The 121,896-nt window shown below is 34.5% G+C and overlaps 2 protein-coding genes across 28 annotated transcripts; both read right to left on the minus strand.

The window, feature by feature from the left end:
• Positions 1-55,837: 55,837 nt before the first annotated feature.
• micall2b (mical-like 2b) lies at positions 55,838-80,345 on the minus strand. Of its 3 annotated transcripts, NR_132439.1 has the most exon segments (19): positions 55,838-56,822; positions 60,022-60,068; positions 60,750-60,864; positions 61,704-61,777; positions 61,881-61,983; positions 63,002-63,119; positions 63,407-63,465; positions 65,499-65,665; positions 65,751-65,960; positions 66,163-66,214; positions 67,870-68,036; positions 69,986-70,312; positions 71,282-71,707; positions 71,999-72,129; positions 73,390-73,538; positions 74,860-75,001; positions 77,982-78,030; positions 79,984-80,181; positions 80,263-80,296. NR_132439.1 is itself a non-coding variant. In XM_068219512.2 (18 exons), the coding sequence occupies exons 2-18, from the start codon at positions 80,124-80,126 to the stop codon at positions 56,740-56,742; spliced, it is 2,352 nt and encodes a 783-aa protein (XP_068075613.1). In that variant the 5' UTR covers positions 80,127-80,181; positions 80,263-80,337; the 3' UTR covers positions 55,847-56,739.
• Positions 80,346-84,949: 4,604 nt separating this feature from the next.
• gaa2 (alpha glucosidase 2) lies at positions 84,950-121,532 on the minus strand. 25 transcript variants are annotated; one of them, XR_012405455.1, is made up of 21 exons: positions 121,479-121,532; positions 117,131-117,751; positions 114,888-115,033; positions 114,582-114,747; positions 114,105-114,201; positions 111,275-111,394; positions 111,076-111,194; positions 108,186-108,317; positions 106,826-106,936; positions 105,354-105,467; positions 105,183-105,267; positions 104,981-105,098; positions 103,694-103,827; positions 103,183-103,334; positions 101,779-101,927; positions 101,384-101,525; positions 101,188-101,286; positions 98,512-98,676; positions 96,814-96,960; positions 94,335-94,529; positions 92,908-93,457 (listed from the first exon to the last, which is right to left on the minus strand). XR_012405455.1 is itself a non-coding variant. In XM_068220999.2 (20 exons), the coding sequence occupies exons 2-20, from the start codon at positions 117,740-117,742 to the stop codon at positions 85,707-85,709; spliced, it is 2,901 nt and encodes a 966-aa protein (XP_068077100.2). In that variant the 5' UTR covers positions 117,743-117,751; positions 121,479-121,532; the 3' UTR covers positions 84,950-85,706. The 25 variants fall into 25 exon arrangements, 7 of the variants coding, with proteins under 7 accessions (XP_068077100.2, XP_068077099.2, XP_068077101.2 ...); XR_012405454.1 differs by having other exon boundaries at positions 92,908-93,616; XR_012405451.1 differs by having other exon boundaries at positions 92,908-93,608; positions 94,026-94,529.
• Between the last annotated feature and the right edge of the window lie 364 nt (positions 121,533-121,896).

Below are 121,896 nucleotides of genomic sequence, written 5' to 3' on the forward strand. Positions count from 1 at the left end.
AATTAGTTGACTTATGAAAAATGGCATAAAGGAATAAAAACCAAGCCCTGCTTCACAATAAATTAAGCACACCCATTACATCTCATAACAGACAGCTGGGAAGAAAAAAAGCAAGGATTAAACTTCAACGTACTAAAATAAAATAAATGAGGCATATGTATTTATGTCTCCGCATTCATTTCAAACCAGTGACTTTATGACTAACGTAAAAAGCAACATAACATTTATAAATAGCTTAGAACAGCTTTCAGAAGCAATCATATGCATTAATTATAAAATAATAATGTTTGCTGTTGCTTTTATTGGCTGTGCATGTTCCTCAGTTCTATCATTTAACAAAAGAATCAAGAAGACGCATAAAAGAGCGCAGAGACCAATCAAGGCTTTTTCCTTGGAGAAATTACAATGGTAAAAACATTTACACGTACTTTTAGATGCTGTGTTGAGTGGAGTTTGCTAGATTTGTTTCTGTTTGTATCCAGGCACCAAATACACATGTGAAAACAAGCTCATTAGTCTAAAGGGTTTACGGAGTCTCAGAGCGCCGTTTTGGACTAAAAATCCTCTCTGTGGATCAGAGCTGTATTTAAAATTACATGTAATTGCTTAATACCTGGGAAAAGTAAATTATTCGTATTACCGATGTTTTCTTTGCGCAACACTTGCATTCCTTAGAGCATTTGTAAACCACTCAACTGGACTTGTATGACTGTTTTTATTAGTTTTTACTGTTGCAGTTTTATTTGACATATTGATAGAAATGCATCTTAATTCCTGGTTTAAACCGAGCTAAAATATCAGTTGCAACATGATTACTTTTAACTTGTCGCAAATTAGGAATATAAACTTCAGGATCCATGTTAAAATAAAAAATAAATAAAATACAAGAATTCACTTGTTTAATTATTATTATTATTATTATTATTTGTGAATGCCTTAATTCTGAGTTTTTTAATCTTTATATTCAGTATATGCCATATATTATCTTACTGGTGTGGGAGATCTTGTCCTAAAAATGTTAAAGCATCTACAATGTTTTGCATAAAAAGCCCTATTTTTACCTTGAAAAATTTATAAAATATTTGTATAATTATTTTTATATTATAAATTTTAAATGTCAAAAATATTCTTAGACTTTTCTTTATTTTCTCTAAAGTTTCTTCTTTACTTATGAAATTACTGTACTTATTTTTTTATTTATGGAGTTATTTTATTTAATTCATATTTGTGTCATTTAATCTAAACTTTTAGACAATTTATTTAAATCTTATTTAATCAGACAAATTTGTTAATTAATATAATTATTACTGTTGAATTGAATCCAGTTTTAATTTATTTGTTTCATTTATACTCATGTGTGCTTTATTTGTCTTAAAAAGCATCTAATTTACCCTTTTTCAAGATGTAAGATAAGTCTTTTGTGTCTCCAGAATGTGTCTGTAAAGTTTCAGTTAAAAGTATCCATCAGGTTATTTATTATACTTTTCAGAAAATTTTAATTTTCAGCTCTGACCACATTATAGCTGTTTTTGTTGCCAGTACCTTTAATGCAAATGAGCTATTCCTCCCGGCCCACCATACCCACTACCTGTCAGAATGTGCCTCAATCTCTGCCTCAGATAAACAGCACATTGACAGACACGAAAGAAGCAGATCTCACATGTTTGTGAGAAATACTAAAGTAAGAACTTTTCCAATGATTATTTGATGTATTTGTTGTGGAGTTAATTCAAGCCTTTCTGCAACGATAAGTCACACACAATGTTGTAATGAAGTTCACGCACACCCACAAAGCAGATACACATACAGCACACGTTTTTAACTTTGCACTGTTTTTGCCTGGCAAATGTGACAGGATACACATTACTATTCACTGCTGTATGGATATCTGTTATGTTAATGTACAAAATAAACCTGATTTAACGTCCACAAACCAGGATTGAAGCGTTTTCTTTTACAATTGTACTGACATAATGACGGCTGTGGTGATGACTTACAATGATTTTACTGTCTTCATTACAAACATGCACTTTTTAAAAATGTTTTTAACTTGCAAAACACATTCTTCATCACATTGGATGATGATCGATGATCACAGCGAGCTGAACAGATCATTTAATCCCAGTTGCTTGGCGCACGTCCTGACTTGTTGATATGATTATACATGTTAATACAAAGACATGCTAATACGCGTTTGTCAATCAATTCGGTGGGTGGGGAAACTGCACTCCTACGTCATGGTGCAGTAGGCCTCAAAATGGGAGGCATTTGGTCTATTTTAACATAAGCAAATTAAAAAAACTTGTGTTTATATCACCCCAATATGACTGTGGACACTCTATACATACACACACTTCTGTCAAAACAGCTTAAAAAAGATGATTTTCTATTATCATAGGTGCCCTTTAAACTTGAAGTTTTAAAAATGTTTTTTTTTATTAAACACAATTATTTTTTGTAATTTTTCATGCATTTTTCCACTTTATTCCACATTTTATTATTTTAAATGCATTTTTATTTTCTGATGGTCTTTTAATATAAGCTATTTTCCGAACAAACAGTTCCCAATTTTTTAGGTTACAGACTCAACAATGAGCTGAAATTCCTACTGAAAGAAACAGAAGCTTAAACCAGCCTAGGTTGGATGGCTGGTTTTAGAGGAGTTTTCTTAGCTGGTCAGGCTGGTTTTAGCTGATTATTTTCCAGCCTGACCAGCTAAGACCAGGCTGGAAATGGCTGGAAACCAGCCTGGAAGTGGCCAAAACTCCTCAAAAACCAGCCTGGTCAACCAGCTGGAAATCAGCTGGAAATTGCTGGAAACCAAAACCCCTCTAAAACCAGGCTTGTCAACTAGATAAAACCATCTAACCAGTTTAGGTTGGTTTAAGCTCTTTTTCAGTAGGGGTAAAATAAAATATATGTAAAACCTAAACTTAATTTATGACAGCTATATTAAACAGTCCTTGTTTCCTTTTACTGTAGTTTAACTTGATGTACTACAACTGGAGTTAAATGTGAAACACTGTGACCAGATATTGCATGCTTGGCTTCTGACATGTGGGGTTAAAGAATCATCTTCTCATTATTGATGCTTAAAACGACATGACCATGACCGGCCTCTAATGAAACGCACAAAATATGGAACGCAAATCAGATCAATGAGCATCAAAGTGGGAATTTCCAAAGCCGTCACGACATTTGCCAGAAGAAAGCAGAGAGACAGACAGAGATGTTGATTCAGTGTATGTCTGATTTAATTGCTGCCATATGCAGCTTTAACAGGAGCTTCTTTCCACTAATGAGACCCAAGAGGGAGAGGGGTTAATTACTACAGCTGCAGCGCGAGAGAGAGAACCAGAGAGTGAAAGAGAGAAAGAGAGAGAGAGATGTTCCCCAGAGTCTTCATGTCTCTCTGAAGGAGATGTTTAATGAAGTGCTAAACAGGCAGAACAGTCCGAACATACACATACTATATCACACACACATAGAGCAGCGTTTACACCTCCTTTGTTCATTATTTGTTCTTCTTTGGTCTGGTATCTGGCATGGCACTGCTGAAACCACAGATCAAGGGTGTGTTTTTCTGCTGCAGTGTGTTTGCAAGCTGCCGCTGTACTGTAAAGATTGTCGTTTATATACTAACTAGACATACATTCAAATGTGGACATTGGATTTCAGGGTCAAATGAGCTTTTAAAAAGTGTACAGCGATGATAATTGGCATGTGCTCTGATTTTTATGAAACAGATTTATTCACTTTTATGAACCACATGTTAGAATTGTTTTTCTTTACATTAGAATGTTCATTGTAACTATAGTTTACATTGGTTGTATTGATTTTAGAACAGTAATATTTATAGTGTTTTTTAAAAGACGTTTCTTCTGCTCACAAAGCCTGCATTTGTCTGATTAAAAATACGTCAAAAACAGCAAAAATTCAGAAATACTTTTACAATTTAAAACAACTGGGTTCTATTTGAATACATTTTAAAATATAATTTATCCTGTGATTTCAAAGCTCAATTTTTAGGACTGCATTTTAAAATCCTAAAAAAAAGTACCAAAGTGTAGGGCTCTTCAATGTATCTTTATAATTTATCTCATTATATCGTAATATATACCATTTAGGCTTGGGAAATAATATGCTAATATGGTATACCACGGGATCTAAAAATAGCAACAGTGTCAATTACAATGCAGTTATACAGTCATAAAAAAACAATGCACCTAAATAGGAGACAAGTATTAAATAATAAATAGTATTTATTTAATGCCTACAAATGCGTATGTGTGATTGTCATCACGGGACAGTGTGGAGGAGAGAGAGAGGTGAGGTAAGATAGCGAGTCGCGCACCAAGTGATCTGCAGTTTGGCAGTATTTCCGGTTTCGACCGAATCGGAAGGGAGGCGTGGTAAATATGAACAAGAGGTCTGCATTATGCTGCTGTACCACAGGAGTCGTGGGACCTGACCAAATTTCTTGCGGTGCGGAAATAAATTTCTGAATAAAGCACGGGAGCGGTCGGTAACTCTGGTGTAATTTGACAGGGAGCGGGCGCGCAGTCTAACAATATCGCTCTTGAGCGAGCGAGTACGAGCACATCCGCATGAATGCTGTTTATGTATGTGTGTGTGTGAATGAGAGAGAGTGAATCTGTGTGTCACTTGGAGCTCTCTCTATGTGTGTGTGTGTGTGTTAGTAAATGAGAGAGAGAGAGAGAGAGCGTGGTGCAGTGCGTCGCTTGGTGCTGTCTCGCTCTCTCTGTGTGCGTGAGTGTGTGTGTATGAGAGAGAGCATCCCGCACAGATCTCTAATACTAACAAGACAATCAGGTGAACGCGAACCTAAGGTCGCATATACGGTATTCAGTTTCTGAATGGTTTAGGCACTAGCCAACAGTTTGGTGACCAAGGTAAAATAGGAAGGAGGTTTGACTGTATCAAAATTTGGATACCGCCCAAGCTTAATACCATTCAAAATACCGATATCACAATGTAATCATTCGCAATAGTCACATCACATGTATATGCAATGTGGAGTCTGGATTATAATTTACCATATTGAAATTTTCTGGAATGCAAAAGATTTTTGGATGTTTGAGGTTCTTCATGGAACCACTCACATTTATGACTCTCTTAAAAACTAATTGCTTAAAAACTTTTAAAAGACATGGCTCTTTTTAAGAACTGCTGAAGTGGTTCAGCAGAGAAAACTCCCTTTGGAACCTTTATCTCAAGAGTGTATGCTAATAAAAATGTTTAAAAAAGCACTTAGTTTGTTGGCAGTAACAGTTATGCAAGACTATGTGCCTTACTGATTTTTTAAAAAGGACCAAAAATAAAAAAGGATTTTGCATACATAGGAAATTTTTCAAAAAGTAAAGAAGAGTAAAGAAAACTTACTGTGTGAAGTCTAAACACAGGGAGACACAGAAAGGGTGGTATTTTGTTAATTTGCACGTTTTACTCTGTGTTCACCACACCCAATTTACATCATTTACACATCTGGGCCCAAATATGTTTGATAAGACATTTGGAAAGTTGATTAGCAGCTTTTTATTGCATGTTTAGAAACAATTTGGCACCTATTAGTCAAAGCTTTGTTTTTCATGATTTAGACAGATGTTTGAGAAATGCATGGTGTTGAAAATCCCATCTTGTACGAAAAGCAAGCAGCTAAAGCCGATAAGAGTGAGAGCTGAGAATGAGATGAGGTGAATGTGAGAACACGTTCACAAAGCGCACAAGACGCTAATCAGATCCTTTATCAAGATGATGTCAGAAACCTGCATGCTAATTTCAAGTTATATGATAGGTGACACGGAGTCAAATTATTTCATCACAGAAAGCAATTACCAGATGATATTTACCAAAATATGCACAAATAAATGAGATAATTACACAATGTTCATGAATTATAGTAACAGAACAACAAAGAAAAAGTAGATGTCCAATGATTCTCTGGAGAACAATGAAATTAAATGCAGACTAACAGACATGTTTTAGAGCCCAAAGCAAGTGCAGAAACAGAAATGATTCAGTGCAGACAAGAATGATTTAAGGGTGCTTTCACACCTGTAGATCGACTGTTTTGTTCAGAAACAGGGATTAACATTGTTACAATGTTTATTTTTGTTGCTGGTGTGGTTTGCAAAGTTTCTAAACGGACCAAAATAGTTAAAACAAGTTGCATGCGAGTAAACTCTTCTCACCTTGGTCAGAGTTTAAGAGTCCCACGGATTCTGCTGAGCTGTCATTATTTTAATTTATGATGATAAGCAATAAGACATTATAAGTGACAATGAGCACTTTAATTTTGACACCCACAGACATCATCAGCAAACATAGATCAGAGATGTAAGACTTGCTCATACATACTCTAATTTCAGTTGTCTGAAAAATCTATTAAGTCAATCAATCTACGCAAATTGTTGGCTAAAATTCTGCATTATAGACTTAAATTATAGAGAGAAATAACAGATGAACCGAGACTGCAGTCAGATCATGAAGCAGATCAATCTTTCTTTTGTGGTGTCAGAAAGAACAAAGCAATAGACCTAATACAAAATATTATAAGATTAAAATATGGAAGTTATCAGATGTAATTTTGGTAAATTTTTCTGATGGATAAACAGCTCTCGGTAATATTTCAGCATGCTTTCACTTTTGTATTAGACATGAAACACATATTTACCTGTAGGAATGACATCCCGCTCTACTCATCAGTCTCTCTTCATATATGCATATATGCAGCGGATACCCTTCCAGCGGCAACCCATTACTGGAAAACATCCATACACACTCATTCATACACACACACTGAGGAGAATTAAGCGTACACAATTCATATAATGGAAACTGGAGCCCCCAGACGAAACCCACTTGAACACAGGTATAGCCTAGTTCGTTCGTTTCTTGGATCGTTTTGATTTCTCACTACAATCGGTCTGCTCCAGAGTTCGTTTCAATCGGGCCAAGAACACCTCATTCAGGGGGTCTTGGACTGATTGTTTTGGTGCAGATCAGAGCGCAATTGTGAGCAAATGAGAATAAGACAAATGAGAAATGAGAGTTCTGAAACAAATGTCTAGGTGTGAAAGCACCCTAAATCTACATTCCATCTACATTTACGTACTGTTGAGTCAAAACATTTTCTTGATTCAAGTCCTGGTTCTTCAGTTGCTAGCTATACACTGTCAAAATACATGTTAATTAACAGTTTCTGTATTTTGTGACTAACAAGTGTTTTCCATTTATTTCCTGTTGTGAATTGCATTGTGGGATCTTGATCTTGACTTTTATTGACACTTTTAATAGTTTAAAACAATATAATGCACTCAAAAAATATTTGTGCTGCTTGTTAACGCTTTGAGTATAAGAAAAGTGCATTACAAATAAAATGTATTATTATTATTGTTGTTCAAACTATTTATTCAATATGAATTGAACCAACACAATTCTTAAGTTTTTTGGAGGACTTAAATGTTTTATGTTCAATCAACTTAAATTTGTAAAAACGATTTACAAAAGTTAACCAATTTGTGTTGGGAAAACATGAAGGAATTTTGTGGAACCCAGCATTTTTTTTTTACAGTGAAGAAATAATACATAGAGAAATAAGTCTGTAAAATAACAAAACATGTATTATAATAATATAATAAATGTTATAATAATAATAATGGTAATTACAAGGATTTTGTACAGTAATATACAACCAGAAAGGTTATCTGTCTGTCTGTCTGTCTGTCTGTCTGTCTGTCTGTCTGTCTGTCTGTCTGTCTGTCTGTCTGTCTGTGTATCTATCTATCTATCTATCTATCTATCTATCTATCTATCTATCTATCTATCTATCTATCTATCTATCTATCTCGGTCTGTCTATCAGTCTATCTGCCCATTTATCCATAGATATTATATTATATTTTATTATTATATTATAATATTTATAATAATAATAATTAATTACAAAAATTTATATATTATTTTATTTATTCATATATTTATTTTATTTTTTTTACAAGAATAACCCATTTTTAGTTTCATCATCAAATTACCTTTTAAAAAGGTACATTTTATATACATAAAAATGTTAAGTAAAATTACACTTTCAACAGACATACATGCACACAGACACAGATGCTATTCACAAGCACACCCACATGCTCACGAATTGTATCCTGACACATATACAACTCAGGAATGTTGAGTTTAGTTTCTGATATTAAGCTTAAAACTAAATCTTAAAACTAAATCTTCTAAAGCATTTTCCTGCTTTTTTTTTTTTTTGGTAACCATTTATTCCTCTACAGGAAATTTTAGCAACAAAAAAAAAATCATACTCCCAAAAATTCAACATCTCATAACACTGAGTCTCCTGAGCTACAGTATATGAAAAGCCCACCTCTGACTTGCTGTAAATAAATTCTCTATAAACAGTAGTATAAAAAAAAAGATTTTGGCAATGAAACATATACGGGGCAGAACGGTAACACAGTCACACTGAACGGGGACATGAGTGGCTATATTGATGTGCTATGATATCCGCATGGTGACATTGCTCCTGCTAACACTGTGGCGGATACCCACAGTGGAGGAGCACAACACACAGCCGGAGAGAGAGACACACACACACTTCCTACAGATGCTTCTCTGTGAGTGACACCTGTTCCTCTAGTGTATGAGCTTCCTGCCAGAACAGGAAGTTAATCCAGTTAAACACGGCTCTCAGTGTGTGTAGTGAAGCAAATGTCCACATATAACAAACCGTCATGTAACCAGGCAAATAAATAAATCCATAAATAAATTGCAATTATCTAATAATAATAAAAAAAGCATGAATTAATTTCACTATTAGTGTCTGAACTTTATATCAAATGACAGAAAATTAGACTCATCAATGACATTTTTCATTCCCTCCTCCTCGCTCTCCATATTTTGTCACCTGATCTGTCATATTAACCTCTTCTGCCAAGCGTCAGACACAAATTTAGATGCGCGCACACACACACACGCACGCACACACAAACACAGTACACAGACGCACACACCAGATGCCAATTTCAAAAGAGACATCTTAATAGTGCTGTCAATGAATTAATTAGACGTGTTAATGAGCTAATGGCAGCTCACTCTAAATTAAATTAATGCTGTAATGGGTTCAGACAGAGAGAATTAGCTTCAACTTCTCAAAATGATTCTTGAGTGTGTGTGTGTGTCATCTGCTGTAAATGGATCTATAATGTACACAAAGCCCAGGCTGTCTCCATCCCCCAAAGCTAATCAAGAGACACTTTGCAATTAAAAGCTTAATTACAGAGAGAGAGAGAGAGAGAGAGAGAGAGAGAAAGAGAGAGAGAGAGAGAGAGAGAGAGAGAGAGAAAGAGAGAGAGAGAGAGAGAGAGAGAGAGAGAGAGAGAGAGAGAGGAGAGATGGTTTAAATGAATCTGACAAATCTCAATCGCAACATCCCTTCTACTATCTGAAGTACTTTTTGTTGGTGATTGTAAAAGTACATATTTTGTGAATATGATAAGACAGAACATAAATTTTAGGACAAGATCTGGCTGTTTTGTATGATCACTTACTAAGCTTAAAGGGTTTATAGACCCTTTTCACAATTCATCAGCATCTTAAATTCTTAAAGGCCACCTATTTTACCTCTTTTACAAGATGTAAGATAAGACTTTGGCTTCTCCAGAATGTGTTGGTAAAGTTTCAGCTCAAAATATCCATCAGATTATTTATTATATAGAATCTGCCCATTTTAGTGTCTGAAGACTATGTAGCTGTTTTTGTAGTCTGTGGCTTTAAATCCAACTGAGCTGCTTCTCCCCGAGCACTGTTGCCAAGTGCATGTTTGCTTCTTATGCGCTACGTCAGATAAATAGCTGTCAGTGATAGTGACAGACTCGAATGGAGCTGAAATACAATCACTAGTCAAAAATACCAAGTAAGTTTATTTGATGTATTTGAGGTGGAGTTTATTCAAGCCTTTATGAAATGATAAGTCACACACACATCACATACACAAATGCCATTTGCAGTACACACACACATACGCACGCTATTCATTCATACGATATTCATGTTCACTGACAACATGCAGCCGTGATAATTATACCGGTTAAGAATTACAGCAATTTTAAAAGTCTTTACTACCAACATGCTCCGTTATAAAAACGTTTTAAATTTATTAAATTAATTATTGAGGTACAGCTGATCACAGAGTTGTAAAATATGTTTTAATCCTATTTTTTCCGCAAAATGTGTATACATGTTAGTATAGAAACATAGCACATGTCAATCAATTCAGTGAGCAGAGAAAAAAAAGCACTTCTTCACATTGCGGTGGGCCTCGAAATCACTGGGATTTGGGTCATATTTTAACACTATTGTAAAATTTAACTAAATAAAATAGAAAGGCATACAGCATAAGAAATATCTCTTAGCTGAGATTTGTTTGGTATAAAGCCAAATATCACATACTGAATGTTTTATGTTTTCCATTATTCCAAAGTGTTCTCTCCAGCTGAATCAACTTCATTGTTTTTTTTTAATCTCAAAATCTGTCAGCTACTTTTGTTGCACATCTCTTTTACCTTCTTAACCCATGGAGGGACAAAGTCACACATTAATTGTGTGTGTGTGTTCCCAGTGTCTCTCTCTGCTGGGAGCTAGCATTGGTTGCAAACACCATCTGCTAACTACAGGGTCACCTGCTAGCAAACATTTAACCAACAAATATACACACAAACAGGTACCTGCCTGCCATTGAGGACCAAAGTTGTTGCTAGAAGAAAGTGTGTCAAATGAAGCAACAAACACTTAAAAATAAAGTCTACTTATGTTCAAAAATTATATTACATTACCTAATTAAAAACATTGATAAGTGTACACTTCTTTTTTAAAGTTTAATTTTTGAAAGACTTTGAAATAAATAAATACACATTCTGTATGGAATAAAGTGCAAGTGTTCAACCATACAGGTCCTCACTAGAAAAGCACCGAATAATCCGCCACCAAAAAAAATTTTTTGGGCCATTTTTGGTTTTCAGCAGAAAGATTTTTATCACCGAAACAACATGGCTGAAACAGTATGTTGTGATGACGCAAACAGAAGCCGCGACCTGCACATGTCTGACTTAAGCAGCATGTCTCAGATGTGTCTGTTCAGATCCTCTGCATTTCATTGCGAGTATCTAACGGTGCCTTCACACCTAGACTTCTGTTTCAGAACCTAGTGCGTTTCCCCATTTAGCTCGTTTCGTTTGGCAAATGTGAATCCAACAATCACGCTCAGATCCGCGCCAAAACAATCGGTTGGTGACCGCCTGAATTACTGAAATGAACTCTGGGGCGGATCAATTGCAGTGAGACAGCAATACGATCCAAAGAACTAATGAACCAGGCTATATCACAGTGTATTATGGATATGTAATAGGCATACTGTATATGGCTATATGACGAGAGAATTACGAGTAGTGTGGGATGTCATTCCTACTGGTAAATGTGCGTTCCATGTCAAATACAAAAGTGAAAGCATGCTAAGTGAAGTTTATTTATAAACAAATTTCGAGAGGATCACGTGCTTATGATTGTTCACAGCTGTTCCAACTTTAGCTAATGACTATGATTATTCTATCAGACGATCCTTAACTCACTATAAATAACCAGACTTTTCTCATCTCAATATCTTCGTCTTGAAGAAACCCCCCCCCCACCCCCCCACCCAACCCTACTTTCCTCCCTTTCAAACGGGCGTCACGGTGGACAGCGATTAGCGCTGTTGCCTCACAGCAAGAATGTGCCTGGTTTAATTCCTTTCCAAACCAGACGGCATTTCTGTGCGGAGTTTGCACGTTCTCCCCGTGATCACGTGGGTTTTCCCCGGTTCCTCCGGTTTCCTCCCACAGTTCAAAAACAAGCACTCTAAACAATTAATCCAAATACCTTAGCTAACTCTGAGTACACCTTTCAGCATCCATATCCGACACTTAGCTACAACAAGTAAGAGGGGGAGTCATCGAGATCTACCTGAGCTCAAACTCCCCTCTCGCCTTGCAACGGGAGCCCAGGGCTCAAGGATCTTATAAGCTCAGGGCTCTCTCCCGGCACAGCACGCCAAACTAGCTTTATTGTCAATCATCAGCTAAGTGTGAACTCTTGAAACTATTAACGAGAGCTGTTTATCAGTTACCGAACTGCAGTATTGGTTTGACTGTTATTTCTCTATATAAAGTAAATTCTATAATCCATAATTCAAACCAACGGCTAAGAGAAAGTCTTTTCTCTGATTTATATTTGCTGACGATGTCTGTGGGTGTCACCATTCAAAATTAAAGCGCAGGTTTTCGCGTATAATGTCTTATTGCTCATCGTCATAAATAAGGATGTATGGCAGCTGAGCAGGACTCTGACCAATGGGAGAAGAATTTACTCGCATGTGACTTGTTTTAGCTGTTTTGGTCCGTTTAGAAACTTTGCCGTGTTAAAGCGAACCACACCAAGAACAAAGTTCAACATTGTAACAATTTTAATCCCAGTTTCTGAATAAAACAATCGATCTACAGGTGTGAAAGCACCTTAAAACCCTTTTATTTGGACGAGAATGCTTATATTATGTGTGTCATTTGCTCATTTAATGGAGCTGTTTGGTCTTTAAATTTGTTAAGGGGAAATGGTTAAAGACTTTGTAGCAACAGTTAAGGAAACACTTAAATCATTAAGGGGAAATATTGTTGACCCTTAAAATTATTATTGTTATAAATGTTTAAAAACATGTTATTATTGTTATTTATGTACTAGCCCAATTTATAAACAAACTCAAATCTTTCTCATATGTCAGGCAGATGACAAGCTCAACCACTAAACAGCTTGTTTTCTAGTGATCCCCATCCCCATTGTTGCAATATGCTTTGTAATTGATTTAATCTTTCAAACTTTGATATTAATTTATGCAATTGCAAGGTTAGTAGTAAGGTTAGTACACAGTCATAGCCATACATGGAATCGTGCTAATAATAGGCATAATTTCTTTCAATGTTTCAGTTTTCAGCCTTGCTTTCCTCTTTTTTGGTTTTCAGTTTCAACCAAGATTTTTTGTTTTAGTGCATTCCTAATCCTCACATTAATAGACTGATTTCTGCTTAGAAAAAACACTTAAAACACATGTTTTATGTTTTTCTCCTCCAAAGGCCGTAACAGCTAAAAGTCAAAGCAGATGGTCAAAACTTTGCATACTGTGGTGCTGTAGATTATTATTCTAAATGTTTAAAGTGCACAATACATTGGAAGTTAGTTGGCGTCTTGTGAAAATCCACAATTTATATAATTACTACGCTTCAAAAAGGTGACTATATTTATATTGAATTTAGGAGTCAATATGTTTATGAGCAGTGAATGTAAAACATCTTTCTTTTTAGAACAGTGCATTATATCACAATTTCATCAACTGGTTATAAAGTTTATTGTAGCTATTTCTGTCATTTGGCCAAAATATAATTTTATACAAGATGAGTAGGCTACTTTCATTGACTATGTCTAGACTGCTCCTAAAATACATAAACATTATTTTCATATACAGTCATTTAAACGCTGAATATTTAAGCAATAGGTTGTTTTTACCCTGGTATATTTAAAACAAGCAGAAACCTTTCAGACTGTGAGTATCAATAATACTGGGTGGAGTTATGAGATTTGACAGAGTTGAAAAACCAATGATACTGCAAGGCTTCGTCACATTATCCAAATGCAAAACTCACAATCGAACATAAAAAAAAAGGAAAAACAGAACAAATTTGAGATATTTCTGAGCATGTGCGTCTATCTGTGATTCATACACATGCATGTCAGTCTGTTACGTGCGTAGAGAGCTTTACTAAGAGTCAGTTCCTTTTAAATTGTAATTTTGGTCACCTTTAAAATGCGGAGTCAAATAAAAAAAAAGAAAATATGTTACAAATCTTCAAAGACATGCATTTATTAGATGGAATGAGAAAGATTATGAAGCGTCTAAAAGACTGAGCACAGTTCAGTTAATATGAATGACAACCTGATAATGCTCTTAAATGAAATCTATCTATCTATCTATCTATCTATCTATCTATCTATCTATCTATCTATCTATCTATCTATCTATCTATCTATCTATCTATCTATCTATCTATCTATCTATCTATCTATCTATCTATCTGCTCCTGTATTCAACAAGCTTCTCTAATAGTGCCATTTTACTCTTAACTCTTGAGATTTTTAAAACAAAATACATCTATTTTTAAAACCAAATTTTAAAATAAGTGTAAAATCAAGTTATCCATTTTTATAGCTTCTATTCCCAGTTATTTAAGATGGGTTGAGAGGTCTCTTAAGTGGTAAGCAGATGGCAGTAGGGGTTTGTTTTGGCGCAATGGACCAGAGATCTAATATTCTTACCAAAAAAATTCATTCTCACACACGGCGGCAATATTTAAGTTTACCAGCTTGCTATGAAAACTAAGCTTGTTCTTATGAGTTAACTAATAAACAATATGATGTCTTCTTGACTGCACAAAACACTCTGTGTGAAAACATTCCTCTATGAGGAAAAGTGGCAGCCATTCTCCTTTTGAGTTCATCTCCGTGTTTTATCCCAACATTTTTGGTACAGTACTGTTCTATTGTGCTGGTGCCCTGCAGTGAGTGAGTGAACTCTTGGTCTTGCTTTTTTTTTAACTGCTTAATTTTTTTACTAAACATTTTGTTTGTATTTACTCTGCAACAGATGTTCTAAATAGTTATTTTTTCAATGGGGCACAAGAAAATTATGTTTTCTGTTGTTTCAAAGCAAATGCAAACATATCGAGGTATATATTGAATATCGAAAAAATGTTGACAATATCGAGGTATAAATTTTTTTTCTATATAATCTAGCCCTAATTCATACCCATGTAAATGCATCAAGTTTCGCATGTAGCTGAATTCAAAAGTTCAAGCTTGGTGAACTCGACCTACTAAATCACATTGCATTATTGTGTGAGACCAATAGAAGACCAAAAGGTGACCTCGAAATTTTTAAAACATGGAGCAATCGCTCACTTTATCCATTGCTGCATCCTAATTCACATACTTATACTTTGCTCTAAAATCGTGGTTCTCAAAGTGAGGGTCGGGAGACATTGAAGGGGTGGGGCTGGAAATTTCCTATAAAAAAAAAAAGTTGTTTATAGTTACTATATACTATATAGTTATTATAGTAGCTTATAGTTACTAGTTCTATTGGACTGCGACCCCTGGGGTAATTACATTATATTAAAGACACAGCAGCGTCAGATACAGCAGATTGATTTTATAACATCAGGTTAAACTTTCTGGCACATTTACTGTACAGCACTGACATACATAAAAAAAAATTAAACAAAAAATAGACTTGGGGTCTATTGGTGTGTGTACGCCATTGCGTACAAGGTTTTTGTATTTATAACCATCTCAGAGGATATTGGGGGTTGTGAGTCACTGGCATTGTAATTTTGAGGGTCGCGGGTTGAAAAGTTTGGGAACCCCTGCTCTAAAAGTATGTACTTTTTTGAAAAGTATACACTTCTAAGTGTGTAAAAGAAGAGTATGCAAACTTTAGGGCATACTGCTACCTTGTTAACAGATCATTATATTTTTTAGTTACATCACCTGTCAATCTTCTTGACACATCATCCACATTTCTTTCATATTTAACTACCTTATTTGAGAAGCAGCAGCAGCAGGTTAATCTGCTATTTGGGAGTCTTTTATGCAGAGAAATCCCCTCAGCTCTTTGGGTCATTATGCATTTAGAAGTTAATATATCTTGATATAAGTTCAAATTGTTGTCACAGATGAAATATAACACGGAAAACACGATTTAAATACGTTCCAGTTGGCTAGATATTAATTAAGCCATTCAAACAACTTTACCAAAGCCTCTCTATTTGGCAGTTGGGCTTGCATGTCAGCCATGTTTGTAGTTTGTTTACACTTTTTACCCAAGTTTGTAGTTCTAATCAAATTCACATCCAACGTGCAATGTATTGTGGGCAATGCTACACTGTTAAAAATTGTCCCGTTAAAAAACAGTAAGTTACTGGCAGCACAGTTGCCAGCAAGTTACTGTTAAATTAACAGCATCTAGCTGTAGTTGAAATTTACAGGTTGTTCCTGTTTTTAGAAAATACAGCATAAAGCTGTTATTTACTACATTAACAGTAATTTAATGTCAAAATTAACGGTTAATTAATGTTTATTTGAATTTTTAACTGTAAACTACAAATATGTTATCCCGAGAAATGAACTGCTAAGAAAATGGGTATATATACATTTTTTATTTGTTATAAAAACACAGTTTAATACAATGCACACATATAGCCTTATTGGAAACATTAAAAATGCAGTGTAACTTTAACTTTTATTACATCTTATTACACTTATATATTTCAAATTAGTGGCTATGGAAAACCAAGTAGAATTACTCCAACAATTACTACTCTGAAAACTTCTGAGTGAATTACAGAATTAGTCATTAAGAAATAAAAAAGAATGCAATGAACAGTTTAGGTATTCAAGAACAAACACCTGAAAAAATTACGCGACTAACACAATAAAATGAGTGCCATAAGTGAAGAGGATGTGTAGGGTGTGTGTGTGTGGGGGGGGGGGGGGGGGACGCTTATATGACATCCAACTCAAAGTCCATTAGCTTCTTTAAGTAAACTGGCAACCTTAGTGTTGACTGAATTCATTTTGTGGGTGACCTTCCCCATTCCCTTCGATAGGATGTGTCCACTCTTGGAGCCTTAGGGTTTACCAATGAAGCTCCTAAAAAAGTGCACATATTCAGAATTAGTGTGGGTTAAAGTTTATACAATAATAATGTGAAGAGAAATAAATATATTAATTTAAGCGTCTAACCTCTGAATTAATTCCAATGTGCATGCAGCCTCAGCTTGGTTCTCCACATCGAAAATGTCGTAAGTTGAAAACACAGCAGCTATACCAGACAGAAAACTTGGCTGGATGCTCTCTCAGATTATTTGCCCCTCAAAACTGACCATCCATTTATGAATGTAGCTTCCTGGTTTTTCTCCTAAAACAATTAAAAGAAAAAAACAATGTCAGCAGTCACATGAAATTATATTTTCTACTGCCTATTTGAAAATATATGTGAGGGAAGCTGACATAATTTTACTTAGTCTCAAAGCCCTGTTCTTTTAACACAATAAATGCATTTGAAAATGTTGACTGTGGACCCACCTGGACAGCCACTGAAATCAACGTGTATATACTGTGTATTGTGAAATTGTCACTGCAATGTTTGTGATTTATTTAACTTAATATTTATGATCAACATAGCTCATGTGTTAAACAACTAAAATTGAGTAATTTAGTAAATTTAATATAATGTTTTCCAAAGGTGAATGAAAGCTTGGGTAAAATATGACAGAACATTTATTTTATGTATTTGTGTATTTTGTTTTGTTTAAAAGAATTTACCATGTTTGCTAAAATACAGAGAAAACACCCTTAGTTGCATAAGTAATAAAATACAGTTCTAAACATACCAAAAAGTATCAGTCAAGGAATTGCAGGTAGTTCAAGGGTCTTTTCTACATCAGGTACAGTAGAAGATGCCTAAGACAAGAATTACAATGATGAGGAAAGAGACAAAATTAACAACCATAATGTATGCATAACATTTTTTTATTGTATTTTTAGTTATTAGGACAATAATACCATATAGACAATAATAATAACTTTACCATGTTATCATGTTTCATTAAACTCACCTTGTAATCAGAAATCAATATCTGTATCAGAAATCCAGCTCCACTCTATGAGGCAGTTAGCATGTTCACATGTTCACAGGTTCAGCGCAGAAATGGACATAATGTATAAAACAGTTTATCGTGGTGATTAGCCAATTGTACTCGACAAAGTAGCATTACAATACAAACCAACAACAGTAACATTTTTAAACACAGCATTAGTGAAAAAAATGTTTTATCAAAGCCTACATTGAAACCATATTAGGTAGCTATTAAAAGCTAAAGCTAAAATTAACTATGAGATGACAATCTTTTCATCATGCTACCTAAATCAATACAACTTTGTTGCTACATATGTTTAAAAACTGACTTTATAGATACGCTTATAGCCTATATCATTTTTTAATTATCATAGTCTGACTTACCATGTAATCAGGAAATATCTGTGTCAGAAATCCAGTTCCACTCAATGCAGATGCAGTTTGCACATTGACACTGATTTAGAACTAAAATAGATGTAAAAAAGTTACAATATCAGCATCCAGTTAACCTATTTGCAATCACAAATGTGTATTTTGTGTAAAATGAGCAAAATAAAGGTGCACTCACCGAGTAAGTCAAAGTTAAAAGAAGCATGAAAATCCACATGTAATGGCTGACGTCTTCTGTTCAAAAAATACTGTTGATTGATGTTTTTTTACATTAGTGTGATAAAAACAGTAAAATAATGTTAAATCTTGTCTACGTCATTTCAAAAACCGTAAAAAAACAGCAACATACTGCTTTTGACAATAACAGGATTATACTGTTAAAATTTTGCCGTAAATTAACAGCAATTTTTAACAGTGTAGTGGTTAGTGTATATATGCTTCTACACTTTGGATTTTTACCGTAAATGGTAAACCATCCGGGAACTTTTGGCATACTCTTTTCAACGTACTATGGTTTGGGACATACTAATTCTATTTTTGAACACTATTTAGGATGGATAGTATGCGAATTGGGATGCAGCAAATGCCTAATCATCTTGTTTAGTCCCGCTCCTTTTCGCAGCATAGCACGACAGAATTTAGCATGCTCAAACTCTAATGTGACCGCGGCTTAACTGACATGCAGAAACGCATCATAAGTTAATAAACAAACATACAAAGTTCTCTGCCTTTGAAATGCTTTCACAAGTGTGAGTCACTTACGTAATTGGCTACAAACGATTTTAAAAGTCTTGTCTGTTAGATAGCAATTCTCTAATTGTTCATCCTTACTATAATTCAACCCAGAGCTTATTGAACAAAAACTGAAATGCTGTAAAAGGCTTGTAGTTAAATTTGACGGCATGAAAATGAGTTTAAATACAAAAGTCCTTTTGAATAGATGCTACAAAATTGGAACCTTTGTTAGAACAATGTGAAAAAGTGGACAAATTTAACACACGCTCATCTTGCAAAATTCATAAGATCTCCGTAAATACCCAACGTACAAAAGCAGGCTTATGTTTTTCCCTGGCCAGGAGTTTGTCTCTTATTGCTTGTTAATTACTTTATCCAGTTTTTTGGCCATGAAAGAAATAAATCATGATAATCTTCTGAAGAAGCGTTCCCTTGTGGAACCTATAAAAGAACCTTTCAAGGTGCAAAAGAAAGAGCGGCGAATGACGCGGCCCTCCTTTTCCGAGCCGAAGCGAGGATTTCCAAACCATTACGCTTTGTTTCGGTGCAACAAGAGTGATATTAGTCACCCTAATTCTGACGCTTTTGAAACCAGAATGCTTTCAGAGGATGTATTAAAGGGATATAATGAGGTTATCACAACACTGAGGTTATTCAACAGGATGTTTCATGTTCGACAAGAGTGCACACACACACAAACACACACACACACACACACACACACACACACACACACACACACACACACACACACACACACACACACAGCCAAGAAGCTCATCATTAGCATACAATTGCTATACTGGGAGCATTGTTTCTGAATCTCTTTAAAAGGGGACTTAAATTAAATCAGTCTGATGATGGCTTTTCTTCCCATTCTCCTCGTCTTGGAGCACTCTTTTGTCATCCTGTAATCCCCCCGGCCCAAACTCTAATCCATTTCTAAAAGATACAAACAGTGTTCCTGAAAACTCCGGAAAACTTTCAGATACATAAAACCCCTTCCAAGGCTTGAAAATCTCCAATATGGATGTAATTTGCTCCATTGAATTTTGCTCTAGCATTTGGGGGGGAAAAGGGAGGGGAAAGGCAGCTGCACATTTCTGCCACTCTGTTGTAGCTCCTTATCAAATCGGGGATGTCCGAGTCTGATCCTCTTGTAAACACACAGAAAATATGTTCCTCGGAAAGCATGAAATGCTTTGTGTGTGTCAAACTCAATACTAAGGAAAAGTCATTTTTTCTTTTTGCTTTGAGATCCATAAAAAAAAATTCTAGCATGTGTATAAATACACATACACACAGCATAGTTGTAAATAAAATAGACCAACAGGACACAGTCCCATTTTAGGATCACAAGAGAAGCAGACACACCAGATTACAGAGCACACGTGACAAACACAATCGATTCTCTCTGAGCACACGCTCAGGATGTTTCTAGCAGGTCTCCCTTATAAAAGAGGTTTAAATGGTGTGTTTCACACATTTTCTCTGTATTTAAAGGCATGGAATAGAAAGCACTTGAGATGATTGGCCCCCACTGCGGGGCCCGATTCCACTGCAGGCTGTGATTGACAGCAGAGTAAAGTATCAAACTCTTTCAGATGCTGCGTGTTCTTGAACATGCTATTATGATAAACATTAATAGTGATTTTACAAGTATTTTTTAAGTACATAAAAGTATTAGAATTTTCATTCATTTTTCTTTTCGGCATAGTCCCTTAATTAATCTGGGGTCGCCACAGCGGAATGAACCGCCAACTTATCCAGCAGCTTATGCCCTTCCAGCCGCAACCCATCTCTGGGAAAACATTAGAATTTTATTTATAATTATACTTAGAGATTATTGTAGTATCATGTATGTTTCTTTGTACAATATGATTATAATACCATTGAACAGACTTGTAGTGTAGACTACATTCAAAAGTAGTATACTGTTTTTTAAATGTTTAGAAATGGCATTTTCTTACAAAGTATTAATAACAGTAACATAATTCAAATAAAACAATTAAATATTATTATTACTGCAATTTCAAATAACTTTTTAATTTAACATAGTTTTAACTTTTTAATTTAACATATTCATTTTTTCATTTTGCTTCGACGTAGTCTATTTCTGAGGTCACCACAGTGGAATGAATCGCCAACTATTTCAGCATATGTTTTACACATCGGTACTGGGAAACACCCATATACACTCATTCACACACATAAACTACAGCCAATTTAGTTAATTCAATTCACCTATAGCGTAAATCTTTGGACTGTGAGGGAAACCGGAGCACCCGGAGGAAACCCACACTAACACAAGGAGAACATACAAAATCTACACAAAAATGCCAAATCGCCCAGCCGGGACTCAAACCAGTGACGTTCTTGCCTTGAGGTGACAGTGCTAACCACTGAGCCACCGCAACACCTTAATTTAACATATTTTAAGTTCATTCATTTATTTTCTTCTCGGCTTAGTAACTTTATTAATCTGGGGTCGCCACAGCACTATGAACTGCCTATTTTACAAGTTAAAGCAAAGCTAAATTTTTTAGTCTTTCTACTGTCACTTTAATTGATTTAAACATTACCATCATTCATTCACTCATTCATTTTCTTTTCAGCTTAGTCCCTTTATTAATCTGGGGTCGCCACAGCGGAATGAACCACCAACTTACAATGAATGCATGTCTTTGGACTGTGGGGGAAACCGGAGCACACGGAGGAAACCCACGCAAATGTGGGAAGAACATGCAAACTCCACACAGAAAGGACAACCGACCGAGCCAAGGCTCGAACCAGCGACCTTCTTGCTGTGAGGCAACAGCACGACCTACTGTGCCACCGCGTCACCTATTACCATAATATAATGGCAAATTTGTGGTACCGTGATTACCCCAGTACCTTTGCTTGTCAAAGATTTGGTCCTAAATACTTTCAAGCAGGGGTCAGCTTTTTGACAATATTAAGTCACTATTATTTTGAATAGTCTTTTTAAATATTATTTTAATAGTCTTTTTTTGTTTTCTCAGTGATAAATATTGCAATATAATTATAGTTTCACAAGCAAGAAATTGAATAATCAAGTAACAATATGGTTTTGTTTTTAACTTCAGAACAAATAGGTCAAAACTAAGAGTTTTTCTTTAAAAGAGCCAGTGGGGTAAGTAAAATAATCTCTTTTTTGCTTTAAAATGTTGATATTTGGACTAGAGACAAGAAAAAAATTCTGAGTGAGAAAACCTGTCTTGTATAAATACAGATTCTGTGTAAATACTGTAATTAAATACATTTCTGTCGCTCCCAGTCTACTGTAGTTCAGATTGAACATTGCATATATTGTGATGTGACTATTGTAAATGCGCTCATTGTGATGACCATGCTGAAATGATATATTTTGCAGCCCTAGTACCAATGTACAACAATACTATCACTGGATGGAATAACTGTACTATGTTACTGGAGTATTTCCTAAAAAGGTGCCATGACTCAAAAACAACCACGGTAATATAGTACTATGCAGTTCTAATTTTTTTTTACTCTTAATGGTAGTAAAATAGTGGTAACTTAGTAGTAACATAGTTAATAATGATGGATGTGCGTTTTTGTTAATGCATAACACATTTACTGTATGGTTTAGCTGGTCATGTGATCAACACATCTGTCCTCATGAGGAAAGCAGCACTATTTAAAAGCAACATCACTTTATCAGGCCACAAACACAAAAAACGCACACTGAAATAAACCAACTGATAAGCATGCAAACCACAGACTTGTGTGCAGCAGTGCAGACGTGTAGACGCATGTGCACATGCATACTCAAAATGCTAATTACAGCGAAGAGTGTGAAAGCTCATTCGCCGGCCAGACTAATTAAACAGCATCATCTCATCTATATTCGTAATTAAACACTTGAGCATAATCACACAACGCGCCAGGACTCCAAACGAATCAATTAAAAGCGTCTGATTAATTAATTTATTCTGACTACATTTGTCCCACTTTCTAATAAATGGATACTTTGTAGCCATTTCACTTTAGCCTCATTTATCTTTTTTTCCCAACCTCTTTGTTGTTCTTCGTAAAAGTTGACCACGGGGCAAATCCATGTCATTTTCATTTTTTGCTGTTGCACTATTTTCTCTTTTAAGTTGCGTTAAATTGAAGCTGCTTGAGGCAAGTGCTTTATAGAGAAAGAGAGAGGACGCAAATACACACCCAGTGCTTTGATACCATTTATCATGGTTAATATAGGCACAAACACTATATTAAAAAGACAGATTAGCAAAAAATAAATAAATAACAAACAAGCATGATATACTTCTTTTATGGAATATAAATGAGAAATTTTAAACTTCGAGTTTTAATGTGATGTTATTTAGATTAGAAGCTTTTAATGCCTCAAAAAATGTGCAAATAACCATAAAAAACCTATATTAATCTGTCAAATATATCTTTAAGTTGGTCAAAAAATACAAAATTTTTAAATATTATTATTTCAAAATTGGCAGACATCAATCTACTTAATAAGGTTTCCCAGTACCTGGTTGTGACTGGAAGGGCATCCGCTGCGTAAAACATGCTGGAATAGTTGGTGGTTCATTCCACTGTGGCGACCCCTGATTAATATGGATTAAGCCAAATGAAAATTAATAAATAAATCTACACAATAAGGCTGCATTTATGGTTGACAATAGGGCTGCACAATATTGGAAAAATCTGATATTGTGATATTTTATTTGTCAGTGATAAATATTGCGATATGAATACAGTTTCACAAGGTAGTTTAAATAGCACTATTTGATGATTTTTCTACGGAGTCTAAAGGAGGTCACACACCGGATGTGCTGCTCGGTGAGGTGACGCACCACACAGTGCCATGCATTTTAGAATTCTAAACAAAGGTCTCTATCAGAGTAAGCACACCGGTGCTGCAAGTCGGTGGCTGTCCGTGACGCCCATCTACGACTGATATTTTAAAAAATATTGATATTTCTGCCAAGCTACAGAGCCCCAACTGAATAGTTTCATATTAAATAACATTTAAATGTGCATGTTTGGTGTGCAATATTCCAACTGTCATGTGCGCGCCATGTCGCGGCGCTGAGCAGTGTATCCGGTGTGCAACCCCCTTAACAGCATTGAGGTACAGACATTGGATTATCGCAATGCAAAAATGCTTTTATTACTTTGCCTTGTTTCTAGTCCAAATAACAAAAAATTTTAAGAGCAAGTTATTTTTGCTTGCTCTAAGAATTGTTTAATATTTAGACTTTTTTGTTTTTGATTTGCTTTCACATTCAGAAACAATAAGTTTTAAGAGTTTTTCCTTATACCAAGCTAAATCTACCAGTGGGAATAAACTGCTAACGTGAAATAATGTTGTTTTCGCTTTGAAATGTAGACATTTGGACTAGAAACAAAACAAAAATCCTAAATTAGAAAAAACTTTTTTTTGGATTAATCATATAAATTCTGTATAAATACAGTGATTAAATACAATTCTGAAGCTCCTGCTCAACTATAATGCAGACCAGGCCCGTGCAGAGACCGTCCAAAGGGCATGTGCAGGAGGGGGGAGGGGTTGGTGGGTCGTGTCCCGCGCATACTAAAGAGCGGTTTTGTCGCACGCGTTCTGATCAGCTGTGTTGTCGCGCACCTACTGAAGGGCGGTACCGAGAGTGTGTCGCGTCGCGGGGGCACTTTTGATCATTTTGGAAGGGCACTTTCTATCCAAGACTAAAAAGGGCATGTGCACTGCACAGGTTGAGCCCTATGTGTGCACGTGCCTGATGCAGACTTAACATTGCATATATTTGCGATGTGACTATTGCGGATGCACACATTGCGATATTGATGCTGACACGATATATTGTGCAGCCCTAGTTGACAAATTCAAATATTAGTAAACACCATACTCCAATTAATAGTGGGAAACTTAAAACCACATTGTAAAATATGGACCAATCCAATCATTGGGTTAAACTTGGTTGTATATATTTAATAAAAAAAAAATACTCTACAGTTGGGTTAGTCCCTATTACACCCAAAAGTAGGTTGAAATAATCTAGTGCACCTTTAACAATCCCTTGGTCTCAATAAAATAGCAATTAGGCAACAATCAAGCTGAGATTATTTCATTTTTAGGCATTGTGTGATACAGTTTATGTTAAATTTCAGGCTACAGTCAAGGCATTTGATGGAGATAAAACACATAATATGACCACTTTAAGTTCATATTCACTACACTAAATAGAAAAAACAACAAGAATGTTTTTTTAAAATTCTCCTTATGTGTTCCACAGGACAAAAAACAGTTTTGACCGTCACAAGCTGGCTTTTTTTCTTTTTTACTGTAAACAATCTCTTAAAAACTCTAGCACAGAATTGACCAATAAACACATACTGTACATAACGAGCATTTCAAGTTAAGCATCTTTATCGTTTGCGCGTACTGTGCAGGGAAAGAATGAAAAATGTATGTTGACAGACGAGTGTGTGTGTGTGCTCCACCGACTGCTCCCAGCCCCAGCGGTCCCATTTACCTAGTACAGTGTTCAGGTCTGCGATATTAATTAAGATAAATTCGCCTCCATATTCGGCTGCTGTGCTATCACCCCATTTATCAAAATTAGGTTCATTATTTCTGTGCGCCAGCAGAATTATTACCTTTTTCATGTCTGATTTTTATTAATATTCATAATTTAATAACGCAGCATTTGAGGCTGTCCGCAGAGGGAGCATTTATGAGATAAAGAACTGTGACATTCACAGACAGGGCCGGCAGAAACACACACACACATGGCCTGTTCACAGAAGGCCTGTGTTGATAATTTATTTCAAGAATCATTTGTAATATTTACATAAAAGTGCTGTTTAGATTTTGAGTGTTAAAGTGTATTCAAAAGCATGCATTCCTTATGCTAAATTATGATTTACTATGGCAAGAACAAGCTGCAGTAAAGTCATTAACTTGTAAAAACACCATAGTTTGAGAGAATATGCTATTTTACTGACTGTTCACACTGTTCATGTGAAATTCATGACATGACGATATGAATATAAAATTTGAAATATGTTTAGGAAAAAAAATATTATCAATAAAAGCCTCATTTAAATGCTAATTAAAGTAAAATAATTAATATTTTTGAAATGCAAATAATTAAATATTCTATAATATATTCCTCAAGCTATTGCTCCAATCGGTAGTGTCACATGTCCCTTCTATCACCAGCACAAGCAAAGCACAAATGAACAAAACTATTTTGGATAAATTTTGGAGCATGTCGGGTATACTGGGCGATTAATCGAAAAATGCATTCATATGCAATAATCGATCTAAATTTTCCATTTAGATTTTTTCATTTATTTTACCTACCACATGTTAACCCCGCTCTGTTAACTGCGCACTGCGACACTGCATAGCGCAAGCTCTGTGATTGCTTGCTTTGGTAGCGGTGACAAGTGTGGGCAGTGCAGAAAGTCGCGGATGAGCCTGATGGATCGAGTGTCAAGTCCTGTGAAGGAGCTCCGTATGGAAACTTTTGTGTTTACAGAAACATAAGTTTACATAAGTTGCTGCATGTCCACTGGCTCCCGACGATGGACCCCTTCTTGAGCCTTACTTTGCTCTACATTGATGATGACTGGAAGCTTAAGATGCCTTGAGACGGCATATTTTTCATTACATTAAAATTCTTATTTACATTAAAATATTTCTTTACAGAAGACGCAAGAAATGCACTGTTTAAAATATTATTTTCAGGAAATGCAAAAGTCATTTTATTTAGAAGAGATACTGCTCATTTTCTACTTTTATATGAAAAACATTGAAAATAATTACTTCAAATTTTGATAAGAAAAAATTGACTTGTTTTTTAGGCATTGTGTGTTTTAATTTTAGTTGTTCAATAAATTATCATAGTAGATTAATCCATTATTTTAAAATCAAGTAATGCACTCTTCATTCAAAAATCTCTCACTTGTAATATGTGAGAATACAAATGAAATATGTGAGAATACAAATGAAACTTTCACCGAAAACAAACGAAGCACAAAGGAACAAGACTATTTGGGGTGAATTTGAAGCATGTGGGTTGATTGCTGAATGACCGACAAGTATTATTTTAATATCTCGAAAACCAAAACAGCACAAACGAATATTTTTGCAGGATAAATGGAGCACAAACTAACGAGACTATTTTGCTGACATTTTGTGTTGGGTGGTGGGCCAACTACACAGAGATCCTTCACCTTCATAAGCACTGGTAGAAAATATGAATAACATTTCTTATCATCATTAGAAAACCTTTTAGTTGTTGTTTCTTACCATTTTTTTTCATGTAAAACCATGATAATCATTGTGATAAGTACCATGGTCATTAGAATCATAGTATTATCATCCAAATACACCACTACTAACTATGTTTCCATCCAAAGATGTGAATTAAATTTATACGCAAAACTGGAATACTGCGCAAAAGACATGCAAATAAAGCAGTTTCCATCTAAATAAGAGAACAAAATCGTCACTTCCTGATTATCTGATGCCAAATATCAAAAACAGAAATGGAATTTGCTGCAGTAGGAGAAGCTGCGCCTCAGAAGACAGTATGCTGACAAGCAATGAATGCATGGTGGAGTTAGAAGGCGTGAGACGCGGAGCGGAGGCTCTTGACAATTCTGGAGGTAATTAGTAATATAATAATACTAATACTGAAAGGGTTAAGGCGTTTTAGAATGACCAAAACAACATTTCAGATGTTTTACAGTGTGCTCAGCCTGCTGGTTTGTCCGTTCACACACTTTATCATCACATGATCTCTTATAACAAAATCACATGACTTTTTTAATGTCATTCATTCATTCATTTTCTTGTCGGCTTAGTCCCTTTATTAATCCGGGGTCGCCACAGCGGAATGAACCGGCAACTTATCCAGCAAGTTTTTACGCAGCGGATGCCCTTCCAGCCGCAACCCATCTCTGGGACACATCCACACACACACACAATGGACAATTTAGCCTACCCAATTCTTTGGACTGTGAGGAAAAACCCATGCAAAAACGCAGGGAGAACATGCAAACTCCACACACAAACGCCAACTGCGAAACAAACACAAACGCGAACCAGCGACCTTCTTGCTGTGAGGCGAACGTGCTACCCACTGCGCCGCCCCTTTTTTTTTGTGCATACTGGAATTTGTTTGGTAGAAGTGTTTCCGTTGTAGTTTATATCTTTTATAATCAAATAAGTTTATCCTACTCAGTTATGCTCTTGTGTTTTTTTATGCGCATTTTCAAAATGATGTGCATCTTGGCATTTTAATCAACCTTTTTTAATGAGCAAATCCAAAATGCACATAAAAACAGCTACTGTACCACAATACTGTAGCAATATCTAATTTTTCATACAGTTATAATGGTTTATAATAGTTCCAGTATGATGTGTGAGTGATGATTATAAAGGTAAGTATGTGATAATGAAAACACACAAACGTCTATTTTTGGCATTTCTTCATCGTCACGTCCATATTTTAAACAACACCATAACACGCCAGAATTTCCGTTCCTCATACTCATTTCGCCTCTCCTACCGCCATCCATCTCACGTTCACCCTGCAGGTGAGCTGAGCTGAATTGACATTTTCCTCCCTCGTTTTCTCTCACCCTCCGCCTCTCTGGTGCTGTAATTTGGCATAATTAATGCTAACATTACTGCTGATAATTTAGCTACTTAATTAAACTCAGAGGACTTCATTAAGGCCGGGATGGCACCGTGACTTGTGTGTGTGTATATACATCACCAGTGTCAGCAAATGTGTGTCAGACACTGGGTGTGTGCGTGTGACATAATTTGGTTGTGAATAGCGGCTGGCTGGGTAATTGTTTTTGTCATTAGATCTATGGCGACGATAAAAATGGCCGCAGATAAGGAGTTTACAATGCAATCATATGGTTATTTTGTAGCAGACAATCTTACAAAGAGCAAAAAATCTTTTATAAATTTTAAACCCACGGCCTGAAGCCGTGGTCACATTGCACTTTTCACCCAATAGACTTCCATTCATATGCACTTATATACATGCGAATACAGCAGACTGGAAATGCAAGCTTGTCCCTCAAGTTTCACATGTCTGTGCATTTAAAAGTTCGAGTTTGGTGAACTCTAACCTCCAAAATAACATCATGTGATTGCGTGAGACCAATAGAAGGTCGAAACATGTGGAAATATGGAGGAATCGATCGCTTTATCAATGTCAAATCATTTTGTTTTATCCTGAAGGACTCTCAGACCATAAGAAACTAATTTATCTGGTCGGATGAGACTACAATTGACCTCTTTGGAGTGAATGCCAGGCGTTGCGTTTGAAGAAAACCAGGCACTGCTCATCACCAGGCTAATACCATCCCTACAGTGAAGCATGGTGTTGACAGCATCATGATGTGGGGATGTTTTTCAGCAATCAGAATAGAGGGAAAGATGAATGCAGCAATGTACAGAGACATCCTGAATGAAAACCTGCTTCAGAGTGCTCTTGACCTAAGACTGGGACAATGGTTCATCTTCCAGCAGGACAACGACATAAAGCACACCACCAATATATCAATGGAGTGGCTTCACAACAAATCGATGAATGTCCCTGAGTGGCCCAGCCAAAGCCCAGACCTAAATCCTATTGAACATCTTTGGAGAGATCTAAAAATGGCTGTACGCTGTCGCTTTCCATCCAACCTGATAAAGATTGAAAGGTATTGCAAAGATAATGGGCAGAAATTCCTAAAGACAGGTGTGCCAAGCTTGTGGCATCACATTTAAAAAGACTTAAGGCTGTAATTGCTGCCAAAGGTGCATCAACAAAGTAAGCAAAGGCTGTGAATACTGATTTAAAAGTGATTTTTCAGCTTTTTTATTTTTAATAAATTTGCGGCAATTTCAAAAAGTCATTATGGGGTTTTTGTGTGTAGAATTTTGAAGAAATAAATGAATTGAATCCGTTTTTGAATAAGACTGTAACAAACAAATGGGAAAATAGTGAAGTGCTATGAATACTTTCAGGATGCACCGTATGTATCTGCGAGGACATTTTTGACAGTTCTCAAAAATGTACACCAGGGCACATTTTTCTAATGAGCCTGTGTTGCATAATCATCAACACAGTACATAAAGATGCAATACAATAGATGCAAACTGTACACTTGCTGGCAGAGGCTATTTATATTGACTCCATGCACCAATGGCCAGTTCAAATTACAAATAACAATTATTCAAGTAATTGAAATGTGTTGCATCAGTTACTTTTTTACATGAGTTTGAGGACACATATTTCTGTACACATTCTTATTTTATATTTACATAATAGATCACAAAGTCACCTATTTTAAACAAAAATAAATAAAATATCAAGTGTAAATGAAAAGTGTAAAAAAAAAAAAAAAAAAAGGAAAAAAATAAACCTAATGTGTATTTAATGACAAAGTGTTTACGGTTCTCATTAATAAATATAAGTGCAGTTAACTTTATGAATAAGCTTGTTCACCTTACAATATTTCAACAAATCCCAACTTTTTAGCACATTAAGTTGTTAAACTAAATAAATTTAAGTAATCTTAACTTAGAATAATATGTATTTACAACATTTGAGTGGTCATATGTCAAAAGCATGTTAATGATAGAGAATGGTGATGAGGGAACTGAGGAAACAGGTGGAAGAATTAAAACTTTAAAAAATCAGACATTAGCATAATCAATCTGATAGCTTTTTCAATTCTTTAATGTTAAAAATTTATAAATATATTTATATAATATATTAAAATTAGTAAATTGATAAGTAATAACTGTGTTTAAAGATGTGTATAGTCTGGTTAGGGTGGTTTATGTAATGCCTGATTGAATGATAGCTGTTTGTTGTACTATATTTAGACAATAAAAATGTTTTAGAAGTGTAGGTATTAGTTTTTGTCTTTACTTAAAGGTTTTAGTTTAGCTTACTTGATCATTTTAAGGCAATTGGTTTCCTAATATTTTCCTAGTAATGTGAGCACTAATAAGAAGTTAACACATCTAATTATTTTAAATCAACAGTACTTAAGTTTAATTTATTAAGAAGTTGTAAATACAAAATGTTTTATGTTATGCTTGCCTAAAATTACTTTACTTGGACATAAAAAGGCAATCGGTTTTATTAATGTTTAAGATCAACTTATTACATTTTACAGTGCTTTCCCAATACGGCATGGGAACCTTTTTGATATTTCAATTTACATCCAATATATTATTTAGGGCTGTGCAGTACACTGAAATACTGCAAATGTGCATATCACAACATATGTATTGCAATAAATTATTGATTTGTGACAAACATATCTTTGTGAGCCTTCGAAAGACTAATATAAAACCTACACATCCATATAGTGTAAACAGCATTAGCTACACTCCTATTCTCTCACACATTTTGTGTGTGAATAGAAAACTGGACAGCCGCAAAATTCACTCCATCTACTCCTTTTTTAAAACTAATGTTACACTGCATGTCTTTAGTAGGTTTTGACTTTTTTAGAGCCAACAGAGAGTTAGCATCTGCCATCTGTCATCTTGGGCTAATGTTTTGGAGCATAAGCATCTTTCAAAAACATTTTGAAACGATGTCAGCATAATTTTGCTACCATCAAGACACCTTAAAATACTGCCTAGGTAGACTGCTCACTACTTTTGGACCAGAGCCTGTGCAGCAGTGAGACTGGACTAAAAGACCCATTTAGAGAAGGATGCTGTTTTAGCTAAAGCAGTTAAGTCTATCTGCTATAATAATCACTGTCCAAACGGTGGAATGAATTATGCTGTATTTATTCATTATGCATGCGAATCACTGTGTGTAACTTGGCTGGTGAGTTTGAAAGGTCCTATAATTCACTAATGTTTTCTTATTCTGCTCTGACCTCTCTCCACCATCCTGCCACGTCTTAATAAAGTCATCATGAAGACAAAACTGACCCAATTTACTCTGGCCCATGGTCCTGGGCTTATTGTGCATGAATTATCCATAGCAAAAAAGAGCCAAATGTAATGACTAAAAAAAGAGAAAGGAAAAAAAAAAACTGTCTCAGGCCAAATGTACAAATGTACAGTTAACAAATAACCAAATGGTTATTTAGGCATTTATTGGGTTGCTAGTGCAGTTTTTCTGAATAAAGTCAATGTGGCATGACATTGCACAATTGATTTTATTCATTAAAAGTTTGAAGAAGTTGACAGTTGAGGAAAAACTACATTCATTTGATCAAAAGTAACAGTGAAGCTTTCAAATTAAAATAGTTCTTTCTGGTCACTATCCATGAAAGAAACATCACAGTTTCTACAGAAATAATTAACAGCGAGTGCTTTCATTGTTGATAATGTTTCTTGAGCACCAAATCACCCTATCAGAATGTTTCAGATTAAAGTAACTGAACAATAATTGTATAGATTCTAAATATTATATCATTTAGATTATTATAGATTGTAATAATTGTATAGATTATTACAACTTCCTGCCCAGGGACTACAGATGTAAATTAGCTTTATAGCTAACTCTGGCACAACATGTCATGTTGTACATTGTCCATGTATAAATAAATAAAATAAATAAATAAATAAAATAAAAGTTGGATTACAGCCCAAATAAAATAGATTACTTTGGTGAATTTGGGTAGCATTTTTGTGTTTTGAAAGTGCTGTTTGTACGGATTTGACTCTTCAATTTGGCTGTTTGTGCCAGACGAAACATGACTGAAATTTAAATACAGCCATTCAGAAGCACAAAGTATGCCCTCACTCACGGTGAGCTTTACAAATGGTGAGCTTTATGATCTAATTAATGCATATTACATTTAATATTTTTTAGCATTAATAAATGTACATGCTGAATCATTGATGTGTGTTGGTTTTGAGTCAGATCTGAAGTAAAATTTTAAACTATTTATTTTATTTTCAAGATCTGAGATGAATCTGCTGCTACTTTCAGTATATGGCAATAAATGTCATGTATAATGACATTCAAACTCACATTGTTAGCATTTAACACTGAATAAAGTACATGAGGTGTACCTGAGATAATCATTGTCAGTTTTCTGTTGTTCAGCTGCAAGAAATAAAAGCCGTTTCTAAAATATCAATTCGAGGAGTTGGTTAGAACGAAAAGTCCTTTTAATTTGGAAAATATACCTTCTACTGTATCTTGGCCTTTGCTTTTATATAGAACACGGTTTAAATCAGTCTTTAGGCTCGATCGTGAGGCTCGCTCCTGTTGGTCCTCAATCTGGCAACCTGCGCTTTCGTGTGTTTTGATCCAGGAGTGCCAATACCTAGTTCAACTACTGGGTGTCAAACCAACATACTGCGCCTTAAAGATTAATGTAACACTGAACAAAAATTGTATGGATTCTATTACTTGGATTACAGAGCAAATATGGAATTTTATGTTGCATTTTTGCATACTGTAAATCAAAAAATACATCAGAAGTCAAACAGCAGACATTATTTAAATAAATATTACACAAGCAATAATTTGACGATTTCAAAACTGTTATTAATTTAATGGTTTTAAAGTGTAGCCACTTTTAACATCATGTAATCTTTTCATAACATAAACTATATAATTTTTTATACAATAAGCAAGTACTCTGAAATGGAATCGAAAACAATCTATTTGTAGTATTGGAAAAATCTAACATTGCGAAATATTGTTTTGCTGCGATATATATTGTGATATGAATACAACTTTACCAGATGACTTGAATAGCTCTAATTGTGAAAAATATCATTTATTTAGATTGGTTGGGTTGATTTTGTAAGGGTGTGAATAATGTATGAAAAATAATAATTGAAAGATTAATTACAATAGAACAAAGAAAAAAGTAAAATAAACAGTTCTTTATGGTTTTCCGAAGAGTCAAACAGTATTCAGATACAGAAATTGAATTATGTAACGTAAAATAAAACTGTTTAGTCTTTATTATATTCATAAATCAGTAAAAAAATTCTTCATTAAAGTAACAAATGTTGTACGTTAATATGCCCAAATGCTTTAAACTTTTAAAACGCCTTTAAAACACATGCAAATGATAAAGTTTCTCTCTCTTATGGTTATACGTTGCAATGACTCCACAAATCTCATGTATTCTCAATTGTTGATCGATTATAATCACAAATTAACATTGCATATCCAGTGATATGACTATTGTGGACACACACATTGCAATATCGAAGCTGAAATTATATATTGTGCAACCCTAATTTGTAAATCTGTAAAATTTATGAGTAAATGTATGTTAAGTAAACAACACTTACAAAATATACACAGATACTCATATGACATAAGAATGCTTTCGTTCATAGACAGCAGCCCGGTTTTCAACCTGAAGTGCATATAAGTAAATGGGATGTGAATGTAATTTCCACAAATACACCAATGTAAAAAAATATTATATTAAAATAAAAAGAGTCAGATAAGAGCTGTGTTTTAAAGTCTGCATACAGTTTGTGTAAATGTATGTTTAAGGTGTACACCTGTGTGTATTAGTGTGTTGCCTTGTAGTGACAGACTCCAACTCGGTCTGTTGACATGCTGAGTGGGTTTTGGATTATCTGTGTACTAATTAACGCCCGGGCCGAGGCGAGGAGAGAAGGTCTGTCTCAACCCCATGAAATGCACACATGCATGCACATGCAGGTACAGGCAAAATGCACACCAAATTACACACACCGGTCACTGATGGGTTCATAACCAGGCATACACACACATGCTCGCAAGGTTCACATAAAGGTAAAGATTAAAATTCACAGATTTTCACATTTTCTAAAGGTAATTTGATTATTTTGCCATGGTGCTAGGGTTTTCCAGAGTACATCTATCCAAATCTGTTGAAAAATGAGGATAACAGAAACAATCAAACAAACAAAAGATGCAGTACGTGAAGCATAACAACATAATAAGGAGAGGGTGGTATAAGGTGGTAAATAAGGCTAGGTGGTTTCTAAGAAGTTATTTAATCCTTGTAAATAATAAAATAAAATCTATACAGGAACTTGCATTGAGAAAACAACGAGGTTCATTCCCTCCACCTCATTTTCATTCATTCATTTATTTTCTTGTCGGCTTAGTCCCTTTATTAATCCGGGGTCGCCACAGCGGAATGAACCGCCAACTTATCCAGCATGTTTTTACACAGCGGATGCCCTTCCAGCCGCAACCCATCTCTGGGAAACATCCACACACTCATTTACACACACTCATACACAACGGACAATTTAGCCTACCCAATTCACCTGTACCGCATGTATTTGGACTGTGGGGGAAAGCGGAGCAGCCGGAGGAAACCCACGCGAACGCAGGAAGAACATGCAAACTCCACACAGAAACGCCAACTGACCCAGCCGAGGCTTGAACCAGCGACCTTCTAGCTGTGAGGCGACAGCACTACCTACTGCGCCACTGCGTTGCCCTACCTCATTTTATTTTCTTTATTTTTTTTTCAAAACCATAAGTTTAACTTTTTAAAGAATAAGCTGCATTCAGTGAGGTGTAATGATGTGCTTACGAAAATGAAGCAATCAAAAGCATTGACAAAACCACCAAAACGGTGTGTTTAGCACTTACCTGCTAAATTATGGATAATAAATGAATAAATAACATAAGAAAAATGTTTAAAAATGACTTGGGCCCAATCCCAATCCCAATTCTACCCCTTAGCCCTTCCCCTTACCCCTTGTTTTGCGTGTGCATGCCAAGGGGTAGGGGTGTCCCAATTCTCTTTAGCTTGAAGGCATAGGGCTAAGGGAAGGGGTGATTAGCCCTGCGAACAAAGATTTTTTAGGACCACACTTGAAACCAAGGGGTAAGAAAATTTCCCAAAATGCTCCTGCCACAACGGCAGTATTGCTGAACCCGGAAGTAAGGAGATGCAAAAATTTGTATTTTTTGTTATTATTATGAATTTTTACGACAAACATATTTTAATATATTCATAACCGCGTTATGATTACCGTCATGCTATGTGTGGGTGTTTCCCAGTGATGGGTTGCAGATGAAAAGGCATCCGCTGCATAAAACATATGCTGGATAAGTGGTGACCCCAGATTAATAAAGGGACTAAGACAAAAAGAAAATGAATGAATGAATAAATGAATGAACAAGATTTAAACTGAATAAATGAAAAATACTTGCTGAAAATAAATGTAGGGAAAAAAAATTTGTATTAAATTTAATTCAAGTGTCAGAATGTTGTGGGACAGCTGTTCAGGAGTTATTAATAGGAATTATAGATCGCGAAATTTAGCTGTTTTTTTAGCGTTTTTTTTTTCGTCTGCAAATTTCTGGGAATTACAAAAAATAAAAATCACCAAAAATTCTTGAAAAACCAGAGGGTCTGAAATTTATTTGTCATAAATTTTCATTTATGAACTGACTTTTTTAAAGAGAATTCTTAGTTTGTATCTCACAACTCTCACTCAAATTTGAGAGAATAAAAGTTTCCATTATCTTTTTAAAAATTCATTCTGGATAAAAGTGCCAGCTAAAAGAATTTGCTTGGTTTTAACTAATATTTAATAAGTTATTTGTTATGCTAAATTAGCTTTACCACATATTTCTGAAGTTCTACTCATTACCTAATAATCAAAACAACTCTCCGGCTGTTGTTAGAAACTGGGTCATTTCATTGCTAGATCTAAACTCCAACAGATAGTACTGTACATCCCAAAGATATGCAATATCTTACAATAGCATCTCTAATCATCCTTTCATAGTTCATTCATAACTCTCGCATACAAGTTAGCTCTACAATATGAGAGGATACAAGCTATCCATTGCTATCTAACTCGCTCACACAGGCCATGAGAAATAGGTCCGAAACGCACCTAGAAGGCATAAAAAAAAGATGCGAAATTACTTGCGAAGAGAAGGAGAGAGTGCGAGACGTATGGAGAGCAGGCCTATCAAACGACTCCAGGCAAGATGATACGATAAGGGCATAATCAATCAGGAGCGTGCAGAAATCCTTAAGTGGTTGGTGTAGCCTCCCTCAAATTCAATCAGCCAGCCTTAGAGGAAGCTTACATGCCATGAAGACACGCTGGAATGGGAAGCTCAGATATCAGCTAATTCTATCATAGGGCCATGATGAAGTTCTACACGCCCGTTGGAAAGGCAAAACTAAAAGGTCGGGGGCTTTTTTAATATTGAAAACTGAGGAATATTATATCATTCAATTTGTAATAGAGGGAGGGGAGATCTGATTAGGCCGTCTAATGTGCTTTGGCTGAGAGAGGTGTCTCTTCTTCAATGGCAAGCCAACAGAGAGGTTGTAATATACTGTGATTAACTATCTAATCCACTAAACGGAGTAGGATCTGTCTTTATCTGCGCAGACTACATGGGCTGAAATCAGGTTAGCTCAGAAACAAGACGACGGAACGCAAGAGGAGAAGCAGGAGAGGACTTGTAATGAGAGGAGAAAAATAAAGGGGGAAGAAACGAGAGAGGAGGTAATAGAGGACAATGGTGTAATGAAGAGGATAGATGGGGATATACGAGAAATGAATGGGTATGTGTGTATGTCTGTAAATCTTTTTTTGGCACAACTTTTATTGATAATAGTATAAAGGGTTTAGTTCAGTTAGTATCAACCACTTCATAACCATACAGACCGATCCCTGATGAAAACCATGGTTTTACTACAAAATACATAAGTAAATAAAATAATACCATCTCTGATTTTTCGATTTTATTTATACCCAAAGGAAATCAAGATTAAAAAGACTGACAGTATTCATGCATTCTTCAGGATGTTGGCTGCAAGACATGATTACAAACATAACAATGGAAAAGATAGCCTATCCACTTAACTGTGATGTCACGCGTAGCGGCTTTCGGGTCCAAGAGCTATATCAAACTCAATTTGAAGACTTAACAAATGGTAATATTAAATGTTTACAAAGCGCTGTAATACTTTCGAAAATCATGATCACGATATACGTATATATATTAGGGATGTAACGGTATTGTAAATAGCAATTTTTTTCAATATTACCGTAGTCGCATGACTCGGTAAAACTATAGGTCTTCTGAGAAAATTTGCTCAGGCGAATAAAGCGAACGGGAGTTAGCGGAAACTACAATTCCCATCAGCCCAGGCGTGGCCATCATCCTTTGCGGCCTGTTGTCGCTACAGATCCAGTAATGCGGAAATGGAGTGTGCTGCTAGTAGCGGGGATGAAAAAGAGCTGGAAGTGATCGAACCTAAAGCGGGTTTTAAATCGGACATGTGGAAGCATTTCGGTTGGGGGTGTTGTTGTTGACGCCGAGCGCGTACTGAATAGCGGTGTTGGCGCTTCGCGGGGGCACTTTTGATCATTTTGGAAGGGCACTTTCTATCCAAGACTAAAAAGGGCATGTGCACTGCACAGGTTGAGCCCGATGTGTGCACTTGCCTGCAAGTTGGGGAATACGACTAATACCAATCATGGGAACTGCAGATTACAGCACACTGTTCAGATTGATGGAGACATTGACTTGTAACACAAAGAGACCTCTATCTCACTCATGGCTTGTCCTCTCAAGTGGGGGAAAGACAATACACAACGTTACCCACTGCTGTCAACCTGGGCCAAGTCATATCTCTGTCCCAAAAACCTCAGTCCCAAATGAGAGGGTTTTTTTCTGTTGCAGGGGACATTGTAAATACCCAGAGATACCAGCTTTTACCAGATTATAGTTATATGATAATTTTCCTTAAAACCCATCTCTATCTAAGTGAGTGAGTGAGTGATTAAATGTTAAATGTGATGAGTTTTCAACAATACTAAATTGAAACTTTATTTTTTTACATGGTTTAATAATTTTTTGTTATTAAAATTGAAAAATTGAAGTTCCTGTTCCAAAACTTACAGATAGATGGCTAATTTGTATGTCATTGACACTTTTGGCACTTTTTTTGGGGTATTTTCATTAGTTTTGTTTTTTCTGTAAATGATTCAATAAATACCGTACCGCGCCATTCATACCGAGGTATTACCGTACCGTGAAATTCTGATACTGTTACATCCCTAATATATATGAGGGATATATGTGTTGTACACATATGTGTTCCCATCTATATATATATATATATATATATATATATGTTACAGTTGCACGATTCTGGCTAAAATGAGAATTGCGATTTTTTTGCTTAAAATAAAGATCACAATTTTCTCACGATTCTATAGATGTAAAATAAAGGTAAATATGAGTAGGCTATTATTAATATTATTTCTCGAACAGATGGTAAAACAGCAATATATGTGTAGTTCTAATGTTGGTTAAAATGCTAAATTTTGTATAGACTTGGAATGGTGGACTTGAACAGACTTTAAATGTCCTGGTCATTAATGTACAGTAAAGTGATGACATCAGAATATACAACTATTTATAATTCTGATGTTGAATTATTATGTTTGAGACATATGCTTACAATCTGTCACTGACAACATTATTTGACCCTTTTTTTTACTGGTAAAATCAGACATTTGTCATTATCTTATTCAACATTATATAGGCTAGAGTAGTTAAACTGACACTGTTAAAAATTAATTTTCATGCACAACATCTTTTGTTCGCTATGAAAGAAAAAAACATGTCAAATTCTTGTCGTAATCATTACTCTAAAATGTGATATGATTTTGTAAATGAAACGCACAGTTTTGGTTTCATTTTCACTAAAAGTGTGGTTCGTGCTTCCCGCACAGCTCCCAAACGATCACTCTGTGCCACAAACTGAATGTTTTTTACAACTTTATTAACTGTTATTTACAGCGTATGGAGGTTCTGTTCACTAAAGTAGACTTCATTCACTTTCTGTGGTGACAGCTGATGCTCCACTAAGTCCTCTGTGACCCCCACTTTGGGAACAACTGCTTTATAATACTGCAGTTCCTAATGAAAAACTGTATTATATCTTGCACGTTTTCAGTTGTGTAGCAAGCAAAACTTGTCATAATCTGCAATATTTCAAGCAAATGGCAGATCTGTGTGAATGGGTGCACAGATGTAAAAAGGGTCCGTGTACGTTTTGATCATTTGTTTTCCATTTTCAAACGGAATAAAGGAAATGGAGAAAACGGCCGTTTTTTTTGTTTTTCTTTTGCTCACGAGAAAACGAAAAAACGAGATTTTGGCTGGATTTTCGTTTTTTGGTTTAGGGTAGGAAAACGGATATACGACTTTAAAATTCATTTTACACATGTAGGCGGTGCTGAAACGCCCACTTTCCTCTAATTGGTCAACCAAATCTGCGCTCGTGACGTCGTCCTCAAAATAAAAGTCTTACACGCAGGCTTTTAATTATTATTATTTAATTATATAAACAAAGTTTACATATTCTATCATTTGAACCACACACAGTTAGCAGGCTTACATTCATTGTGTATGTATAAATTAAATAAACACGTAAATCAGCAGTATTCTTAGACATGTGTCATTAAAATATAAGGTCATATTTCACTGCCCAGCTTCTTGGTGCTGTGCACCTGATGCAGAGCAAAGAAAGCCATTTCCGAGCAGCGCCTGGTTTACATGATTGTTTCAGAGCAAGGGCTTTATAATAATAATAATTATTATTATTATTATCACTTACTAGGCCACTGAATATCTGTATGTCATGTATGGCCAACAGTATGAAAATTATAAATCCATCATCCGTTTCTGTTTTTTTTCCTGAGCAGTGCGTTTCACACAGCGTTGCGTTACATTTCTACTCATTTTATAAATTAACATTAACAAAAATGGCGGCGTTTGTTTTTTCCTCCAGTTCGAGATTTCAAGATAACCGCCATTGCATTTCTGTGCAATACTGCTACAGCACAGACACAGTAAATAAGAAAATAAAAACTAATACATTATGTACTTACACTTACTTTCGTACCATTGGCGTTTCAAAGTCTTTGGCTGCTCCGAGCAGTCGACCCAAACAAATCCTGCGACAAAAACCTTGTTATCCTCCTCAACAATCTCTGTGTTGTGTGTTCGTCTGAAATTTCCCGCTCATTTATACAGCGTTTAACAGTTGGAATCATTCAACTGAATCGACTCGTGGTAAACGGGCATCTAAATAGTGAATCAGTTCGTTCGGACGGTTTAGAATACAAAAGACTCACAGAATTGAATCTCCGCAGTTTAAAGAAACAGTTCACTCAAAAATGAAAACTAACCATACTCGCATTCAAGTAGCCTAGTTCCAAATCTTTATAGACACATTGCCGGTTTGTAAACATTCTGGATGCGTGCGCAGCGAGGTTACAGAAAAGATACAGAAGTGCTTTATGGCGAGGGAATGACATATATGCGGCAGCCTATGGAGTTTGTTGTTGTATTAGAGATAAGTTATATTGATTACATTTTAGGCTATATATTATTTACATAATGTTTTATTCGTATTATAGCAGCTTTTTAACCAGTGATAAGCACAGTTATTTGGCAAAAATAACTTTAAATTGAGCAGCGTTTGTCTGACAGGTCTATTTGCGATAGCACCCTCCCAATCATACCTGCAACACTACTGTTTTTCCCGAGAGTCTTCCGTATTTCAGACCCATCTCCCGCCCATCTCCCATATTGTTCTGTCTCCTGGAAAACTCCTGGAATTCCTCTTCACTTCGCACGCACCCCGGATAAAATCTCCCAGATTTTATGATCCCAATGGATATTGGATGACACGAAATGGCCAAGCATCCAACCTGAAATATACAACTATCTCATTGAAAGTCTTTGGATGCCTACAATTTTGTTCTGTGTGGTCATGTGCAAGAAACAATATTCATTGATTACCAGATGGAAGCTTTACCGCACAAATTTCAGTATGCGCATTAAAAAAGGTCATGTGATTTTGTGATAAGAGATCATGTGATGATGAAAATTTGTGTGAATAGACAAACCAGCAGGCTGAGCACACTGTAAACCATCTGAACAGTTGTTTTGGTCTTTCTAAAACACCTTACCCTTTAAGTATTAGTGTTCTATATTATTAATGATATCGGGAATTTAGAGCGTCTGTCAAGTCATTTATCAGATGAAAAAAAGATTGATGCAGCTTCTCCTACTGCAGCAAATTCAGTTTTTACTGTTGATATTTGGCGCCAGTTAATCAGGAAGTGACGATTTTGTTCGCTTTGACTTGTTGGATGGAAACGCTGCTTTATTTGCACGGCTATTATGCGATAATCCAGTTTTGCGCATGAAGTTCATTCACATTTTTGGATGGAAACATAGCTAATAAGAGTGTAAAGGGTGTTCACATTTGTAATTGGGTTCTTTTGGTTTGCTTGGTCTGGTCCAAGAAAATAATACATGAAGCTGTGGTTTGCTTGGCATTCATATGTCAAGTAAAAATGCAACAATAAAAAACTGATTTATATATTACTATACAGATACTTTATATGATTATATAGATTTTTGTGTGATTATATAGCCTAACTATGATGGATCTTACAGAGCATCCAAAACAATGAGGTGGACATCCAAAATTTTATTGTATTTGCATATAGGTCATAGTATTTTTATAAGCTGAAAACTTACAAAACAACATCACTTCCACGTTCTCCGTCACCCAGCTAGATTCACTGAAAGGAGAAGCTTCTGAAGCCTGTAATGAACGACAACATGCCTGTGCAAAGCCATGCATCATGCCCTATTTTTGATTCATAATGAACCTTTGTAATCATTGCTCCATGTTTTGTTGTTACCTTGGTTCACTGGCCTTGTGGTTGATTGATGAGATAATTTTTTGCAGGTGTGATGCGCTATACTTATACATTGTATACTCTGTCTCCGAGAAAGTAAAATTTTGGATTTGTATTTTTAATCTTTTTTTAATGCTCTGTATGTATCTTATATTGTCATATGTATATTGTTGTATTTAAATATTCCTGTGCACTGGCTTGTTGGCTGATTGTGATGATTGACTGCAGGTGCGATGTGCTGTTTCACGATTTCTTGAGTACTCCCATTTGTAATGCTTTACCTGATGAAGACCATGTCAGTTGAAACATTGTGTGAGTGATATTAAAGACTTTTGAGAGCTAAAGTGGCAGTGTGCCGATTTTCTTTTGTTCTTTTGCTACAAACGTTTATTTTTGATCGAGCACCTGCCTTCGAGATTTTCTAGATGTTTTTCACATTTCTGTTTTTTGTTGTAGTTCATGTATTTATGTAATGTATGTAATATTTATTTATATAGTGCATTTATTGTGTATGGCTATACACCCAAAGCGCTTCACAATCATGAGAGGGGTCTCTCCACACCACCACCAGTGTGCAGCATCCCCTTGGATGATGCGACGGCTGCCACAGGACAACGGCGCCAGTGCACTCACCACACACCAGCTATTGGTGGAGTGGAGAGACAGTTATAGAGCCAATTTGGTGGATGTGGATGATAGTAAGGGTCGATTGAGGGACTTTGGCCAAGACACCGGTGTTACACCCCTGCTCTTTCACGAGAAGTGCCATGGGATTTTTAATGACCACAAAGAGTCAGGACCTCGGTTTAACGTCTCATCCGAAAGACGGCGCCCACTGACAGTGTAGTGTCCCCTTCACTTTTACTGGGGCATTAGGACTCACGCAGACCACAGGTTGAGCGCCCCCTGCTTGCCTCACTAACACCCATTCCAACAGCAACCTAGTGTTCCCAAGTGGTCTCCCATCCAGGTACTGACCAGGCTCAGCCCTGCTTAGCTTCAGTGAGTAACTGTCTTGGGCTGCAGGGTGATATGACTGTGGACACAAGTCAAATCACCTTAAATGTTTATGACTTAAAATATTTAAAGGACCTTAAATGTTTAAGGACACAATTCCAACCGTTTCAGCATCTCACGCTTGAGTGCTTCAGGGTTCTGTTGGCAGCGTTCACACATATTCAAATGAACCAAACAGAGAAATCACACCAAATTTTGTTTTATTCAAGCAAAATCTGTCAAACATGAACACACCTTGGGCTTTCATTTATGGATAATATATTTCTTCAATGCAACCATTCTTTCTCAGTAGCTAACGTTCTTCCATTTATACTACACTGCTATAAATTAGTTCAAACTCCCAACAGGAGGACAATCTGCTTCATTTTGCTAAATGAACATGCATATTGGGGAAAAACCCTGACGTCTTCTCATTTCTTCTCAGACTTATGGGACAATACATCATAAAGTGGAATAATACAGGATGGAATAACTCTTGAAGAAGTTGTCACATTTTGGGCCTGGCCTTGTTGGTGTGGTGACGCCAGTGTGTGTTTTTGGGAGATGTTTAGTCATAAAGTCATAAACGTCAGCAGTGAATGATAGTCACGATGACGGACAGGTCCAAAATCAGACCCCGGCTTCTCATGTCGGGTCTCCGACGAACCACACATCAGCCACAACATTCAATCGCGCACACAAAACTAAAATATCAAGACAAATTTCACTTGCTACTGACGTCAGTTTGCGCACAAACACACACACACGTCTTTAAAGCGATAATTATTCCAGCGCCATGTTAAGCTTGGCAACTGGTCCTTCTTCACCATGATTTTGAGTTATCGCTCTGGAGAGTCTATAAATGTGTGAGCGACATCGAGAGAGACAAATGACAAATTGTTCATGCACTCTGACACTCGCGTCAATGAGGCTGATTCACAACCTTTAGAGCGAAAACGCAGACGCTTTGAATTACACAACAGAGTACACACACATACAGGTCTAATAAAAGTGGAAAGTGAGGATCACAGGGCAAGAAAGCTGAAAGAGAGAAAAGGTGAGAGTTTCACTTGTGTCAGTCTCCTTCATATCCTACAAGGATGAGCGATTAAAGAGATATAGTTCACTCCAAAGTGAAAGTTTCCTCAGCATTTGCTCAAACACAAATGGTTGCAAACTGTCATTTCTTTCTCCAGTTGAACACAAAGCAAAATATTCTGAAGAACGTTGGACAAAACTACCATTGGCATCAATAGCAGGTAGAAAAAAAATACTATGGAAGTGCTTTAAATACTGTTCAACCTAACCTTCTTTTAGAACGTCTTCAGAATTGAGGAGTAAGTAGTTCAGACATCTACAGATCAGAGAATTTTTTTTAAAACCAACCACAACGTGTCTGTGTTAATTCTGTTATGTCTGACTGCTCTGTTTTAAATATAGGAGTACCTCAGGGATGTGTATTATCCCCTATTTTATTTTCGATACATATTAATGCACTGCAGTGCAATAATAATGATAATCTGACTCTTATAAAATACGCTGATGATCTGGCATTGATTTCCTGTCAGGAAGAAATGAATAGCTGCTTATATTTTAAATATATTAATAGTATTACAGATTGGCTTGGCAAAAGTTCATTACACCTTAAAATAGGAAAAACAAAAGAGCTATGACTGCGGAGTCAAACAAGAGCAGTGGATACTAGATTTTATAAACCAGTCATCATAAATGGACGAATAGTAGAGCAGGTTTCGAATCTTAAGTATTTAGGCACAATTGTTGACAATAAGCTAAATTGTAATAGTAATGTAGAGGCGGTTTATAAGAAGGCAAGTCAGCCCCTTAGTCTCCTCCGCAAGCTGAGACGTTTTAATGTTAGTACACAGACTTTAAACATGACATATATGTCATTCATAGAGAGTGTTCTCACATATAATATTGTTTCATGGTTTGGTAACACAACACTTAAATAGAAGAAGACATTAATCAAAATTATCAATCAGGCAAAAAAGATAACTGGTCACAACATTCGCTGCAGATTCTATTTGACTCCTTTATGGAAAAAAACAAGTGCAAATTTTAAAGATAACACATCCCCTTCACTCAGCGTTTGAATTGTTACCATCAGGACGCAGGTTTAGAATTCCTAAAGCCTGAAGAAATGCTTATAAAAAGCCATTTATCCCAATTGCAGTTGTTGTTTTAAATCGAATCACTGTTTGAAGTGAATGGGGTGGTTGCCAAGAATGATCTGCAGTAGTTTGTATGGGGCTGATTTGTTTTTTAAACTTTTGACTTAAGTTGTTGTCTTGATGAGTGTTGTTATTGTGTGATTGTTTGCAATTGTTGTCTTAAATCCAGTTTTAAGGACAAATTTCATTTCTGTGCCAAGTTTAAACTAAACAAAACAAAGTCAAGAGCTGTTTTTCATTCTTCAGTGTATCTTCCTTTGTGTTCAACACAAGAAACAAAACCTCAAACATGCTTGCAACAAGTTTTATTTTTGCGTGAACTATCCCTTTAAGTAGAGATGAACGATACTGTATTTGTGCACTTGCCCAGACACACCATCACCTTAGAATTATAAGTTTCTATCTGATATTTTTGTCAAAATTGAGTTATTGACATATTCTTATTAAATGACAACATATTTACAATGTTTTTTTTTTGTTTTGTTTTTTACATTTGTTTACATTTTAAGACTTTTTATAAATAAAAAAAAAAAGTTCCACACGTACTGTTTGCTATATGGAATGCAAATACTTTGAAGCTTAATATCTCAAAATCATTCAGAACGCAGCTAGAACCTGGATGAATTTTATTTTTATGGATGAATATGTTTTTATAATGTATTTAAACAGGGGTGTTGTTGTTTTGTAATACTAGTGTTGCCGGCAGCTAGCTCTTTGCAACTCTCACATGGTCACCCACTGAAGTTAAGCAGGGCTGTGCGCTCAACCTGTGGTCTGTGTGGGTCCACACGCCCTAGTATAGTGAAGGGGACTCTATACTGCTCAGTGAGCGCCGTCTTTCAGATGAGACATTAAACCGAGGTCACGACTCTCTGTGATTGTTAAAAAGTAGGGGAATTTAACCCCAGCATCCCAGCCAAATTTGCTTACTGGCCTCTGTCCATCATGGCCATCTAATCATCATCATCATCATTTCATATCAACGCTGTCTTCTTTCCACCAATCAGCTGGTGTGTGGTGTGCGGTCTGGCGCAATATGGCTGCCGTTACATCATCCAGGTGGATGCTGCACACTGTTGGATGAGGAGATTCCCCCCAATGTGTAAAGCGATTTGAGTGTCCAGAGAAGCGCTATATAAATGTAAGGAATTATTATTTTTTAAATAATAATTATAATAACAATTAGACACAAATTTTAATAATAATAATTAGATATAAATGAGGAAAATTGTTCTTAAATCCTGCTTGAAAACTGAAGGAGACAGATTTTTCTCAGTTTATGCTCCAAAATTTTGGAACACATTACTATTAGAAAATTAGAGTTTCACCTACATGTTTTTTTTTTTTTTTTTTTAAATCTGTCAAGTCTCTTCTCTTTGTTTTATAAATAAATCTTAGATTTCTTTTTTAAGGACAGACTGCACATATGTTTTAAAATAACTTAATTGTACTATTACTGTCTTTTTCTCTAATTGTTTGTTATTTTTCCATGTCTGTGAAGCACTTTGGCCAACATTCATGTTGTTTTAAAGTGCTATACAAATAAAGCTGACCTTGACCTATACGGATCTGAATAAATCCTCTTTTCTACGCAATCAGACTTGTGATTTTTCAGAGTTTCAAAAATATCATATTGACTTATAAAATGCGAGACAAATGGGAATCTAGTAAACTCGTTACGTTTTAGGCCATAGAATAAGATGTGTAAGAAGGAATAATGTGTAAGAAGAAAGAAATGGAGGAAGAATTAAGAACATTCAATTATCCATTTTCCTATCAGAGTTTGCCACACTCTCAGAAATAAAGGAGATCGGTCACTGGGTTGGTACCTTTTCAAAAGGTACAAATTTGTACCTAAAAGGTTTATATTAATACCTCAAGGGTACATATTAGTATATCTAAAAAGTACAAAAGTGTTCCTCTTAAAATATTTAGGTACTAATATATACTTTTGAGGTACCAATATGAAACCTTAAGTACAAATGTGTACCTTTTGAAAAGGTACCACCCCAGTGACAGCTCGAGTGCACAGCGGAATGAACCGGCAAGAATTAAGAACAATTCATTGCAAAAAATACATTATTTAAAATTGTAAAAAATTAAAAAATAAAATAATAATAATAATAATAATAAATAAATAAAGAGCTAAAAACTAAATATACTAATACTGCTACTTTAAAAGATCCGTTATATTAGCAACACTTGGTCTTAAAGCCACAGTTCACCCCAAAATGAAAATGTCCTCACCCTAACATTGTTTCAAACCTTTGAGTACTTTTTATCTTAAACACAAAAGAAGCTACTTTGAAGAAAGCTCAACTGAAAAGCAACACACGGAAGTCAGTGCTTACAGAGTACTGATGCTTGCTTACTGTACATTTTTGGACCACTTGGGGTCAACCACACCTTTAATTAGTTTATTTACAGACATTAAACCACCAGAACACTACAGGGAGACATTTTCTATTCATTGTCTTGTGAATAACGATACCTAAAATCAAAGCAGATGGAGAAGTGAAAATTGCATGGAGCAGCATTTACTGTACAACAACATGAGCCTTGAAAACACCAGTAGATGCTCATAAGAACAGTGTCATGTTTCACTCTGAAACACAATACATATATTTAATTCAGGCAGCTTCAGTAAGCACCACTCGCATTTTTCATTTTTGGTCTTTTCACCACTTTGTGACTGAAAAGATAAAGCTGGAAAATTGGATATGACAATGGTTCAACAAGTCTTAGCTTGTGCTCTGATCACTATAGGCCACACTTTGCAATAGTGAATGAGCAGTACAGTTTTGGTGAACCAACAAGACTTAATTAACAAGTCACAAGAAATTTTATTTCTGTCATGAACACTCTTGGGATTTAGAATGGTAATGAATATGTATTTGAAAATGTTAATGTATTTGGTCTTGGCAGTATAGAGCTGCTACGCTGCTGCTGCTTTTATTTTTATGGCAGAGCAAGTACTGACACCTGCTACTGCCAGTATATACACAGACATGTCATCTTATAAAATGCTGGTGCTGCAAACATAACATATATGTAATTGCTCATTAGCTTCCTACAATAGTTATTTTACTTTGAGTTTACATTACGGAGATTTTGTGAAAGTGCTGCCATTTTTTCCATATATAGCAAGAGTTTAAGTAAATAATTTAAATAAAATAGTTTATATAATAAGACTTTTTTTTACTTATTATATTTCATATGTGCTCATGCATTTTGGGACAAAATCTACAACCAGATTTTACAACTAAAAATAAATAAATAAATGTAGTATATATATATATATATATATATATATATATATATATATATATATATATATATTCCCATTATATCATTCCCATCTGGTCGATCTTTTATCCATAGGCTATCATTATTATTTTAATTGCTTATTACTATTACTGACAGAGTTGTGACAGTGTATTATCCAATGCAAGCATGGGCCAAAAAAAAAATTTAAGGAGTTAACAAAATTGAAGGACTGTTCTTTTTGTCCTGTGTAAAAACAAAACAAAACTTGTAAACCTTTATATTTTTGCAAACTGAAAAATAGAAAATAGAACACTATGTTTAAAGTTTGCTCACAACCCTTCACGGCATTTGCCATTTTACTGAGCTATCAAATACATCATGTGTGTTTGTGTAATTGAAAGTTTGGAGTTCAAAGTCCAGGCTGGCTCTAATATATTTGTGTGTGTAGCTCTGCATATGCCTTCTGACACGGACTATCTCTCCAGGTCAGTGTAGATGGCTTTTCCATCTCTAATGTGTTTCCCAGAAATCTGCTTGCACACAATGAGAGGCTTATATTCTGTCTTGCATGCGTATGTGTGTGCGTGCTTTAATTCATTTAACCCAAAGCATTTACGACAATAAATTACAGTACTCAGCACAGAGAACCCACGGAAAGAAAACAATTACACACATTTATTCACCGCTTTAAAATTAGGCACCTGCAGAGAAATTCTCCATTCAGAATTTTACAAACATAACCTCCAAAAGAAATGTTTAGCCACAAAAATCACAAGCCGAAAAACATAGTTAAATAGTATCTCACTCAAAAAATTATTTTAAAATGAGGTGAAACAACACAAGTGTGGTTTATTTATAAACTCATTTCAAGAGTTCACACTTAGCTGATGATTGATAATAAAGCTTGTTTGGTATGCTGTCCCGGGAGAGAGCCCTGAGCTTATGAGATCCTCGAGCCCTGGGCTCCCTCCCGTTGCAGAGCGAGAGGGGAGTTTAAGCTCAGGCAGATCTCAATGACTCCACCTTGTTTATTTGTAGCTAAGTGTCAGATATGGATGGCTGAGTAGAGATTTGCTCACTTAGAGCTTGACTATAAATTTTTTTGGATCAATTGTTTAAGGTGCTTGTTTTTTTGAACTGTAGGAGGAAACCGGAGGACCCAGGGAAAACCCATGCGAGCACGGGGAAAACGAGCAAAACTCTGCACAAATGTTGCCTGGTTTAGAAGGGAATTAAACCAGGGGCATTCTTGCTCTGAGGCAACAATATCTTTTTCAGGACGAAGATATTGAAATAAGAAAACTTTGGTTATTTATAGTGAGTTGGAAATCAATTGACTGGATAATTGGTCATGAGCTAATGCTGGAACAGCTGTGCACAATCACAAGTACGTGATCCTTTCGAAATTTGTTTATAAATAAACTTCACTTCAAGAGGATCACGTGCTGATGATTGAACACAGCTGGTACCGCATTAGCTCCGCATATTTTCATCAATCAGATGAATACTGACACACTATAAATTACCCGAGCTTTCTACTCCAGTCATCTTCATCTTAAAAAATGACCCCCTTCCACCTTTACTCTTCCTTCTCTGATAGGGCGGCACGGTGACCCATTAGTTAGCACTGTTGCCTCATAGTAAGAATGCCGCTGATTCGGCTCTTTCCAGGCCAGCCGTCATTTCTGTGCGGAGTTTGCATGTTCTCCCCGTGTTTCACGTGCATTTTTCTCCGGTTTCCTCCCACCGTCCAAAAAAAAAACATACACCATAAGTAAATTAACTTCTTCAAATAGCATCCTAAAGCAACTTTTAGTCAGATACATCAGTTCACAAGTAGGGGGAGTTCGAGACCCACCTGAGCTCAAACTCTCCTCTCACCCTTCAAACGAGAGGGAGCCCCGAGCTCAAGGATATTCTGAGGTCAGGGCTCTCTCCCGGGATAGCATGCCAAACACACTTTATTATCAACCATCAGCTAAGCGTGAATTCTTGAATCGAGTTTTTTGGAGATTACTTAATTACGTTCAATCCACTTAAATTCGTAAAAATGAATAAGCTAACTTAATTCCTTCCTGTTGTACGAACACAAATTGATCATGTGGAACCCAGCATTTTTTCCACAGCGTTCTTTCTTAAATCATTTTCCTTTAATTCAGAAGGTTTTGTCTACCTTTGCAATGCAGACACATAAGCTTTTTTTCTGTGAATGTGCAAAACTTCTAGAGCTGCACGATTAATCGGAAAAATGTTGTGATCTCGATTCGACCCAACACGATCTTAATTCAGCTTTTCTACAATTCGGCCAATTACATTTTCACAGTCAGGAGAGAAGCATACAGGCAGTCCCACAAGTCTTCACATTGAATTATATTTGTTGCTCAGCAACAAGGACCCCTCCAAATGGCGTTAAGTGTCACAAACTGTATTTATAAGGTATAATTCTACCAAAATTTAATTTCTGTCTTCATGCAGTGCAGTCGTGGCTGCAAAATCACACGAGCTGACGGACTGTTTGTTTACTACTGAACAAACTGAACAATGTGACAGCAGCCATGACATGAGCCGCGCTCGGCAGAGAAAGTGAAACCAAAACAGTGCACATCATTTAAATGATCATATCACATTGTAAAAGTTATGATTACACTGGAGTGGGACTCTTTTTCAGCCCTGGAGTTTCAAGCCTTAGACCAGCCCACCTGTTCATGACTGACTACATTAAAATAAAGTCATTTCCAATTCAGTTTATAATGACACTACCACGTCTTTTTCAAGGAAACAGCTGCTTTAGAACTTCAACCCCCGATTTCACAAACAAGGTTTAAGGCTAGTCAAGATTAAATTGCATGTTTGAGCTGTCTCAACTCAAAAAAACTTGCGGAGAGATGTCTTAAAATAAGTCAGTGTCATTTTTTTGTCTGCAGGTGCACACCAGTAATGTTTTTTTAAGGCCATTTTTATAAATGTGTCTTAAATAGCCTAATTTAACTAAGGCCTAGTCCTGGCTTAACCTAAGCCCTGATTGTGAAACTGGGCCCAAATGTTTTTCAGAAATATGAGAACATTAAAGGGTAGCTAAATCTCCAACAGTATTCTTTAAAACGTCACAATGTCCTTTCCTGCAATATCTGAATATATATTCTGTGCAAAATTCTTTATAGATATCCACGGTGGTCATACAAAAAAAACAAACAAACAAAAAATGTACACCTATATAAGTAACCCAAACAGTATTATATGTCTTAAAAAAAATTACTCAGATGAGGATTAAACTTGGGTCAGTGGCATCATAACACAAAGTGCTGACCACTGGACCAAAATGGTTCTTCTGGTGTGTTTGGAATAAAAAATAAGTACTGCGCTATCATCTGCAACTCTTATAACCACAGTTTTACTTACTATTGATGGCTCAATCTTTTTCTCCCCTTTTTAAATTTCTGATCAAGTTATGTCAGATTTATTATAGTGAATCATCTGATTTTCATTGAGCAGGTGTAATATTCATTAATAATAATTATTCTAACTCTTATTTTCACAAAGGTGCCGCTGTTTGGGGTACAATGATTAACCTGCAGGCTACATTTTGCTCACGGGACTGCAAGAAAAAAAAATAAAAAGAGCGGAGCTGCGGCAAAATGATGAATAAAAAGAGTGAGGCTACCTTTCATAGTGAACACATTGTGCATTCAAAAAAATGTTTAACAGTGTCAGTATAACTACTCTAGCCTATATGATGTTCAATATAATCAGTGCTTAATTGTGAATTGCGAGGTCCCGGAACAGATCAGAGTAATGGATCCAGCATTTTGCCCGAGGATGTAGAGGTGTCGCGCACGAAAAGTGGAGAGCGATGGACATTATTATTTTGCAATGTGTTTTTTTTTTTTAAGTAAATAAAGGTGTAAATGTTATATATGGTGCTGTTATTTGCAGAGCTCCTTTATTTAAAAAAATCCCTGCAACGTCTGAAAAAGATCAAGCTTCAGCCTGGTCAGAAAAAGTAACGCAAAAGTAACGTAACGCATTACTTTCCATAAAAACCAAGTAGTGCAACTAGTTACTTTTTAGGAAAGTAACTTAATATTGTAATGCATTACTTTGAAAAGTAACATTCCCCAATATGTAGTATGCCTACGTATTACTTTAAAGTGTGTATACTGTATAATCAATTAAAAATTCCTTTCTTCAATAATTACAAAAATACTTAGATTTTAAAGTAGAGCTTCAGAATGCGTTCACTTTAAGAGCAGCATTAACATTCTGCTAAACATCTTTTTTTCCCTGATCAACAAAGGGAAAAAAACAAGCGTGGAACAAAATGAAAGTAAGCAAATGACGACAATCCTCGTTTTTACAAGCGAAATAATCGGCGCAAACTATCCAGCATCACTCGAGCAAACCGACATTCATGGCTCAATTGAATCAGCACCAAACAAACACTCTTAGCATAAATGCATATCAAAAGCAGAGGCGCATGTAAAGCCCAGCGGGACGTCCTTCGCTTGTGGATCAGATGGAAGGAAACACAGGTAATCCACTCGCCGTATCAGCGCCGACAGAGCGTCAACACATACATTAGCATATGTTAGCATTGCTATTCTTGTGCTCTCGCATGCTCTGTAATCTGTGTCGTAGCAGATTTCTCCAACGAGCAACAAAGCCAAACACAGACAGAAGCGGAATAAATCTGTATGCATGAGAAGCCCACAACGTACTGCTGGACGCACGAATGCTAACATGCATTATTAAGACGGCCAGGTGAGAGAGTACACAGACAAGGAGTGTGTACAGAGACTTTCACAGGGAATCCCCAAAATAAGACCAGGACTTAAGGTTATTATGGGATTCTGCACAGCTAGATGTTTTTCAAAGGTGTTGACTCAGTTGTTAAAGGGATAGTTTACCCAAAAGTTGAAATGTATTGTTTACTCACCCTCAAGTGATTTCAGAGTTTCTTTATTAGGTTAAACACTAAAGAAGATACTTTAAAGAAAGCTGAAAACCTGTAACCATTGGCTTCCATTGTAGGAAAAACTGATACTGAGGAAGTCCATGGTTACAGGTTTTCAGCTTTCTTTAAAGTATCTTCTTTTGTGTTCAACAGAAGTCAAACAGGTTTGCTACAAGTAAAGGGTGAGTGAATGATGACAATTTTCAGTTTTTGGGGAACTATGCCTTGAAGGCATTTTGAGTCAATAGTACAGCTGTATTATTTTTCTAGAAGTTTACACTATAAGTTACAAGAATCACATTATTTAAACATTATATAGAAAGTTATTCTAATGGCTATATTCATAGATCTTGGTATGAGTTCTTTTTTTTTAAAGTAAATATAAGTATAGATAATTATATTTTTTAATTGACAAATTTACACTAAACAAAATTGACAGTAAAAACTTAAATGTTTCTTGAGCAGCAAACAATCATATTAGAATGATTTGTGAAAGATCATGTGATACTGAAGGCTGGAGTTATGATGCCTTAAATATACACAATAGAAATAGAACTCAATATTAACACTTCAAATGACGTGTCGTTTAAACTATGATCCTGAACTTCTTACTGTATTACTGGTATACTTTTATATAAAGAATTGCATTTTAGATATAATATAAACTTGGATATTATACTATAGAACCATTTTCTGTAATAATATTTTTTAGGGGGTTTTACCTTTATTGTATAGGACAGTAGAGAGTACTGACATGAAAGTATGGGGAGCAGAGTGAGGGGAAGGATCGGCGTATGACCGCGAGGTGGGAATCGAACTCGGGTCGCCATGAGCACCGGAATACATGTGGATCAACACACTCACCACTAGCGCTGACCTATACAACCATTTTAACTGAAACTGGATGGATGGATGGATGGATGGATAAAATGCATTAAAAAAATAAAATAAAAATATAATGCATTATGTAATTCTTTAAAAGAATATCTAAAATAAATAAATATCTAAATTAATAGAAATATCTAAATAAATAAAGTAAATCTGAATATCTAAATAAATATCTAATTTTAAAAATCTCTAACTATGCAAATAAATATCAAATTAAATAAAAAATATCTAAAATAATACATAAATATCTAAATAAATAAATCTCTAAATAGATAAATACATATATAAATAAATCTCTCTCTATACACACACACACAATATATATACACACACACAATATATATATATATATATATATATATATATATATATATATATATATATACACACACACACACACACACACACACACACACACACACACACACGCGCACACGCACACGCACACGCACACGCACACACACACACACACACACACATATTTATATAAACATGCATACATAAACATACATGCATGCACACACACTTTTTTTTAGCATTAAGTGTAGAAAAACAAAAGGTGGCAGAAACAAGCGCCTAAATTTAAAAGTAAAAACTTATATTTACTTATATTTTTAACAGATTAATTTAAGTTGTAAATTAAGAGATTCCTTAAGGGGTGCATTTTTTTTAAACTTCTGAAGTTTGCATATGAGAGAGAACCTAATAGTGAATGGAAATCACTAAATGTGTGCCTTGCTTATGGAAAAGAAGATGCAACTAAAAAGAACAAAAAAGCTGCATTGGAGAAAAGGTGAACTCATCATATACATTAAATAACTGTGAATGGAATAAAAAAAAGAAGAAGAAGAAGAAGAAGAAAAAAAAAAGTCATTTCAATTGATTTTAAATATGTATTCACAGCAAAGTGAATGACAGTACACAGCATAAATGTTTGCAATTAAGTGCTGGGTGCTGGATAAAAAATATAGAGACCTTTAAATTATAAACAGCTTGTTACACACCAAATATAACAAAAAGAGAGCGAATAAAGGAACATTTAAATCAAAAAAAGTAAACACCACAAGCAGACAACTCAATTTTGAAAAAACAAGTCACATGAAAAAATATTTACATGATTTAAAAGCTATGGGCTGTGGTTAAATGCATACGGAGCAACATCTCACTCTTAAATCTTACATTTCTTAGATGAGAAAAAAAAGATTCTCATTACTCAAGTCTGTTGAGAATTTAAGATGGCAAACAATGAAGTTGGTCGCAGTCTGCCCCCTGCAGCTCACACAGGAGAAGTGCAGCATAAAACACAATTAAAACGATGCCTTTTAAAAGCGCTAAAATATGATTGTTTCTATTTACAAAAACATTTATAATAAAAAGTCAATTCTCTGTATTAGAATATATTTGAGATCAGACCTCAACCTGTCCATTTTCAGCATTGATCCAATGTGAATCAGTAAGACTCTCTCTCGACACTGTCCAACTCCCTAATGGAACACTGACTGAGAGACATTATTCAGAAGATTCAAGTGCAAAAGCGTTTGCTAACAAATGACAAAAATCACACCCATAAAGACAACAGACAGAGGTCTGAACAACAAAACAAGTGCAAACGTATGTGAAATGAAGAGTGTGAAAATGAGTAATGATGGCATTTCACAAAAACACCATGTTTTGAAGAGCGTGTGACTGCAGTTTATATTTTGAGATCTGACCTCAAACTGTGGCAGAAACATTGTTCTGGAAGACACACAAAAACAAAAACTACAAGACGATCAATCTTCTGAAGACCTCCGTTTTCTCATGCTAAACCATCGAGTTACTGGAGACATCTTCTTGACCTTTTCCTTCTTCATATCTGCAAATGGTAAAACATAATACAAACTTAAAGAGACAGTTCACTCAAAAATAAGCATTTACTCTCATGTAGTTCCAAACATTTACAATCTTTTTTTCCTTCTCGAGCACAAATGAAGATAATTTAAAGAATGCTGGAAACCATAATAAGAAAAAACCACTATGGAAGAGAATGGCTATGGGTCTTGAACATTCTTTAAAATATCTTCATTTAGGTTTTACATTAAAAAACTCAGCCTTCTAGCATTTTATGTAAAACCTAAATGAAGATAATTTGAAGAATGCCAGAAACTATTGTAAGAAAAAACAACACAAAGAAAATGGCTACCAGTCTCCAACATTCTTCAAAATATCTTCATTTTGCACCCTGTATTAAAACAAACTCTTAGCTTTCTAGCATTTGGTTAACAGATCTTGTGTTATATTCCTCCTCCTAGAATAAGTAAAGTACTTCATCCAGCGTAAATTTTTAAACACTGATAAACTTGTAATACATTTTTTGACCTCAGTTTCTGATTAAGCTTACACGAGACATTTGTTCTTGTCTTGTGCTGTATGACTTGGTTGTGACCCTTTCCCTAAATATTTTCCTCAGTTATGCATTTTATTTTTATTTTTTTCACATTTATTTATTTTACTATTTCCCCCCTTCCTTCTGATCAATTAATCTGGTTATTTAAATAAGTTTCACTGATTATTCTGTTCATCTCCAACTGTGTTTTTTAAAGATTTTTCAGTTTCATCTCATCCTCTCAGGGAGTTCACATATGCGGGATGGTTACCTAATGTTGGTTCAGTTCTAGTCTGAACTTGTGCATAAAAAACAAAACGTAGACAAAGTTTCTTCATCGTATTGCTCTTTTTATATTTTACTCATATATTTTACTATAATGATGAAGATTTTTTTTTATTTAACGCCATGTCAGCAACTAAAATGTCAACATTAATAAATAGCAAGAACATTAATAAACATACAATTACATACATGGTGGCTCAGTGTTTAGCACGGTCACCTCACAGCAAGAAGGTCGCTGGTTTGAGCCTCAGCAGGGTCAGTTGGCGTTTCAGTTTGAATTTGTATGTTCTCCCCGTGTTGGTGTGGGTTTCCTCTGGGTGCTCCGGTTTCCCCACAGTCCAAAGACATGCACTATGGGACATGAATTAACTAAATTTGCCGTAGTGTGCATGTGTGAATGAGTTTGTATGGACGTTTCCTAGTACTGGTTTTCAGCTGGAAGGGCATCCGCTGTGTAAAATATATGCTCTGCAAGTTGGCGGTACATTCTGCCTGATTAATAAAGGGACTAAGCTGAAGGAAAATTAATAAATGAATGTATTATCTGGTTATTTTTATTACACTTCTTTGATCATATACTTTAATATATAGTTTTACTGTTATATAGTTTCATCTCTAACAGTGATTTTTAAAGATTTCTCTTTCCTCTCAAGGGGTTCACATATGCGGGATGGTTATCTAATGCTGGTTTAGTTCTAGTTTGAACTTGTGGATAAAAAAAAGAAACAAAATGCAGACAATGTCATTGTATTGCTCTTTTTCGTATATTTTACCCATGTAATGATGATATTTTATTTTTATTTAACGCCATGTCAGCAACTAAGGCTATTTTCATGGCAAGAACATTAATAAACAGCAAAAACATTAATAAATATACAATGAAAAAAAAAACTAAAACAAATGAAAACATTAATTAAATAAGATTTTTAGAGTAATACATGACCAAAATTCTACATTTCCCAGTGACACTTTGGTAAAAATGCCCTTAAGAGAGGTCATTTCATAAAAAAGCCTTCTGTAGTCATTAAAAGCAGGACAATCCAGTTGAATGTGTTTTACTGTAAGAGGAATTGTGCAGTACAAATATATACATTCATTCTCTTTTCAGCTTAGTCCCTTTATTAATCTAGGGGTCGCCACAGCGGAATGAACCGCCAATTTTAGAGCATACGTTTTTACGCAGCGGATGCTCTTCCAGCTGCATCACTGGGAAACATCCATATACTCTCATTCACATACACTATGGACAATTTAGCTCACACAATTCACCTGTACCCCATCTTTGGACTTGAGGGAAACCGGAGCACCTGGAGGAAACCCACGCAAACACGGGGAGAACATGCAAACTCCACACAGTACAAATATATAAAAGCATATATAAAAGAAACTCAAATAAGTTTGGCACCACTGAGGTGTAAGTAAATGATGACAGACTGATCATGTTTTGGCTGAACTATCCCTTTAACAGCTTTACGACCAAGAGGTCATTTACTAATGGTGACCACAGTTTCATTTAAACATCAGCAACAGCTTCCAGAGCTTTCCGGCAGCATTTATTGTCATGAATTGCAAATGGTTATGACTTTTGCTCCCACATTCATGCATTGGTTTAATTTGGTTAGTAAATTATACATTTTATTAGAACTCATTTTAGCTAAGGCTACAATTCTGAGGTTTCCATTAGTGATCATTAAAACAAAATGGCATTGCATTACTTTTCCTGCTTGGATTATACAAACATGCAAAAAGCTCAATTATTCCCAAGATTCACAGCACTCCGAGTTGCACCTGTGTCAGTTATTCCTGAAATAACTAGTTTTAGGAGGATCTGTGATTAAACTGATGATGCAAACATTTATACCGTGCAATTTACTCCATGAGTTTATTGGAAAACTTCAGCATATCAGATAGTGTGTGTGGTCAGATTTACAATTATACACTCAATCTATCTATTTATGTTATTATGTTGAGTACAAACAGACACTAAAGCAGACCAATAATGATCCTCCGTGCCATCGCTGAACAAATGGTGACAATAAACAACTGTCTCGGTGTTGCCAGCTTATTATTTGCAAACAGGAAAGGATGTTCATTTCGAATCATCCAACAGAATGGACAATAATAAATGGAGTTGGCTGCAAATTTCAGCCTCTTTAAAATCTGAGCCAGCTGGTGCTCAGTAATCAGGTCCTAACAAGGGAAGCGTAATCTGTTATAGAATAAGAAACGGTCATATTTTTGAGATCTCTTTCAGAAGGAATGGTGGGGACAATAATTGTTAAATTCTTATAATAATATGTATTGCAAATTATTATTATTATTTTCAATTATTTAAAAGGCTTATAAAGGTGAAAAATAAAAGGATTTTTTATTCTCAGGTTCTAAATGTAACAAACATACTTACCAAAACTCTGCATCATCTTATTCAGCTGCTCATCCTCCTCTTCCTCCCTATGGATGCAAGTCACAAATGTCATGTGTTGTAATGTCATTTTAGGTATACAACAGTGGTCTGGTTGACCATAAAATAATAGTATACTGACGAAAGCGTAAATGAATACAAATAAATAAAAATCTAGACTTTATGGTTGAAAGCATCTAGTTATATTGTGAAGATCACTGCATAAATTACGAATAAATTAAACCAATCAATGAATTAGATTTTACTTATATATTGTAAAAATGTTACACATATAATAATAGTCATAACCCTTCTGCTGATACAACATTGTTGCATATATTTAAAAGCACAGTCTGGTTAAACAAACAAACAAAAAAAATAAATAAATACCAAAAATTATTATAAAAAAAAAACTCAAGTTAAATGAATATTGTAATATACATAAAACTTTTTTAAATAATAAAAAATAAAGTAAATAAAACTAAATAAAAAGTAAAAATAAATAAAATGTAATTAAAAAAATGCTTAAATAAATAAAAAATTAAATAAAATAACAATATTATATATCTTCCACTAACCCCAGCCAAGATATATACTCTTATCCAATATAATTCCAATCAGATTCAACTATATCAAACCACAATCTTATCTTAAATCACACAGTACCTTTAAACAGGAAGAAAAACAAAACTCTTTAATATTGCAATATCAAACAGAACCATGATGCTCACCTCAGTCTGTCTTCATCCAGACCCTCCACTATAGCATTACGGTCATTAACAATCTCCACCAGTTTAGCCATCAGCTCTTCCTCTCGTTTACGATCCCATAAAGTCTTTAGATGATCTACAGATTAAACATCAGTAAATGCTTGAACAGACATATTTAATAGGTCTGCTTTAGTTTATTACAAAAGATCCTTAGCATTAGTAAGCCCAAATACAGATGCTACTGGCACTTGGTTTAACCCTAAATCGGCCCACATTGATGATATATCATCAGTTTGTTAGGAAAAGTTTTCTAAAGCATCAAGTAATAGAACTTGACCCCTGCTGGATATATGCGGAAATTGCAACCTCTTTTTTTTTTAACAATAATTTTTTTTTCTCTAATATCAGATGGCAGCTTTATTTCTAAATATAAACCAATATCCAGAAAGCTTTTATATTCAACTGAGGTTCACCTTTTTAGTGATTTTTAAATATATATATTTTTAATTTTGAATACACCAAATTATGGTGTAGTTCCGTGTTAAAAAAGTACAAAATATCTACACAAATACTTCAGAAATCCAAAGTTAAGAAGTGACTGTAAAAATGTATTTATAGTTTATCAAATAAATCTAATATTTCTTTATGTAAATGGTCTGTAAATGTTTCGGGTCAGGATGTGATTTTTCGCCCTAGGCTGCTCAAGAGTTCTAGAAATCATTTGATCTTTTAATATATATATATATATATATATATATATATATATATATATATATATATATATATATATATATATATATATATATATATATATATATATAGCTCCACCCAGAAAGAAAACTGCCAATCGTTTGCCTATTTATAATTTTTTTTTAGAAGAAGCTCAGAAACAGAAAAAAAAATGCAAACCGCATTTATTTTTTTGTTGCTTAATGCAAACAAAAAAAAGATAGACTTGTTCAGTGTGATGCTAACCTGGTTTCTCCATAAGTCTCCGGAGTTCGGCATCAACACTGGGCTGCTCTTCCTCAAGATCCTGCGTCCTGGCACTATCATAGCCCAATCACAGAAAAAAAACAACACAAAGAAGAAGTCTTGAATACTGAGGAGTCAACATTAACGCAGCAATGCAGAGAGATTATGCACTCTTACATATAAACAAGCTCAGACTCCCGTCTCATGTAGACCTGCTTGTTTCTGATGAGGGTAAACCAGTCCACCATTAAGTCATTCATTAATGCGTCCTCTTCTCCATCTGAAAATACCAATAATAAAACAATGAAATGCAATATTGGCTTATACTTTCATTATCTTTTCACTTTTTTCCCACTTCAAATAAAAAGGAGTTGAGAATCTACATTTCTAATATTTGTCCCCATCTGCTGGAGATCCAAAGGACCACATCAGGTCTCTGGAGGACAGTTTTAATAAGCATGTTTGAAGGACGTGTGGGTAATTTAATGAAATAGTGCTGTAGTAAAACTGAAATAGCAATTACAATTTAAAAAACCTTTTTATTTAAAAAAAAGTTAGGTCAAAGGAGGAATTATTAAGCATTAAAACAAGACAACATTCATAAATGCCATTCCTAGTTTCTAAGTTTCTAGACCAAAAGAAAAATAAATAGTGTGTCATGCATATTTAGAACAACAGTGACATTAAAATAATCTGTGAAAAAAAAAGTGCAGCCTTTAAAATAATAATAGTCATTTTAAATCTTTATTACTTTGCCACTATCCTTCAAACCACAGGGCAAGACTATTTAAGGCAATTAAACATCTCATCACTTATTCCTGAAAGCATTTTACCAAGTACAGGTCAGAATAATTATAATTATTAAAGATAAATATATCTGTTACACTGATTAGCCTTTTGGATGCTTTTTAGGCATAGGCCTAAAGCATATAATACAGACTTAAAGTATAAAAGTCCTATCTATTGAAATTCGCATAAAACAAAGGAGCCAAAGGCATTTATATTTGTATGTGTGCGTGTTGACATTAGGACATAAATGCCATGCGTATGAGACAGGAATTACAAGGTGAAGGTGACTTATGAGGACACTGGCAAGGTCCCATTTTCAAAAATCATACACTTTGACTAAGCTTTTATTTTTATTTATTTTTTTTTAAGTAAAAATGCAGTTTCCTGTTAAGAGTTGGGTTTAGAATAGATTTAGATTAGAGTGATAGAAAATAAAGTGTGTACAGTATGGAAAAAAGGAAACGTATAGAATGTCAATACAATTCACAAAAACAAGTGTGCATACAGACCCTCATCACATTGTCGGAGTTGTTTTTCCAGCTCTACTCCTTTTTTCTCCAACTCGTTCATATTCATCTCAATCTCCTTCAGCTCTTTCTGAATGTCTTCTTTAGGAATGTAACCCGGCTAAAACAAACACACAATAAATGAACGTTTGCTTCAAATGAGATGGATCTTCAATGGTTTATTTTTTTCTTTCAATGCTGTTTTAGTAAGAGGGATTGAAAAGCCTGCTCAGTCTTTACTATTTTGATTCTAATAGTCTATTCAAAGATAACTGTGCCCCAAAGGTCCTTTTTAAAACAGTCTAAATAGGCCCCTTGACGAAGTAATCCCTCAGCGCTCACACACTTTGGTGCAGACAGAAATGCACAAGTGCAGATCACACATGTAATGATTGTTTTGACACACACCTTGTGTGATTTGTGCGTCTCTGTCCCAGAGGGACTAACTGGAAATACGCTGCTGGAGTCTGGAAGAAAGAAAAACACATGGATAAATAGAAGACAGAGAAACTATATAAAATATATACAGCTGAAGTCAGAATTATTAGCCCCTGTTTTTTTTTTCTCCAATTACTGTTTAACAGAAATTATCAACAGATTACTAAACATAATAGTTTTAATAACTCTTTTCTAATAACTGATTTATTTTATCTTTGCCATGATGACAGTAAATAATATTTGACTAGATATTTTTCAAGACACTTCTGTACAGCTTAAAGTCATATTGAAAGGCCTATCTATCTAGTTAGAGTTGTAATTATTTGGGTGCTTTTTTATCTTATGTAGTATTTTTCATTTAGTTTAAAGCTTAATTCTCAGATTATTATTATGTTCTGATTTTAGAAACGTTCATTGCACTTTTTTTAATGCTTAAAATTAATTGCTTAATTATCGTTAATCTTTTTGTTAACAAATGTTTTTCTTTATTTTTATATTTATATATTATATTCATATTCAATAGAACAACAACGAACATCATTTCATCTAGGTTTTTAATGGTTTATTTCTTATATTTATTCTTATAAAACATGGCATTTATATATATTTGTGAATTGTGTGCACTGGTAATTATTGTGAAAAGTGCTATACAAATACATTTGAACTGCATTTAATATGTTTCTATGCAACTATAGATTTTTTTCCTTGGAAATTAGTTTTGATGTTGATCTTTATTCAATTGATCTTTATTTTGGTCCCCGTGAGGAAACTGTATTATAAATCATACTAATGATACATAATAAATAGCATTTCTAACAGATATTTTTTTACCTCCGCATGTTGACTGGTAAATAAATAAAAATATTATATATATATATATATATATATATATATATATATATATATATATATATATATATATATATATATATATATATATATATATATATATATATATATATATATATATATAGGGCTTGACAATACTTTTTTGATCACCAGCCACTGTGGCTAGTAGTTTTCCAAAATTATTAGCCACTCGCCATTTTCACTAGCCACACTTTTCTTGTTGGGAAAATATATTTTGCTTAAATTGGACTTTGACATGCTAAATTGCTTGATTTAGATATTGTGTTGTGTCCACATGCCTTGTCATTAATTTAACTTCTTGTGTGTATTGTGTATTAGCTTGCTCAGTGTGCATGAGCAAATGGCTTGTTATAATGCAATCACCTTTTATTTCACGACTTTTCAGGGCTCAAAATTAAGAATTTACCAAATTTATCTCTGACCACACCAAATAAGTATTTCTTAGCCACAATTTGTTAATGTGTAAAAACAAGGAAGATATGGCTGTATAGGTGCACTTTTTAATTCAACAAAACTTTTCTTTAAAAAAAAACATTACATTTAAAGAAATAATTATTCGCAAGTATCTAAAATATGCACAGTAATCTGTCCTGGCTAAAAGTCCCAGATCACCAGTTAACTACACATAAACGGAATAATCTCCCATTAAAGCAATGTTATTGTAAAAAATGATAATTAAACCATATTAAAAAACAATAACTGTACGCAAAAGTTGCTTTGCGCAAGTAAACGGGAGCACGCGCACGCTTTTTAACAGTTGCGCGCATCGCATCAGCTGTTAGCTCGAGTGATCATGCTCTCATTCTGTATTCACCATTCTTGTGCTTGCGCGAACAGTTATTTTTGTCAGTCATCCTACTTCACAATTCTAATATCACATTTGCACGAACAAAGCGTCATGCTTATTGTCGAACCCTGCTTTTAAGAAAACTACAATTTAAAAATGATTTTCAACCAGCCAAAGTAGCTAGTGGAGATGTCTGGCTAACCTGCCAGAGCTGAAATCTACTCGCATTTGGCGAGTGTTAATGTAAAGCCTTGTATATGAATATGATTATTAGAAAAATAAAGTATTTGTCCCTATATTAATGAAAAATAAATTAATATATAAATATAATGAAATCTATAAATGAATATACACAAATGAAATTCTTAAACAACTTCACAGCCTCTCATTCTCCTACGACCTTACCATTAGGTTTTGACCCATTTTTCAGTGGGGTAGTTAAGGGTGTTTTGGAGGAGCTGATGCTAATAGAGATGGTTGTTGTAGATGAAGCAGGAACAGATGTCTTTGGAGAAGAAACTGCTTCTGTCCTCCTGGCGGGTAAGCCCTTGCTTTCTAGATTACTGACAGGTCTAATAAAGAAAAACAAATAAACAAAAATTACCCTTTACTGCAGTTTCATGAACCACGTTAAAGGTTTAGCATCGCTTCTCTCACCTCTGATGGGTTAAAGTTTGTGAAGGTGGGCAAGAAAGTTAAACAGGAATTTACAGTAGAAAGATCTTGATGGAAGCAGCACATGAGTGAATAGAGCATGATTTATTTCAGATTCGACCCACCGCTGCTCTTATAGGACGCAGCGGCTTGACACGCAAATCATGACAGCCAATCCCAGCAGAGCTTGAAGAAGTGGGAGGAACAGAGCGTCTGGAGAATCAAGCGGTTAATCAATGAAGAGCAGGATGATTTGGTTAGGGAAATATGTCTGAAGATGTTATTAAAATAATTTTGCTGAGAGGACATGACAGAATATGGTTCTTGTATAATTTCAAAAAATAAAAATAGTAAAAACAAGACAGTATTAGTAAATACCAGAAGCTGGAGATGCAGCAAAACATGCACAACTTACTTTGAAACAGGCTTGAGCATTGATCTCCAGTCAGATGGAACCGTATCGTTTTCTGAAATTAGATCAAATGATTTATATCATCATTTTTAGAAACCCTTATCAGACACATCTTCATAAGAAAAAAAGCTACAGTAAGTAAACCAACTTTATAAATAACATAATTGTTTGTCTTATAAAAACAATCTTAACAATTAAATCAGATTTTAGACCTTTTTTCAGAAATTAATACTTTTTCTTAAAAATAATCCATTTAATAAGTTAAACTGAGATTTAAGACATTTAAATGATAAAATATTCTATTACAAAACAATAAAAAAATATAATAATTTTTATATAAATTGAATACTACTACTACTACTACTACTGATAACAGTATAATTGAAAATGTTTTAAAATAATAGTATAAAATATATTATGATTAGCAGTAGTAATTGTAGTAATAGAAGTAATACCAGTAGTAAGTCGTAGTAATAGTAGTTGTAGTAATAGCAGTAGTAGTAATGGAAGTAATAGCAGTAGTCATAGTTGTAGTAGTAACAGTAGTAGTAATAGCAGTAGTAGTCGTAAAAACAGTAGTCATATTAATAGTGGTAATAGTAGTAATAGTAATAGAAGTAATAGCAGTAGCAATAGTCGTATAGAAGAAGTTAAAGTCATAGTAGTCGTAAAAACATTAGTCGTAGTAATAGCAGTAGTAAAAGTAGTAATAGCAGTGGTAAGTCGTAGTAGTAGTAGTAATATTAGTTTTCGTAATAGTTGTAATAGTAATATTAGTAATAGAAGTAAAAGCAGTAGTAATAGTCTTAGTAATAGTAGTCATGGTAATAATCGTAGTCATAGTAGTTGTAATAGTAGTTGTAGTAATAGCAGCAGTAAAAAATAGTAATAGCAGTGGTAACAGTCGTAGAAGTAGTAATTGTAGTCATAGTAATAGAAGTAATAGTAGTATTTGAAGTTAAAGTCGTAATAACATTAGTCATTGTAATAGTAATAGCAGTAGAATTAGTCGTAGTAGTAATTATAGCAGTAGTAATAGTCATTGTAGTAGTAATAGTAGTCGTAATAACAGTAGTCATAGTAATAGTGGTAATAGTAATAGTAGTAATAGAAGTAATAGCAGTAGTAATAGTCGTAGTAGTAGTAATAGTAGTTGTAGTAATAGTGGTAATAGTAGTAATAGCAATAGTCGTAGTAAAAGTCTTAATAACATCATAGTAATAGTAGTAACAGCAGTAGTAATAGTCATATAAGCAATAGTATTAGTAGTCATAACAGTAGTTGTAGTAATAGTAATAATAGAATAGCAGTAGTAATAGTCGTAGTAATAGTAGTCGTAGTAATAATAATAATAATATTAATAATAATGATAATAATAATAATGAATATAAATTATTTTTTGTTGGTCTTTGAACTGCATTCGAGTCCAAAAAATTGGTTGACACTGAGCTTTTAAGAACAACAATCATAATCATCTTTATTATTATTATTAATAATAATAATAATAATAATAAAAGCAGTCTTTAATTAAATTAAAATAAATAAAAAGTCTAATTAAAATAAGTTATATAAACATATCAAAACATTAAATGCGCAACATTAGTATATCCAATCAATCAAAACAAACCATCTCTGCCAATGAAAACAACCACTGTATATTAGACATCAGTGCATGTACAGTAAAAGCACAGGTAAGTCAGTGTTCCTCACCCTTGCTGTTAGATGACGGTGTGTTCACATTCCTGGATAAGCTCTTCTCTTTCATCCAGGATGGGACTGTAGTGGCAGGAGCAGTAGTTTCACCACTGGCTTCAAGCGCTTTGAGACGCACCCGACCAAAGGGGGCTTTAGCATTAGATTCCAGAGGGGGAACATTACTGTGAAAGGAGATTGTGTTCATGATGAATGTGTCTTGTGAGCCGACATGTCAGCAAACACCAAGTATTCAAACAAAACTCGACAGGTACATAAAGGCTATAATTCTGTTTCATTGTGACCCTTGTACACCTCCACCCTAAGAAAACAAGTGAAGACATAAATGATAATTACATAATGTGCTCAAAAACCAAAAGTATACTTCAGTTTAATGTGTACGCTACTGAATTCAACAATTTGAAAGCAGACAGTCTTTATAAAGTAGCACAAACACGCTCAATACATGCAGACTAGAAAGCATTACTTTAATCCAATTTCTGTTGGTTTTCCTCAAAATTATGAGTGATTAATGTTTATTTAAACTGAAGCTATGTTTTGCTTTTAAAGAGGGTCAAGAACTTCTGGGTAGACTACCGGATAGTATTCAAATATAGAAATTGAACAAATCAACTGTAAAATAACATGGCCATCGTTGTATAAATAATTGTATACAATAAAATAAAACAATATGACTACTGCTGATACACACATTGTTCAATATCAATGTTCGTATATAGGCATAGGATGATAACCGTTTTCAAGGTATACCACGGTTTAGAAAAGTCAAGCTTTTAATAATCGGCAAAATTTTCTGTAATACCGCCCCTAATGTATGTGAAAGATTTTTCTACAACATTTTTTTGTTATTTTTTGTAATTAATTTAAATAAATAAATTAAAATGTATTTAATACCGGCAGCTAGCTCTCTGCAACTCTCACATGGTCGCCCACTGAAGCTAAGCAGGGCTGCGCCCGGTCAGTACCTGGATGGGAGACCACTTGGGAAAGCTAGGTTGCTGCCGGAAGTGGTGTTAGTGAGGCCAGCAGGGGGCGCCCAACCTGCGGTCTGTGTGGGTCCTAATGCCCCAGTATAGTGACGGGGACTCTATACTGCTCAGTGAGCGCCGTCTTTCGGATGAGACGTTAAACCGAGGTCCCGACTCTCTGTGGTCGTTAAAAATCCCAGGATGTCCTTCGAAAAAGAGTAGGGGTTTAACCCCGGCATCCTGGCCAAATCTGCCCACTGGCCTCTGTCCATCATGGCCTCCTAACCCTCCCCATATCATGATTGGCATATCATCACTCTGTCTCCTCTCCACCAATCAGCTGGTGTGTGGTGTGCGGTCTGGCGCAAAATGGCTGCCGTCGCTTCATCCAGGTGGATGCTGCACACTGGTGGTGGATGAGGAGATCCCCCCCCATTGTGTAAAGTGCTTTGAGTGCCCAGAAAAGCGCTATATAAATGTAACAAATTATTATTATTATTATTATTAATAAATAATAAATAATTAATTAATTAATTAATTTAATTTATTGCCACATCTGCAACTTTCGGCTATTTCATGGTAAGATAAATATACATAAAAACATTTTATGATAACTTCATACTTCAGTAAAAAAAGATACACAAACAAAATTTATTTAAATGTAATATTTATACAAGTTTAAATATGATTTTCAATTCAATATTTGAGAAACAACTTAATCTAATTGTACTGAAACTTTCACATTCTAATAATATATATTTTACAGTGAGAGCAGCTTGAAAACGGAACTATAATAAATCTTATGCGTTACTACAATACATGCGAATCAAACTCAAATTTCTAGGCAAACTATATAGATCAAAAATTTATCAAAGCACATGTTTATTTTACCCAAATTATAAAATATATATATGTATATATATATATGAACAATATCACTACAGTAGCAGTGTGCTTTGGCTGTATAGCAGCACTGTTGGGAGGCGTGCATTGATATACAGCTATAGCACACGGCTACTCATGTATGTGTGTGTGTGTGTGTGTGTGTGTGTGTGTGTATGTGTATGTATATATCCTTCAGTAACAAAACAAACAAAAAAAAAATAATAAATAAATAAAAATATATATATATCGAAGCAGCTCACCTGCTGTTTGCTTTCAGCCCAGCTGGACTAGCAGATGAGCTGTTGCTATCTTTGTCCACTTTCACCATCTTCCCAATCACAGCCTTGGCTTTTTCCTTTTCCTTTTCATTCTCCTTCTCTTTTTCTGTGTCCTGTGATTTTGCCCAGTCTCCCACTCGGAGCAGAACTCTGCCTTTACCTGCTCCGGCAGGGACTCTGGGTGTTGTAGTTTCTGGTGCTGTAGTTTTAACACCTGCAGTACTCACTGATGTAGTTGAGGTGTATGATGAGGTGCTCTTACTGGCAGGCACAACACTGCTGGGGCTGCTGCTGCTGGACTCAAAGAATCTAGTAAAAAAAAAAACATTGCATTGCATGGTTTGTTTATTATACATGATGCATTGTTATTATTATTTGAATTCACAATATACTGTGCATGCTTTAAAACATCTTAGAGAGAGATATACTCCAATCTGACATATTTCAATATAAAACAATGCAGTTACAGTTTATGCAATTTAGTCATACATACATACATACATACATATACATATATACATATACATATATACATATACATATATACATATACATATATATATATATATATATATATATATATATATATATATATATATATATATATATATATATATATATATATATATATATATATATATATAGCGCAAATTTGTTTAATCTATAGCATTAGCAATATTCATTTGATTAATTAATTTTTATTAAATTTAGTAAGTTATAGTAAATTTAACCCAAGTTGTCATTTTTATTACATCTTTTAATTTACTCTAAAACAATGCTCAAGTAGATTTAGGTATAATAAAATTCTAAAATAGAGCATGAAATGCATACTTTTTATTCATAAATCAAATAAGTTTGTAATTGCCTATTATACATTTATTGGGATATACCAGTAAATTAAAATATTTGTTATATTATGCATGCCTACAAATTGTTCAACAGATCATATGTTCACCTGTGTTATATGCAGTCTTATTTTACTATTTTTACCACTATTATATAGTATTAATATTTAGGATTGAATTATTGAATTATATCGTATAAATATATTGCATTCTTTTTTTATTCTTATACTGATTTAAACATTTCAGCAGTTTTCCAATAAATGTTTTTTTACTTATTGTTTCAACAAGTTCTTATTTCAGCTAGTTTCAAATGAAACAATTTAAAAAAAAAATTTAAACTTAAGACTTAACTCCAATTATTAAATTTAATCACTTTAGTCAACAATAACAACACTGACACAACATAATGGAAACTGAACTAAGAAATATTCACCTCATTCTGGCCTCTTGGTTCTTCTGAACAGTGTTGCTCACAGGTTTAAGAGATTCAGTGGCAGATCTGGGGCCTGAGGGGGATTTCGCTGTTGTAGTGTCTGGTGTGGGTGTTGCTTTTGCCGTTGGCGTGAGCTGAACTGCTGGAGTAGGTGTGTCGGTGAACCCACGCATGGGAATGCGGTCACTTTTGTTGGCCAGCCAACCCAATTTAGATGTGTTCGTATTTAAACTAGCTTTACCAGTACTTCCACCTAACGCACTCTGGTCAGGCTTGTTTATAAAGGTGGATTGTGTTTTGGATGGTGCCGTGAAGCGTGTAGTTAGAGGCTTCTCTATGCTCGTGTGTGTCTTGCAGATGAAAGTGCCTGGTTCTTTTCCAGCCTTGTAGGTGCCAGAGAGGAGAATAGTGGAACACTCTTTGCATCTGTTAAACAGACAGGTAGAATTAGCTAAATAAGTTACAAATAAATTTATCATGCTCTTTTTACTACAGATTACAAAAAAAAAAAAAAAAAGTCTCAGTTGTTCACATTTTTAAATCTAATTTTTTAAACTGACAGGCAGATATTGCATAAATGTTTTCTACATTGCTCACATTAGATTATTATGATGACAATTGAGACATCACATGCATGATTCACTGATCATGTGATACTGATGGGTTCACATAAATGTGAACAAATGACAAAGGCTCAAAAATAGAGAAATGACTCACTTAAAGCAGTTCCTGTGATACAGTTTTCCATCTACTAGGTGGCGCTGGACGAGGTGAACATGTTGGTTGCACACACTACAGTTGCTGCTCGGAGTTGACGATTTATTGGCACGTTCAGTCAAAACCTCTCTCTGGAAAAGACAAAGATTAATTAAAGAAAAATTATGCACAATATTTAACATTAACAATATTCATAAATCATCTCAAAATACAGCAAAACAAGAGCAGTGTTAAATCTCTTATGTTTTCTACTAATTAAACACAGTTGAAGAAATAAAATAAATTAAACTGCACGAAGATCCTATGGGCTTGCTGTTAAGTTGAACAGTTTGATTTATACATAATATATAATAATCTAGCTCCTGTTTATACAACCAACCTTCTGTCTTGCTACAATCAAACCCGCTCTTTAAAATCTCAAAAATCAGGGCTTCTGGTAGTACCTAGAATAGCAAAGTCTACTAAAGGAGGTCGAGCCTTCTCATTTATGGCACCAAAACTCTGGAAAAGCATTCCTGATAATGTGAGGCTCAGACACATTCTCGCAGTTCAAAACTAGATTAAAGACCTACCCGTTTAGTAAAGCATACACTCAATGCATCACATAGCAGTATGATGCATAAATGTGCTCAACGCATCTTGTTTATACACACTATGAACAGCAGCTATGCTAATTATTGTCTTTATTCTCTATTTACACCTGGGGACACTCATCCCGAGGCCCCCAGAGATTATGCAACGCCATTGATGCAATCCAAGACCTTTGAAGAGATGATCCCAAGGTTTCCATAATCCCGGACCAGGCCATATCCTGAGCATGAGTGGAGAGCATGAGACTGATTCCTGTGAGACTCCAGGGGCAGACAAGTCTTCGCTGATGTCCAGCCTTCTCCAGCCTCCGGCACCTAGACTGCAGCTCTGCACAAGACGTTTGGCCATAGCAGAGATGGTCGAGCCCAACTGAGCCTGTTTTTATATTCTTCACTTTTGCCAATTGGTGAAGTTTTTTCCTCACCGCTGTCGCCACTGGCTTGCACGGTTCGGGATCTGTAGAGCTGCGCATCGATGGATTTGCTCTTCAGTGTTTAGACTCTCAGCAGTAAATAATAAACCAATAAAACATTCTCACACATGAATTTTTAGCATTTTGAAAAAAAAAATTGCTTTAGAAATGTGTTTCAACAACCAGATGCATTTACAACTGTTCAGTTGCACCTTGAATAAGTCACAAAAAAACTTCCTAGCTTATGTTAACAGATTACAGTCTGAATGCATTTCAGAGTGAAGGGATTCTTGTTATTTTTTTTATGATCCACTAGTTGTCTGATTACAGAAAACACATGCAGTGGCTGACTGTAAATATGCGAGATCACAGGTGTTATATATTGTACCTTATTTTCATTCGCCGGTTTGGGTGTTTTATTCTCCGTGGCTGGCTTAGGTGAGGGAAGAACTTTAGCAATGACAGGTGGGTTCTTCTTCCCAGATGGCGCTTCATTAGACTCTTCAGCTGGTCTTTTAATCCCTCCCATTCCTCCAACTACACAACAAAAAAAGGTGAAATGTTTTTAGCAACATTAAAAACGTTTATCCTTATTATTGTGCTGTTAGTGACAGCAAATGGAATAGAATTAACATGCTTATCAATTATAATACTTTTAATTATATTGTTTAATCATAGTTCAATTTTGTGAACAGACTTCATCTCAGGATTATATTTAGGTCACATATTTGCTACATTAAGCAGCCAGTTCACCTATTAGCATTAAATCCTGTTCTAAGAAATGACAACCACATTCTACAACTGAATTCATCCAAGAAAAATGCAGGCAGAGACAACCACATGTACTGAGCAGAGTGTATTAAACTGAACTTAACTAGTTTTTAATGGCGTATTTAAAGGATGGTTCACCAAAAAAAAAAAAAAAAAAAAACACAAATTCTGTTATTTACTTGCCCTTGACTCACCCAAAGAGGTTAAACACAAAAGATGACATTTTGAAGAATGTTGGAATTTGAAACCTGCAACCAAAGTCTTCTATAGTAGGAAAAACAGTACTATGTAAATCAATGATAACAGGTTTCATTCATTCATTCATTCATTCATTCATTCATTAATGAACATTGTATAAAATATCTTCTTTTGTGTTCAACAGAACATAAAAACTCAATCTGGTTTGGAACAAGTCAGTGGTGAGTAAATTACAGAATTTTCATTTTTGGGTGAACTATCACTTTAATTGCACATTACAGACATATCACGGTGCAAGATATCACAGAGAAAGAAACCTGATCATTGACTCACCCGTGATCCCAGATCTTGAAAGAAAAAAACAAGTCCATAATCTAAAAATAAAACCTAATGCTTTATACTGAAAAAAAAAATGACTTCAATATTGTGGCACTTACAGTCTCACTTTAATAATTGAATTGCTTCATGGGCCAATTCTAAACTGCAATCCTACTCATGCTTAAAATGAGCACACACAGCAAGCAAGAGCGCACTCCACACTGCAGCTTTTCAACACAAACATGCATATGTTGACATCTTTAGTCACCACAATATTACCAATATCAAACATATAGGAAACCAAACAAGGGAGAAGCCAGAAAGTTGCTATGATTCCCATCAATGGGTCAATCATACTTTCAGGAACCAGTCACATTCCCTTTTAAACATTTAAAAAGATAATATATTCACTCCTGCTGCACTTAAAAGTGGTTGTCACTTCTAAAACATTTCAGTCTATAAGCAGCCTTAGTTTTATGATCTGGAATTGTGTACGTCTTAAAATGACTCCTGTTAATTGGCTAAATAACAGCTATATGCAGTAGTAACAGCATTGAAATGTGTGCCTTACTGGGAGAGCGCCCGTGGAAATAATTGTAGTACTGGGACACATAAGTCAGAATACTAAGGCGATCTGGCACTTTTAAAGCCACCATGTCTTCAGCATCCAGGAGGGCAGGTATTCCCAACTCCTTCTCTGCCACTTCGAAAGCCTGGTTTAAAAAAAGAAAGCAAAAAAAAAAGCACTCAGCAATAACAGGGTTTACGTGTGTGTGTGTGTGTGTGTGTACACGATTTTCTGTGAGGCAGAACAATCACAGGATTTCCTATTGACAATTTTACATATTAATATACCTCCATTATGAAGTTCCAGATCCGCAAAAACACATGCTCTAAAAAGGGAAGGGGAAGCACTTGAGAAATACAAAATCCTGATAAATATTTAACCTGTAAAATAACTGTCTACTTCCTTGACCATTTCCACTTAAGGGCATTTCACGAATGTTACACATAACATATTGATTTACATTAGCTACTGAAACCAATTCTTTTCACTTTGTATTTTGTAGGCCTGCATTAGTTTAAGGATAGTTTATAACTAGGGTGTGAATTATACATTGAACATCAGGGGCGTCAAATCTTTTGGTAATGTTAGTTTGTGTAATACTTGCTCCATTGAATCAAATGGATGCATTTATTTAAATTACATCTAATTTATTCATAAAATGTATTTAAGTTTTCAGTGTTTTGTGGGATAGGCTATTTAGTGTATTCTGACCTGGGGTGCATTTCCCAAACAACAACATAACTCGTGGCTAAACTATCGTAGCACGATGCATCGTTTGGGAAAGAACAATGTAGTGATGATTGTTTCCCAAAAACGTAGTTTCACTGTCGCAAATCCATCATTTGAACCACTTTAGTTAATATAACTTTAGTTTAATAACGTAAAATGTACATAATGATGCTCTAAATGGGGTGGAGTAACTACTTCTTAACAGAAAACCCCCATAACCGTTTGTGCAAATTATATTGTTTTAGATGTACATGCATTTTAAAAAAAAATCCAATATTAGTTTTGGTAAAAACATGCACTTACTTTTCATATTATTGAAATATATGTAAACGAAACATATAGGACCTATATAGGCTTCATTTACAAATATCATTGAGAATATTCCATATAAAATCACTTAGCTAACACACATTCTAATTTCATATATAAATCGTTAATGGTTGTAGGCCTAATTCACAGTAGGCTATTTATTGGGAAATGAAAAAAATCCTACTACTACTACTAATAATAATAATTATTATTTTAAGTAGGAAATGAATAAATGAATAGAGCATATGTAACTGATAACTGGGAATAGAACACCACCAGGAACTTTGCTTTACCTCCAGCTCTAGATGTGTATTTGCAGGTGTTTGCGATGCATTTTGTGAATAATCGTTAAAGAGACAGATCTGGGGAAATACCAAATCAAAAAACTGTTTGTAACGAAAGAGGTTGCAACCTTAGTTGGCTAACGATGGTTTTTAGAAACGCACCCCTGATTAGCTATTTCAGCTTATTTGAGGACAAACTATACAAACATCTAATCTGATGTTACTTTTAAACAATAAGTAGAAACAAACATTTATTTTATGAGAGAACTTGGTTTTCTCTATGTTTTGTGAACTCTTATGGTGTGTATCGGTGCTCTAAATCTGCAGGTTTCAGATAGTTGAATGACTTTTTTTCTCAGACTGATTGGTGCGATTATGCATTCACAATGGTATGAACCATTATAGGGGTGGTCAAATGTATGTCTATTAACATTATTATTTAAAATACAGATCACAGTGAACTTTTTTCTCAGTTTCAAAGGGTTGACCCCCCTATACATTGTGTTTTGACATCCTTCAGGGTATCAATCCTTAACTAGGAGGATCAATCCTCTCCAAACCACCTGTAATTCACACCCTGTTTATAATGTTGCAATGATAAAAAGTTGGGCAAAAGTTTGTCATTTGTGGTGTGATTTTTCCATCCAGAGGCATTGAGTGGTAGAGCTACAATTCCTCTATGGCATCTTGCACACACAAAAATGTGAACATGGCCTAGATTACTTTGGAAGAAAAAAAGCAGCTTCGATCAAAAAATAAACAAGAGCAGACATGACCGAGGAGTGAAAGAACTGAGATAAAATCTAGATGGAGACGAATAAAGGGGAAGTTATTCTCAGTGAGGTTTCGTTCAAAAACTCACACAACAGGTAAATGAGATCCAAAAAGAAAAACTGGGAATCATTGAGGATCACTACTGACTTTTCCAGGGAAAATTCACAGTTAGGAAATAACTATTGCAAGCTGTTGCTTTTTGAACATTGACCTCTTAGCCAGTGCCAAGTTCTTTATAATCCAACACTGAATCTCTAGCCTGTAAATAAACCATGATATACCTTATCTTGACACTTTCACTTTCTGTCTCTCTCCCACACGTCTGCAAAGACAGCGCCATTATTATATCCTCACAAAGAAATTCATTAGCATTTCTTTTGCATTGTGCTTTTGTATTCTCTCTTTCACAACAAAGCCCTTATTGGACAGCATTCCTTTTCCGTGGAAACAGGAAAGATAACTGTGCCAATAATGATTTATAATGACCTAAAACAGCTCAACATGCGATTCAGTTGTTACAAAAACAGTAAATGCATGCTCAGTGCCTCTTCTTGTGGTTTGTGCAGTCACATTTTAGCCCTGGTCAACCACACATGGGTCAAATAGCTCTGCGAGAGGTCTAGGAAACTTACGAACTATTAAAATGACGGGGTTGTGATTTTGGAATGAATGCATTTCCCAGAAAACCTAAAGTGGGTTCAGTTGTGGATCTGCTCTGCATTCTAAAAAGAACCATTTAATCCTTTTGAGGTAAAAAAGAAGATTTTTACATTTCTTAATGAACTATTTTCTGCTTAAATCTTATAAATTAAAAGGACTCGAATATTCTAATAAAATAAGCCTATATTCAATGTTTATCAGCCCATATGATTAACTCGTTGAGACTGTAATATAGTCAAGAGACACAAAAAATATGATTTACAAATTTACTGTTTTACATCTAAATGGACAAATGACAAGTAAAACGTCAGTGTCTATAAAAACGTGATCAAACAGAGGAGAGAACTGAAAAAGTGAATGGTATCTTACCCGTTGATTGTTTTCATAAATATTTTCCTTGCTCAAAGAGTCAAAGTCTCTGTAAGAGAGCAAAAAAATGAGAGGTGCATGACTAACAGGGACTTCCCCATAATGACAAATATTAACAACATAAATCTGACACTAATACAAACACACTTGCAACATTCCATATCTACAAAGTGAAACAAGCTTTTCTGTAACACACAAACACTACAAAAGTTCATTCAAAGTTCTTAAAAAAAAAGTCCCAACATTTTCATTGTAACTTTTGATTTGAAATGTCACATTTTCTTCTTGTTCTAATGTACAGTTGTTGTCAAACTATATTCGGGTGATATTTTCGAAGCTGTGATATTCTGAACCTTTAATCATTCCATTTCAAGTTGTACAAGTTCCAGTGCACTCTTCAGTTTTAACTTTCACTTATCTAAAATAACAAGATAAGATTGTTATCTAAAATAACAAGTTTTAAAAGTTCTCATGCCATCCAAAGTTCTAATTTGTTCTAACTATGCCATTCAGTGTAACTTTTTGTTCACTTTGGAATCCTAATGTTCTTATTTTTGTCATAAACTTACTTCTAACGCAACATTTAGTTCTAAAAGTTCTATGCTCTGATTATAACATTGTGATATTTATTAACTCAAGTCATTAGCATATTAAACGATAATCACATCATCTTAAGGTCAACATGTTCCAGTGCTCTCTTCATAAATTTTTCACAACTTAAATCTAAAATGAGTTTTAAAAGTTTTCATGTAATCCAACGTCCTAAATTCTCCAACTACTCCATTGTAACTTTAGTTTGGAAATTTAAAATGTTGTTTTTTGTCACAAATTCTATAGCAACACTAGTTTTAGTCTTCATTTTGTGATATTTTTAATCCAAGTTATTTAGTAGCCTATTAACCCTTCAATAATCTCATCATCTCAAGGTCAAAAAGTACCAATGCTCTCTTCAGTTTTAATTTTCATAACTTAAGTTTAAAATAAGTTTTCATGTCATCCAATGTTCTAAAAGTTCCATCTACACCATTGTAACTTTAGTTTGGAATTCTAAAGTTTTTACTTTTTTGTTGCATATTCTGTTACAACATTAGTTTTAGTCATATATCTGATATATTTTTAACCCAAGTTATTAAGTAGCCATTAAAAATATAATAATCTTATCATCTCTAGGCCAACTAGTATTAATGCTATCTTCTGTATAAATGATTACAACTTAAGTTTAAAATATGTCTTCATGTCATCCAACATTCTAAAAGATCCATCTTCATTTTGCTCTAGCTTGGAATTCTAAATATTCTTACTCAAATTCTAATGCAACATTAATCCTAAAAGTTTTATGTTTTAGTCATAATTTGTGATTTTTTTTACCCAAGACATTGAGTAGCCTATTAAACATTCAATAATCTCATCATCTCAAGGTCAATAATTACCAAATCTCTACTCAGTTTTAATTTTCACTACTTAAGCTTAAAATAAGTTGTCACCCAAACTAAAGTTGGAACGTTGGAATTCTTAATGTTCTTCCTCTTTTGGTCACAAATTCTATATTCTAAATGCAACATTAGTTCTAAAAGGTTTATGTTTTAGTCATAATGTCATGAAAATGTTACTTAGGTAGCCAATTAAACGTTTAATTTTCTCATCATTCTCAAGGTCAAGTACCAGTGCTCTTCTCAAGTTTTAAACGTTAGTTTAAAAGGTCTAACGCTTTTTTTAAACACAGATTTTTCTTTAACCTAAATACAAAAACTTTTATGTTTTCATGTTACAAAAAGCAATAAAACTTTTACTGCATAACAAGATACAACGTCCTCGTCAAAAGTGTAGTTTGTTTTGAGCCAGTTCAGCGCTCCTGAGGAGAGGTATAAACTATAATCAAACTATTCGTTTGAATGTGAAACATTTAATTTCACGTCAAGCGTCCAGAAGCGGTGTGTTTTCTGAATACGATGCAACGCCAAACCGCGCGTTGTTTTACGGGGGAGCTGCTGCTAATACTTACATCAAGTCCGGTCTGTGTTTGTGAATTAGAGCGCAGAAAGCCAAACCGTCCCGGAAAGATGTGGTCATGTTGGTTATCGACACGTCCCGGTATCCTTCACACTGGATCTTGCACCACTGTTGAAGCGCTTTCACAGCAGCCATGGTGCAAATGCGACTCAACCACGGACGACTACTGACTGGGAAGCTGAAATATCCTCTTTCCGAAGTGGTGAAGACGGTCAGGAACGCTGAATGCTGAAGGATTTTTGCTTAATCTCTCACACACACAAACACTCACCACTAATTTCACCGTCAGCTGCAGTTAAGAAATCCCTGAAACTCCTGAGAAGAAGCGTTATGACGTCTTGTTCATGGGTGGAGTTTAAGGTGAGGGATTTTTAAACACTTCCCTCACTCAAGGCATATGATGATAGCAGATGGTGATATCATGCTACTTTCAAACCAGTCACGTGCTTTTTTTCTCATTCTCCTATTTCTGAAAAAGGGAGTTGGATGATGTCTAAATATTAGCTTCTGATCTACATTAATCATTCTTTAACATAAAAGCTCTGAAAACATCTGGTACTATTGAACAGTTTTTAAGTAAATGGAATGTTGTTGTTCCTTCAATATATTCCCTAAATATTCTGTTAGTCATGGTTTATTGATTTATACTTATGTGGGGGAAACAATCTTTTAAACTGTAAAATGATATTTATTTACTAAACATTTAAGTTACTAATTTATTATATAATGTTTTTGTTCAACGACAGTGTCATCGGTTATCTTGAAAAATATGAAGGTAATTTTATTACTCCCAAAACTCTAGACTACAAGACTAACAAAGTGTACGTTCATTCAGTTACATTAACTGTTATCAATTAAATAACCGGTTGGTAAAGTTATAAATAAACTTTGGTCCAGTAACATTTCCAAAGTAGGGCAACACAATGGCTCAGTGGTTAGCACTGTCACCTTACAGAAAGAAGGTCATTGGTTCAAGTCCTGGCTGGACTAGTTGGCATTTCTGTGTGGAGTTTGCATGTTCTCCCCGCGTTGGTGCTCTGGTTTATCACACAGTCCAAAGCCATGCGCTATAGGTATGTATCTAGTGAATGTGAGTGTGTATGGGTGAATCCCAGTACTGGGTTGGAGCCGGAAGAGCGTCCGCCGTGTAAACATATGCTGGATAAGTTGGCCATTCATTCCCTGGTGGCGACTCCTGATGAACAAAGGGACTAAGCCGAAGGAAAATGAATGAGTGAATGAACATTTCAAAAGTTATTGGTCTTAACAATGTTTTTAATCTTATCAAAACAATAGCACAAAAGTTTGCTTAATGGAACATTTCTTCTTCATTATTTTTAAAGGTTAAAAAGGGCTGTGTGTGCTTCAGAACCTCAATGTTCTCAAGAAAATAATAACTAATAAACATTTTTGTTAGCTGGGATGGGTCAAAGTTTAAAGGTTCAAGTTATTTAGTCAAATTATTTCACAAAAGTGATTTAAAATGCATAAAATTGCAATCAAATGCAAAAGATTACTTTTATGTTCATATTATGGAAATAAAATATCAAAATAAAAATGTGATATCAAATAAAGTGAAATAATGTTCTGTCATGCATCATAACAGAAAAAATAAACTTACTCAAGCAAATGTTGATAAAATTATTCAATTCATGTTTATTTCTATATCGCTTTTACAATGTAGGTTGTGTCAAAGCAGCTTAACAGAAGTTCTAGTAAAAGTGACAGTACTATTTTATAAAAAAGAGAAAAGATTACAGTTTTATTTACAGACGCTAGGACACATTTCTTAATGCTTAGGTAACTTTTGCAAAACTCTTCACACGGTGAGCACAAGTCTATGTGGACTAAACTGAGGATCAATTTTCATTTTTTGGCACAAAATGCATTCAGTGACTACATTTCTCAAATTTCATGAATTCTTTTCTAACTCAGACAAAACAACTGCCAAAAATCTTTGTTAGTACAGGACATTTTGCACTTTTTCAAAATGCTTAAGCTTACGTTCAAAACAATATCATAATGCAAAACTGAATAAGACAGCAAAATTCATCAGCAATATTTTATTGAAAGATATTTCAAATCTAAAAATGCTGTTTTAACCAGCCAGATTAACAGACTGTTGTTTTCATTTTTTTGTGTGTGTTTTGGTATTACTTAGTGCAAAAAAAAAAAAAAAGTTTTCTGAAAAAAGAATTCTGCGTCATGCTTGATTCATTCCAGTAACATATGTTGCAGTTATATACAACATATAGTGCAATTATAAACAGAGATGTGTCCTTGTTTTACACAATAAAACACTGTGTGAAGCTACATGTTGTTAGTGTTTTTTAGGTCATTGTTTTGTGGGTGACAAAGTATGTTTGTCGGCTGTCAACCTTTGCTAGTGTTCTGGAAAAAGGAGTTTAATTGAGACCTGAATAAAGTGTTTTGGTAGTTGTAGTGCATTTTGAAAGTGAAATGAACTGCTTTGCCAAGCTGAAAGTCGGTTTGGAAAATTTGTGTGAAGAGTTCTGCAAAAGTGATATGAGAAATGTTGTGTCTGTAAAAAAAACTTTATATTCTTTCTGCAGAGTTTGCATGTTCTCACTATGTTGGTGTGGGTTTCCTCCAGGTGCTCCAGTTTCCCCCAAAGACATGCGGTATTTGTGAATTGAATAAACTAAATTGTCCATAGTGTGAATGAGTGCGTATGGGTGTTTCCCAGTACTGGGTTGCAGCTGAAAGTTCATCTGCTGTGTAAAACGTATGCTGGAAAAGTTGGTGGTTCATTCTGCTGTGGCAACCCCTGATGAATAAAGGGACTAAGCCGAAAGAAAATGAATGAATGAAATCTTTCTGATGAAATCTTTCTGATGTTTGAAACCTACAATGATTTGAAGACCAGCAGGAAAGAAATAACTATTTAAAATAGCAAATAATTATTAATATATTTTGGGCAGGACTTTGATCCTTAAATAGAGTCTTGATCAAAATATGCCTGACAAGATTTTCCAGTATATTCGGTTACACTGGTTGATATTATAGAAGGTGTTTTCTGTAAATCGTGGTAAAAATGTGGGTTAATTTGTCATTTTAAGATCATTAAACATATTAAGATCCTTCCTTAAAAGGGACGCCACTTTGTTTAATATATTTCTTCTGTCTTTTTTTTTTTTTTTTTTTTTTTACAATGTGCACTGTTAGTTTGAATATAAGTTTTACACAACCTATGTAAAACTAAAATGCAAATGCATGCTTTGTATCTGTATGTCTGTAATCTGATAGAGTTTCTCTTCAGTGGTTGAGGTGTTTTATGGCGGGTCAGTGCTGACAGTGTTAGTTATGTTCAAATATGGGTGTGTCTGTTGATGTAGTTGGACTTGTCTATTCTCGCTGAGTCACACTGAAGGAAACAACAAATCAAGACCTGCACTTTATAAATGATTGACCTTATTTTTGTGTTCAACATATTTAGGCTTAAAGCCGCTTCTTTCTAGACTAAATTAGACTACTTGATCACGCATATTAAAATCAACATGTCAAGTGACTTTGCTTAGTATTTATCTTAGTTAATAAATGAATGAATGAATGAATAACTTCAACAATAAAATGTACATAATATGAGTATATGTATATGCAGAACGTGTCAAACATTTGAAGAGGATTTGAGAATATTTTAGAACTGATTGTCATTCTTTGTTTGACCAACAGATGTCAGTATGAGACCAAATTGGATTGTTGCCATAACATTAATATTTTTATATACAGAGAGATTTAAAAGATATAAAGATTTAGTTTACCATGATTTACCGAAGACATTCATTCCTTTTTTAGATTTTGCATCTCCTAGAGAAAGAAAAAACTGATGTCTGAGTTTTGAATAATAACAAATTATTTCAAGTTGTATGTATGATGTTTGTTTATAATGTCTATATGTGTATTTAGGGTCTTGGAAATATTAACTAAAGACCACTATAACTAGTTTTGATTGTCTCCGCCTCCTGAATCACACATTTAGCCTTAATTATCATGAAATAATTGTTTAGTTTTCATCTGTTGGGGTGTGTTTAGAAAATTATATAAAAATTAACATTTAGAAACATCTATTTTCTGTATTATTTGTATTTTTTTGTCTTAATTTCAACTCTGTTACATGAACTGTAAAACAATTAGTTGACTTTACTTTAAAAAAAATTAAACCAGTTGCACTATTTGTTTAATAAAATTAAATGAACTGTGCATAATTAAAGAAATGAAGTTAAATCAACTTAAAAGCTCCTAGTTTCAATGGGAGTTACTCACTTTTTAAAGTAAAGTCAACTTATCGCTTTTAGGGCAATGGGTTTACTTACTTTAAGTAATTAATCACATTTTACAGTATAAAAAAGTTGCTGTAGTACGCTTTGAGGCATGTCATTAAATTTCTCTCATTATTTATTCATTCATTTACTTTTCGGCTTAGTCCATTTATTAATCTGGAGTCACCACGGTGGAAAGAACCATCAACTTATCCAGCATATGTTTTAAAAGCGGATGCCCTTCCAGCCACAACCTTACACTGGGAAACACCTCTTCACACTCTTTCACACACATACACTATGGCCAATTGAGATTATTCAATTTACCTTTAATTGAATTAGTAAAATTAGTGACAGAATGTTCCCCATGTTCATGTTTAAACATTATTTTGCATTAATAATTGATTCATTGATTTTCTTTTCGGGTTAGTCACTTTATTAATCTGGGGGCGCCAAAGCGGAATGAACCGCCAACTTATCCAGCATATGTTTTAAGCAGCAGATGCCCTTCCAGCCGCAACCCAACAATGGGAAACACCCATACACTCTCATTCACACACACACACACACACACACACACACACACACACACACACACACACACACACACACACACACACTATATTCACTATTCAATTCGTCTACTGTATACAGTGCATTTCTTTTAACTTTGGGGGGTGAGCACTCGGAGGAAACACACGCCAACATGGGAAGAACATGCAAACTCCACACAGAAATGCTAACTGACCCAGCCGGAGCTCGAATCAGCAACCTTCTTGTTGTGAGGGGGTCGTGCTACCCACGGCGCCACCGTGATGCCCTAAAAATATTTGATTTACAAATTATACTTTGGTTTTATATCATTCCAGTTTAAGGAAAATGAATTGAAAATGTATGTTTTCTTCCTGCGTTTTTTAAATGAGCCACATACTTTCATCACAATTGGAACATAAAGAGAAAAACAGAGATTGATTGCCAAAAGAAGTGATGCAAACTTGGATTAAAAGATCTGTTCCAATTTTTTGTGATCAGCTGCACCTCAAGAATGAGTTTAACAGCTTTAAAATGTTTTTAAACCAGTGAAAGTTGTAATAATAATAATAAAAAATTGCTATGTAATTCATAACCGCTGGAATCATTATACACGGTAAAACCCAACAGTCAACTTTATTAAATTAAATGAGTGCCTCATATAGTGTCAGTACAACAATACGAGAATGTTTCAATCAGTGTATGTTGACTTGTAGTAGACATGCAAAAACAGTGCAAATTTACACATGTGTGTATTGCAAATTTTGTAATGGCATTTGTGTGTGACTCATCATTGCAGAAAGGCTTAAATAAACTCCATAACAAATACATCAATTAAAATAACCTTACTTGGTATTTTTTTAACTCATAAACTGGATCTTTGCTGCATCCGTGTGGGTCTCTGTCACTCACTGACTGCTGTCTCTGATGTGAAGCAGATCCACATGTGGGAATGGTGGGCAGGAAGGACCAGCTCATTTGCATTTAAAGGCACAGGCTACAAAAAAAAAAGCTAAAATTTTCTCAAATTACGCCAAATTAGACATTTTTAAGCAGGGTATAATAAACAATTTTATGGATATTTTGAGCTGTCACCTTACAGACACATTCAAAAGGGGTAAAATGGGTGCCTTTTAAAAGTCATTAAAAGTTGCTTTCCTGCATCAACTTTACAGTATATTTGTGTAAAAATGATTCTGCCTCCCCAAAGCCCTGCTCAGTTATCTAAACATGGTGACAGACATAAACCGACAAAAAGGCAACAATCCATGTTATACTGTCACTTCTTTGGCTGCTGGAAGTAAAGTGAGACGTGAAAGAGTGAGAATGTGAAACATCTGGAAGCTGTTTTCTCTCAAGTCTTCAATATACACTGAGAATGAGGGGGAGGAAGAGATATTGTGTTATTGTTTCTTCTAGGAGGAAATAAAAGAGAAATCAATTATGTTTTCACAGCCAAAATAAACACTATTTCATTTTGAGTTAAAAGAAATAAAGTAGAATAAAGTTGTATAATAAAGAACAATTTGAAATAAATGTATTAAACGGGAGACAAAATATCTAACTTGAAGTATTAAGCAACATTCTTCATTCTGGGTGATTTCAGAATGTACGCAGTGTTTGTTATGCATTAAGTTTATTATTATAAATCATTAGAGCAAACTTACTTCATGAATATTTTATGCTGTCACGTGACCTCAAAATCAAGCATAATTCATACATTTTGTATTATGTACTATTCAGTTTTCTTAAGGTTTTATTTTATTATGTTCACTTGATCTTTTCTCATTAAAACTTTATACTGTAAAGGGCCTTAAAGAAATAAATACTGTCATTGGTTTATGATATGATTTATTTATATTGTGTAAAAACTCCAAGTTTGTGATCTTAATATAGTTTTATTCTTTAAGCACGGATGCATTAAATTGGTCAAAAGTAACCAAGTTTTACACTTAATTTATCAATTCATAATAATTTATAATTTAAAAAAATTAAACAGCTTTGTCATCACAGTAATAAATGACATTTTAAAAAGATATTAAAATTGAAAACAGCTATGTAAAATGTAATATTTCAGTCGTTAGTGTTTTAATTCAATATAATTAGCTTACTTTTAAATGTAATTTATTCAGGTTAAAATAAATGCATGGAAGAAACAATTGTGTAATTATTTAATTATATATATAAATTGCAACTTGTATTATTACTTTTACCTTGAGAAGTATATCCTATGATATAAAAATAATGTATTTCTGTCAAAATTACATAGTTAATTGAAGATTTATTTTGATTGGTCTGTTATGAAGAAGCATAAGTTTTAGTTTGTACATGATATGAATACAGTTTCTTATAAAAGAAACAGAAAAGTGACTCAGAGCAGTTCATGTGTTCATATCTTCATATACTAAATCATGTCTAAATTTTACTTGTCTCATACACAGTAAAATATGCAGTGAAATGTTTATACAACCACCTATGACCTTATAAATATGTATATATATATATATATATATATATATATATATATATATATATATATATATATATATATATATATATATATATATATATATATATATATATATATATATAAGGAATATCACACGAGTAGCAGTGTGATGGCTGTATTTCAGCACTGGTGGAAGGTGTGCCTTAGTGTTGCATTGCTGCTCATGTGATATTGCGTTCATGCAACAGTTCGACAGCATAATCGTGTGTATAAAAAAACGAAAATCAAACATCAAAAATCCTTTTGTACGAGGAACTACTTTCTTTTGCCATTCATTCCAATCTGCTGCTGACGGCAACAGAAATGTTGGTAATTCACCAACACCACTTAAGAGCTAGTATTTGAATGATTCTCTAGCGTAATGTCTAAAGTAAGGACAAAACAGGTGATTTTGCTCACATTTTAAGGCTGAACGGCATGAAATACCATCAGTCTACAGAGAGATTTCCCAGTATTTCTCTGTTGCAACCAAGAGTCCACAGGAATTAACTCAGAAAAAGCCAAAGCAAAGCAAATATTAGCAAATTTTTATGGTATAAATACAACACAACAACATACAAAAGAGAGAGATCGACTTACAATGTCCCATACCTGCCTTATAACAATTTGATCAGCTGTAGTTTGAAATACGAAAAGAAAATGCCATCTTTTCTCCCCTAATGATTTATTATGCGGTCACTGTCTCCATCTTATGGTCTGTGTCTTTGCTCTGCTCAGTATGGCTGAATCTACGAAATTATAAATATTTAAAATAGGCACTATTCTTATAAATAAACTGCATAGTTGCAATCTAAACAACTACATTCTCTTCTAAAAAAGCATCTAAAGCACACTGTTGTTCAACAGCAGCAATACTTGTCAAACTCCTCTGTGGGTTGAGTAATACACAAGGGTGAAGAGGCTTTACAAGTACTGTTATTGCAGAATATTGCAAGGCTATCAGCCAATCAGATTCGAGAACCAGACAGAACTGATAAATAAATATATAAATAGGAATAAGTATCTAAATTAGGGAATATAATAAGTAAAAACACAAACAACAAACAGTTGAAGAAATAGAGTTATAGCTACAGAAAATAAGAACAAATATACAATATTTAAAACGTTAGATAAAAATAATATATCTATAGAAAATAGAACAGTAAAGTATAAAATAATCTTTACAAGCGATATAATTGCTACACAAACAAACATATAAAACAGAAGTGTTTCTAACAAATTGCCTGTTGCAAAAAGCCACATTTTTACATTCTGCCTTTACAGTCAATTCAACAATTCATGACTGGATTCTGTGATGACGTCCATGTTATAATAGAGACCTTTATTTAATCTCCGATGGTCGTTTAAAACCGCAAACCTTGCAGTACATCCTTAAACTGAAGAGTCTTTTTAAAAGTCCTCTAGTAATTAAGATGCTTTTTTACTGCAGAACATTACAGTGTTATCAAGTGGATAACGACAGGAGATGTTTCATATTCATTAACCTGTCAAAAGCACATTTGCACGGTAGTAATTATGACTATTATCCTGGTGTGCAGTGTTTTGGCATGCATTAAAGATGGTTGTGTGTTATGGTAAATCTGTTGGCAGAGCATGCTCATAAATATGTTTCATGTTATTTACTACATAAAGGATGTTTTAATTACTCAATTAACCTGTGATTAAACTGAATAAGCTGTCTTTTTCCCCCAACGTTGTCTTATTATTTAATTTCTTTTGGTCTTTATTTCTTTCTGCTAGCATTGGCCCGTACAGGAGCACAGCTTTCAACTTGCTGTCATGTGGAAGCAAAAGTCTGGCTTTGATCTTCAAACAGGTCTCGAGTCAGTGTGAGATGAAAGCTGAAGGATCAGACGTGCAGATACAATCCCAGAGGATGCCATGTTTGACTAGCAGCGCTAGCTTTACAACAGAGCTTCTTAAAAACAACTAGGAAAGGTGTTTAAATGTGGTTAAAGAAAAAAAAAAACAGCATTCTTTAAGAAATATTGCATATCTAAGTTTTGTAATAAGCAATAATATCCAAAAAAGGTCCAGCAGGTGGATACAATAACAGTTAAAGGGTTAAGTCCCCCTATAATTTTTTTTAGTTCCCAATTTTGATTTGGAAGTCTACTATAATGTGTTTGCAAAAGTATGATAATAATAATAATAATAATAGTGTCACAGTGACGCAGTGGGTAGCGCTATCGCCTCACAGCAACAAGGTCGCTGGTTCGAGCCCCGACTGGGTCAGTTGGCATTTCTGTGTGGAGTTTGCATGTTCTCCCCTTGTTCGTGTGGGTTTCCTCCGGATGCTCCTCCCACAAGTCCCAAGACATGCACTATAGATAAATTGGGTAAACTAAATTGTCCGTTGTGTATGTGTGTGAATGAGAGTGTATGGGTGTTTCCCAGTGACGGGTTGCAGCTGGAAAGGCATCCGCTGCATAAAACATATGTTGGATAAGTTGACGGTTCATTCTGCTGTGGTGACCTCCGATTAATGAATGGACTAAGCTGAAAAGAAAATCAACAATAATAACAATAATAATAATAATAATAATAATAATAATAATAATAATAAACACTGCTGCATCAGCTTCATCAACTAATCTGAAACAGTTTGTTCAAGGATTCAAACTGTCTAAACCCCTCCCCCTACTCTGATTGGTTAAAGTCAGTTGTAATTGATCGGCCAATCACAGTGTGTAGCCAAATACTCATAACCATTTATTTCAGCTCAAGAGCACTTCATATATTCACACACTATAAAAACATCTTGCTGCCTAATTTTTTTGTTCTTGAATTGAATAATTTTTTCTAGTCGTCTCAATATACATCGGACAAACTGACTAAAAATATTAAGTTAAACTTTGTATAGACCATTTTGAGGGATGTAAACAATAGCAATAGTTCTATTGTATTAACTGTTTTACACTTTTAATTTCCATAGCTTCTGAGAATCCAAATAGGTCCACATATAGATAAATAATGTTATGATAGCAGATTGAATTGCCTTGTTATGGTTATGAAATAGTTTGACAATAAGCCAAGCATGGAAGTGTTCATGGGCCAATGGCATGGCCACAATGAGGAAAAAAAAAGTTAATAATCATAATACCAAATATAAGATCAAGTCAAATTTATCAGAAATGAAGGTACAAAGCTGTTACTGGGGTGGTACATTTTCAATACAGTTCTACCTAAACAGTCAATGTTGTTACCTCAAAGTTAAAAGTTTATTCATTCATTCATTTTCTACCGCTTTTCCAGGGCCGGGTTGCGAGGTCAGCAGCAGTCTTAAGCCTAGTTCACACTACAGGATTTTAAACATCAGCAGATCGCTGTGCCGTTCACACTACATGACTTGACTTTGTGTCTTTTAATCTCTGTGGTGTTCACACTACGCAACACTCTGTGAATGATCCACAAGAGGGGGGTCACACACTACATGATCTGACAACAACTCATTCCCCATCAGCTCATTCAAGCTACCAAACCACAGCCAATGAAATTTTGAGGGAGGAGTCGATTCACACTCGTACACTTTGGACTGTGGGGAAACCGGAGCACCCTGAGGAAACCCACGCAAGCGCAGGGAGAACATGCAAACTCCGCACAGAAACGCCAACTGACCAAGTTGAGGCTCGAATCAGCGACCTTCTTGCTGTGAGGTGATAGCACTACCTACTGCGCCACTGCGTCACCTTGGTTGAGATCCTGCACAATAAATAAAAAGCATCTTGAAGGGGCGGGACATGTCAGATACTATAGAGCATTTGATTGGCCAAGATTTGATGAACATGAAGTATGAGGTGACCAGTGTTGGTTAAATTACTTCAAAAAAGTAATTAATTACTAATTACATAATTAAAATTGTATTTAAATTACATGTTTTATTACTGTGTCCGTACAGTAACTCATTACTCAATAAGCTATTAAATTACTTGACTCAACACAACGCTTAAATGCACTACATATAAATCTCAATGCTGCACAGACAATAGAAATTAAACTCTTTAAATTTTTTAAACATGAGCTAAATTGGACCTTTTAGCTTTATTAAATGAATGTAACACTTTAAGAATTATAAACATTATATCAAAAGACAAAACATTTTAAAGCGATGACAATATTTCATGCCCTTCCAGCTGCAACCCATCACTGGGAAACACCCATACACTACAGAAATATTTAGCTTACCCAAGTCACTTAAAGCGCATGACTTTGGACTGTGGTGGAAACCGGAGCACCTGAGGTCTAATCAGCCAATCACACGCCAGTAACTCAATGCATTTAGGCATGTAGACTTGGTCAAGATGATCTGCTGCAGTTCAAACCGAGCATCAGAATGGGGAAGAAAGGTGATTTAAGAGACTTTGAACGTGGCATGGTTGTTGGTGCCAGACGGGCTGGTCTGAGTATTTCAGAAACTGTTGATCTACTGGGATATTCATGCACAACCATCTTTAGCATTTAGAGAGAATGGTCAGAAAAAGAGAAAATATCCAGAGAGCGGCAGTTCTGTGGATGCAAATGCCTTGTTGATGCCAGAGGTTAGAGGAGAATGGCCAGACTGGTTCCAGCTGATAGAAAGGCAACAGTAACTCAAATAAGCACTTGTTACAACCGAGGTCTGCAGAAGAGCATCTTTGAACACACAACACGTCCAACCTTGAGGCAGCAGAAACAGAAGACCACATTGGGTGCCGCTCCTGTCAGCTAAGAACAGGAAACTGATGCTACAATTCACACAAGCTCACCCAAACTAGATAATAGAAGATTGGGAAAACGTTGCCCGGTCTGATGAGTCTCTATTTCTGCTGTGACATACGGATGGTAGGGTCAGAATTTGAGGTCAACAGCATGAAAGCATGGATCCATTCTACCTTGTAACAACAGTTCAGGCTGCTGATGGTGGTGTAATGGTGTTGGGGATATTTTCTTGGACACTTTGGGCCCATTAGTACCAATTGAGCATCGCGTCAACGCCACAGCCTACCTAAATATAGTTGCTGACCAGGTCTATGAGTGTAACTAATTAAATGACCTGAAAATGAAAAGTAATCCCTTACTTTAACTTTTCAGCACAAAAGTTATCCAATTACTCGAACTAGTTACTTTGTAACTGACTACACCAAACACTGGGGGTGAGGTGAAAATAAATCTTTGATGCTTTGATTTCGTTGATCTGAAAGCAACAAACTGCAAGCTTAAATTTTATCACTGTTTTGAACACACTAGTTAACAACTATCCTTAAAGCTGACAAACAAAAACTAACATTAAAATGGTTAATTTCAATTTAATGGCACCTTTCACATGTTTACTAACAAGTTTAGAGTTGCTTTCAGCATGTTACCACTTGCTAATACCATCTATGGCTTTTGCATGTGACGGTTAATTTGCACATCACTGACTCAAGTCAAAACAATACAAAGAGATGAACACTTTTTTCACCTTTTTATTTTATTGCACACTACCCTGTATGTCCTCCCAAACACTGTACAGCAGTTTCTCTAGAGTCATTTCAAGAAAAGAAGCCTCCAACAGCCTCATATATATACTTTAGCTTCAGCATTGTCATTGGATTTTTCCATTACATTTTGATAAAAGTTTTAAAGCGCCCCGGTTTTTATTTTTATAACAGAGGGTTTTATACATTCACAGTAAAGCCACTGAATGTTGAAAATCACAGCTTTGATGAAATATAAGGCACAATGTCATGTTAGAAACAACAACGTTGACAGCATGTGGTAGCAATTTACAAAATACTGCAGAATTATGCCTCTGATGAATACTGTACAGTGATTTGCTTTGATGGTTTCACACCACACGATTGAACAGAACGCATTCAGACTGACTGATCGTACTGTTAAATACAAGCCTGTCAACTTAAATAATGCTTGCTAACTAAAGCTCTTAACATGCATTTCTGCAACATCCGAATGAACAGTGCAAACCCGCTTGTAAACAAAATATACATATATGCAGTTCAATGTAAAGACATCATTTGGACGAAATCTGCTGTGATGGTCCAATGCATTCTTATAAAAATGTTCAAAATTAAAGGGATAGTTCATCCAAAAACCATCATTTACTCTCATTTCAAGCATGTATGAGTCTTCAAGCACAAAAGAAGATATTTTGAAGAATGTAGTAAAACCTGTAACCATTGACTTCCATAGTATTTGTTTTCCTACTTTGGAAGTCAATGGTTACAGGTTCCAAGCATTCTTCAAAATATCTTCTTATATGTTTGACAGAAGGAAGAAACTCATAAAGGTTTGAAAACACTTTAGGACATAGGTCTCAAACTGGATTCCTTGAGGGCCGCAGCTTGGCACATTTTTGCTCCAACCTTAATTAAACGCAGCTTATTCAACTAATCAAGTTGTTCAAGACTCTTTTGTACACCTCGATTATTTGGATCAACTGTGTTTGATTAGGGTTGGAGCAAAACTATGTAGAGCTGCGGCCCTCCAGGAATCCAGATTGAGACCTATGCTTTAGGACAGGGGTGTCCAAACTTTGTCCCGGAGGGCCGGTGTCCAGGAGAGTTTAGCTCCAACCCTAATCAAACACTCCTGGACCAGCTAATCAAGCGCTTGGATATACTAGAAACTTCCTGACAGGTGTGTAGAAGCAAGTTGGAGATACATTTTCCAAGACACCGGGTCTCCAGAACCGAGTTTGGACACCCCTGCTTTAGGATGAGTAAATAGTGAGTCAACTTAGATTTTGAGGTGAACTAACCCTTTTATATTGAACTTGATTAATATTTTGATGGTGTGGCATAAGTTTACGTTAATACAAGGAACTTTATTTAACATTAAAATACTTAAAATGGACAGAATACCTTTTTTTGTTTGTTCTAGAAACTATATCAGCAATAACAGGCAGTAATATAATAGCAAATATAAAAATCTAGTGTCTATCCACTCAACGAATCAAACTAATGCATTTAATCAAGTCTCTCTGGTTTCACCTCCTCTGAGTGCAATAATCTCTTCACATGAGAAATTCAACATACAATCAATAACCTGTCATATTTCTCCAGTTCATGTTTAATCTCAGGCGTGAACCTGAAATACACCGGCCCAAGTATTGAGATAAAGATTTTAATTCCTGCAGCAGTTTGTGATTATGAAACGCCTTTGACGATTTTTCACATTTTACATCCAACTGATTGTGAAGTTATGACTGAGGTTCAGACCCAGGTCTGTTACTGTCAGCACCTAGACGGACACAAGACAATAAATACATTTTTTTTCAATCAGGGTTTATACACATTTTTACTACTAAAATTCCATGACTTTTCCATGATTTTTCAAAGCCATTGACCTAATGTTTCATGCATCTACTGTACATATGCGTGGTAAAAGAAAAACTGTGTATGTTTAAATTTATTACAGCATCTCATGAACACAAAATAATCTATTCAGTTTCAGTTTATATTTATATCCATGTAAAACTGATTTAGATGATGCTTTCACTGCACTAATAATGTGAGAGTATGTTATTGGTATACAGATATGTTTTCTACAACTTTTCCAAAACTTTGTGGGTTTTTCTGTTTTTCCAAAACTTTTCCAGGCATAAAAAAATTCCATGTCAAAATTTCATGACTTTTCCAGATTTTCCATGAGTTGCTGGTGATTTTTAAGGGTGAAGGATGTATAAGATTCAACCGTTTACCACAACATGGCTTCATGTGTTTCTAATGTCATGCAACTGAGATTTATTTAAATAAATATAGACCATTTTGAGGGATGTAAACAGTAACAATGGTCTTAATGTATTTCCTGTATTACATTTTTTATTTCTGTAGCTCAAAAAAATCTAAAAATGTCCACATTTTGATAAATAATGTTAAGGGAGTTGTCTTAAACATTAAGATATGATTAAATTGCCTTTTGTTACAGATATGAAATAGTTTGGCAACCAGCAGGAAATGTTCATGGGCCAGTGAAATCGCTACATTGAAATGGTCTAATTGCCCTACTGGTTTCAGAGTAAAACATGTAAGTGTTTATTAATGCTGTAGTTTTACAGTAAAATAATAATTACTTTATTGCTCATTTGTTTTATTTTACAGTACAACAGTGTTATTGCTGTATTTACAAATAATGTAAATAATTTACTTTAAAAAAGTAGCAATATTGCCTATGAAAACTCAAATAGAAAAATAAAAAAAACTACAAAAAATATATTATTCATTTAACAACCTTCTACACTGACGAAAAATGACAATAAATGTTGAATTTTTCTTCAGTGACAAATTAGCCTTTATAAATAACTTCAGAGAAACGACAAGTAATGCATTATATAATGGAATTTGCACTTCCATTACATAAATTTTGAATTAATTAAAAATGTTTAAATACTTTCTTGTAAAATATACACTACCTACTAAAAGTCTTATCATCTATCCAAGTTTTAGGAACAACAAATAATAACTTGACTTCTAGTTGATCATTTGGTATCAGAAGTGGCTTTTATGAAAGGCAAAGGCCTCTAGATTACACTTATTATACCACAATAAAATATGATCATGCCTTGTTTTTAATAATTTAATTAGGACAGTAAGGTCTGACTTTGCTTAGACAAAAGTCTTGTCACTTAACAGAAATAATGTACAGTATAGAATATAAAGTCATGCTGCAGTGGGAAAAAAAAATAATACTGTGTATGACTCCCATGAGCTTGGAGGACTGCATCCATACATCTCTGCTATGACTCAAATAACTGATTAATAAAGTCATCTGGAATGGCAAAGAAAGCGTTCTTGCAGGACTCCCAGAGTTCATCAAGATTCTTTGGATTCATCTTTAATGCCTCCTCCATCTTACATGCTCAATAATGTTCATATCTGGGCTGGCCAATCCTGCAGCACTTTGACCTTCTCTGCTTTCAGGAACTTTGATATGGAGGCTGAAGTAAGAGAAGGAGCGATATATCCTGCTGAAGAATTTGCCCTCTCATGTGGTTTGTAATGTAATGGGCAGCACAAATATCTTGATACCTCAGGCTGTTGAGCCATCTACTCTCGCAAGCCCTTGTACTGAATGTAACCCCAAACCATGATTTTTTTCTTCACCAAACTTGACTGATTTTTATGAGAATCTTGGGTATATGTGTGTTCCAACAGGTCTTCTGCAGTATTTATGATGATTGGGGTGCAGTTCAACAGATAATACATCAGAAAAACTGACCTTCTGCCACTTTTCCAAACGATCAACAAGAAGTCAAGTTATTATTTGTTGCTCTTAAAACTGGGATTGATGACAAAACTTTTGTCAGCTAGTGTACTTTATTAATCCATTTCTGTTAAACTTTCTTTTTTTATTATTGTAGTAAAGCCTTTCCAAAATTGCAGAGCCAATTGCTGATTGGGAAAAGTTATTGGGAAGAGTTTGAAATTCAACCGGTAATAAAATACACAGTTTCTTTACATATTTAGTATCAACAGCATTTCATAACCCATAGCCTCCTAAAAACCCCCAATAATAAATATATTACCTGATTGTCAAGGTAAGTGAACGCCGCCTCCTGCGAATTCACGGTTACATTTTCTGGCTTCGCCTTCACTCCATAAAAGGAGGCGGTCTCCACAGTGATGTAAGTGGCCTCCTCATGATTATGCAGCACCTCTGACATCATTGTGTTCTGAAGACCATTAACAAAGGACATTGTTATTATAGCATTATTAATGACTCCAAACAACATACACGCTACAGATCAATGTGATTTACACAACTTATCTGAAAAAATGATTGTTTAGAGAACATTAACTAGCAGGTTGCACGTTTAAAGTCCACATGAAATGGAAGCTGTGACTGTTTTTTTTCCTAAATTCATGTAGAAAACAGTGGGCGTGGCTTGTTTTTTTACTGCGGGCTAAGTGGATGTAGTAAAGTAGGCATTTCATTCAGAAAGATTGGGAAAGGGTTTCGACAGAATTATTAAAACCCAACAGACTCCTCCTCCTCACCATTTCTGTTTGTTATCAAAACTGACAGCTGGAGGGGCGGAGTTAAGCGTGTTAGCCACGCCCAAAACCTCAGACAGACAAAGGGCTCTATTTTGACGGTTCATGCACGGAGCGCAAAACGCAGGGCGCAAACGCTTTCACGGGCGTGTCAGGACGCGTTTTTGCTAATTTAAGGACGGGAAATCTGCCTTGGATAGGGAAACCTTTAAGCACAAACATCAATTAGTCTATAAATAAATACTTTTGTTTGTTAAGCGCAAATATTCGTTTCAAAACTATTTCTAAATTCAGTTCTAATTTCCATATGGTCTAAAACCTGACAGGTGGGCAAATCTAAGCTTGTTTTTAATAAAACAAATATAAATATGGATATAAAATAATACTGCTAATAATAATAATAACATTATACAAAAGCAAATAGTTATGAATGAACTGAAAAAGCCTCCTGAGATAAAGAAGACATAAAAGCAGTGGTTTTTCATATTTATGTAGGCTAGAAAATAATATGTTTTGTAATATTTTAATCCTTTATATTTATATTCTATATCTATTCTTATTATATCCTATAAATATCCTTAATATTTACATTTTTTCATATGTAAAGATATTTGCCTATTGCTCTCTTGTGCGTATTAAGCAGTGCGTAAGCGAGGCGCAACTCTGCGCCGGAGTTTAGACCGGGTTAGTTTTGGTCTAATTAAAAATCTAACATAGATTCTCAAAATAGCAACGCGCCAGTGGTCAGCCTCAGGACGCCTTCCTTTTTAGACCAGAACGCCTATGGGCGCAAAAATGAGCGCTAATGCATTTGCTATTTAAACAGCGTAGCGCATCGCCTCAAAACGACTCCTGCGCCAAGCTTAAACTACCAAAAGACTACTGCGCCACGCCTTGCGCCACACTGCGCCGGGTGTATGATAGGGCCCATAATCTGAGTATTTAACTAAAAAATAACATATCAGATTTCAATGAATGATTTCAAGGGCAAACAATTTTTTCTTAATGACATGCACGGATGAAATGTTCACTCCAAAACTAGCAATGTGAGCTTACAAAATCACATGGTTACTTTTGATGTTATTTGTACTTTAATAGAAAAACAATTATATGAAAACAAGAGTAGCATTTAAACAGTTAAATTAGTAAATGTTTTCTAATGTGTCCATAGTGTGAGGATCTGATGAAAGCTGACTGAAAGTAGAGCACGCTGGGGCTGTTTTCAGTACCTGTTCTACTGTGAAATAGATGTAAGCGTATTGATTGCTCTCATACGAGTCAATGGTCTCTCCATCATCCCAGTACAGATCACCCTTGGCCCGGCCGTCCTCGCTCAGACTCACAATCAGATGAAGAGGCTGACCGCTGCTCACCCATAATGTGGTGTTCGGTCTCTGAAACACAAACACAACATTATTTATATATAATAACTTTAACTTATAATAATATAGAACATATAATACTATAACATATAATAACTTGTAAAAACATGCCCACACATGCATTACAGAATAAATATATGAAGATCAAATTATTTAGATCTTTGGGTTCATTCTATAAAGCTGGACTTATTTAGATAAGAGTGAAAATGTTAATGCCTGTCTGAGAAAAGTGTATAAAGTGTGCAGTGAGGGGTTTTACTGCCTTAAAACATCTATAATGATTATAAAATTAAAGTTGACAACTTTGCGGATTTTGCCTATTGGAGGTTATTTTTAGAACATAACTCCCATGAATAATGAGGAATATACAGGGCATCCGGAAAGTGTTCCCTTTTTTTCGTTTCACTTTTTTCACAGTTTTTATGTAACAGCCTTATTCCAAAATGGATTAAATTCATTTATTTCCTCAAAATTCTAAACTCAATACCCCATAATGACAATCTGAAAAAAGATGTTTTGAAATTGCTGCAAATTTATAAAAAATAAAAAATATTGTATTTATGTAAAGTTTTTTTTTTGTTTATTTATTTTTACTATTATTATGTTTTGTATGTGTGTTTTTTATTTTTTATTTATTTATTGAGGTTTATATTATTTATCTGTATTTACTAGATTTATGATAGCAACATCTAATGACAGCCACTGCCGTTGTTGGGGAGGGAAAAGGGAATGTTAAAAGGAGATAAACATTTGTAAATTGATTATACTGTTAAATTAATGAAGAAAATAAAAATGTAATCATAAAAAAAAAGAAAAATCACATGTACATAACTATTCACAGCCTTTAATCAATACTTTGTTGATGCACCTTTGGCAGTAATTACAACCTCAAGTCTTTTTGCATAGGATGCCACAAGCTTGGCACACCTGTCTTTGGGAATTTTTGCGCCGGGGTACAGCCAGTTTCAAATCTCTCCAGAAATGTTCAATAGGATTCAAGTCTGGGCTCTGTCTGGGCCACTCAAGGACATTCTCAGAGTTGTTGTGAAACCACTCCATTGATATTTGGCTGTGTTTTGGGTCATTGTCCTGCTGGAAGATGAACAGTCGCCCTAGTCTGAGGTCAAGAGCATGCTGAAGCAGGTTTTCATTCAGAATGTCTCTGTACATTGCTGCATTCATCTTTCCCTCTATCCTGACTAGTCTTCCAGTTCCTGCTGCTGAAAAACATCCCCACAGCCTGATGCTGTCAACACCATGCTTCACTGTAGGGATGGTATTAGCCTGGCATTCACTCCAAAGAGTTTGATTTTATTCTCATCAGACCAGAGAAATTTGTTTCTTATGGTCTGAGAGTCCTTTAGATGCCTTTTGGCAAATTCCAGGCGGGAAGTGGCTTCTGTCTGGCCACTCTACCATACAGGCTCTTCTCTCTCTCCACAGAAGAACGCTAAAGCTCAGACAGAGTCACCATTGGGTTATTGACCACCTCCCTGACTAAAGCCCTTCTCCCCCGATGACTCAGCTTAGATGGCCGGCCAGCTCTAGGAAGAGTCCTGGTGGTTCCAAACATCTTCCACTTACAGATGATGGAGGCCACTGTGCTCATTGGAACTTTCAGAGAAGAAGTTTTTCTGTAACCTTCCCCAGCCTTGTGCTTCGAGACAATCCGGTCTCAGAGGTCTACACACAATTCCTTTGTCTTCATGCTTGGTTTGTGCTTTGACATGCACTGTCAACCCTGGGACAGGTGTATGCCTTTTCAAATCATGTCCACATTGCAAAAAATGCTTTTCTTGCTTAGATTTTTTGTCTTGTTTCTAGTCTAAATGTCTAAAACGTCTTATATCAAGAGGCATTTTCCAAACAAGCAAAACATATTGTCTCGTTTTGAGAAATAATATGCCAATAATAAGTGAGTTTTTCCTTAAACCAAGCAAAATAATCTGCCAATGGGGTAAGCAAAATAATCTTGTTTTTTCTTTTGAAAAAAGATTATTTTGCTTACCCCATTGGCAGATTATTTTGCTTGTTTTAAGGAAAAACTCATGTATTATTGGCATATTATTTCTCAAAACAAGAAAATATGTTTTTCTTGTCTAGAAAATTCTTCTTGATTTAGGAATTTTCAGATATTTGGACTAGAAACAAGACAAAAAAATCTAAGTAAGAAAAGCATTTTTTGCGGTGCAATCAACTAAATTGACCACAGGTGAACTCCAATTAATCTGCTGAAACATCTCAAGAATGATCAGTGGAACCCGAATGTAGCTGAGCTCAATTTAGAGCTTCACGGCAAAGGCTGCGAATACTGATGTACATGTGATTTTTCAGCTTATTTATTTTTATAAAATTGTAACAATTAAAAAAAAATAGTTTCGTATTCTCATTATGGGTTATTGTATGTAGAATTGTGAGGAAATAAATGAAATGAATCCATTCTGGAATAAGGCTGTAACATAAAAAATTTGGAAAAAGTGACGCGCTATGAATATTTCCAGATGCACCGTATATATGATTCACCTGTGTAGGTATGACTGATCCCTCTCTGAGATGCAGGTTGATTTTGTCTGCTGGAGCCTCAAGCTTGATTTCTTCTCCACTGCTTATCAATGAGTTCCCCTGCATTTCAAACCAACAAATTTGTATACTGCATGAGACTGGCAAGTTAAACTAGCGAACAACCTCAAGAGAGGATTTGATTAGAGGTGTGACTTACCGTGTGAAAGTCATACCAGAGACCTTTAGGGAAATATCCCACAACATAATCTCGCCCTGCATCCAAAACCGGTGTGACAAGCAAACTCTTCCCCCATAGGAACTGTTTATCAATCCCATACGTCTTTTCATCAGTAGGGAACCTGAAGTACAGCACAGACACTGGTTCACTTTTATATAAGGGCTTAACATTTCCTAGAGTTATTGATATTTAAAAGACATTTTTTTGTTTACTGATTATGTTTATTTATGTAGCATGGCGATCCTGCGGAACCTTTTGTTCCACTGTATGTCCAAACATATTTTTATTATTATTTTTTTAAGTGCACATGCACACTAAAATAAGTTGTAAGAATTTAATACACAAAGTTTTCAGGTCAAACACATTTAACTTACTGGAAAAGCAGTGGTGTGGCGACTGTGCGTCCGCTGACGTGTGCGTGATGGAAGAGTGTGTAGAGATGTGGGAACAGGGAATAGCGAAGCAGGATGGCTTCTTTCATTGCCGTACGAGCTGCAGGACTGAATGCAGTTGGTTCCTGATCCTGCGGTAAAACAATCAAAAACATAACGATATAAAAACAATATGTACCAGCAAAACAACCGATAGACCTTAACACTACAGGAATATCAATAAAAAAAGTCTAAAAGCCAAGCAAGGCTCCAAAAACAGCACATGATATTTAAGAATTAGGAGCTATAATACTCAAGAGTTGTAGTGTATTGGTGTACAAAGATGATTTAATAATAACTTCTGAATTAAAAAAGCAGGAACAACTGAAAGTGCACACTTATATACACATTTTACATTCGGATGGCCTAATACTTATGTTAAAATTAATTTTATACATAAAGAATTAGTTATACTTAAGTATAAAAGATTAATGTTATAGCTTGATTTGAAAGTTTTCTTAGTCTAACAACATTGATATACATTTATGCAGCTGAAGTCAAAATTTTTAGCCCTCTTGTCAATTAGTTTTTTTCAAATATTTCCCAAATGATGTTTAACAGAGGCAGGAATTTTTTACAGTATTTCCTATAATATTTTTTCTTCTAGAAAAAGATTTATTTGTTTAATTTCGGCTCAAATAAAAGCAGTTTTTAATTTAAAAATAAATATATTTTAAGGTCAACATTATTATCCTCCTTAAACAATATTTTTTCGATTGTCTACAGAACAAACCATTGTTATATAATGATTAGCCTAATTATCTAACTAGCTTAATTAACCTAATTAACTTTAAGCCTTTAAATGTTACTTTAAGCTGAAAACTAGTATCCTAAAAAATATCAAGTAGTATATTATGTTCTGTCATCATGGCAAAGATATATAAAAAAATAAATAAAAAAAAATAGTTATCAAAACTATTACATTTAGAAATGTGTTGTAAAAATCTTTCCATTAAACAGAAATTGGGAGAAAAAAATATACACAAGGGGGCTAATAATTCTGTCTGCAACTGTATGTATATAACTGGCTAATGAGAAGTTTGTAAAGGGTTTATTGTGTTTGGGCTGCTTGTGAGCAGAACAACACATTTGGCATAGCTTGAGGATAAATCTACGGTTTTTATAGAAAGAGCTTCACAAGTTTGTCAAGAATGCAGAAAAGTTGTAAAGAAAAAAAAATCTCTGGCTTCAGTTAATTATGATACATCAAATATACTATTATTACTCATGTATACAAGCTAGAAATGTGAGTGATGAGTCCTCCCGTTTCATGTGCACAAATTCTAAACAATACGCAACATATCAGTGAGCGAAACCCAGTGTTTGTGCAGATGGGAGAAAGTTCACCTGTTCATCAATGGAGTTGTGGTTTCTTGTGAAAGGGTAAAAAGCTCCGAGCTGCGTCCATCGCACACACAGCTCTTCTGTAGTGCTGCCGCCAAACCCACAAATGTCTGCTCCAATCAGAGGGATACCCAGGATGTTAAATGTCAGCATACCTGTGAGAAAAAAGAACAAACAATTGTCAGAAAATCTGCATTAAGCAAAACTCAGCAGTGTGTGAGTGTGTATTTGTGCTCATATCCCGGTGGTGACTTAAAGCTGAATGTACACAGACTCATGGCGACTTGTGTGTATTTTGTGGGCACAAAAATAGAGGTATCCATGAGTAAACATGTTTAGAAATCAAAAACAAAGAAGTATTTGCAAAAAAATGCAGATTGTTTACAGGTTTTGGGGATAAAGTGAGAGAGAAAGATAATATATGGTCTGATAGTATTATAGAAGAAACATCATTACGTATCTTACAGTCTTCACCGAGATATAGACACAAGTGTGTTTGTGTGTGTGTTTATACCTGGTATAGATGTGGCCAGATCTTTCCACTGGCTCCTGTTGTCTCCGAGCCAGTGGCCTGAATACTTGCCCTGACTGGGAAACGTAGAGCGGGAAATAATGAAGGGACGCTTCTTTGTGATCCTCCTCAAAGCACTGAGACAGAAAGATGGACATCAGCCACTAGCAATATTAAAGAAAGACTCCAAATGCTTTATCTGTCTTCATTTCAAATGTTCTATATACCCAGAAATGTTTTGGTTGAAAGATGTGTTTCTGCCTATTTATTTGTAAAGTGCCACTTGATCTGACACTTTTCTTTTTTCAGGAAGAATGCATTAAATTGATCTGAAGTGAAAATAGTTTTCATTATATCAACAAAAGCCTTCTATTACAAATACAGCTTTCTACCTTTTTTTTAATTTTAATTTTTATTTTTTTACTATTTTATATTGTTTATACTGTTGTATAATCAGCTTTGTATTACTTTTTTGCTGCTATGTCATTGTTTTGTGCCACTAGACCCCAAAAAAACATTTGGATGATTTCTCAAGGTATATTGAAGACTGGAGAAGAGAAATCAATATTAACATATTTAAATTATATTTTAAATAAAAGTTAAAGAAAACAGCTATTTTAAGTAATAGTATTTATTTATTTATTTATTTATTTACTTATTTGTATATATTAATAAACACACTGTGTTGGTCAGACTTTTTTCTTTAAACAATTTAAATTATCAATAACAATACATGTTGAACGTTACTTTATGTAAATACAGTTGAAATCAAAATGATTTGCCCTCCTGTGAATAGTTTTTTCCTTTTCAATTATTTTCCCTAATGATGTTTAACAGAGCAATGAATTTTTCCACAGTATTTGCTTTTATTTTTTCTTCTGGAGAAAATCTTATTTGTTTTATTTAAGCCATAAGCTATATAATAAAAGCAGTTTTAAATTTTTTTTTATCATTTTGAGATCAATATTATTAGCCCCTTAAGCTATATTTTTATTTATAGAACAAACTATCAAAATACAATGACTTGCCTAATTACTCCAACCTGCCTAATTAACCTAGTTAAGCCTTAAAATTGCCCTTTAAAGCTGAATACTAGTATCTTAAATTAAATCTAGCAAAATATTAATGTACTGTCATCATGGCAAAAATCAAATAAATCAGTTATTAAAACTATTATGTTTAGAAATGCGTTGAAAAATATCTTCTCTCCATTAAACAGAAATTGAAACAAAACAAAAAAATAAATAAAGGGGGGCTAATAATTCTAATTGTTTATGTGTATTATTTTACCTTTCAGTAGCCTGTGCCTCCATGAGTCCATACAGACTGTGTATGTTATAGTGAACAGAGATCTTCTGACGTGCAGATGCACACACAGTCTTGCCCTTTAATGTACCACCCAGAATACCTGCAGCAGACAAAACCCTCTCTTACTCGGGAAGAAAAACAATCCAACATTGCATTCATAGTGTAAATCTCCACACACTGATACCTGGTGTGTAGGGAGGATTTTCCAGTTCATTGTCTGGACAACCATTCAGTGACCCATCAAAAAAGTTAGACGGCTCATTCATGTCCTTAAGGAAGAAATATAAAAAAATCTGACCAATGCATGGGTAAATGCAAAAGTTGATGATCAAAAGGAGAATAATGCACAACTTACAATCCACACGCCATCGAATGGCACTTTGTTATGAAATCTCTGCAGATTCTGGTACCACCATTCATGAGTGTCCGGATTGGAGAAATCTGGAAAAGCAGTTAGTCCTGGCCAAACCTTAAAATACAATAAAAATAAAAAACATATATACTAACAATCGAAAATATTAAATTTTTATATACAGTTGAAGTCAGAATTATTAGCCCCCTTTAGATTTTTTTTTCTTTTTTAAATATTTCCCAAATGATTTTTAACAGAGCAAGGAAATTTTCACAGTATGTCTGATAATATTTTTTTCTTCTGGAGAAAGTCTTATTTGTTTTATTTCGTCTAGAATAAAAGCAGTTATTCATTTCTAAAAAAATATTTTTGTGACAAAATTATTAGCCCCTTTAAGCTATTTTTTTTGCCTTGTTCACCTTATTAACCAAGTTAAGCCTTTAAATGTCACTTTAAGCTGTATAGAAGAGTCTTGAAAAATATCTAGTAAAATATTATTTACTGTCATCATGGCAAAGATAAAATAAATCAGTTATTAGAAATAGGTTTTTAAAACTATTATGCTTAGAAATATGCTGAAACAATCTGCCCTCCATTAAACAGAAATTGGGGAAAAAAATAAACAGGGGGTGATACAAGTCACCTTTAAAAATAATAATAATAATACATTTTATTTGTATAGCACTTTTCCAACATACACGCAACTCAAAGTGCCTCACAAACAACAACAAAAAAGCATTAAAATACCACATAAACTTGTCACACATACTCTGATAAAAGCATTTATGTACACAAAATATAAGCATATATCCACATGATCACGCACACAATAGTCCTTACATATGCAAGCACACACCATACATAGACACATAAACCTACAACAATATAGATATGATAAATGATATGATAATGCAAATGTAAGCATGATATGATAAATGTAAGCAGGTCATCAAAAAAAAAAAAATCCAGATACTGTCACAAAATCCGAATTGAAAATCAAGATCTGCAATGTAAATACTCTGAAATTCTATAGGGAAAAAGCCAGTCAGTAGTTTGCTATTTTCTATTAATATCTAAACAAATATTTTGCAGTGTTTGCATGGTCGTTGCATAGAATTCAATGTAAATTAATATAAAACTATTGCATACATAAAATTATATGCATGTTCATTAAAATGGACGTAAATTTATTACAGGTTGATTAAAAGAAACACCAAAATTGTTTTGCATTTTGTGATTTTTTTAAATAAAAAAAAAATATTTTTCATTCATAAATTAGCAAAATATTTGAATTCTAAGACTATTCTATTCAAACGTTTCATCTTTAGGGATTTCTTTAAAATAGTGTAAAAATCTTGTCTCGTTCTCATGAACCCAATCTCGCGTCTCGTCTCGTCACACCCCTAATACATACGATTTCACAGTATTACCATTTTTACTCTATTTTTGATCAGAAAAAGCTTAGATTTGTGTACCTTTCCAATAAGGATGTCTCCATTTGAGTCATTGATGAAGATGCCCTTCTTCTTACCCTCATCAAACGGCCAGTAAGAGCCAGGTGGCTGAGAGTTACTAATTCCAGGATCCTGATGAGGAAACACACTTCAGTAACACATCCTAATGCTTCAGTGAGGGTTTCAACTACCGTCATGTGAAACATTCAATTGCCAAATGGGCCTCATGACTGTCAGTCTGATCTAATGCTTCAAAAAAGAGACAAGACCTAAATGAGGAAGCGTGTCATGTGGATGTTTTGCAGGAGAAACATACTAATAATCCTGCAGAATGCATTGGCCTCTCTCCTTTCACTTTTATAGTTGATTTGCTTTCAGTAAATGTCTACTGTCCCAAGCGTCTCTCGCACTGGCCCCGGACCATCGAGCAGTCCTTATTGTTGAGCCCTGATTAAGCCTTATTTACTCTATTATAATCCATTTTAATGACTCTGATATTTAGACAGCCTCTGTAATTGAATTAAACAAACTTAGTTTCAGATAAATAATTAAGACATTAACAAATTCAGAAAAAACAAGTATAGATTTGCATTTTATTTATTGGACTGCTCCACTAAAACCAAGGAGTCTGACAGTGCATCAGTCTTTTAACTGTGAATATTAAAACTGCACACCTTATAGGTCGGAATTATCTTTTACGCAATCAAAATTACCAGAAGGGTTTGCATTGGGATTTGCATAACACTGTTAACAAGTTGTATTATTAATTCTGTGTTATTTTGTATACAGACAACAAACAGATGACCCCAGAATATTAACACAATTATTGTTTTTTACCAATTTGGTATTTCTATATGTAGAATTTGGCCTTTGTGTATATGTAACATAAAAAATGAAATTTGAAAAGTAAATTTTCTTTTCTTTACACTTTTTTAGGGGTTTCTACCTCTAATGGAAAGGACAGTTGGGATTACAGACAGGAAAGTGTGGGAAGCAGAGAGAAGGGAAGAATCGGTAAAGAATGTCGAGTTGGGAATAGAACGAGAGTGGGAGATTTAATCTGTGCATTCAATTTCTTGGTCAAATGAAATTATTCCTGATAGTCTATTATCGACATCAACCATTTAATGGAATGAATTGCATTCCCACTCTGGGTTCATGCTTCTCCGTACATACAAATGACCTATATTTTTAATATGTAAACTGAACATTTTGTGAGGGAGTGCAAAAGTTTTGGAGAGAATGTGCAAACATTGTTAGAGAAAGAAAAAATTTTAATATATAAACATTTCCTACCGCCACATCTCTTTAGTGGCTCTGTAGGTATTAACATTTAAATGCTTTTTCAAATTTGAATCAATCAATCAATTTTTTTCTGTACCAGAATCATGACATAGTGTTGATCATGTCGTTGAAGGTCTTTCACCAGGTCTGGAAGGGTGGAAAAGCCTGAAGGGTCGTAAGTGAAGTCTAGACTTCTATCCATGTAGTCAATATCGTTCCACTGAACATCCTGAAAGACCATAAATATTAGTATAATTTGCATTCAGTGAAAACACAACTTTCTTTTCTGCCACATAGGGATGCAATGATTATAGATTTTGGTTGTACAATTATAATCTGTGGAATAACCACGGTTTTACGGTTATCACGATTGTTATTCATTAATTTCAAATGATAATTAGTTTAGAAAACCACTTAAAAAAAACTCTGCATATTTTAAAGTGTTGTTTAAATTACAAAAATACAATAAATATAAATATATTACATAGAATAAATAAATAAATAAATAAAAGTGAAATATAAATATAAGTGGAAAAAAAGTTTTGGCATTTAAACATAAGTAATAATTTTACACTGAAAATAAAAAATAGAACAACAAATAAATGAATAAATAAAATAGTATTTGTCTATAGTAAATCTAAGATACGTATTAGCTAAATATTTCCCTTTTAACGCCAACAAATGTAGTTAAAGGCTGCTGAACCTCTGTCTGAAAGGCATTTTTGATCAACCATAGCTTATCCAGTGTGCGTGCGTATTAGCTTTAAGTGTACAAGCTCGCAACTTTAAACCAGCACACAGTTGGCATAACTTTGTTTAGTTGCAGTGCAGAACTGTGGTGTAAAAGAAATCTTTACGATTAATTAACTGTGACAAATTTAATTGCGGTTCATAGTGAAATCGGTTAATCGTTGCATCCCTACTGCCACAAGCAGCTCATTACAAAAGCAGAATTCAGACATTTGAGATGCCCTTTGTATGTCAGCAAAAAATAAAGGATCATGTACATTATGAAATAAAAAAAATAAAAAAACATTTGATTAAAGAGCCCATATTATGGGTTTTTGAAAATTCCCCTCCATGTAGTGTGTAACACAGCTCTAAGTGAAGTGAAGTATCCAGCTAAGGCTTAAATCTGTAAGAATACAGTGTTTAAAACTGTTGATTCATCTATAAAAGAGTCGATTCATAGTGCTTCAAACGAGTCGCCTTGATACCGACTCATTAGGTGTTTCGCCATGACGTACGAACGAAACAAAGTTTTTCACGTGCACGCGCAAACCCGGGAGATTTCAAACCTGAGGCCCCGCCCTCTGACGCAGTAACCCAGACACACACACACACACACACACACACCCACAAACACACGCACACCCACAAACACACGCACACAAACATGCCGGTCGATTGAAGTCACACTGCAGATGGATATATTGAGTCTCTACCCAAAGATGAAACATCAGCATTATAACCAAGCAGTTGGAAACTTCTGGAAGCTACATGCTACAAAGAATACTTCATCTGAGTTTGTTAAAGGAAGGATCAGTAAAGAGTAACTGATGGACGTCAGGATGGGTTTCTTCCTACATTTCTCAAGTGTAAGTACGTGCGGTTAAAGTTGTTGCCTCGTTTACTCTAGCTTGCAAATGTATTTAGTTGTGATTTGTTACTTGTAACCGCGTGTACTGTATCAGGTTAACTGGATATATTATCTTATCGCGTGCAAAGTCACGTTAAAAACGCGACGCGTGCTGTTTGTTTATGGAGCTCCGTGCTAGAGTTCTGCTCCCGCGATTTATTCGGAAATGTATTCCCGCGCCGCAGAAATCTGGCGCGGGGAGAGAGAGGGAGAGAGAGAGAGAGAGAGAGCGAACGAACGAACGAGCTTTGTGTACTTTGTGCTGTGTGTGTGTTTTTATACAGACAGCTTGGCTGTCTGGACTGTATACTGGGTGATATTTGGTTGTGTTCTCCGCTCTAGCGGGACCGGGCGCGGCGGGCAGAAAACGGAGCGGGTTCTCAGGCTAAAACCTGGCGGGTGCGGGCTGAAGCGGGAGCGTTGTCATCCGGAGGTGTGTGTGTGTTTTTGTGTGTGTGTGGTATGGCGAGTACACGACTGTCTCCTTCGTTCGGTTATCCGTGGCACTATCCACTCGCCATAGTGTGGCAGCTAAAGTCCACGCCTACACTATCGAGCGTGTATGAACTGTGATTACTTTTTAAATTGCTGATTAGCTATTGGCCATTTCCCTCTCTGACTGAAGGCAGTCGACCAATCGCGACAGACTGTCATCGGCCCAATCAGCGCAGATTAGCTTCGCGCTAAGGAGGGGTTTGGGAACAAATGAATCACTGGACGATTCATACAGGAGTCGCTGGGATAATTAGATAAAAATAAATGCAGATTATAAGACCATGAAAGTGTTTTTTGACCTTGCATGCATATTAGACTGTTGTTGGAGACCCTTACAACCAAGATATGACCTTATTTCATGTATAATATGGGCTCTTTAAGCTGTTTTAATCTTCCTGTCAGCAGTGGCATAAGCAGTGATGTGAAGGATGAATGCGTGTATTTGGGAAAAATATTATATAATAATATAATTGACATAATTCATTAATATTTTATAATAATATACATTAATATTTTAAATAACATTTTTTTAATTACATTGTAATTATTTTTTTATTAAATTGTAATTCATTTTTAATTAAACTTTAGTAACTGTATTATATGCTTTTGTTATTTACATATTTTGTCACAAATACATAATATACACATACACACTAATAACCCTAAATGAGACAGTATATACATGATAATTTATTCTCATTAGATAGTTGATCCATTTTTCCTGACGTCTTTCTAGGGTGTAAATCTGGTGGGCTACAGCCAGAGATCTACTGTTGACCATGACTGCAAACTGAGCTATTAGTACTTACACCAAATTAAATGTTGTCTGAAAATGATCTAAATGCTAGCATACCTGAGGTATCCCATAATTCCGCATTTCTTTTACAACACTCCAGGTTTTGTTGCTTGTCTTGTAGCCCCATCGGCACAGATGATACCCCAGAGCCCAGTAGATGGGCATAGCAGGCTTTCCTAATGTGAAAAAAAAGTAGATTTGACAGTTTGTTGGTAAACTTCTTATTCATCATGCTTATCAAACAACCCTTGCTCACCTACAACATCCAGATACTGTCCAATCACAGAGCTGGGATCCGGGCCTAAGAAAATGTAAAAGTCGAGGATCCCACCAATCATACGCCAAGTAACAGCTGGTGCAGGCTGCAAAACCACATCTGCATAAAAGATTATTTACATACATTATTACAAAGTCCATGCAGACAGCATACACTTCCAAAAAACATGATCTGGTATCACCAGAGTTTGCTGTATATAGATTTATACAGATATATTTTATATTTTAGGACATGCACCATGGTAATACCACAAAGTGTCATGTTACATAAAAATGTCTATTATTAATCAACCATGACAAACATACTTTTCGTCAGAGCTTGTGCTTGTCCTGGAGTTAAAATTCCATTCCTTTTTTTGCAAAATTCGTTAAAAAAGATATCATCTTCTAGTCAGGATTGATTTCAGTCTGTGTCTAGTAATCTTTTATGATTGTTTGTAATTGCTTGTTTTGTTTATTTTAAACGATCTTTCTATATTTTGATCCCACTTGCTTGTTTACATTAACCATGAAATTATTTATTTTTGTATATAATTATACTATACTATACTATACTATTAGTATTATTAAAGTATTAATTATACTTTACTATTATTTATAGTATGTATACATACTGTATATACATACACACACACACACACATATATACATATATACACACACATATATACACACACACAAACACATATATAATAGGGGATCGCTGGTGTATGTATGTGTATATATATATATATATATATATATATATATATATATATATATATATATATATATATATATATATATATATATATATATATATATATATATATATATATATATATATACCAGCTACCTGCATTAAATATAAAATAGTTTATATATATAATTTATAATTATATATAATAACTATTTTATATTTAATGCAGGTCGCTGGTTCGAGCTCCAGCTGGATCAGTTGGCATTTCTGTGTGGAGCTTGTATTTTCTTCTCGTGTTCGCGTGAGTTTCCTCCGGGTGCTCTGGTTTTCCCCACAAGTCCAAAGACATGCGCTATAGGTGAATTGGGTAAGCTTAATTGTCCGTAGTGTATGTGTGTACACATTACATTTAAGGGCTTAACTAGGTTAATCAGGTAAACTAGGCAGGTTAGGGTAAATAGGCAAGTTATTGTACAGGGTGGGCCATTTATATGGATACACCTTAATAAGATAGGAATGGTTGGTGCTATAAACGTCCTGTTTGTGGCACATTAGTATATGTGAGGGGGCTTGTAAATAACTCATGAAAAAAATTAAGTTACGTTAAAACCAAGCACACCCTTGTTTATTCTTGTGAAATTCCCAATAAGTTAATTAAGATGTATCTATATAAATGGCCCACCCTGTATAACGATGGTTTGTTCTGTAAACTATCAAGTAAAAAAAATAGCTTAAAGGGGCTAATCATTTTGACACTGAAATAGTTCTTAAAAAAATTAATAACTGCTTTTATTCTAGTCGAAATAAAATAAATAAGACTTTCTCCAGAAGAAAAAATATTATCAGACATACTGTGTAAATTTTCTTGCTCTGTTAAACATCATTTGGGAAATATTTAAAAGAGAAAATTCAAAATTCAAAGGGGGGCTAAAAATTCTGACATCAACTGTATGTCCTGGTCCTCCAGACTGAGGGTTGAGCTAACAACCCACCTCATAAAAAAAAAAATAATAAATAAAAAAAAAAGAAAAAAAAAAAGATGTTACCAAAATATTGTCGGCTAAATATTAACTTTGATAAAAAAATGGCCCTGCGTGTAAATAACTAATTACATTTTCCTCAATATATAGAAAATAGTAATAGAATTATAAAAATAATAATAATTTAAATAACTGTTGTGTAAAAATGTTTATTTATATATTTTTATTTTTATTGTTATTATTGATTATCCAACTTTTTAAACATTTTTGCAAAAATGGAAGCTTTAAAAAAAAAAAAAAAAAACCTTAACAACTATCTACCCCTCAACAATCCAAAACTGAATAAATACCCAAATGCACAAACATTTCAGAAGTTGCTTTACTGTAATATTAGTAATAATAGAGGATAAAAGGTGACTGTGAAGTCGGTTTTATGCCAGCTTTAATCTAAATTTCAGCAACTGATTTTAGACCAAAACATCACCTGACATTCACAACCACAAATATTCATGGGAAAAACACCAAATGAACGCACAAAGCACTCTTCTTATTAAGTGTGTATCATAAAGGTTTACAAATTAACACAAATAATCAATTCAATCAGTTCAAAGTTTCATGAGAGCTGATGTAAATCTGATATGATGGTCTTTTGTATTTTTTCTAATGCATGAACTTATCATCTAAGCACACCAATCCTTCATCAGGCAGAATGTTTTGGCAGGTAGCCATTGAAACTAATGTTTACAAGATTAATAATAAATAGAATAATTAATATAATGAATAATAAAATATAGAACTTAATACAATTACATGATTTTCATAAAAATTCAAGATAATAATCTTAACTGGGTGCATTAACACAATAAAACGCAAGACTTATCATACTGTAAACATGACAATAAAATTAGAGTATGTGCACTCATTGCTTGGCTTCAATGCTTGTGAAGAGGTACACTGTTTGCAATGTATGAAACATCACCCCTCCGTACTCAAGCACTTAATTCTCTGAGCACTAACAGTTCATTTGTATAATCAGCACTTCATGGGTGTATTGCCTGTTCTTGTTAAATTACTGAATGCCTCCTCAATTCACAAGTCACTTTGGACAAAAGCATCTGCTGAATAACTGAATGTAAATTTAATGAACCCACCCATTGCATTGCTATTGAGCATGAAAAATCCATGTGCATTTCCATCAGCTTCCATGGAAAGATAAAAAGGGTGGACACCATAGAGGTTGGTGAGCTCCTGAAAGATCCGGGAAGAGAGAAAATTTAGTGCAAGTCGACTTTTTCTACAATGATATAGGTGTATGCTGATTGAATATTTATAAAAAAAAATACTTTCCAAATCTGATTGCATCTTTTTATCTTTTCAATGTTATTATTGTTATTTGTACACTGTAATACAAATTGGTTGTCCTGAATATTTAGGTTAAGAATAAATGCTACAAATAATTTTTAACAGAAGTTCCAGCTGGATTAGATCTTATTCTGAAGTAGACGCTAATTTATTTCCCCCAAATAGCATTCCCAGTTCCTGCATTGCAAACAAATCAGAAGTCCACTACGGTCACCAATAGTTCTCCTAATGGGAAAGGCCGTTTGAACGAACAAAGGTCAAGTTACCATTGGAGGAACATCTCGAGCCCACATGGTGAGAGTGTTCCACTGGACGTCATGCAGAAAGTTGGAGCGATGTTCACCCAGTCCGTAGATGAAACGTGTGGGTAGAGATGAGGACATCTGGAGGAACTGATCCGCGTAGAAGAGAGGAGCGATGGATGTGTTCAGCCTGGCAGCACAGAAACATACATGTTACTTCTGGCATTCATTATAGATCTCCTTGTTGGCCAGTTTTCTGGTGATGGCTTGAAACTACTCTGTGAATTTGAAAGGCAGATCTGTGTATTTGTGTTTGTGTTGTGGACTTACAGTACAGCTCCAGTCTGCGTTCTCTTGACTATTAGTCCAAACGGCTCCTTGATGAAGTCTACAGTGTACGAGGGGTTTGAGGCTCTTTTATGAACCACAGGGACATCTATAGGCACCTCGTACCTCTTTTCAGTCGGGTCTGTTATCTGTATGAGAAACAGGAATATTATGAGAACATAAAAAGTCTGAAAATGTTTTCAAAATTAAGATTAAAGCTGGCGTTTGTCATGTTAAAAGTCAATACTTTGTTGTCTACATAAATTAAAACAAAACACTTAAAAAAAGATTTCACCTTACAAAAGATTTTCACAAGAAATCACCTGATTTAAATTCTACAAGTGAAATTGGTCTTTATAATTATAATGCACAGTTAAAATGGATATTCGTTTTGAAATGTCACATTTAAGCCAAACAAATAAAAAAGACTTAAAAATCATATAAATCATTCTACATCATTCAATCATTCTATAAATCAAGATTTGTGAAAAAAATATATATTTTCAGCTTTAATAATAATAATAATAATAATAATAATAATAAAGGTAATAATAACAACAACAACAATAATAATATTAATAATAATAATAATAATAATAATAATAAAATGGCAAATCAGCATATTAGAAAGACACTGAAAACAGAAGTAATGCCTGTATTTTCCTTTACCATGACAATAATAAACACTTTAAAATGTATAAATAGAAAAAAAAAATGAATTAACTACAATACAATATTACAACATATCTCTTTTTTACTGTATTATTCATAAAATAAATGGATACCCTCTGAGAAATTATTATATTGTCACTGAGACAATCTTCTGAACGGATAATAATATTAATAAATAATTATTATTTAATTATTAACGTCAATAATACAAAGATATATTTTTAATAAGTAAAAATCAATAATTTAGCATTTTAAAACATGAAAAATATATGTTTTTATTTAATAATTAAACTAAAATAAGAGCGAACAAATAAACACAGGAAAAAATATCATATAGTATTTTTGTTAAAAGTAATTATAAATAATTTAAAATAAGTAATAATTACAATTATTTATTTATATATAGTTGAAGTCAGAATTATTATTTCCCTTGTTTATTTTTTCCCCTAATTTCTGTTTAACGGAGAGAAGATATTGTCAAGCATTTCTAAACATGATAGTTTTCATAACTCATTTCTAATAACTGATTTATTTTATCTACAGTACATCATATTTTACTAAATAAGGGTAATTTAAAGAGGTAACTAGGTTAGAGGCAGGTTAGGATAATTAGGCAAGTCAATGCACAATGATGGTTTGTTCTGGAAACAATTGAAAAAAAAAATGCTTAAAGAGGCTATAAATTTTTGACCTTAAAAGGGCTTTTAAAAAATTTAAAATGCTTTTATTCTAGCTGAAATAAAACAAATAAGACTTAATGTGAACAATGCATTGCTTTGGATAGCACTTTATTTACAATAAAACTATATATTAATATGTATGACAAGCCTACAGTAATTAATAACATTTCTGATTCTCACTTTTTTATGCATCAGTGCACAACATGTAAAAACTTTTCTGTATCTAAAGTATGTCCAGTGGTGTAATGTAAAATATTACAAATACTCAAATGACTGTAATGGAGTAGTTTTTCTCGGCAATTGTAATTTACTAAGTCGTTTTAAAAATGTGTACTTTTACATTCTCTTGAGTACATTTTAGTGCAGTATCGGCACTTACTCTACTATTCTCCTTCAACCTGCAGTCACTATTTTATATTTTCTTATCTATGAGGATTGGCTAAAGTACAACAATCAGTCCCTGTGATTCATGTGCAATCAAACCGCACGGCTCAATCGCATCATACAGAACAACCTAAGGACATGAACGCTTCAAAAATGCTGCAAACAGTTTTAAAAGAATTGAAAGTGTCCATGAGGATGTCCAAAACCATCACACACAATGACCTAGAGACTGTTTAGACTGTATGAAGGATGTATGATGCACTACAGAATATTACGTTTTCACACACATGCACAAATTGCATGTACAGTAAATGCATCAGACTTTAAAAGTGTAATGCTCACTACTCTTTTAAAAGGCCAACTTTTTACTCATACTCAGTAATATTTACAAGATACTTTTACTCTACTTGCACTACATTTTTGAGCAGCTAATGGGGCTTTTACTGGAGTACGATTTTTAAGTACTCTATCCACAACTAATAATCTTAATCACAGGAACAACGCTCTGACCTTCACACGCAGCCTGTGGTCCTCCTCAAACAGCACTTCCAGCTGCAGAGCATCGATGTCTTTGGGATAGTATGTCTTCTTATTCCTAAGCAGCTTTCCCACCTTGCCCATCTCCGTATCAACAATAGACATTAGCTCATAGGACGGATAATCAGGAGTGTAAAAACACCATGGCACTCCATTCTGTGCCGAAACATTGCCCCGTGAGCTCTGAATAAAGCAGCAGTTTCTAGCATGGCACATGTCCTCCGTCACCACCACATTTCTTTCAGGATAGCAGTCAAACCTCCACCCTTCAGGCACCTGAGAGCAGGACTCCGGCTGCAGCCCTGTTCCGTTTTGGCTTTTGGGTGAAGGGGGCCTATGGGATTCTGTAGAGGGTGGATTGTGGATCCAAAATAAGGTCCCGAGCAGCCAGACGGCAGAGAGGACAACAATGAGCCCCCCGAGGGTCAGCAGGGCGGCAGTGATGGAGCAGCGAGGGCTCTGGGGCAGCAGGGGCAGCTCTGGGTCCCCCTCTTTTAGATCTGCGTCTGTCGACTCGTCATTATCCAATAATGCAGCTCCGGAGAAGTGAACCTCCTCGGGGGTGAGTCTCTCGTAGGACACCATTTCAAATGCCTGCAGATAAAGATAAGAGAAGGTGAGGTTTTTTATTTTTTGTTGTTTTTGTCTCGCTTTGACTTTTTATATCGAAGGTTTTAATTGGAATTACAGTAATTATAGCGTGACCGCAAAGCCTTAGTTGGGGACTAGTTTGTTTGGGTTTGATTCTAGAAGTTCGATTCTGTAAAGAGATTCTGTATTTTGTGTAGGAATCAATAAAACTGTTAATCGCTAAGAAAAGAGAAAGTGTTTGCTAAAACTGCGTCCTTATTATGCATTATGCATGTTATTCTGTGCATGTTATTCTGTGATCATTTCCTCATCCTTTACTTGTTTTAAACCTTAGTGAGTTTCTTTCTATAGTTACAAACAAAATAAGATATTTTAAAATATGTTGGAAATGGGTAACCATTGACTTCCATAGTATGTAAAATATATTATTTTGTTTATTACCCTCAAGTAGCAAAATATTTTGAATACAAAAGAAGATATTTTGTAAAATGTTAGAAGTGGGTAACCATTGACTTCCACAGTATGCTATGGTAGACAATGGTTACTCGTTTCCAACATTTTTCAAAATATCTTCTTTTGTTTATTACCCTCAAGTGGTATGATATTTTCAATACATAAGAACAGATTTTGAAAAATGTTGAAATTGGGCAACCACTGTCTTCCAGAGCATACTATGGAAGACAATGGTTACCCATTTCCAACATTTCCGTGATTACCCATGTCCAGCATTATCTAGATATTTTGAAAATATTTTGAAAAATTTTGAAAACGAGTTACCATTGACTTCCACTGTATGCTATGAAAGACAATGGTTACCCGTTTCCAACATTTTTCAAAATATCTTCTTTTGTATTCAAAATATCTTACTACTTGAGGGCAATATAAAAAGTAAACTTTTATTTTGGGGTGAACTATCCTTTTAAACTGAACAAACAATGGATAATGCTTTTAAACTCTTAATTAATTAATTAATTAATTAATTAAATGATATAAATATATATATATATATATATATATATATATATATATATATATATATATATATATATATATATATATATATATATATATATATATATATATATATATATACAACAGTTCTTTCTGGTTCTGAAATCTAATTGGCTGATAGCCATGCAATATTCTGCAATATCAGAATTCCTACAGCCTCTTTACCCTTTGTGTATTACTCCGCCCACATACAGCCAGCAAAAAGCAGACACTACAGATCTAAAGTTTAAAAGATGCACACTCAACTGTTTAACTGTCAGCTTATGATTTGAATCCGGAAGAAAGTAGTTCCTCATACAAAAGGGTTTTTGAGACGCTCTATGTTTGATTTTGTTTTTATATACACAATTATGCCGTCAAACTGTTGTATAAACGCAATATCACACTTGTAGCAGTGCGATATGACTGTATATCAGCACTGGTGGGGGGCACTAAGCTACTCGTGTGATATTGCTCATATATATATATATATATATATATATATATATATATATATATATATATATATATATATATATATATATATATATACACACACACACACACACATATATATATATATATATATATATATATATATATATATATATATATATTCTTAATATTTTAATATTTAGTCATTTGTTTACTATTAATTTGCTGACACTTTTCCTTTACTAAACCAACATTTTTATAAAGATAAATAAAACACAAGAGCATTAAAGGGACAAATAAATCAATAAAACTGGGATTAGAATGATTAAGTTTTTCATAAATTAATTAGCAAAAAAATGCGACTGTGCCAAGATTCAAATAAAGAATCCAAAATAATTTAATTGAATAAACAAATGAATGAATAATGGAAGCAGATAAATACAAATTAAACAAATAAATAATAAAAAGTTATAAAAATAATTAAACAAATATGTGAATGGGTAAATATAGTATTACATAAAGAAATAGATTGTTTTTTTACAATGTAACTTATTACAGAGATATAAATATTTTGTAAATAATATTTTAGAATGAATATGTAATATTTATTTTGATGGGTCTTTAATTTTTCAGGATGGGGGTTCCTCAAACTTGGATGACCAAATTGGGCACTCTGACATGTCTGTAATTTGTTAAAATATGTTATATATGCCTCAATTTGTTATTAAAACCTTTTTAGGTATTGACAATGTGTGTTGTATGATGCCGAAATGTCCTACTTAACAGTGATTATACTTCTATATCTGAAGCTAGCAAATAAAATAAAAAAATATTTGCATTTTCTTTATTTTATTTGCATGCAACATCATTAAAATCATTTACAGACTTGATAACCAAATCATTTAATTAATGAGAAATCTTTTCAGGTATCAGCAGTTCTTCAGTCTCTGCAAGAAACCACAGTGACGGCACCATAAATCAGGGACTTTCTTAAGTAACTTTTTTCAACTGCAACTATAGGAAAGAAGAACTACAAAGGGAAGTGGCTACTGGAGGAAGCAGTCCTATTGGAGAGAAAATAAATCAGATTTGATACCGTACCTCTTCTACGGAGAGATTCATGCTATTTGCTCCTTATTTCCAAAATGAAAAAAATCAAGCATGCAAAGATAGTTACATTTTTAATGATAAAACGTGTTATAAGAGTAAAATAACCAAGCTGGTTTTATATTCAGATAGTCAGACATTCCCCTTAATAATATCATTTCAGAAAAGTATTCTTTGTTAATTCTAAATAGGCAAAAAAATCATACTAGCAGCCAGTGATTATCAAAACACAGCATTGTTTACAGTCAGTTAGATAGTACTAATCTTGTTTTTAAGTTGATAAAACCAAACCAAACCAACCTACTTGTGTACAACTGTTGGCCAAGGCTGGTGCTCACAACGTTTAAGACAAAAGCACGAATGTTCAGCAACAGCATAGAAGCTAAATATTTGATTGACAGGCCATATCTCATTTCAGTTTTTAGATAATGCAGAGACCAGAGTCCAACAAACAAGTTAAACTACACAATCCATACAAACACACGCCGTGCTTCCTAAATACCCCGGTATAGGAATATTCTCATGTTAGAATAATCACAAAACCTCTGCAGCACATTGATGAAAATATTATTTTAATTTCCAATCTTCAGAAAAAAAGACCGTGCCAAGCCAGACACCATTACATGACACAAAGAAAGAAAGGCACAAAAATGTTTGTATTAACAATGTAAATGCATTTCTCATGTGTGGCTAAAAAATATATATGCTAACGCTAACGTGTATTGGCTTTCCACTTATTTATTTTTAATGAATGGCGCATTGCATACATTTTTCCAGGCACATCACACATCATATATCTGTTGCACAAAATGAACAAGACTGAGCCTTACATGAAACATTCAGCAGCACACACAACATATTAAATGCATACTTACTTCTTATGCAGAAAAAATATCTGATGCTATATGGTTTTGGTGTCTAACAGGCTACATTACATCGGCAAACATGCTCTGGTCAAGCGCGCTGGTAAATGTTACGGATATTTCATGTCTTATGAAGTTGCTGTTGTTGTGCGTGTCCTACGGTAGCGATAAGAATCTGATTCACTTAGTAAATCGGCTCTTTAAGACAGATCATTACAGTGAACCGGTTCACTGGTTCAATCTGGTCCTCGCAAAAAAAAAGCTTCAGCGGAATTTTTGATGATTTGTTTTTTTTGTTTGTGTGTGGTAAAGTGATGTAAATTGCATTTTCTCACCCATATCTCAGTTTTGACTCTTTATGTAGATTGTATCACTTTGCGAATTGATTTGAATGAAGCCTCGCAAAGAGCCGGTTAAAAATAATGATTTCTTCTCTGCTTTCTTTACTTTCTCTCCAGTTATTTCATTACTGCCATCTACTGGTCTGGAAACAATTTATTTTATTGGATTGATTTGTTTGAGAACCTAAAAACGAAATAGGAAAACTTAATATTCAAATAATTTGAAAAAAATAAATAAATAAAAATAAATAAAATAGAAAGTTTAATTACTGAAATTTCAAAATAATATATGCAAATGCACGAATATAATGACTTAGACAATAGAAAATGTAGTATTCATATGTGTATGTGCCATTTGTCCAGCAGATGGCAACTCAATCTAATATACTAACGTTAAAATAAATTAAAGTAA

The sequence above is a fragment of the Danio rerio genome, chromosome 1 (genome assembly GCF_049306965.1).
Source record: "Danio rerio strain Tuebingen ecotype United States chromosome 1, GRCz12tu, whole genome shotgun sequence".
Lineage (NCBI taxonomy): Eukaryota > Metazoa > Chordata > Actinopteri > Cypriniformes > Danionidae > Danio > Danio rerio.

Coding starts and splice junctions, on each gene's coding strand:
- micall2b (XM_068219512.2), bottom strand. CDS start 80,126: ATGGCTGCTGTGAAAGCGCTTCAACAGTGGTGCAAGATCCAGTGTGAA. Junction 71,708..71,998: donor TATCACAGGAACTGCTTTAA/GTGAGTCATTTC, acceptor TCTGTTTAACAG/ATGCAAAGAGTGTTCCACTA. Junction 65,666..66,162: donor ATGCTCAAGCCTGTTTCAAA/GTAAGTTGTGCA, acceptor TTTCTTTATTAG/ACCTGTCAGTAATCTAGAAA.
- gaa2 (XM_068220999.2), bottom strand. CDS start 117,742: ATGGTGTCCTACGAGAGACTCACCCCCGAGGAGGTTCACTTCTCCGGA. Junction 111,395..114,104: donor GCTCAATAGCAATGCAATGG/GTGGGTTCATTA, acceptor TCTTTTATGCAG/ATGTGGTTTTGCAGCCTGCA. Junction 101,928..103,182: donor ACAACTCCATTGATGAACAG/GTGAACTTTCTC, acceptor GTTTTACCGCAG/GATCAGGAACCAACTGCATT.